Here is a 138,980-nt window from a genome sequence, read left to right as displayed (position 1 = left end):
GTTTGTGCCCATTTACATTCCAAACAAAATAAAACAAAACAATGCATGAGTGTCTGTTTTTTCTATGTCTTCACCCTATAACGTATTACCTTTGCCAATCTTACCGGTAAGAATTGTGGCGTCTTAATTTAAATATCTTCTTTTTTATGAGTTAGGTTAAACCCAAAATTCCAAAAGCAATTTGCACGTTTTTCTGTTAATTGTCTATTCACAGAATATTGGTTTTGTCCTTATTTTTCTATTCAAGGCCCTTGAAGAATAAGATGCATGTGACTTTGGGGGAAGAGGGTGGAAACTAGGCAGGTCAGAGCAGTCATTGGTCTCCTGAGGTCACATAAGATAATTACAATAAGGACCAGGGACTCGGAATCTTCAATTTGCCAGGAATCTTAGAAATAACACACAACTGAATTTTTGAGATCTAGTTTTAGTTTTTACCATTTTCATCTCCACCCACTCCACTCCTGCCTCCATCGGAATCCTGAGAGTGTTTCACTTCTAAAAACATTTCTAAACATTAAAAAAACTGCAATCAGCATATACTCTTCAGACGCAGACCACGCCACTTGTGTATGCTTTCACGTAGACTCTATGAGAAAATGCTTTCTTTTCATTTTCACCTACAGAAGTCCACAATCCTGAAATCCCCAATCCTGACCTCTAAAATGCTCTGAAAAATGGAAAGTGTTTTATAATAGGTTTGACACCAAAACTTACTTAGTGGCAAAACCTGACAGTAACTGATGGGTAGCTATTTAGAGTGTTTATCTATCACACTTACTGTAAGCATTCAAATGTTTTTCAGAATTGTTCATCATCTTTATTCTTTTTTAAAATTGGAGTATAGTTGTCTGCAGTGTTGTGCTAATTTATGCTGTACAGCAGAGTGAATCAGCTATATGTATACATATATCCCCTCTTTTTTGAATTTCCTTCTCATTCAGGTCACCACAGAGCATTGAGTAAAAGTCCCTGTGCTACACAGCAGGTTCTCATTAGTTATCTGTTTTATACATAGTATCAGTAGTGTATCAGTAGTGTATATGCCAATCTTAATCTCCCAATTCACCCCACTCTCCCTTTCTCACCCTGTCCCCTGCCGGGTCCATACAGCTGTTCTCTACATCTGTGTTGCCTCTTCTGCCCTGCAAAAAGGTTCATCAGTATGATTTTTCTAGATTCCACATGTATGAGAGAATATATGATATTTGTTTTTCTCTTTCTTACCTCACTTATCTATGTTCTTACAGGGTGCTGCCCTGGATGCTGCTGTAATATAATGATATTATATTATATAGACAGTATATTGCATTTCTGAAATCTGTAAAATGTTGAACAGTGAAAAGCACTTGAACTTCAGGGTGTCAGATAAGAGACTGTGGACCTGCATTTGGACTTAAAAACTTGTTATTACTCGGGAATGTTTTAACTCTGCCTTGATCTCCTTGAATTAAGGAGGCCTGTGTGAGTCAGCTCAAGTAAACTTGTTCAGACAAATCCAGCAGAGTCAGTTGTGCAATAATATCATGAGAATGTGAAATGTTTAGTCACTCAGTTGTGTCTGACTCTTTGTGACCCCTAGCCTGCCCAGCTCCTCTGTCGATGGGATTCTCCAGGCAAGAATATTGGAGTGGGTTGCCATGCCTTCCTCCAGGGGATCTTCCCGACCCAGGGATTGAACCCAGGTCTCCTGCACTGCAGACAGATTCTTTACTGTCTGAGCCACCAGGGAAGCCCATCATGGTAATATTCTGGCATCAATACTTACAATGCTTATCCCAAGTTTTGGGTCTACCTCTGACATTTAAACATATCTTAAAGAATACAATTATTTGAAAATATTGTTAATGGACTTCCCTGGCTGTCCAGTGGTTAAGACTGTGCTTCCATTACAGGGGTACAGGTTCCATTCCTGGTCCAGGAACTAAGACCTCACACGCTGTGAGGTGTGGCCAAAAAATAAATATACATATATGTAAATAAATAATTAAAAAGATAAAGGTACTGTTAGTGACTCAATTTGAGAACCAAAATGTCATACCACTCTTCTCTTAAGGAATATTTGGAGATTGGAAAGTGAGCTGTTAAGAGTCTTACATCTGAAACTGTTTATGTGGGAAAATAAGGATTTTCTTTGTAGTGTATAATCAAAACAAAATACAGAGATAAGTTATCTATATCTTTAATTATAAATGTGGGCAGCAACTTAATTGTTCTCATTGCCTTACTAAGTAAATATTTTACATATGATCTCACTAAATGTTTGTTTAAATTAATTTTTTTGGCTGTGCTGGATCTTTGTTGCTGCATGGGCTTCTCATTGTGGTGGCTTCTCTTGTTGTGGAGCAATGCTCTAGGGTATGCTGGTTCAGTAGTTGTGGCTGGAAGGCTGCAGAGCTTGGGTGCATGGGCTTAGTTGCTCTGAGGCATGTGGGATCTTCCCAGACCAAGGATCAAACCCATGTCTTCTGCACTGGCAGAAGCTGAAGTTGAACGGTTCAATAAAGACCTACAAGACTTAGAACTAACACTAAAAACAGATGTCCATAGGGGACTGGAATGCAAAAGTAGGAAGTCAAGAGATACCTGGAGTAAGAGGTAAGTTTGGCCTTGGAGTACAAAATGAAGCAGGGCAAAGGCCAATAAAGTTTTTTCAAGACAAGCAAACACCCACTTCCAACAACACAAGAGATGACTCTACACATGGACATCACCAGATGGTCAATACCAAAATCAGATTGATTATATTCTTTGCAGTCAAAGATGGGGAAGCTCTATACAGTAAGCAATAACAAGCCCAGGAGCTGACTGTGGCTCAGATCATGAATTCTTTATTGCAAAATTCAGACTTAAATTGAAGAAAGTAGGGAAAACCAGTAGACCATTCAGGTATGACCTAAATCAAATCCCTTACGATTATACAGTGCAAGTGACAAATAGATTCGAGATTATATCTGATAGAGAACCTGAAGAACTATGGATGGAGGTTCATGACATTGTATAGAAGGTGGTGATCAAACCCATTCTCAAGAAAAAGAAATGCAAAAAGGCAAAATGGTTGTCTGAGGAGGCCTTACAAATAGCTGAGAAAAGAAGAGAAGTGAAAGGCAAAGGAGAAAAGGAAAGATATATCCATCTGAATGTAGAATTCCAAAGAACAGCAAGGAGAGATAAGAAAACCTTCCTAAGTGATCAATGCAAAGAAATAGAGGAAAATAATAGAATGGAAAAGACTAGAGATCTCTTCAAGAAAATTAGAGATACCAAGGGAGCATTTCATGCAAAGATGGGCTCAATAAAGGACAGAAATGGTATGGACCTAACAGAAGCAGAAGATATTAAGAAGAGGTGGCAAGAATACACAGAAGAACTGTACAAAAAAGATCTTCATGACCCAGATAACCATGATGGTGTGACCACTCACCTGGAGCCAGACATCCAGGAGTTTGAAGTCAAGTGGACCTTAGGAAGCATCACTATGAACAAAGCTAGTGGAGGTGATGGAATTCCAGCTGAGCTTTTTCAAGTCCTAAAAGATGATGCTGTGAAAGTGCTGCACTCAGTATGCCAGCAAATTTGGAAAACTCAGCAGTGGCTAGAGGACTGGAAAAAGTTAGTTTTCATTCCAATTCCAAAGAAAGGCAATTTCAAAGAATGTTCAAACTACCGAACACTTGCACTCATCTCACACACTAGCAAAGTAATGCTCAAAATTCTCCAAGCGAGCCTTCCACAGTACATGGGCCAAGAACTTCCAGGTGTTCAAGATGGATTTAGAATAGGCAGAGGAACCAGAGATCAAATCGCCAACATCTGTTGGATTCATAGACAAAGCAAAAGAATTCCAGAAAACCATCTACTTCTGTTTCATCTACTACTCTAAAGCTTTTGACTGTGTGGATAACAACAAACTGTGAAAAATTCTTAAGGGGATGGAAATACCAGACCACCTTACTTGCCTCCTGAGAAATCTGTATGCAGGTTTGAACAGGACATGGAACAACAGACTGTTTCAAAATTGGGAAAGAAGTAACATCAAGGCTGTATATTGTCTTTCTGTTTGTTTAAATTATATGCAGAGTACATTATGCAAAATGCTTGGCTGGATGAAGCACAAGCTGGAATCAAGATTGCCAGGAGAAATATCAATAACCTCAGATAAGCAGATGACACCACTCTTATGGAAGAAAGTGAAGGGTAACTAAAGAGCCTCTTGATGAAAGTGAAAGAGGACAGTGAAATAGCTGGCTTAAAACTCAACATTTAAAAAACTAAAATCATGGCATCTGGTCCCATCACTTCATGGCAAATAGATGGAGAAACAATGGAAACAGTGACAGACTTTATTTTCTTGGGCTCCAAAATCACTGCAGATGGTGACTGCAGTCATGAAATTAAAAGATGCTTGCTCCTTGGAAGAAAAGCTATGACCAACCTAGACAGTATATTAAAAAGCAGAGATGTTACTTTGCCAGCAAAGGTCCGTCTGGTCAAAGCTATGGTTTTTCCAGTAGTCATGTATGGATGTGAGGGTTGGACCATAAAGCTGAGCGCCAAAGAATTGATGCTTTTGAACTGTGGTGTTGGAGAAGACTCTTGAGAGTCCCTTGGACTGCAAGGGGATCAAAGCAGTCAATCCTAATGGAAATCAACCCTGAATATTCATTGGAAGGACTGATTTTGAAGCTTAAGCTCCAATACTTTGGCCCTCTGATGTGAATAGCTGACTCATTAGAAAATACCCTGAGGTTTATAAAGATTGAAGGCAAGAGGAGAAGGGATGACAGAGGATGAGATGGTTGGATGGCATCACCGACTCAATGGACTGAGTTTGAGCAAGCTCCGGGAGTTGGTGATGGACAGGAGATCCTGGCGTGTTGCAGTCATGGGACCGTGAAGAGTTGGACAGAACAGAGTGACTGAACTGGACTGAACCAGGGATTAAACCCGAGCCTTCAGCAGTGAAAGAAGGGTGGAGTCCCACATGCTTGATTTTCAGGGAATTTCCTGTAGCTATGTTTTCTCACTGTGGACAGGGAACCCTTATTGATGCTCAGCACTTTATCCGTATTAACTCATTGAAGCACCTCGGTGATGCTTTCAGAAAGCATTATTATCCTCTAAGAAAGCATCATTATCCTCCTCCTAGTGATGAGGAGGGCTTACCTATGGCTCAGTAAAGAATCCGCCTGCAATGCAGGAGACAGGGGTTGAATCCCTGGGTTGGGAAGATCCCCTGGAGAAGGAAAGACAACCTATTCCAGTATTCTTGCTTGGAAAATCTCATGTTCAGAGGAGCCTGGCAGGCGACAGTTTATGGGGTCACATAGTCATATACGATTGAGCGACTAACATTAGGGTCAAAGGAACTGGGTCTAAATAATTTGCACAAGGTCATATAACTTCTGAGTGCCAGAATCAAGATGCAAAGGGAAAGCATGTAATTTCTTTCATTAAAAAAAAAGTTTTAAAGCTATCTTAAATGAGTTTGAGAGTAATTTAGTAAGCAGAGGGTCACAACACTGCAGCCTGAGAGGGATGTGAGGAGTATATGAGGAAATCACACTGATATACCTGTAGTGGTGGTGCTGGTGCGGGTGCTAGTGAGGGTGGTGGTGCGGGTGCTAGTGAGGGTGGTGGTGAAGTGGAGGTGACTGTCATGGCGATGATGGTGGTGGTAATGGTGATGGCTGTGGTGGTGATGGCTCTGGTTTTCATGGTGATGGTCGGTGGTGGTGAGAGAGCGGTTTATGATATTCAAGTCTTTGTTGCTGTCAGCTCAAGTATCTGCATCTTCAACCTTACTGGATGCCCCTTGGCACACCTGGCGCCAGTGCCCTGTATAAATATTTTTATATTCCCTCCCCAGGGATTCTGTTGGAAGAAATTGAAGAAGATTCCCAAAAGAAGATTCCCTCTGATGGTCATGGTGGTGCGGGTGGTGATAGAGGTGGACGTGGGGGTAGGAGTGGCGGTGGGGGTGGGGGTGGTGGTGGCAGTGGCGGTTGAACTGGGGGTAGGGGTGGATGTGGCAGTAGGGGTGGTGGTGGCGGTGGCCGTGGAGGTGGCCATGTGGGTGGCAGTAGAAGTGGAGGTGGGGGTGGCCGTGGGGGTGGTGGTGGAGGTGGCTGTGGAGGTGGCCATGTGGGTGGCAGTAGAGGTGGCGGTGGGGGTGCCGGTGGAGTTGTTGGTGGGGGTGGAGGTGGGGTTTCTAGTGGAGCTGGTGAGTGGGGTTTGGGTGGTGATGGGGGTTGGGGTGGGGGTGGACGTGGAAGTCGGGGTGTGGTTGGAGTTGGAGGTGGGGGTGGGAGTGGAGGTGGGGGTGGGAGTGGCAGTGGGGGTGAGAGTGGGAGTGGAGGTGGCAATGTAAGGGGTGGTGGTGGTGGTGGGAGTGGTGGGAGTGGTGGTGGTGGTGGTGGGGGTCATAGTGGTGGTGGTGGAGGTGGTGATGGGGGTCTTCATGGGGGTGGCGGTGGAGGTGGAGATGGAGGTGGCCGTGGGGGTAGGAGTGGCGATGGGGGTGCCAGTGGAGGTGGGGGTGGTGGTGGCGGTGGAGATGGAGGTGGCCGTGGGGGTAGGAGTGGTGGTGGGGGTGGCAGTTGAGCTGGAGGTTGGAGTGGATGTGGTGGTATGGGTGGCTGTGGCGGTGGTGGTGGCCATGGAGGTGGCCGTAGAGGTGGCGGTGGGGGTGGCAGTGGGGGTGGCCGTGGAGGTGGCCGTGTCGGTGGCAGTAGAGGTGGCCGTGGGGGTGGCAGTGGGGGTGGGGGTGGGGGTGGGGGTGGTGGTGCCAGTGGGGGTTCCAGTGGAGTTGTTGGTGGGAGTGGAGGTGAGGGTTCTAGTGGAGGTCGTAGGTGGGCTTTGGGTGGTGATGGGGGTGGGAGTGGGGTTGGACGTGGAGGTGGGGGTGAGGTTGGAGTTGGAGGTGGGGGTGGGAGTGGAGATGGGGGTGAAGGTGGGAGTGGAGGTGGCAGTGGGGGTGGGGATGGGGGTGGGGGTCGTGGTAGTGGTGGTGGAGGTGGCCGTGTGGGTGGCCATAGAATTGGCAGTGGAGGTGGCCATAGAGGTGGCGGTGGGGGTGGCAGTGGGGTTGGCAGTGGGGGAGGGGGTGGCTGTGGTGGTGGTGGAGGCCGTGGAGGTGGCCATGGGGGTGATGGTGGCCATGGAGGTGGTGGTGGGGGTGGCAGTGGGGGTGGAGATGGAGGTGCCCATGGAGGTAGGAGTGGCAGTGGGGGTGCCAGTTGGGGTAGGGGTGTGGGTGGCGGAGGCGGTTGAGCTGGGGCTAAGGGTGGATGTGGTGGTAAGAGTGGCTGTAGCGGTGGCGGTGGCCATGGAGGTGGCTGTGGGGTTGGCTGTAGAGGTGGGGGTGGGGGTGGCAGTGGGGGTGGCAGTGGGGGTGAGGGTGGCTGTGGTGGTGGTGGTGGCCGTGAAGGTGGCAGTGGGAGTGGCTGTAGAGGTGGTGGTCTGGGTGGTCATAGAGTTGGCAATGGGGGTGGCAGTGGTGGTGGCGGTGTGAGTGGTGGTGGCTGTGGTGGTGGCGGTGGCCCTGGAGGTGGCTGTGGGGGTAGGAGTGGCGGTGGGGGTGCCAGTGAGGGTGGAGGTGGGGGTGGAAGTGGCGCTGGAGATGGAGGTGGCCATGGGGGTAGGAGTGGTGGTGGGCATGTCAGTGGAGGTGGGAGTGTGGGTGGCGGTGGTGGTTGAGCTGGGGGTAGGGGTGGATGTGGTGGTAGGTGTGGCGGTGGTGGTGGCCGTGGAGGTGGCTGTAGAGGTGGCGGTGGGGGTGGCCCTAGAGGTGGCTGTGGGGGGTGCAGTGGGGGTGGCGGTGGACGTGGAGGTGGCCTTGGGGGTGGCCGTAGAGGTGGTGTTGGGGGTGGCGATGGTGGTGGGGGTGGTGGTGGCGGTGGGGGTGCCAGTGAGGGTGGGGGTGGTGGTGGCACTGGAGATGGAGGTGGCCGTGGGGGTAGGAGTGGCGGTGGCAGTGCCAGTGGGGGTGGGGGTGGCAGTTGAGCTGGAGGTAGGGGTGGATGTGGTGGTAGGTGTGGTGGTGGCTGTGGGGGTGGCAGTGGGGGTGGCGGTGGGGGTGGGGGTGGCTGTAGTGGTGGCGGTGGCCGTGGAGGTGGCTGTGGGGGTGGCCGTAGGGGTGGCGGTGGGCGTGGTGGTGGGGTTGGCCATAGAGGTGGCTGTGGGGGTGGCCGTGGGGGTGGCTGTGGGGGTAGGAGTGGCAGTGGCTATGCCAATGGGGGTCAGGGTGGCGGTTGAGCTGGGGGTAGGGGTGGATGTGGTGGTAGGGGTTGCGGTGGCGGTGGCCATGGAAGTGGCTGTTGGGGTGGCCGTAGAGGTGGCGGTGGGGGTGGCAGTGGCCGTGGAGGTGGCCGTAGAGGTGGCGGTGGGGGTGGACGTAGAGGTGGCTGTGGGGGTGGCTGTAGAGTTAGTGGTCAGGGTGGCCGTGGAGGTGGTAGTGGGGGTGGCGGTGGGGGTGGGGGTGGCTGTGGTGGTGGTGGTGGCCGTGAAGGTGGCAGTGGGGGTGGCCGTAGAGGTGACGGTGGGGGTGGCAGTGGTGGTGGCGGTGTGAGTGGGGGTGGGGGTGGGGGTGGCGGTGGACGTGGAGTTGGCCGCAGGGGTGGCCGTAGAGGTGGCGTTGGGGGTGGCGATGGTGGTGGGGGTGGTGGTGGCGGTGGGGGTGCCAGTGAGGGTGGGAGTGGCGGTGGCGCTGGAGATGGAGGTGGCCATGGGGGTAGAAGTGGCAGTGGCGGTGCCAGTGGGGTTGGGGTTGGCGGTTGAGCTGGGGGTAGGGGTGGATGTGGTGGTAGGTGTGGTGGTGGCTGTAGGGGTGGCTGTAGAGGTGGCGGTGGGGGTGGGGGTGGCTGTAGTGGTGGCGGTGGCCACGGAGGTGGCTGTGGGGGTGGCCGTAGGGGTGGCTGTGGGGGTGGCCGTAGGGGTGGCGGTAGGCGTGGTGGTGGGGTTGGCCATAGAGGTGGCTGTGGGGGTGGCCGTGGGGGTGGGGGTGGCGGTGGCGGTGGTTGTGGCGGTGGAACTGGGGGTAGAGATGGAGGTGGCCATGGGGGTAGGAGTGTTGGTGGGGGTGCCAGCGGGGGTGGGGATGGGGGTGGTGGTGGAGATGGAGGTGGCCGTGGGGGTAGAAGTGGCGGTGGCTGTGCCAATGGGGGTCAGGGTGGCGGTTGAGCTGGGGATAGGGGTGGATGTGGTGGTAGAGGTTGTGGTGGTGGTGGTCATGAAGGTGGCCGTGGGGGTGGCCGTAGAGGTGGCTGTGGGGGTGGCAGTGGGGGTGGCGGTGGCCGTGGTGGTGGCTGTAGAGTTAGTGGTCAGGGTAGCCGTGGAGGTGGTAGTGGGGGTGGCCGTAGAGGTGGCTGTGGGGGTGGCCGTAGAGGTGGCTGTGGGGGTGGCAGTGGCCGTGGAGGTGGCTGTGGGGGTGGCGGTGGCCATGGAGGTGGCCGTGGGGGTGGCCGTAGAGGTGACGATGGGGGTGGGCATAGAGGTGGCTGTGGGGGTGGCAGTAGGGGTGGTGGTTGCCGTAGAGGTGACGGTGGGGGTGGCAATGGTGGTGGTGGTGGGGGTGGTGGTGGCAGTGGGGGTGCCAGTGAGGGTGGGGGTGGTGGTGGCGGTGGAGATGGAGGTGGCCGTGGGGGTAGGAGTGGCGGTGGCAGTGCCAGTGGGGGTGGGGGTGGCAGTTGAGCTGGAGGTAGGGGTGGATGTGGTTGTAGGGGTGGCGGTGGCCGTGGAGGTGGCCGTGGGGGTGGCTGTAGAGCTGGCCGTAGAGGTGGCAGTGGGGGTGGGGGTGGCGGTGGGGGTGGCTGTGGTGGTGGTGGTGGCCGTGAAGGTGGCCGTGGGGGTGGCCGTAGAGGTGACTGTGAGGGTGGCTGTGGCCATGGAGGTGGCCATGGGTGTGGCCATAGAGGTGGCAGTGGGGGTGGCAATGGTGGTGGCGGTGGGGGTGGTGGTGGTGGTGTGGGTGCCAGTGAAGGTGGAGGTGGCAGTGGCAGTGGAGATGGAGGTGGCCGTGGGGGTAGGAGTGGCGGTGGCAGTGCCAGTTGGAGTGGGGGTGGCGGTTGAGCTGGGGGTAGGGGTGGATGTGGCGGTAGGGGTGGTGGTGGCCGTGGAGGTGGCTGTGGGGGTGGCTGTAGAGGTGGCGGTGGGGGTGGCGGTGGGGGTGGGGGTGGCGGTGGGGGTGGCGGTGGGGGTGGGGGTGGCGGTGGGGGTGGGGGTGGCGGTGGGGGTGACGGTGGGGGTGGGGGTGGCGGTGGGGGTGGGGGTGGCCGTAGAGGTGGCGGTGGGGGTGGTCGTGGGGGTAGGAGTGGCGGTGGGGGTGCCAGTGAGGGTGGGGGTGGCGGTGGTGGTGGAGATGGAGGTGGTTGTGGGGGTAGGAGTAGCGGTGGGAGTGCCAGTGGAGGTGGGGGTGTGGGTGGCGGTGGTGGTTGAGCTGGGGGTAGGGTTGGATGTGGGGGTAGGTGTGGCAGTGGCGGTGCCTGCGGAGGTGGCCGTAGAGGTGGCAGTGGGGGTGGCCGTAGAGGTGGCTGTGGGGGTGGCAGTGGGGGTGGGGGTGGCGGTGGGGGTGCCAGTGGGGGTGGGGGTGTGGGTGGCAGTGGAGATGGAGGTGGCCTTGGGGGTGGCCGTAGAGGTGGTGTTGGGGGTGGCGATGGTGGTGGGGGTGGTGGTGGCGGTGGGGGTGCCAGTGGGGGTGGGGGTGGCTGTGGTGGTAGTGGTGGCCATGGAGGTGGCCGTGGGGGTGGCTGTATGGGTGGCAGTGGCAGTGGGGTTGGCCGTAGGGGTGGACATAGAGGTGGTGGTGGGGGTGGCAGTGGGGGTGGCGGAGGCCGTGGAGGTGGCCGTGGGGGTGGCCGTAGCAGTGGCGGTGGGGGTGGCAGTGGGGGTGGAGATGGAGGTGGCCGTGGGGGTAGGAGTGGCAGTGGGGGTGCCAGTGGGGGTGGGGGTGGCGGTGGCAGTGGAGATGGAGGTGGCCATGGGGGTAGGAGTGGCGATGGGGGTGCCAGTGGGGGTGGGGTTGGCGGTGGCAGTGGAGATGGAGGTGGCCGTGGGGGTAGGAGTGGCGGTGGGGGTGCCAGTGGGGGTGGGGGTGGCGGTGGCAGTGGAGATGGAGGTGGCCGTGGGGGTAGGAGTGGCGGTGGGGGTGCCAGTGGGGGTGGGGGTGGCGGTGGCAGTGGAGATGGAGGTGGCCTTGGGGGTGGCCGTAGAGGTGGTGTTGGGGGTGGCGATGGTGGTGGCGGTGGGGGTGCCAGTGGGGGTGGGGGTGGCTGTGGTGGTAGTGGTGGCCATGGAGGTGGCCGTGGGGGTGGCTGTAGGGGTGGCAGTGGCAGTGGGGTTGGCCGTAGGGGTGGACATAGAGGTGGTGGTGGGGGTGGCAGTGGGGGTGGCGGAGGCCGTGGAGGTGGCCGTGGGGGTGGCCGTAGCAGTGGCGGTGGGGGTGGCAGTGGGGGTGGAGATGGAGGTGGCCGTGGGGGTAGGAGTGGCAGTGGGGGTGCCAGTGGGGGTGGGGGTGGCGGTGGCAGTGGAGATGGAGGTGGCCGTGGGGGTAGGAGTGGCGGTGGGGGTGCCAGTGGGGGTGGGGGTGGCGGTGGCAGTGGAGATGGAGGTGGCCATGGGGGTAGGAGTGGCGATGGGGGTGCCAGTGGGGGTGGGGTTGGCGGTGGCAGTGGAGATGGAGGTGGCCGTGGGGGTAGGAGTGGCGGTGGGGGTGCCAGTGGGGGTGGGGGTGGCGGTGACAGTGGAGATGGAGGTGGCCATGGGGGTAGGAGTGGCGGTGGGGGTGCCAGTGGGGGTGGGGGTGGCGGTGGCAGTGGAGATGGAGGTGGCCTTGGGGGTGGCCGTAGAGGTGGTGTTGGGGGTGGCGATGGTGGTGGGGGGGGTGGTGGCGGTGGGGGTGCCAGTGGGGGTGGGGGTGGCTGTGGTGGTAGTGGTGGCCATGGAGGTGGCCGTGGGGGTGGCTGTAGGGGTGGCAGTGGCAGTGGGGTTGGCCGTAGGGGTGGACATAGAGGTGGTGGTGGGGGTGGCAGTGGGGGTGGCGGTGGCCGTGGAGGTGGCCGTGGGGGTGGCCGTAGCAGTGGCGGTGGGGGTGGCAGTGGGGGTGGAGATGGAGGTGGCCGTGGGGGTAGGAGTGGCAGTGGGGGTGCCAGTGGGGGTGGGGGTGGCGGTGGCAGTGGAGATGGAGGTGGCCGTGGGGGTAGGAGTGGCGATGGGGGTGCCAGTGGGGGTGGGGTTGGCGGTGGCAGTGGAGATGGAGGTGGCCGTGGGGGTAGGAGTGGCGGTGGGGGTGCCAGTGGAGGTGGGGTTGGCGGTGGCAGTGGAGATGGAGGTGGCCGTGGGGGTAGGAGTGGCGGTGGGGGTGCCAGTGGGGGTGGGGGTGGCGGTGGCAGTGGAGATGGAGGTGGCCGTGGGGGTAGGAGTGGCGGTGGGGGTGCCAGTGGGGGTGGGGGTGGCGGTGGCAGTGGAGATGGAGGTGGCCGTGGGGGTAGGAGTGGCGGTGGGGGTGCCAGTGGGGGTGGGGGTGGCGGTGGCAGTGGAGATGGAGGTGGCCTTGGGGGTGGCCGTAGAGGTGGTGTTGGGGGTGGCGATGGTGGTGGCGGTGGGGGTGCCAGTGGGGGTGGGGGTGGCTGTGGTGGTAGTGGTGGCCATGGAGGTGGCCGTGGGGGTGGCTGTAGGGGTGGCAGTGGCAGTGGGGTTGGCCGTAGGGGTGGACATAGAGGTGGTGGTGGGGGTGGCAGTGGGGGTGGCGGAGGCCGTGGAGGTGGCCGTGGGGGTGGCCGTAGCAGTGGCGGTGGGGGTGGCAGTGGGGGTGGAGATGGAGGTGGCCGTGGGGGTAGGAGTGGCAGTGGGGGTGCCAGTGGGGGTGGGGGTGGCGGTGGCAGTGGAGATGGAGGTGGCCGTGGGGGTAGGAGTGGCGGTGGGGGTGCCAGTGGGGGTGGGGGTGGCGGTGGCAGTGGAGATGGAGGTGGCCGTGGGGGTAGGAGTGGCGATGGGGGTGCCAGTGGGGGTGGGGTTGGCGGTGGCAGTGGAGATGGAGGTGGCCGTGGGGGTAGGAGTGGCGGTGGGGGTGCCAGTGGGGGTGGGGGTGGCGGTGACAGTGGAGATGGAGGTGGCCATGGGGGTAGGAGTGGCGGTGGGGGTGCCAGTGGGGGTGGGGGTGGCGGTGGCAGTGGAGATGGAGGTGGCCTTGGGGGTGGCCGTAGAGGTGGTGTTGGGGGTGGCGATGGTGGTGGGGGGGGTGGTGGCGGTGGGGGTGCCAGTGGGGGTGGGGGTGGCTGTGGTGGTAGTGGTGGCCATGGAGGTGGCCGTGGGGGTGGCTGTAGGGGTGGCAGTGGCAGTGGGGTTGGCCGTAGGGGTGGACATAGAGGTGGTGGTGGGGGTGGCAGTGGGGGTGGCGGTGGCCGTGGAGGTGGCCGTGGGGGTGGCCGTAGCAGTGGCGGTGGGGGTGGCAGTGGGGGTGGAGATGGAGGTGGCCGTGGGGGTAGGAGTGGCAGTGGGGGTGCCAGTGGGGGTGGGGGTGGCGGTGGCAGTGGAGATGGAGGTGGCCGTGGGGGTAGGAGTGGCGATGGGGGTGCCAGTGGGGGTGGGGTTGGCGGTGGCAGTGGAGATGGAGGTGGCCGTGGGGGTAGGAGTGGCGGTGGGGGTGCCAGTGGAGGTGGGGTTGGCGGTGGCAGTGGAGATGGAGGTGGCCGTGGGGGTAGGAGTGGCGGTGGGGGTGCCAGTGGGGGTGGGGGTGGCGGTGGCAGTGGAGATGGAGGTGGCCGTGGGGGTAGGAGTGGCGGTGGGGGTGCCAGTGGGGGTGGGGGTGGCGGTGGCAGTGGAGATGGAGGTGGCCGTGGGGGTAGGAGTGGCGGTGGGGGTGCCAGTGGGGGTGGGGGTGGCGGTGGCAGTGGAGATGGAGGTGGCCGTGGGGATAGGAGTGGCGGTGGGGGTGCCAGTGGGCGTGGTGGTCACGGTGGCAGTGGAGATGGAGGTGGCCGTGGGGGTAGGAGTGGCGGTGGGGGTGCCAGTGGGCGTGGCGGTCGCGGTGGCAGTGGAGATGGAGGTGGGCATGGGGGTAGGAGTGTTGGTGGGGGTGCCAGTTGGAGTGGGTGTGGTGGTGGCAGTGGCGGTGGAGATGGAGGTGGCTGTGGGAGTAGGAGTGGCGGTGGGTGTGCCAGTGGAGGTGGGGGTGTGTGTGGCAGTGGTGGTTGAGCTGAGAGTAGGGGTGGATGTGGTGGTAGGTGTGGCAGTGGCGGTGGCCGTGGAGGTGGCTGTAGAGGTGGTGGTGGGGGTGGCAGTGGGGGTGAGGGTGGCTGTGGTGGTGGTGGTGGCCGTGTAGGTGGCGGTGGGGGTGGTCTGGGTCGTGGTGGTGGTGGGGGTGGTGGTCCGGGTCGTGGTGGTGGTGGTGGGGGTGGTGGTCCGGGTCGTGGTGGTGGTGGTGGGGGTGGTGGTCCGGGTCGTGGTGGTGGTGGTGGGGGTGGTGGTCCGGGTCGTGGTGGTGGTGGTGGGGGTGGTGGTCCGGATCGTGGTGGTGGTCCGGATTGTGGTGGTGGTGGTCTTGGTGGTGGTCTTGGTGGTGGTGGTGCTGCGTTTTTGGGATTGGGAGTTACTGGGGGAGTTGTTTGGTATTTTTGGTAGGCCTATTGGTGGTGAAATTGGTATTTTTGGGCCTTTTCCTCCTGATCTGCTGGTATTAGTACTGGAGGTGGTGATGAGAGCGTTTATGAGGTGGGTGGTGTTGGTGGAGGTGGGATCAGAGGTGGCGGTGGTTGTTGTGGCCGCGGTGGGGGTGGGGGTGGGGTTGGAGTTGGAGGTGGGGGTGGGAGTGGCGGTGGGGGTGAGGGTGGGAGTGGAGGTGGCAGTGGGGTTGGGGGTCGCTGTGGGGGTGGCAGTGACCATGGGGGTGGTGAAGGGAGTGGAGGTGGTGGTGTAAGGGGTGGTGGTGGTGGGAGTGGTGGGAGTGGTTTTGGTGGTGGTGGTGGGGGTCATGGTGGTGGTGGTGGAGGTGGTGATGGAGGTGTTCATGGGGGTGGCAGTGGGGGTGGTGTTGGAGGTGGGGGTGGCAGTGGGGGTGGTGTTGGAGGTGGGGGTGGGGGTGGTGGTGGCGTTGGGGGTGGGGGTGGGAGTGTTGGTGGGGGTGGAGGTGGCGTTGGGGGTGGGGGTGGGAGTGGGGGTGGGGGTGGGAGTGGGGGTGGGGGTGGGGGTGGGGGTGGGGGTGGGGGTGGAGGTGGCGTTGGAGGTGGGGGTGGGAGTGGTGGTGGTGGTGGAGGTGGGAGTGGAGGTGGGGGTTGGGGTGGCAATAGCAATGGGAGTGGGGGTAGTGGTGGGGGTGGGGGTGGTGTTTGTTAGGGTGGCGGTGGCGGTTGAGCTGAGGGTAGGGGTGGATGTGGCAGTAGGGGTGGCTGTGGCGGTGGCCGTGGAGGTGGCCGTGGTAGTGGCGGTGGGGGTGGCGGCGAGGGTGGTGGTGGGGGTGGAGATGGAGGTGGCTGTGGAGGAGGCGGTCGGGGTGGCGGTGAGGGTGGGGGTGGGGGTGGAGATGGAGGTGGCCGTGGGGGTGGGGGTGGGGGTGGAGATGGAGGTGGCCGTGGGGGTGGCGGTGGGGGTGGGAGTGGGGGTGGAGATGGAGGTGGCCGTGGGGGTAGGAGTGAGGGTGGGGGTGCCAGTGGGGGTGGGGTTGGGGGTGGTGGTGGAGGAGGTGGTGGTGATGGGAGTGGGGTTTAGGGTGTCAGTGGGTTTGGGGGTAGGGGTGGGATTGGTGCAGGGCTCGCAGGTGAAGTTGCTCAGCTTGGTCTTCTGGCCTCCAATGTTGCCTGGCCCCTGCTCCTCGCTCTGGACTGGCTCTTTGCACTCTGGAGAGGAGAAGATGGGGAGAGGGAAGTCAGTGGGAGGAGTGGGAGCCCACAGAACACGCTGTGAGTCTTCAGGAAATATGGCCAGTGGGGGCTCTCGAGATGCACCAGAGTTGGGTGGGATGAAACTCAGTTCTGGGCAGAGCCCCTCATCTGCAGAGATGAGGGCCGACTGGTTCCCAGAGGGCTGGAATGGCTTTTGGGGGCGATGCTTAGGCCTGACCCTCTTCTCTTCTCCTGGGGGGAGACACATGCTTGAGTTGCAACTTACTCCTGCACCTGGGCATGGCGCGATGCCATGTGCCGTCATCCTGGCAGACAGCTGTGAAGGACAGGAGCATCTGGTTCCCCTGTTGGAGCAGAGGTGGAGCAGCCATTATTACAAGGAGGCCCTGAGGCTCCCTCCTGTCCTTGTCCACAGCGGAGCAGTAAGGATGCAAAGTCAGCTTTCAGTCCTCGAGCCTCAACACCTGTGGACGTGTCTCCTGGGCCCTTCTTCCTAGCCGGTCCTCTCAGACCAGACTGACAGATGGGTGCACTGAGCCACACAGCAGGAAGTCAGAGCTGGGGACTTGCCTGGTGCTGCAGTGGTTAAGAATCCACCCTCCAGTGTGGGGGACTCTGGTTGGAGCCCTGGTTGGGGAACTAAGATCCCACATGCTGGGGACCAGCTAAGCTCAAATGCTGCAACTACTGAGCCCGCATGCTGACACAGCCAAATAAGTAAATGAATAAAAAGTTTTTTACAAAAGCCAGAGCTTGGGCTAGTTGTTAGATCCAATAATCCCCTCTGTAGACTCTTGAGGGGATTTCAGGAGTTTCCACTGAGGTTCAGTTGAACCCCATAAGTTTATTTTTTAAGATATTTATTTATTTTGGCTGCATCAGATCTTAGCCACTGCACTCAGAATCTTTGATCTTTGTTGTAGGATCTTTAGTTGAGTTATGTGGGATCAGGTTTCCTGACCAGGGATCGAACCCAGGCCCCTGCACTGGGAGTGCAGAATCTCAGACACTGGAACACCAGGGAAGTCCCTGAACTTCATAATTTTAAATTAAAAAACTAACAAGTCACAAGCCCAGTTGTATGTTCTCTGCATTGAAACAAAAGTCTCTGCCCTGAAGTAGGGCTATGTTTCTTCCCTCTGGGGCGCCCTGTCAGGTAAGCCCCGTATCACCCCATTGCCCCCAGACTGCAGTCTTCTCAAGGCTAAGGACCTTTCCTAAAATGCTAGCGCAGCCCAGCCACTTTCAAGGGAGCTCAAGATGCTGACATGCTAAGTGCTGTCCTAGGCCAGCAGATGTCAGGGACAGGCCAGGAGACAGCACCCTCTGAAATGAAAAGTAATTGGGCAACATGAATGAATTTTATTAACACCAACAATCATCTCAGATTGTTAGCCCTGGATCAGACTGCAAGAGAATGTGTATAAGATATAACTAGGATATCTGAGCAAAATGTAAATAGTCGTATCGTTACACAGTCGTATCCGACTCTTTGTGACCCCATGGACTGTAGCCCACCAGGCTCCTCTGTCTATGGGATTTCCCAGGCAAGAATACTGGAGTGGGTTGCCATTTCCTTCTCCAGGGGATCTTCCACACCCAGGGATTGAACCCATGTCTCCTGCATTGCTGGCAGAGTCTTTACTGCTGAGTCACTGGGGAAGCCCACGTAAAAAGTAATGTGAGATAAACTGTGTGACTAGGTTTAAATTTGATGGTGTGAATGATAAATGACAAGGTAAGAGTGCTGATGGCATAAGAAGGGGTGGGTTGTAACCTGAACGGTGGAGGGAGGGGGTTGCCCAGGACACCCAGTTCTTCATGGACTAACGAGCAGTGGTCTCTTCTCTGATTCAGGGTGGGTCTTCCAAGGGGACCTACTGGACAAGGATGAGACGTCCAGTCCCAGGTCTCTGGTCAGGGCTAACTCCAACTGTATTTTTTTAAAAACAGCATTTTATCTATTTATCTTTAATTATTGTTATTATTAATTGCCTTCACTGGTTCCTCACTGCTTTCTCTAGTTGTGGCGCATGGGCTTAGTTGCCCTGAGACATGTGGGATCTCAGTTCCCCTACCAGGGATCAAACCCATGCCCCCTGCACTGGAAGGTGGATTCTTAACCACTGGAGCACCAGGCAGTCCCAAGAGTAGAATTTTAGTTTCCCAGCTTTTGTGAGATTGACCAATGAAGCAAACCACATTCTTTCCTGGGTCTGCAAAGCTCCAGACAGGGTGGTGGGCCTGGGGTAAGACCACTGGTGGACATAAACGGAGCCCCTTCTGGTTGTTCGATCGGGAATGCTGCCTGATTCATGAATCATCGAGTAAAGCCTGGTAGGTCTTAAAAACTGAGAGCCCTGGAGCAAGAGGCAGGGGATTTGTTGCCGGTCTCTGCTGTACACAATCCCAGTGATGTTGAGTGAGTGAAGCCTTGCACTTCAACTCTACCCCCGCCTGTTTGGTTCCTCACTCCACAGTGAGTTATTGGGCGAGGTCTGTAGTTCTTAGACTTGGCTGGGCATTAGAATCACTGAGTAACTATAGGTAGTCCTGATACCCATGCTCCCCTCCAGATCCATGAACTAGTCTCTAGCAGAGGACATCCGTATTTAAAATCCTTAGTGTTTCCAGTATGCAGTCAAGTTGGAGCAGGCCAGGTAACCCTTCCAGCTCAAACATGTATGATTCCACATGGGGCTGAGCCTCCATCTGCCGTGGGCCTGAGCATGTGATTTACTCTGGAAACCAGGCCAGCTCCCTCCCCTCGGCCCTGGCTCTTACCTCCATTAGCTGGTAGCCTTCTTTGCAGGTGGCGGTGAAATGGTTCCCGTACTGGTATTGAGTCTTCAGGTCCTGAATGATGGTGCATGAGTCCAGGGTCTTGGGCTGGGGGCACGTGATGACTGTTGAGGAGACCAAAGGGCATGTTTGTTTCTGAGCCACTGGCCTCCTTTCTACTTGCCTCATCCTTCCCCCTTTCTGGCCCATGAGGGGCCCCGGGCAGCCTTACCTTTACTGGTGTAGTACAGCTTCCAGCCCCGGCTGTCCCCTGACTCGTCCGTGAAGAAGAACAGGTCCACCGAGTTGCTTTGGACATCAATGTTCTCGGGCCTTTGCTTTCCACAGAACTTACCAATGTTCCTCCCGCTGACATAGATCTGCAGTGGTGGTGGGGGTGGACGGAGGGAGGGTCATGTCTCCAATTCAGACACAGGGCTAAGGCAATGGTGCCAGTGGTGTGGATCCTGCTTGGTGTATGTTTTCAGCTGGAGGGGAGAAAGCCTCCCCAGGACCCACCTGCCTGGTGTGTAGGACAACTCATGTGTGATGTTGGCTGTTTCTGTACCTGTTGGCCAGACGGTCCAGCAGGGATGGGGGATGGGAGGAGCCGTGTGGGGATGAGGATGAGAGGATTTCTCTATGGGGTGGGTTGGCTGTACCTGCAGATGGTCGTAGGGACAGTGTATTTCCTGGTGGTCATCGATTTCAAAAGGCTCCAGGAATTGGAGGTGGAGGCTGCGGCCCCGCTCCACTTGGATACTGTAGTTGCAGCGCAGGTTGTGGGGGTAGGGCCGGGGGTACTCCAAGCTGGTGATGCATCCTGAAGGCTCCGTGAACAGCTCCCTGCTGCAGTTGGCTGGGAGAGCAGAGTGGGAGCGGGTCACCCAGCGAGCCCCACCTTGCTCGGTCCCTGCCTCCTCTGGGATCACCCAGGCAGGACCTCACCCTGGCAGGAACGCCCATCCTGCTGGAGTTCATAGCCTGGACGGCAGGAGCAGAAATAGCCACCGACGTAGTTGTGGCACAGGTGCTGGCACCGGGGTGGGGGGTCCTCCTCGTCTGAGTTGAGCTGCAAGGCACATTCGTCCAGGTCTGGAAGAGATTCCAGAAGGAGGGATTCAATTCCACAGAAGCCAGGATGGGGGTCCGGGGAGGGACCTGTGGAGGCGCTGGTCTCAGCAAGGTCACTCATCAGAGGCCTAAGGACAAGGTTATCTCAGGCCACCTGGGACTCTGGACCCCTCTGACCCTTAATGGGACCTGCCCAGTGGGGACAGGACCCCAGGGGTTAACCCTCTCCTAGAAAAAGCTCTCTTGGGAAAAAACAAGAAGGCCTGGCTTCCCAGTTCTTTGGATTCAAGAACCCCCTTTTCCGGCCCCCATTCAGTATGAGCCCAGGAGCCCAGCACAGGCACCACTCACCCACGGCTTGGTAGTATGCCAGGAAGCCCTTGTAGAACATGACAGTGCCATTCTCCTCATTGGAGAAGTCGGAGTGGAAGGTCAGCAGCATCTTGTTCCCTTGGGACATGAATTCCTTCCTTCCCGGGGGGTTGCCCAGGGGAGAACCCAGCTGCCCACAGAACCTCCCCATGGTCTTCTCTTCAGCAGAAATCTGTGGAGGAGGGACAGGCGGACAAGCTGTTGAGGGGACACATCCCACGTAGAAGGTCAGTGAAAGTCATTCTTCTCTTGTCCCAGAGAAGCGATTTCGCCCTCCTCCTGGATGGCCTCCAGCTGCTCTCTACCTGCTGGTCTCTGGTTCTTCCAACTTTCCTAGGGGACTTTCCTCTGTCCTACATCTCCATCGACTGACCTTGCACATTATCCTGTGCCTGGTCCATTGATCCTCCCTTTTTATGACCCCCAGCTATGACAAAACTAGACAGTGTATTAAAAAGCAGAGACATCACTCTGCCGACAGAGGTCCATATAGTCAGAGGTATGGTTTTTCTAGTAGTCATGTATGGATGTGAGAGTTGGGCCCTAAAGAGCACTGAAGAATTGATGCTTTTGAACTGTGGTGCTGGAGAAGACTCTTGAGAGTCCCTTGGACTGCAGGGAGGTCAAACTAGTCAATCCTAAAGGAAATCAACCCTGAATATTCATTGGAAGGACAGATATTGAAGCTTAGACTCCAGTATTTTGGCCACCTGATGCAAAGAGCCAACTCATTGGAAAATGCCTTGATGATGGGAAAGATTGAAGACAGGAGGAGAAGGGAATGATAAAGGATGAGATGACTGGATGACATCACTGACTCAATGGACATGAGATTGAACAAACTCTGGGAGATGGTGGAAGACAGGGAAGCCTGTGAGCTGCAGTCCACATGGTCTCAAGGAGTCAGACACAACTTAGTGACTGAAAAAAAACAGAGTGTGTCAGACTTTTCTTTACCCCCGTCCCCATCTCCTCCCATGTCTGCCTCCCACTGGAGTCCTGGTTGCCTCTACCTGGTTTCTATCATTCCTTCATCCCTAGAGCCCCGATGGTCAGCTTTACCCTCTGCCCTGTCCTTCCACCTTGTCATAGTCAAACCATTCCTATCCAGCCATGACTCCCAAAACTCAGCTGAACGTAAGCCACGGGGACCTGCCAGAGTAGCAAGCACCACTGAGCTCCCCTTAGGTTTTCCTTCACAGGTTCCTTAACTCCTGCAAGCAGAAGACATCCCTCCTCCCACCTCATTCCCCACTATCCCTGCCACCAGGACCCTCCCCACCAGCACTGCTGACATCTCAACTCCTCTGGGCTAGGAAGATGTGTCATTTTTATATTATTCTCTTATAACCTCCAGGGTGTCTCCTGGAAATATTAACAGTATTTATTTCACCCAAGATGGACTGGTTATGGTGGAGAGTTCTGACCAAAGGTGGTCCACTGGAGAAGGGAATGGCAAACCACTTCAGTATTCTTGCCCTGAGAACCCCACGAACAGTATGAAAAGGCATAAAGATATGACATTGAAAGATGAACACCCAGGTCAGTAGGTGCCCAATATGCTGCTGGAGAAGAATGGAGAAATAGCTCTAGAAAGAGTGAAGAGATGGAGTCAAAGTGAAAATGACACCCGGTTATGGATGTGACTGGTGATGAAAATAATGTCTGATGCTGTAAAGAATAATATTGCATAGGAACCTGGAATGTTAGGTTCATGAATTAAGGTAAATTGGAAATGGTCAAATAGGAGATGGCAAGAGTGAAGATCGATATTTTATGTGTCAGTGAACTAAAATGGACTGGAATGGGTGAATTTAATTCAGACAACCATCATATGTACTGCTGTGGGCAAGAATCCCTTAGAAGAAATGGAGTAGCCTTCATAGTCAACAAGAGTCCAAAATGCAGTCCTTGCGTGCAATTTCAAAAGTGACAGAATGATATCTGTTTGTTTCCAAGGCAAACCATTTAATGTCACAGTAATCCAAGTCTATGTCCCAACCACTGATGCCAAGGAAGCTGAAGTTGAATGGTTCTATGATGATCTACTCCAGTACTCTTGCCTGGAAAATCCCATGGACAGAGGAGCCTGGTAGGCTGCAGTCCATGGGGTAGCTAAGAGTTGGACATGACTGAGTGACTTCACTTTCACTTTTCACTTTCCTGCATTGGAGAAGGAAATGGCAACCCACTCCAGTGTTCTCACCTGGAGAATCCCAGGGACGGGGGAGGCTGGTGAGCTGCCATCTATGGGGTCGCACAGAGTCGGACACGACTGAAGCGACTTAGCAGCAGCAGCCGCAGCAGCAGCATGATGATCTACAAGGCCTTCTAGAACTAACATGAAAAAAAGATGTCCTTTTCATCATAGAGTACTGGAATGCAAAAGTAGGAAGTCAAGAGATACCTGGAGTAAGATGCAAGTTTGGCTCTGGAGTACAAAATGAAGCAGGGCAAAGGTTAACAGAGTTTTGCCAAGAGAATGCACTGGTCATAGTAAACACCCTCTTCCAACAGCACAACAGATGACTCTTGGACATCACCAGATGGTCAATAGGGAAATCAGATTGACTATATTCTTTGCAGCTGAAGATGGAGAAGCTCTATACAGTAAGCAAACTAAGACCGGGAGCTGAGTGTGGCTAAGATCATGAATGCTTTATTGCAAAATTCAGACTTAAATTGAAGAAAGTAGGGAAAACCACTAGGCCTTTCAGGTATAACCAAAATCAAATCTCTTATGATTGATTATACAGTGGAAATGACAAATAGATTCAAGGGATGAGACCTGATAGAGTGCCTGAAGAACTATGGATGGAGGTTTTTGACATTGTACCGGAGGTGGTGAGCAAACCCATCCCCAAGAAAAAGAAATGTAAAAAGGCAAAATGGTTGTCTGAGGAGGCCTTACAAATAACCGAGAAGAGAAGTGAAAGGCAAAGAAGAAAAGGAAAGATATATCTATCTGAATTCAGAGTTCCAAAGAATAACAAGGAGAGATAAGAAAGCCTTCCTAAGTGATCAATGCAAAAAAATAGAGGAAAACAATAGAATAGGAAAGACTAGAGCTCTCGTCAAGAAAATTAGAGATACCAAGGGAATATTTCATTCAAAGATGGACACAATCAAGGACAGAAACAGTATGGACCTAACAGAAGTAGAAGATATTAAGAAGAGATGGCTAGAATATACAGAAGAACTATAAAAAAAAAAAAGATCTTAATGACCCAGACAACCACGATGCTGTGATCACTCACCTAGAGCCAGACATCCTGGTATGCAAAGTCAAGTGGGCCTTCGGAAGCATCACTACAAACAAAGCTAGTGGAGGCGATGGAATTCCAGCTGAGCTTTTTCAAGTCCTAAAAGATGATGCTGTAAAAGTACTGCACTCAATATGCCAGCAAATTTGGAAAATTCAGCAGTGGCCACAGGGTTGGAAAAGGTCAGTTTTCAAAGAAAGGCAATTCCAAAGAATGTTCAAACTACTGCACACTTGCACTCATTTCACACACTAGCAAAGTAATGCTCAAACTTCTCCAAGGAAGGCTTCAACAGTACATGAACCAAGAATTTCCAGATGTCCAAGATGGATTTAGAAAAGGCAGAGGAACCAGAGATCAAATTGCCAACATCCATTGGATCATAGAAAAAGCAAGAAAATTCCAGGAAAATATCTTCTTCTGCTTTATTGACCACACCAAAGCCTTTTACTATGTGGATCACTACAAACTGTGGAAAATTCTTAAGGAGATGGGCATACCAGACCACCTTATCTCCCTTCTGAGAAACCTGTATGCAGGTCAAGAAGCAACAGTTCAAACCGGACTCGAAACAATGGACTGGTTCCAAACTGGGAAAGGAGTATGTCAAGGCTGTATATTGTCACCCTGCTTATTTAACTTATATGGAGAGTACATTATGTGAAATGCCAGGCTGGATGAAGCACAAGCTGGGAATCAAGATTTCTGGGAGAAATATCAATAACCTCAGATATGCAGATGACATCACCCTTATGGCAGAAAGCGATGAGGAACTAAACAGCCTCTTGATGAAAGTGAAAGAGGACAGTGAAAAAGCTGGAAAACTAAAATACAGAAATCCAGAAAACTAAAATCATGGCATCTGGTCCCACCAGTTCATGGCAAATAGATGGAAAACAATGGAAACAGTGAGAGACTTTATTTTCTTGGGCTGCTAAATAACTGCATATGGTGAATGCAGCCATGAAATTAAAAGAAAAGAGTCGTCAGCTCCGAGTTACTTTGCCAGTGAAAATATTCTTCAAGATTGAAGGTGAAATGAAAGAATGTTCATAAAAGAAAACTTCAAGACTTTGTCATGAGCAGAGCTGCTGTAGGAGAGATGCTCCAGTTTGTAGGGTTATGGGCAGGAATCCAGGTGAATGAGCAGAGGTGGAGGATGAATCACGGGAGACTGTATATTTGTAGGTGAATGATCATGGCATCTGGTCCCATCACTTCATGGCAAATAGATGGGGAAATAATGGAAACAGTGTCAGACTTTATTTTCTTGGGCTAAAATAATCACTGCAGATGGTGACTGAAGCCATGAAAGACGCTTGCTCCTTGGAAGAAAAGCTATGACAAACCTAGACAGCATATTAAAAAGCAGAGACATTACTTTGCCAACAAAGGTCCATCTAGTCAAGGCTATGGTTTTTCCAGTAGTCATGCATGGATGTGAGAGTTGGACCATAAAGGAGGCTGAGTGCCAAATGATTAATGCCTTCAAACTGTGGTGCTGGGGAAGGCTCTTGAGAGTCCCTTGGACAACAAGGAGATCAAGCCAGTCAATCCTAAAGGAAATTAGTCTTGAATATTCATTGGAAGGACTGATGCTGAAGCTGAAGCTCCAATACTTTGGCCACCTGATGTGAAAAACTGACTCATTGGAAAAGACCCTGATGCTGGGAAAGACTGAAGGCAGGAGGAGAAGGGGACAACAGAGAATGAGATGGTTTGATGACATCGCTAACTTGATGGACATGAGCAAGCTCCGGGAGTTGGTGATGGACCTGGAATCCTGGCATGCTGCAGTTCATGGGGTTGCGAAGAGTCAAGTTGCAAAGAGTTGGACACGACTGAGCGACTGAACTGAACTGAACAGATGGGTTGTGTTCAGGCTCTACCTGAATCCTGAATAAAAAATCTGATCTTTTTTAGCTGTACTATATGGCATGCAGGATCTTAATTCATCAACGAGGGATCAAACCTGGGCCCCCTGCAATGGGAGCACAATATCTTAACCACTGGACCAGCAGGGAAGTCCTCCGGAAACTCACTGTTAATGGATGTAGAAAGAGGGACTGGAACTGTGCCCTTGGTCATGACAGAGGATAGGGGACTGAGCCCACTGTTCTAGTTGGAGACTATCCTTGAGCCACCTCCGCACACATGTCACTTTCCCACAACCATGTGTTGCTGTTGAGGAGGCAGCCATGGTGACATTCTCTTTGGAAACAGGGAAACTGAGGCACAGCAATTTCCCAAAGCTTCCCAGCAAGAAAGCAGATGGGGAAGGCTTTTCTGACTCCTGTGGACAGTGCATTTCCCGAGAGTGGAGTCAGAAACCTCTCTCTGTGATTCTCCACTCGGTGCTCCCCAAGGGTCTCTCAGACCAGTGGCGACCCATCCTCGGCACCCCTGGACTTCCAGAACCCCATCTGACCATCAGCTTTCACCGGCTTGCGGCTGTGTCCCCAGGGGGGGTGTCCTATCCAGGCTGGTCAGAACATGGGTCTCCAGGTTCCAGAGGCACTCAGCTCTCCTTCTGCCTACCAGCCCCCACCCCCCCAACTTGCCCCCCTACCTTGACATAGTCATAGAAACAGCCTTCTGAAGGCTCCAGGTCAAACTGCCGGAAGATGAGCTTCACCCTGTACCCTGTGGGTACTGTGATAACAGTGGTCCTCTCAAAGTCGTTGGGGTAAGGCTTGGGGAACAGAGGGGACGTCACCTCCCCGTAGAGCCTCTGAGGGGTGGGGATGGCACCTCCCACCCTGTAGAACAGGACTGGCAGCAGGAGGTATAAGAGCCACCTGCCAAAAGAAAAAAGGTGTTTGTAGGGCTGAATGGCTGCAGACCCTGGCTGTTTGCTTGGGGATGGGATTACCATACAGCTGGGCATTTTCATCTCGATCCATTCTAGACCTCAGGGAGATGTTCTAGGGTGGGTGGGGAGGGTGCAGGGGGGAGGCTGGTCTCTGCAGCTGCTGTATGAGTGCGCCTCTCCGGGGCAGTGTCCAGTCCAGAGGTCATCACACTCCCTCCACCTCTCTCCCCAGCTTCCTCCCTGCCCTGTCCATCACTCCTCTTCCCTTACAGGAATCGGGCTGGCTTGGATCAGTTAACTGAGGGTGAGAGTTTCCAGTCATGGTCTCTGAAAGGGCTCCCACACACTCAGCAAGGCCTCTGGGAGAGAGCACCTATGGAAGAAGGTCTCAGGCACAGAGGCTGACCCTCCAGGCCGAGGGACCCCCCACCCCCATCTCGCTTCTCCCTATGAGCTGGAGGAGGAAGGCAGTGTGGCCTCACCTCCTGGGTCTGAGTCTCCTTTCTCCCTGGGAGGAGGGATGGGGCATGTGTTTGCGAGTGTGCATGCGTGTGCACACTGGAGGGATCAGGTGTATGGGGAAGGGCAGGTGCTCCCACCTCCCTAAGTCTGGGCACAGGGGTCCTCCCGTGCCCAGGATTGTCCCCTCTGGTGTCTCCCTCCCTCCTTGGTCCCCATCAGGCTTACTCACATTTCTCAAGGGGCCTGTTGTTGGATCCCTGACTCTCGTGACAGCATCTTCATCCACTCTGTGACCAGGGAGAGCAGGGTCATGCAGAAGAGGGAAGGGGGAGGGAGGGACTGTGGAGGGGGAAGGGGTGACCATTCCGGGAGAAAGATTGTACAGAATGAACTATTTGCATTAAAAAAAAAAAAAAAAAAAACCCCAAATGGAAAATTCTGTTTGCAGTTTAGGTTTGGTTTTGTAATGCCCGAGGGTGCTGCCACCTGCTGACCTGAAGGGTAAGGGCTAGAGATGGTTCTGCATTTTTAGGGACAGAAAAGCCTCGGGTTGGAGGCCCAGATGTCCCTTTCTAAATCTGATAGGAATGCCCCCTTCCTCAGGGTCTTCTTGGGGACTGCGGTTGTGTGTTCAGGGTTCCTACCCAAAGGGCAGTGGAAATCTCAGTTAAGAGGCGTGTGTTTCGTGGCCCTCTCTTCTCCGTTAACCCCGTTCTCCCTGTCCTTAGTCAGCCAGCAGCTCTGGTCCAGGAACAACCAGGGTTCAATGCCCAGAATAATGGAACAGGAGCAAGGATTAGAGACAGGAAGTGCAGGGGGGTGCAGAGGAGAGAGAAGCTTGGTTGCCCTGGGGCCCTGCCCTGCTTTCCTCAGCAATGACATGTTGCGGGAACTTACCTGAAGGTCCAGTGGTTGAAACACCATGTATCCAATGCAGGGTGTGTGGGTTTGATCTCTGGCCAGGGAACTAAGATCCCACATGCCATGCAGTGCGGCTAATAAAGAAATTTACAAAAATGACACATAGAGCAGGGGCTTCTGCAACCACAAAGGACCACTAGGGTCTGTTTCAAGACCCTCCCAGGACTTCCCTGGTGGTCCAGGGGTTAGGACTCCCAGCTTCCAATGTAGGGGACATGGGTTTGATCCCTGGTTGGGGAACTAAGATCCCAGCTAAAAGAAACCAAAATCCCTTCCTCCCCCCTCAGTGGACTCAGGCCTGCCGATGAACTGGTCCCTTAGGGAAACAAGGGCAGCTGAGGACGGGTTGGACACATCCTCTTATCCTCAGCCTCTGGTCCAGTGTGAGCCCCTGAGGGTCACAGTGCCAGGGACTGGGCAAACAGGGTGGCTGTGGACCACCAGTGACTTGATCTTTTCCGAGCAGAAGCCAGAGCCCTGGGAGGAGAAAGGGCTCCTATCTCTCCCATCCTCCAGGCCGTGGTGTTCTGTATTAAACATCTGCTCTTTAGGGAAGCCTTTTCTTCAGGGCTCAGAGAGCCCATGACAATGTGTTCCCCCCGGAGGCTCAGATCCAGAATGGCCTCTGAGTTCTCAGGCCTCTGTCGTCTACTCTGCTTGTTTCCCTTATTAGATGAGTCCCTCCATCTCTCCACCTGCCTGCTCACTTATCAGTGAGCAGCTGATAAGTGAATCGGAAGCCACCTATTTAATGTGCCAGGCTAATTCCCAGGCCCTGGGGCAGCTCCCTGTTAGTCAGTTAGCAGGTCATCACTGAAACTAGTTTGAGAGCAGGCACACGGAAGAGGCCAGATGGATCCAGGTTGGAGGGTTTCTCCAGCAGGCTTGTATGTCGGAGCTGAGGAATGAGTCTGCTGGCAGGGCTGATCCATGACACGACCAATGACATAATATGTGCCCTTGTCAGGAGAGGAAGGACAGAAGATAGGGAAGAGGGGTGAGGGCCAGATCCGGAGGCAAAAAGAGGAGGCATCTAGGGACTTCCCTGGGGGTCCAGTGGTTAAGACTTCGCCTTTCAATGCAGGGGGCGAGGGTTTGATCCCTAGTTGTGGAGCTAGGATCTCACATTCCTCACTGTCAAAAATCCAAAACATAAAACAGAAGCAATATTGTAACAAATTCAATAGACCTTAAAAATGGTCTACATAAAAAAAAAATCTTAAAAAAGAAAGAATTGCACATTAGTATCTGGATGGCAGTGTGTATATGATTGTGTGTGTTGTGTGTTTGTTTACCACGGAGGTAGGATGGCAAGCGTACAGGTAGGACAGTTGGTCCAGGAAGGTAAGCCTTGGCAGGAGCTCTCCCATCTATCCTAGGGATTCTGAATTCTGTCCTGATAGCATGTAGCATGACTGGACCTCATTAGCTCAGCCCCAGCCTGACCCCCACTCTGCCCAATCACACACAAAAACTTTGACTTATACATAGTGTTGGGCTTCCCTGGTGGATCAAATGGTAAAGAATCTGACTGCAGTGCAGGAGACCCAGGTTCTATACCAGGGTTGGGAAGATGCCCTGGAGAAGGAAATGGCAACCCACTCCAGTATTCCTGCCTGGAGAATTCCATTGGCAGAGGAGCCTGGAGGGCTACAGTTCATAGGGTTGCAAAGAGCTGGACATGGCTGAGTTACTAACACTTTCACTTCCTTTATACATTGTGCTATACCCTTGATTTACACCCTGGGCAGAAAGAAGAAATGGCCATGTGATGATTTCTCAGAACTTGTTTTGAAACCAGTATTAAAGACATTGTTATATTGATCATGACTTTTAAGATTTGATTCTGGGGAGAAAAAAGTTTCTCTCTTAAAGGAATGGAAGTTTTCCTTCTGTGGATGTATTTATATCTCTATATCTATATACCTGCACCTATATCTGTTTTTACCTCTATCTATATCTAGATATGTCTAGATTGAGGTATATAGATACAGACATATAGATTCCACTCTTTGCTAAATTTTATTTAATGAGTATATCTTACTTTTATTTATCTTATTTATTTTTATTATTGAAAACAAGATATAAGTTTCTTCCTGCCAAGGCAAAAAATGTATATCTAGACGTGTGTCTAGACATAAAAATAAAGAAGATAAATAAAACTAATATATTCTCATTAAATAAAATTTAGCAAATAATGCAGAATAGAGGAAAACAGTCAAACTACCACTAAAAGTAACTCAGTTTAATATTTGAGTGTTTCAGTTCAGTCGCTCAGTTGTGTCCGACTCTTTGTGACCCCATGAATAGCAGCACGCCAGGCCTCCCTGTCCATCACCAACTCCCGGAGTCTACCCAAACCCATGTCCATCGAGTTGGTGATGCCATCCAGCCATCTCATCTTCTGTCGTTCCCTTCTCCTCCTGCCCCCAATCCTTCCCAGCATCAGGGTCTTTTCCAATGAGTTAACTCTTCGCATGAGGTGGCCAAAGTATTGGAGTTTCAGCTTCAACATCAGTCCTTCCAATGAACACCCAGGACTGATCTCCTTTAGGATGGACTGGTTGGATCTCCTTGCAGTCCAAGGGACTCTCAAGAGTCTTCTCCAACACCACAGTTCAAAAGCATCAATTCTTCGGTGCTCAGCTTTCTTCACCGTCCAACTCTCACATCCATACATGACTACTGGAAAAACCATAGCCTTGACTAGACGGACCTTTGTTGGTAAAGTAATGTCTCTGCTTTTAAATATGCTTTCTAGGTTGGTCATAACTTTCCTTCCAAGGAGTAAGTGCCTTTTAATTTCATGGCTGCAATCACCATCAGCAGTGATTTTGGAGCCCAAAAAAATAAAGTCTGACACTGTTTCCACTGTTTCTCAATCTATTTCCCATGAAGTGTTGGGACCAGTTGCCATGATCTTAGTTTTCTGAATGTTGAGCTTTAAGCCAACTTTTTCACTCTCCTCTTTCACTTTCATCAAGAGGCTCTTTAGTTCTTCACTTTCTGCCATAAGGGTGGTGTCTCTGCATATCTGAGGTTATTGATATTTCTCCTGGCAATCTTGATTCCAGCTTGTGTTTCTTCCAGCCCAGGGTTTCTCATGATGTACTCTGCATAGAAGTTAAATACTGTGCATAGTTTTAAGCTATCTGTGGCTCTGGAGTAAAACCTGAGACACGAGTTAAGACTGGGTTAGAAAGGCAATGTTTGACTCAAAAAACTGGGTGTCAAAAATGGTGGACCTGAGGGAATTCCCTGGTGGTCTAGTGGTTAGGACTCTGCACCTTCACTGTCATGGACCTGGTTTCAATCCCTGGTTGGAGTCCTGAGATCCCACACTTTGTGACTCAGCCAAAAAACCAAAACAACCCAAAACCCCAAAATGGTGGACCTGAACCTTCATTGGTTGTTGGTTGGAGTGTAAAAGGGTGCAGTCTCCATGGGAAAGTGTGGAAGTGCCTCAAAGAGTTACACAGAGTTAGGATATGTGTGTGTGTGTGTGCGTGCGTGTGTGTGTTCAGTTGCTCAGTCATGTTGGACTCTTTGCCACCTCATGGACTTGAGGCCCCCAGGCTCCTCTGTCCATGGAATTCTCCAGGCAAGAACACTGGAGTGGGTTACCATTTCCTCCTCCAGGGGATCTTCCAACCCAGGGATCAAACCCAGGTTTCCCACATTGCAGGTGGATTTTTTACCACCGAGCTACCGGGGATGTGAACCAGCAATTCCAGTAAAAAACTGAAGACTGTTCAAACAGAAATTGTACAGGAATGCTCACCACAACAATATCCATAAAAAGCAATACTGGAAATAACCCAAATATCAACCCATCGCTGAATGCATAAACAAAACATAGTTTATCCACACGGTGGAATTCTATTCAGACATGAAAAGGAACAGAGTACTGACATTCGTTAAAATGTGGTTGAACCTAGAAAAGATTACACTGAATGAAAGAAGCCAGACACAAAAAGCTATTTATGATTCCCTTGAGATGCCATGTCCAGAACAGGCAAGTCCATAGAGATAGAAAGTGGTTAGTGGTTGCCAGAGGACTGGGAGAAGGTAGAGTTGGAGTCTCTTTTGGGGATGATGGACATGTTCTCGAATAAGTGCTAATGGTTGCACAAATCATGAACATGCTAAAAATTACTGAATTGTGCACTTTGCACTTTAGTGATTTTTATGTTATATGAATTTTATATCACATACACACAAAATGCTTGAAAACAATGCTAGACTTTCAGGAAGTATAGCATCAAGGTAGGGAGATATTTGGGGGAAGAGAGCCTGTCTGTGTACCCTTAAAGTAGACCATGTCAAGAAAGGATTTTCTCTTATTTCAACTGTTTCTCTTCCGTTTTCCATCTGGTTAACTTCCTTCTGGCTTTTCCTTTCCCAGTTATCTCTTGACCATCAAGAAGAAGGGGTGAGCCCCTTGCTTCTCCTCTTCTGGGCATTCTTGGTTCCCCTTTCCTTCCTCGCTTTCTGCCCTTCCTTCCCCCTTTCTATTCTAAGGCCGCCCAGCACCCACGTGCCCAAACGCAGCTGAGGCCCTTCTGGGAAGCGGCCATCTTCATGGCATCACAGGTGCCCACTCACCAGGCACACAGCGGGGAGCCTCCTCCCTTTCCTGGGTCTGCTTCCAGGGCACCTGGGTGGTGCAGGAGAGTGTCTCTGAGGAGTGAAACGAGGGAGGCTCAGAGCTGGGAGGTGGGGGCTGAAAGAGGCCTCAGGTCTTTTGGGGGTGGGAGGGGAATAAGACAGGTAGGAGCTGAATCCTCAGCAGGTGGAGACTCACCTGAGGGCTCAGCCTGGTAATAGGGCTCCTGGCAACGGGTCTGGATCTCAGTGGGGTTGTCTCCAGGTGTGTGGATGGTCTCAGGGCCCCCACTGCCCTGGCTGATGGACTGACTATGATTCACACCTATAGGAAAACAGTGGTCTTTAGGATGGAGAGCAGAATTGCAAACTGGGAACCCATGGACTGAAACTGGTCCATGGCCATATTTATTTTGACCTTCACAATCTTTTGAAAATTTTTTAAAATTTATTTATATATTTGGCAGTGCCATGAAGCTTGCGGGATCTACTTATCTGACTAGGGACTGAACCTGGGCCCTTGATAGTGAAAACACCGAATCTTAACCACTGGCGCATCAGGAAATTCCCAGGACAGTCTTTTTTTTTTTCTTTAAACACTTGAATTATTTGAATTGTTTTTCACTGATCATATTTTTAACGGTAAAAAAGTTTGAAAATAACTGTAAAATTAAGGTATGGGGAAACAGGCATTTTCATATAGGGTTAGTGGGAATGTAAATTAGCAACACTTGTGTAGGGAAATACAGCAATATCAAATTTAAAATTGCAAATGCTTTTCACTTTTTCATTTCTAAAAATTTATCCTCATATGTGCATACTCAGTTGCTTCATTTGTTTCCGACTCTTTGCAACCCCATGGACTATAACCCACCAGGCTTCTCTGTCCAGGGAATTTTCCAGGCAAGAATACTGGGTTGCCATTGCCTCCACCAGGGGATCTTCTCCATCCAGGGATCGAACCTGAATCTCTTGCCTCTCCTGCGTTGTAGGAAGATTCTCTATTGCTGAGCCACTGGGGAGGCCCATTTATCCTCAGATATGTGCTCAAAGATGTATATACAAAGATATCTAGAACAATACTGTTTGTCAGATCTAGATGTCTGTCAGTGGAGGACCAATGAAAGATATTATGATGCATCAGTCAAAAGAATTTTGTATGGTCATTAAAGAGAATTAGGCAATGCAAACCTCATGTGTATGAGATGATCTTTAAGGTATATCATTGAGGGAATTTCCTGGTGGGTCAGTGGTTGGTACTCAGCACTTTCACTGCCAGGGCCTGAGTTTGATCTCTGGTCAGGGAACTAAGATCCCGCAAACTACATGCTGTAGCCAATATATACATATAGTTATATATTTTGATCATTTCAGAAAACTAAGATCATGGCATCTGGTCCCATCACTTCATGGGAAATAGATGGGGAAACAGTGTCAGACTTTATTTTTTTGGGCTCCAAAATCACTGCTGATGGTGATTGCAGCCATGAAATTAAAAGACGCTTACTCCTTGGAAGGAAGGTTATGGCCAACCTAGATAGCATGTTTAAAAGCAGAGACATTACTTTGCCAACAGAAGTCCGTTTAGTCAAGGCTACGGTTTTTCCAGTGGTCATGTATGGATGTGAGAGTTGGATGGTGAAGAAGGCTGAGCGCTGTAGAATTGATGCTTTTGAACTGTGGTGTTGGAGAAGACTCTTGAGAGTCCCTTGGACTGCAAGGAGATCCAATCAATCCATCCTAAAAGAGATCAATCCTGGGTGTTCATTGGAAGGACTGATGTTGAAGCTGAAACTCCAATACTTTGGCCACCTCATGCGAAGAGTTAACTCATTGGAAAAGACCCTAATGCTGGGTAGGATTGGGGGCGGGAGGAGAAGGGGACGACAGAGGATGAGATGGTTGGATGGCATCACCGACTCGATGGACATGGGTTTGGGTAGACTCCGGGAGTTGGTGATGGACAGGGAGGCCTGGCGTGCTGCGATTCATGGGGTCGCAAAGAGTCGGACACGACTGAGCGACTGAACTGAACTGAACTGAACTGATATATTTTTAATTGAATGAAAAATGTCAAATTTAAAACATTGTGACTATTATGCAAACCACAGTATTTAGTTTCGAGTGGCCTAGAATATCTTTTGAAGAATACCCAGGAAATACAGAACAGGGAAGAGAGAGAGACCTTCAGAGAGGTTAAATAACTTTTCAGAAGTCAGGAAGCTAGAAGCAGCTAGTAAATGGTCTGAACCCACTGGTGCACTCATGTAGCCATTCATTTCTCAGGTACTCACTGAGCTTGTTCTTTTATTTAAAAAATTATTTTATTGATGTATAGTTGATTTACAATGTTGTGTTAATTTCTGCTGTACAACATGGTAATTCAGTTATATATATATGTTCTTTTTCATATTCTTTTCCATTACAGTCTGACAGGATATTGAATATAGTTCCCTGTGCTACACAGTAGGACCTTGTTGTTTATCCACTGATCATTGTTCTTAATTATAAGAAACAGAATTCAACTGTGGTAGATTTTAGCAGAAGAGGAATTTATTAAAGAGGTCCTGAAATGCTTGCAGAAATGTGGGAGAGCTGGGGAGCCAGGTGTGGACAAGTCACAGCAGGAACAGTGAACACAATGTGGCTGCCGCTGCATCTGCCATGTCCTAGACCCTTCAACTTGCGAGGCTCACCCACTGGGGCAGGCTGCTGGGTGCTGCTTGCAAGCTCCAGCTCCTCCTTCATCTTAGGGTGGCTACCGCTATCCTCAGAGGTTCTGTAGGGCCTGATTCTTGTCATTACTGCTTCTGGATTCAAAGTCTAGACAGTGCCTCTGATGAACGAAGTGTGACTACACAGGTTGCTCCAGAGCTGACAGACTGCTGAGGGACACACTTCCTGCGTTTGCATCTACTCTCCTGGGAGGTGGGCTCTGTTCCCAAGACTCACAACAAGGAGCTCCTCAAATGTGGTAAAGATGTTCTGATGCTGGGCAGCTAGAGGAACACCTAAATGTCCTCTTTACATTGACTGCATGAATGATGCAGCTAGATATGGTGGAGCATGCAAAGGTGAGTCACACCTAGAACCTGCATGCAGATACATCATAGACTCAGAATTCCCTTCCTTTCAACGTGTACAGTTATTTGTCACCACAGTTTGCAAAGCCCTCTCACTCTCTTTGTTTCCTTAGATTGATCTGACAGATAGCCATGTAAGGTATACAGAACTGATATTCTGGGAGAGTTGGGGTGGTCGGCGAGGACTCTGTGGAGGAGGTCCACCACCCCTTGGTCCCTCAACTGAAGCTCTAAATTCCAAAAGGCTCTGGAATAAAAGTGTGTGTGTGTGTGTTTTTTCTTCCAAGTTTGGCACCAAAACCTAACCTGAACTGACTTAAAGTAATTTATAAATACAATATGTAATGATAACTAAATGGTAACTTAATTCTACGTACTGTGAAGATCAATTTGTTCAGCTTCAGATATATTTATTTTTGTATTTTTAAAATTTATTTTTTTACTGAAGGATAATTGCTTAACAGAATTTTGTTGTTTTCGGTCAAACCTCAACCTGAATCAGCCATAGGTATACATATATCCCTCCCTTTTGAATCTCCCTCCCATCTCCCTCCCCATCCTACCCCTGCAGGTTGATACAGAGCGCCTGTTTGAGTTTCTTAGCCATATGGCAAATTCCCATTGGCTATCTATTTTACATATGGCAATGCAACGTAAGTTTTCATGTTACTCTTTCCATACATCTCACCCTCTCCTCCCCTCTCACTATGTTGACAAGTCTATTCTCTATGTCTGTTTCTCCATTGCTGCCCTGTAAGTAAATTCTTCCATACCATTTTTCTAGATTCCATATATATGCTTTAGAATATGATATTTACCTTTCTCTTTCTGACTTACTTTACTCTGTATAATAGGTTCTAGGTTCATCCACCTCATTAGAACTGACTTAAAGGCGTTCCTTTTTATGGCTGAGTAATATTTCATTGTGTATTGTACCACAACTTCTTTATCCATTCATCTGTTGATGGACATCTAGGCTGCTTCCTTGTTCTAGCTATTGTAAATAGTGCTGCAATGAACAATGGGATATATGTGTCTTTTTCAGTTTTGGTTTCCTCGGGGTATATGCCTAGGAGTGGGATTTCTGGGTCATATGGTGGTTTTATTCCTAGTGTTTTAAGGAATCTCCATACTGTCTTCCGTAGTGGCTGCAGATATTAATGTTTGATGATGAGCATTATTCCAGCCCCTTGGGAGGAGGGGCAGGAGGAGATGTTACCTAATGGGTCTGTATACCTGGGAGTCTTTTTTGTTTGTTTTTTGGCCATGTTTCTATGCTTGGGGAATGTTAGTTCCCGGACCAGGGACTGAACCCACGTTTTCAGCAATGAGAACTCGAGTGCTTACCATGGACTGCCAAGGAATTCCCTGCACTGACTTTTCAAAAGCCACAAAATCTTGAGTTTTGAAGCATATCTGGACCCAAGGGTCATGGGTAAAGGACACCGGATTGTATCTGAAACTCGCCTTGGTGGTTGGATATTTTTTGTATGTGTAGTGACATGGAGGGGATTTCAGGAAGAGGAAAAAACATCATTTCACACAGTCTAGGTCTTAGTGTAAGTCAGTATCCAACCACTATATTTGCTTTAAAGGCAGAGATGGACTGCATTTCTTTCTTTCTTTTTGTAAATATTTATACATTCTGTGTACTTTTCTCTTTTGTAAAAACTATTTATTATATTTGTTTATTATTTATTTACTTGGCTGCTCGGGGTCTTGACTGTGGCATGTAGGATCCTCCATCTTCCTTGAGGCATGAAGGATATTTCAGTTGTGGCTTGTGAACTCCCAGTTGTGGCATGCGGGATCTAGTTCCCCAACCAGGTATGGAACCTGGGCCTCTTGAATTGGGAGCGAGAAGTCTTAGCCACTGGACCACCAGGGAAATCCCGGACCTACATTTTCTCAAAAAATAATTAATTAATTAATTAATTAAGGCCACACTGGGCTACATGTGGAACTTCTCTGACCAGAAATTGAACCCATGCCTCCTGCAGTGGGAGCTCCTGATCTTAACCACTGGACCACTAGGGAAGCCTCCTGATCTGCATTTCTGCATAACTCTTCTCCCTTATTTCATGATTCATAAATGCAATTGAGAGACTTCCTAGGTGGCACTAATGGTAAAGAACACAGTGCCTGCTAATGCAGGAGACATAAGAGATGCACGTTCAATCTCTGGGTCAGGAAGCTCTTCTGGAGGAGGGCATGGCAACCCACTCCAGTATTCTTGCCTGGAGAATCCTCAAGGACAGAGGAGCCTGGCGGGCTACAGTCCATGGGGTCACAAAGGGTTAGACACGACTGAAGCAATGTAGCATGCACACGCAAACGCAGTTGGAGAGCTGGACTTTTTGGGTTTCCCTTTTCCCTACAATATTAATCCCCTCCTTTTCCCACAAATAACATCGATTCCCCAAAAACTTTGTAACACATGCTTTTGCTAAAAAAGTGTTAGACAATCGGTGAAATTCCCCAATCTCTCTTTTCCCCACCAGCAGCCCAGGACAGAGGAATCTCGGGCTGGAGAAAAGGATGCAGTTCTTGTTTCAAAAGCAGAGTGAGCTCCAAGATCAAGGCTGAGCTCCACTTTGCTAAACCATGGTCTCCCAGCCCCCTCTTTGTTTGGATCAGGGAATTTTAGACATGCACCCTGGGGTGAGGATCGCAGGGTAGGAAACAGAGAACGTTTGGGGTGGCTGGCAGAGGTTGTTGCAGAGAGAGTGCCCAGGCCCCAAGCCGCACTTCCTGGGAGCTGGCAGGGTTGCCCGGCCTGCCCACTGGCAAGAGGGGTGGGACTGACCCACCTGCTCCTATCAGCTTCTGAAGGTAAAATCCTTACACGTGAAGAGCAGAGTTTTGTTGGAGGAAAAAGGGAGGCAGAAAACTTTACATAGGGAAGGTTCGGGCAGAGATGGAGGGCTGGGAAGAGCAGAACCCAGAGGAGGGAGAATATAGACCACCTATTTCTCTTAGGTTGACCCCATTCACCACCATGTCACCCCACCACCCACAGTTTTCTGGGTTAGAAGCACATTTGGCAAGACTTTCTAGAAACTCCAAGGAGATGTCTTATCTTAGTCAAGGTGTAAAAAAACAAAAACAACTGGAAAATAAGAGTAGGAAATTGAAGGAATAGCTTTCTTTTCCTTTTATGTTCATTCAGCTGCCCCTTTTCTTCTCTCCCCACCCCCAACCCTGTCTCAGACCACTTTTCCAACGGTCACCACCTTCCCCTAGGGAAACGAGCCCATTCCTCCATCAGTGGTCTTTGGGAGCATCAAGAGAGATACATGCAGTAATACACAGGCAAGAGAGTTGGTTCAAAGTGATAAGGGGTCTCCTTGTGAAAAGAGGAGGGAGACCTGTCCTGGTGGATGGTCATGATGGGGACAAACTCCTGAAACCCCAAGTGGAAATGGGGATACTGTTCTGTGAGAGGAGAAGAGAGGCTGACAGAGCGGGGGCAGGAGTGGGGTTGGGGGTGAGGGAGGAGAACAGAGGAAGGAGGAAACTGGGAGAAAATCTCATGATTTTGGAGGAAAGTTGAGAGAAGGTCCTGAGAAGCCATGGGAGAAGGATAAGGTTTAGTTTCAGTCTAGAACCAGAGCCAGTGTGAGAGGATGGGTGTCAGACATCGATGCTTAATGATACAGCTCTGTTTAACCTCTGTGTTATTCTTACCAAGTTGACACTGACCCCTTACCACTGAAACAGGTGCCTGTGTTTGTTAGACAAATACTGCCAGGCCTGCCACCCCTATAGCTCCAAAGTCAGAGGTGCAGAGAGCCAGGACCAAGAGATGAGCTGCTCACCAGGGATGAACAAATTACCAGAGATGTGGTGAGTGATCACAGGTCTAGAGAGATGTACATGGAATGCATTCCCTTCATCCTCTCAAGAAAACGGCTCAGATCCTAAGCCTGGGTTTGGCTTTGCCCGAGGCCTTTCTGCTTCATTCCAGCCCAAGATTCTACTCCACGTGCTGGCGCCCTTCGCCTCTCCCCTCCCTTCTCCTTGCCCTAGTCTACTTGTACTTGGATCACCCGTATCTCCATATGGCTTTTTTTTGGAGGTGCATTGTCCTGTTTTCCCTTGTGGCCGGGGTTTATGCTGAGCCTGCTATGTATGGAGAGGTTCTATCCCTCAGCTACCCTCATGCCTACCCCAATGATGTTGAGCAGTCTTGGGACATAGAAGTCCCTGAAGGGTACGGGATCCACCTTTACTTCACCCACCTGGACATAGAGTTGTCTGAGAACCGCTCCTATGACTCCGTGCAGGTACACTGTGATGGGCACGAAAGGACGGGGCTGGGGTGGTGGACTGAGAGGGTGAGCACACAGTAGTCCTAAGGTGGGGAGTGGGCTATCTCTCTGCCCTCCATACCCAAATATTACCCTTTCCTTGCTTCTTTTGACTCTTCTCTTAGATAACTTCAGGAGGCCTAGACGAAGGGAAACTGGATGAAGGACCAGCAAGAAGCTCAGCTCCCCAGTGGTGGAAGGGTTCCACATCCCATACAATAAACTCCAAGTGATCTTCGGGTCAGACTTCTCCAAAAGAAGTGTGTCCCTGGATTTGCTGTGTACTATGTTGCCGAGGGTAAAGTTCACCCCTCTCTGTGCCTCATTGATCCAGCCCTGAGATTGGAAGCAGGACAAACATTGAGCAACGCAGGGAGTGAGGATTCTGTTTGTAACTCTTATGAAGTATTGAGTTGGCTTGGATCCCTCCAAGAGTTGCCTTTGTGAAATTCAAACTCGTAATCACTTGGTGGTGATGATGGTAATGATAAAAATAGATAAAGAAACAATAATTTATTCAGAACCACTATGAACTGGGCACTGTTAAGGAGTTTACCTATATTAATTTAATCTTTAAATTATATATTTTGGGCTTCCCAGGTGGCGTTAGTGGTAAAGAACCCACTTGCCAATGCAGGACACATAGAGTCACGAGTTCAGTCCCTGGGTCAGGAAGATTCCCTAGAGAAGGGAATGGTAACCCACTCCAGTATTCTTGCCTGGAGGATCCTGTGGACAGAGGAGCCTGGTGGGCTACAGTCCATGGTGTCGCAAAGAGTTGGACACCACTGATGTGACTTAGCAATCACACACATTACATTTATTTATATATTCCTGGCTGCTCACAGGCTCGTTCTCCTTGCCCTCACTGGGGCTACACTCCTCTAGTTGCAGTGCATGGGCGTCTTGTTGCTGTGGCTTCTCTTGTTACAGAGCATGGGTCTAGGTCATGTGGGCTTCAGCAGTTGCGGCTTTTGGGTTCAGTAGTTGTAGTGCAGGAGCTCCGTTGCTCTGAGGCATGTGGAACCTTCCTGGACCAGGGATTGAATCCATGTACCCTGCATAGGCAGGTGGATTTTTATCCACTGGGCCACCAGGGAAGTTCTACCTCATTTCTTAAAGTAGGTGTTACTATCTCTACATAAAGATAGGAAAAGTAAAGACCAAGGAAGTTAAATAGCTTGCAAAGACTCACACAAAGAATGTGTGGTATTGAAACCTATTTAACATATGGCAAGCAAACTTTCACATTCTATGTGCTTCTACACCTATCTCCATGGTATAGTGATGTCAGAACATCTCATAAAGCCCAAGTCTTGTTTAGATTTGCCAGAAATGCCAACATCATGTAAGGTAATACATGCACTCATTATTCCTCCCTGCAGAAGACATACCATGTTAAGCTTGCAGAGGGTTGTCTCTGGAGTGGAAATGCTATGTGAGAAAGGGTCTCCAGCATTGAGAGCTCCCCCTATAGATGCGCAATGGTAGAGCACAACTGTAGAATCATCAGTTTAGTCGCTCAATTGTGTCTGACTCTTTGTCACGCCATGGACTGCTGCACGCCAGGCCTCCCTGTCCATCACCAACTCCTGGAGATTGCTCAGACTCATGGCCGTTGAATCAGTGATGCCATCCAACCATCTCATCCTCTGTTGCCCCTTCTCCTCCTGCCTTCAATCTTTCCCAGCATCAGGGTCTTTTCTAATGAGTCACCTCTTCGCATCAGGTGGTAAAAGTATTGGAGCTTCAGCTTCAGCACCAGTTATTCCAATGAATATTCAGGGTTGATTTCCCTTTGGATTGACTGGTTTTATTTCCTTGCAGTCCAAGAGTCTCTCAAGAGTCTTCTGCAGCACCATAGCTCAAAAGCATCAATTCTTCAGTGCTCAGCTTTCTTTATGGTCCAACATTGACATCCATACATGACTACTGGAAAAACCATAGGTTTGACTTTATTGACCTTTGTCAGCAAAGTAATGTCTCTTTTTATTAATGTTTAAAATAATATTTTAATATAATAAAAATAATATTGATAGTTTATTATTAATTGATTATTTTATTATTAAAAAGCTAAAAGACAGCTTTTTAATATATTGTCTAGGTTTGTCATAGCTTTTTTCCAAGGAGCAAGTGTATTTAATTTCATGGCTGCAGTCACAATCTGCAGTGATTTTGGGGCCCAAGAAAATGAAGTCTGTCATTTTTTCTATTGTTCCCTCATCTATTTGCCTTGAAGTGATGGGACCATATGCCATTTTGAATGTTTTTTGAATGTTGGGTTTTAAGCCAGCCTTTTCACTCTCCTCTTCCACTTTCATCAAGAAGCTCTTTAGTTCCTCTTCTCTTTCTGACATAAGGATGTTGTCATTGCATATCCGAGGTTATTGATATTTATCCCAGCAGTCATATTTCAGGAGAATAACATAGAATAATAACATACTGAAATATTATTCACTGAATGTCTTTAAGCAACATAGCCTTCCTACTTACTCTTGCCATTTTGGGCTTAACTTCATTCTTCCTTCTAGGTCTTTGTCCTTGATGCAATCTTTCTTTACTCTTTGTAGATGTAAATGAGTGCATGGACTTTGCAGATGCCCCTTGCAACCACTTCTGCAACAACTTGATTGATGGTTATTTCTGCTCCTGCCCTCCAGAATACATCCTCCATGAAGATAAGAAGAACTGTGGAGGTGAGCTTGGCATCAAGAGAGTTGCATGTTCCCTGGGGTTTGGGTTGGCTTGAGGCTTCAGTGTGGGGTTTGTCTCCCATTTTTGATTTTGATTAGCCCCAGCCTTGACTTGGCATCAATTTTTAGTTACTCATAAACTGAAGGGGAGCCACAGGAGTGGAGGAAGATAAGCCTACAGGGTCAAGTTAATTAATTGGAGAAAAGAGATAGGTGTCAACTTGGGGCTTTTCATAACCATGAAAGACTCCACATAAGCAATGGGATGGAAACCCAATATGTATTAGGTATTTCTGCTGATATGCACTGGTGTGTAACTGTGGCATGTGGGCTTAAGTTCTCATGAAAAGTATCATAGAAAACATGAGGGACTCCTTGGCTTGACCCTATATTTGACTGTTCTTTTCTCTTTTTCCTCCTTAGTCAATTGCAGTGGGGATGTATTCACTGCACTGATAGGGGAGATTGCAAGTCCCAATTACCCTAGTCCATACCCAGAGAGCTCAAGGTGTGACAATCAGATCCAGTTGGAGGAGGGGTTCCGAGTGGTGGTGACCATGCGGAGAGAAGACTTTGACGTGGAACCAGCTGACTCCGAGGGCCACTGTTCTGACAGTTTACTTGTGTGTGATGGATGATCAGTTTTCTTCCAAATCACTCAGAGAGAGTTCTCCTTGAAGACACATTATCTAGCCTTCTGTTCCTTCTTTTCTTCTTTCACTCCTTCTTATTTTATTTTACTTTTATCCCTTCCATGTTACCTTTTTCTTTTAGTTCTTTCTCTCCTCTGATTTCCCCATTTTGATTCTCTTCAGTTTGTGGCAGGAAACCAGCAATTTGGTCCTTACTGTGGGAATGGCTTTCCTGGGCCACTAACTATTGAAACCCAGAGCAGTGCTCTCAATATCATCTTCCAACTGGATGGATCAGAACAAAGAAAGGGATGGAAATTTTGTGACCGTGGAGATCGTGAGTAACCTAGAAGCTGCCCTTTGGTTGGTGGGACCAGAGTCCTTCCCAAGGTAAATTCAAAACAGTAGATTGTTGTACAGATGGGTATCCTGAGAACACAGCAGCTCCTCAGCAGAATGTCAACCTGTCAGTGGTTGTGAGAAACTCTCAACTTGTAGGAGTCCTTCAACTGGATTTTCAAGTGCAGACAGCCTTGGGGTGGTTAGTTAGGAATGCAATCATTTTACTTATTGCACTTTATTTCACTGCAAGATTTGCAGGATCATAGTTCCTTGACTAGGGATCAAACCTGTGTTCTCAGCAGTGAGAGCACTGAGTCCTAAGCACTGGACCACCAGGGAATTCCTGCCATATTATTTTAGACACCTCAGTATTGAAATGCGGTCTTCAGGGTTGAGGAGGACTCAGCAACTGTAGAAAATGTTTTGTTGTTGTTTAACTGTTACTTTGTGTCTGATTCTTTTGCGACCCCATGGACTGTAGCCTGCAAGTTTCCTCTGTCCACGGGATTTCCCAGGCAAGAATACTGGAGTGGCATGCCATTTCCTTCTCCAGGGGATCTTCCCGACCCACGAATCAAAGCCGCATCTCCTGCATTGGCAGGGGGATTCTTTATCACTGAGCCACCAGTGAAGCCCAACAAATGTGAGAATGATGTATACAGAATAGAGATTCTGCAATGATTTGGTAGATTTCCTTTCCTATCCGTTTCAAGCAATCTGTTGTCCTAAAGAAGTCACTGTTAATTCCTTCTAGGAGCCTGAGAGAGCAAAATATGTGTTTGGAGATGTGGTGAAGATAACCTGTGTGAATGGGTTTGAGGTACAGGTAAAGCACTGTCAGGGGCTCCTCTCTAGTCCCTAGGTCAGGATGAGCACACTGGAATCATCAGTTACCGAATGTCCTCTTTCAAGCAAGGTCTAGCACCTTCTCCATAAAGAGGATCTCTAGTTGTCCTTTTCAATCATGAAGTTTCTTAGAGAGCTTCACATTCTCCTTTTGGCTTCAATCTTCCTGGGGAAGGGGATAGTAGGCTGGGACAAAGTTGTCTTTTAGCCCCAACTTCTGGATGCTCTGGGTCATTCTGCTAAGATGTCCCCAGGCTTCTCGTGGTCAAGACTCCTCATTGATCCAAGGCCATAGATAGGTTTCATTTTTGGCTTTTGACCCCTTGTATCTCTCTTTATAAACTAATGTTGATGGTTACTTTTTTCCAGGGAAGTGTTTACTTCACATCTTTCTATTCTACTTGCCAAAGAAATGGAAAGTGCAATAATTCCGAGCTGTGGTGTGAATGTATGTATCTCTTTAAAACGGGACTCTTTTTGCCAAAAAGTGAGCAGTGGCCCAATTCTTGGAAATGTCCACCCATTCACCAAAATAGTTGGAATAATTCTACTCACTAGCCTATGAAATTGCTCAGTCTTATGAAAACTCACAACCCTGGTGCCTCTCACCTTCTGAGATGGCCCACGGTCTGTCTATGGACTGTATATCTTCCTGAATAAACCTTCTTTCCCTTAAAGAAAAAGAGGGGAATAAATCTCCCCCCCCCAAAGGAAATGGAAAGATTAGTGCATTGAGTACAAATGCATGGTTTCTTCTTAGACTTGAGAGACAGTGGATTGGGTTTTTGAAGGGAAGTCAGTCATAGAATCCTAGTCTCAATATGACCCCAGGTCGGCCAGACTAGCAGGTTTCTTACAAAGAAAGGGGTTCTGCGATAGGTGGAGTTAATAGCATCCTGTAGGTCCATTCCTGCTGAGGCCTCAACAACCACTGGGAACCAGATTCATTCTTGCAGCATTCAACGGACCATCTGAAGTGGCAGGACTCAGTAGGCTGGGGAGATGAGCATGGCCACAGAGAGGCTGATGTAGGGGACTTCATCCCAGTTTTGCTTATCGGTGGGGGATGTGGGGAAAGGGTGAGGAACACAGCTGGGAGGATGGACTTGCCCAGTGTTTCTCCCTGGAAGGAAGTGTCTATCCTGATCATCTCTCTCCTGCCTTCCTCCTGTAGCCATGGACTGTGGTGCTCCTGAACCCATTCAGCATGGTAGAGTCAAAGATCTAGAAAGTACTCTATTTTGTTCCATCACTCACTACTCTTGTGAGGGGCCATATTACAGCATGGAATATAAAGGGAGTGGTAAGTTTTCTTTGACTAAGAAAAGGGAAAGAAAGAGTGAGAGTGTTGGAGGGAGAATATTACAACCTTTCTGAGTTGGAGAGAGTTTGGAGAGAATGAGGGAGATGGGCTGGGCTTTGTACATCCTCTTGGTTTAGTCTGAAGATACAGTTTTCACACGGGGTTGGGTGGGGACCTAGGTTGTACAGGATCACCTGTAGAGTATCATAGAGATCACCTAGCTCAGCTTCAGGAACTCCCCCTACAATATCCATTTTCACGTGGTCATGCAGCTTTTGACCAACTATGTCATGTAGAACCCACTGGAGTAATGCATCCAGCTTCAAGTCCCTATTCTATGATGATGTTTTTCATCCATATCATGCGACATGTGGGAGCTTAGTTCCCCATTAGAGTTCAAACCGGTGCCCCCTGCATTGGGAGGGCAGAGTCTTAACCACTGGATCACCAGGGAAGTCCCACAACTGACTTTCTTTTTGGGGAAGCCTTGGTGGTTCTGGATGGCTCACGATATGTCCCAGTTCATTGCTTTTAATTTAATTTCCTACTTGAAACACTTTCCCAGCCTCCACTTTAATCCTCTTCCTTCTGCTTTGGAGACTGTTCCTTCTGCTCCCTGGGCAGGAATGGGGCCAAAGGGACTGTTTGGAGGATAGTCTCAAGATCATTTTATAGTAGGTTTGATCCCATAGCCTCCTCAAAACCCAGAGGCTCTGAGGCTCTGAATGGAAGGGGGGAAGGTAAGTGAGAAGATGTGATGGTGAGTGTGTCCCTTGTCACTTGTGCTATTTCAGAGGTGTATCACTGCACTGGCAACGGGAGCTGGGTGAACGAGGTACTGTCACAGAGCTGCCTAAATGCATTGCAGGTAATCAGGGCTCAGGCTTAGGTAGAGAGCACGTTCACAGGGGCAGGTGTGTGAGGCTCACCTTCTAAAAGGAGTTGTAATCCTCTTGGGAAGGGACTTGATGGTCTGGGGCTGCCAGAGCCTAGCTCAGTGAGGTGGAGACAAAACTGGGCCATGGATCTGCCAGGGCCTTGGGGAATTCATCAACTGCACTGTCAGGGTGACTGACCCTAAAGAGAAGAGTCAGCCAGTGACAGTGGGTGTCAGAGTCTGGGATGGTTAGATTTGGTTATGTTGGTGCAGGAAGAGGATCTAAGATTGCTAAAAACAGGGTCTGAAAATTGAGAGTGAGAAATCAACACTTAGAAACAAGATTAGTTGAATACCCTCGTTATTGTATTTAAAATTTATCTGGTAACAAGATATATAGGAATAAAAGAAATAAAGGGGTTACATAGAGTTTAGAAGGCTTCCTGGGTGGCTCAGATGGTAAAGAATCTGCCTGTAATGCAGGAGATTCGGGTTCAATCTCTGGGTTGGGAAGATTCCCTGAAGTAGGAAATGGCAACCCACTTCAGTATTCTAGCCTGAAGAAATCCGTGGACAGAGGAGCCTGGTAGGCTACAGTCCATGGGGTCACAAAGAGTTAGACACAACTGAGCGACTAACACTCAGACCATCAGCCTAGAGATCAGAGTTGAATAGAGACGGATCCCAGACAAAGCCAGAATAATAATAATGATCCTGTAGTAACAGCATTGTTATTGAGAGCTAGAGACTCAACTAGCTAATTGCATTTATTATCTCATTTGATCAAGTCTTTGCAGTAAGCATCTGTTTTTGGTCCTGTTTTATAGTTGAAAGAATTCAGTGTAAGTTCACAGTTTAAGAAGGGACAGGTGTAGGCTTTGAACTGAGATCTGTCTGTTATGCTCAACTCAGAGTCCATTCAGGCTGATGGTGAGGGATTTAGGTAAGCCAACTTGATCTGAAATACAATTCAGTTTCAGTTACATTAGGTGTTGGCAAAGCAACCAAACCCGGATCCAGTCAATGGAGGATGAGATGAAAGATGGGAAAAAAAAAAATCCTCTCTTTCCCCTATGTCCACAGTTCCTAGGAGGGACTCAGCTGCAGTTAGGACTTGAGTAAATAAGTTGACAAGTTTGGATCTGGGCATCAGAGGAAGATAGAAGGCTTGCCTCCCTAATACAGGGGTGAGAATAGAACCTTACAAATGTGGCTCCTAACTGGGTCCCTGTCCCAATGTGTAGAACCTAGGGTGTTACGTAGCCTCCTGCGGGTCTGTGAGTTAAGCTATCCATAGTGTGAGGCTCATTTAGGTTCAGGACTTTACACCCGGCCTCAGTTTAACCAGTCTCTACCACAAGCCCGCTCTTATCATTGGCAAAGTGGGATGTTTGGTCCTTAGGTGAGTTCAGGATGAGCCAGGCACTGATATGGATGAGCAAATACACTAAGTCCCTACATATGAATGAGCTCTGTTTTGAGGGCATGTTCGTAAGTCCAACAACGTGAGCCTAGGTACCCAACTAACACTGTGTACTGTATTATAACACTTTTACATTATTAGAATGTTTCATAATACTTTTCACACAAAGGGTTTATAATATATTTCAGACAAATGGTTTATAATACTTTCACCCAAATAATACATAGAAAACAACACAAAACATAAAGAAAGCATTTTCTTTAAAAAAAAAAAAAACTTTACTTATTTGGCTTTGCTTTGTTTTAGTTGCAGCATGTAGGATCTAGTTCTCTAGCCAGAGATGAGACCCAGGCTCCTTGCCTTGAGTATGCAGAGTCTTAGCCATTGGGCCACCTGAGAAGTCCCAAGAAAACATTTTGAGTCTTACAGTATGGGACCTTGAAAAGTACACTAGTACAGTTCAGTAGCTGGTGCTTCTTAGCACTACCAGTTACATCACTGCTGCTTTTACACTTGCTTCCAGGCATCCTGAGCTTGAAGTAGAGATACTGTACTACTGTACTCTACACCACTGTACAGTAAGTTTGCAAAAGCATAACCACTGGTAGAGGATGTGTGCACAGGACAATGTACGCCAGACACCTAAACTAACTTACATGATAGGATGTGCAAATGCATGTTCTCATTTTTGAAAGTTCCAGCCTTGAAGGCTGCTGTGTAGGGGACTTACTGTACGAGGGTGGCTGTGTTGTGCTGAGAACAGTGAAGCCCAGCAGGTGTTTGAGTGGCTGGAGGATTGCTGGGTGCCAGTAACCTGCCCTGCTGCTTCCCCACCTTGTTCTGGCTCCTTTCTAGTCTGTGGCATCCCCAGCGAGCCTTTTATATCAACACAGAGGATATTTGGAGGCTCCATTGCAAAGACTGAAAATTTCCCCTGGCAAGTCTTCTTCTCGAACCCATGGGCTGGTGGGGCTCTCACTGACAAACGCTGGGTGCTGACAGCTGCCCATGTCATGGAGGGAAACGATGTCCTGGTGATGTACGTTGGGTCCACCTCAGTGGTCACCTCATAACTGGCAAATGCCCAGAAGCTCACTGCCGACCATGTGTTTATTCACCCAGGTTGGGAGATCCTGGATTCCTCAAAAATATGGAAGAATTTTGACAATGACATTGCACTGGTGCGGCTGAAAGACCCAGTGAAAATGGGACCCAAGGTCTCCCCTATCTGCCTCCCAGGCACCTCCTCAGAATATGACCCCCCGGAGAACGTCCTGGGGCTGATCTCAGGCTGGGGTCGAACAAATGCCAGAAGTCATGTTATTAAGCTCAGAGGGGCAAAGCTACCCGTTGCTCCCTTATCCAAATGCCGGGAGGTGAAGGGGGTCAATCCTGGAATAGATATCAGTTCTTTTGTTTTCACTGAGAACATGATCTTTGCTGGTAATGACAAGGGTGTTGATAGCTTTGAGGGGGACAGTGGTGGGGCCTTTGCTGCACAGGAACCTAAGGAAAACAACCCCAAATTCTATATTGCTGGTTTGGTGTCCTGGGGTCCCCAGTGTGGGACCTACGAGATCTACATGCTAGTCAAGAACTACGTTGACTGGATAAGGAAGACAATGCAAGAATATAGTGCCCTCAGTGTAGACTAACCATACAAGTCCCACCAGCCTCTCTGAGGGCTGTGACCCCTCTGGACTTTCTGTTCCTCACAATAATCCCATTATTTCACCATGACTGAGAGAGGACATGGGAGGAAGACTGAGCTATTGATAGAACTTGGTTGTTGGGATACTTGGTTGGAGGTAGGGTTCTGCTCCTGTGGTTGTGTTGGTCTTTCAGTATAGCTGGACTAACTACGTGGGGTCTTCTCCCCTGAGTCCATCGTGTGTGAGCAGACCCCTGTCTTGCTCTATTCCATGGGGGTCCTCTTTCACGATGATCCCCGCCTGCTCTAGTTCTGACTCTAAAATTCGCTGTGGGGCATACGCTTGATGTTTTTGTTTTTGTTTCCTGTTTACCTGTTTGAAGTTGACTATCATTCTCAGAGTCTGCTATTTACTTGTAATAAATCATGTTCATAATCCAGTGCTGGCTGACTTGTCTCATTCCACATCAAGACCTCAGCACCATGGGAAGGGAGTGTAATGGGCTGTTGTGTCCAGAAACTCAGGGCCCTTGGAAGTCACATTTAAATGTCACAAAAACAGGGAACTCAGCTTCTCTCCTCTCTTCAAATGGAGAGGAACTGAACATTGTGGATTAGCATAACATCAATGCAAGGTGCTGTGTTCTGCCTTCAAAACTCGTCAAACATACCTGAACCTCACTCAGAAGTGCACATACAACATTTAGAATTGGCTGTTTAAGAGCTTTGAGTTTAAAATTTCAGGGTAAAATGGTTTCAGTATGTCTCCTGAAAGTGAATTTTCATTTCATGTGCATTTGTTTAATACAAAAAATTATGACCTAATGAAAAACAAAAGAAATTCAGCATGCTCTCATCTGGTTCCCTGGTGGTCTTGGTTAATTTGTCCCGATTCATCACATCCTTCTCTGTCTCTACCCACCCGCAACGCCCACGGTGTCCATGGGCTGTTCTTTTCTCTAGGTCTGTGACTCCATTCCTGCCCTGTACCATTTTTCTAGATTCCACATGTGTGTGTTAATATATGATATTTGTTTTCCTCTTCCTGACTTACTTCACTTATCTGTGTTCTTGCAGAGTGCTGCCCTGGATGCCGCTGTAATATACTGATACTACATTACACAGACAGTATACTGCATTTCTGAAATCTGTAAAATGATGAACACTGAAAGGCACTTGGACTTGAGGGTGTCAGATAAGGGATTGTGGACCTGCATTTGGACTTACCAACCCATCATTTCTCAGGGATGTTTTAACTCTGCCTCGATATTCTTGATTTCAGGCCTGTGTGAGTCAACTTGAGTAAAGTTGTTCAGACAAGTCCAGCAGAGTTTGTTGTGCAATAATATCATGATAATATTCTGGCATAAATACTTATAACGCTCATCCCAAGCTTTGGGTCCTTCTCTGGCCTTTAAATGTATCTTAAAGAATATAAATTATTTGAAAATATTGTTAATGCACTTCCCCAGCTGTCCAGTGGTTAAGACTCCTGCTCTTCCACTAGAGGGGGTGCGGGTTCCATTCCTGGTTGGGGAACTAAGACCCCCCCACATGCTGCCAGGTGTGGCCAAAAAATAAATACATACATATGTAAATAAATGATTAAAAAGATAAAAGTCCTATTAGTGACTCAGTTTGGGAAAAATATTTCATAGCATTCTTAAGGAATATTTAGAAGTTGGAAAGTGAGCTGTTAAGAAAGCTCTTATATCTGCAACTAGGTATGTGGGAAAATAAGGATTTTGTTTGTAGTGTATAATCAAAATACGGAGATAAATGATCTACAACTGTAATGATAAATGTGGGAAGCAACTTAATTGTTCTCATTGCCTTCCTAAGTAAATATTTTACAGATAATCTCACTAAATATTTTTTTTAAATGAATTTATTTTTGGCTATGCTGGGTCTTTGTTGCTGCCTGGGCTTCTCATTGCGGTGGCTTCTCTTGTTGCCCAGCACAGGCTCTAGGGGAAGCAGCTTCAGTAGTTGTGGCTGGAAGGCTGTAGAGCGCAGGTGCGCGGGCTTAGTTGCTGTGCCACACGTGGGATCTTCCTGGATCAGAGATCGAACCCTGCATTGGCAGGCGGATTCTTTATGGCTGAGCCATCAGGGAAGTCCTGAACTCACTAAATAGATTTATATTTATTAAATACTGCTCTTAATTCATTTTACACCATGGGCTTTCTCATAAAACTTTACCTGGAAGGTGTTCTATATTCAGTTACCCGATTGTATAAACATGGAAGCGGACAGTGATAACTAGAGATTGTGGTATCTTCTGCAATCCTTGGGGGAAATAAGGGTGACCTTTGGGTTGTTTCAGGTGAAGAATGCGGGTGGGATTATAGAGAAGAGAATTTATTTCACATGGTATCTTTCTGCATTAGTGATTTTAATATGGATTCTTAGCAGTTATCAACAACTGGTCACTGCTCTCTGGATTCTGACCTAGGCAAACCTGGGCTCAGTCTTCCACTTCCATCTCTTTCTTGATCCAGTCCACGTAGTTGAGGAGTTTGGTGTAGAACCCGTACCCTTCACCACACCCGATGCCCCAGGACCCGATGCCCCAGGACACGATGCCCGTGGCCACCCAGCGGTCATTTTTCTTATCCCTCACTGCAAAGACCCCTCCATTATCCCCTTGGCAGGAATCCTGCCTTTTGACCGGGTCCCCAGCACAGAACATGTTTTCAGAAAACACATCATTCCTGTTTTTTTGCCGGAGCCAGTGCTCGCAAGTCTCTCGCCTAGCTACTGGCAGACGGACAAACCTGAGGTCGTGAGAAATTCTCTCCTCCGTGATCCCAAAGCCACTGACACAGCCAATGAGACCCAGGTCATAGAGGGTCTCATTGTCTGGGAGGCAGATGGGCAGGAGGTTGGGGCCCAGGGTGACGCTATTTTCCAGCTCCAGGAGGGCAATGTCCCCCTCAAAATTGTGGGACTCTTCTTGGCGGTAGTCTGGGTGGATTATCACCCTACGGACCGAGTGGTTTGACAGCTTGGTGATGTCTTCCACGTTGATGTGGCCCAGGAACACATCTATGTTGGGGCTGCCCTGTGCCTCGTAGTCCTTGGGGTAGATGGTGTGTGCGGCCATGAGGATCCAGCGGTCCCCCAGCAGCACGCCACCCCCGGGCCCGTGGATGTTGGTGTAGACCTGCCAGGGGAAGTTGCCCAGCTCGGCCTTCTGGCCTCCAATGATGCGTTGCCTCTGCTCCACGGGGTGGACTGGCTTCCCGCACACTGAGGAAGAGAAGATGGGTTCACGGAGAGAAACATCAGTGCCCATCCGCCCACCTCCCTCTATGGCCTTTCTCTCCCCTTTGCCCCTCTTTTGGCTCAGGGCCCTTTCCTCTCTCTTCATCCTCCCCAACCCACCATCTTGGCATAGTGTCAGCCACCTCTCCTCATTCTTGTTTATTCTTCCCCAGGGCTTTTCTTGCCCTTTTTATTTAATCTTGGTCTCCCATCTGCTCAGTGAAAAGTCCAGGACTATCAGGACATGGTCAGCTCTCTAGGTCCCTCTGCCCTTCTCCTGGGGCATCTCCTCTCCTTTTCTCAGATGCCCCCTGTCATTCTCCAGCTTCAGGCTAGACTGTCTCTCTCTTGTCTGTGCCACCCCTCCTCTGAGGCCCTGCATGGGTGCCAAGGCCACAGAGGACAGTGGAGGGCTTCCACTCACCTGGCAAGCACCGAGGCATCTTCTCTCCTGCCAGCTCGTTCTTCCAGATGCCCTGAGCCGTGCAGGTGTACAGCCCTGAGAGGAGAGGGGCCTGAGCTCAGGCTGGGGGGTCACGGGCAGGGGCCAAGAGTACCAAAGTGAGAACACACCGGAGGAGGAACAAAGGGAAAGGTTCGAATATCTGCAGATGGGATATTGAAAGTCTAAGGGGCACCATGCATATGTTTTTGTTTTGATGCTAAATGGAAAAATCAGAATCCTTAACTCATATTCAGTGTGATTCCTATGTTTGAAAGTTGACACAAAAACTGGAAGGAACTTATCAGGAAGATCTCATCAGTGATTGCATCTTGGTGCTGAGTTGTGGATGATAATGGGAGCTATTTTTTGTTTGTTTGTTTGGAGGGGGGAATTTGTTTGGCTGAGCAGTGCAGATCTTAGTTCCCCAACCAGGGATTGAACTTGAGTCCTCAGCAGTGAAAATGTGGAGTCCTACCTGCTGGACCATCAGGGAATTCCCTGTAGCTATGTCTTCTGATTGTGGACAATGAACTCTGCTTGATGCTCAACACTGTATCTGTATTATGTCATTGGAGCACCACGGTGAGGATTTTCAGCCTGCCAGGTGGAGCTAGTGGAAAAGAACCCTGCCAATGCCAAAGACGTAATAGACAAAGGTTCGATCCCTGGGTTGGGACAATCCCTGGAGGGAGAAATGGCAACCCATTCCAGTATTCTTGTCTGGAGAATTCCACGGACAGAGAAGCCTGGAGGGCTATAATCCATGAGGGTTGAAAAGAGTGTGACACAACTGAGCAACTAACACTAGAGACGAGGAAACTGGGTTTAAATTTTTTTGCACAAGGCCGTGTAACTTCTAAGTGCCAGAACCAAGATGCAAAGGGAGGATTGTCTGACTTCAAAGCCTAGTTCTTAAGTAATACCCTATACAGCATATAAATAAGATTGTTTTTCTTTTTTGCACATTTCAAACCTACAAGGCATGTGATTTCTTTTATTAAAACAAAGTTTTTAAGATAACCATAGATGAGTTTGAGAATAATTTAGTAATGCAGAAAGTCACAACACAGCAGCCTGAGAGAGGATGTGGGGAGAATGCTGAGGAAACCCCACTGATAAACCTGTAGTGCGGGTGTTGGTGAGGGTGGTGGTGGTGGTGATGGTCGTGATGGTGATTGTGATAGTGGTGTAATGATGGTGCTAGTGGCGGGTGGCAATGGTGATGGCAGTGGTAGTGATGGTCGTGGTTTTGATGGTGATGGTGGTGGTGAGAGAGCTGTTTATGAGATTCAAGTGTTTCTTTCTATCAGCTCAAGTGTCTCCATCCTCAACCTTATTAGAAGCCTCTTGGCACCCCTGAAACCAGTGCCCGGGATAAATATCTTAACATTCCCTCTTTGGAGATTCTGTTGATAAAAATTGCAGAAGATGTTCCAACAAGAGGGAGAATAGGGCCATTTACACGTGTCCCTACCTCGCTCAGACTCGCTCCTGCCGTCTTTGGTGTGCATCTTGTAGAAGGGCTCGTGGCAGTAGTACTGGATACGGGCCTCGTAGGTGTTCACCCCCTCTCTGGTGGTGTAATTGAAGGCCCCGTTGGGCAGGCTTCGGGGCTGCCCGCAGTCCTTGACTTGGAGAGAACACAGGGCCACATGAGAGCTGAGAAGGACTGTACTGGAACTTCAGTGGGAGGGGTGGGAACCCATAGGCCAGGCTTCCCGCTTCTTTGGATTCAAGAATCCCAAATTCTGTCTTCCATTCAGTACGAGGCCAGGAGCCCAATACAGGCACCACTCACCCACGGCTTGGTAGTGGGCCTGGAAGCCCTTGTAGAATATGTCGGTGCCGTTCTCCTCGTTGGAGAAGTCTGTGTGGAAGGTCAGCAGTATGCTGTTTCCTTGGGACACGAATTCCATCCTTTCAGGGGGGTTGCCCAGGGGAGAGCCCAGCTGCCCACAGAACGTCCCCAGGGTCTTCTTATCAGCAGAGATCTGTGGAAGAGGGACAAGGGGACAAGCTGTGGAAGGGACACATCCCACGTGGAACATCATGAAGGTCAGTGAGGGTCATCCTTCTCCTGAACCACAGAAGTGATCCCACCCCCTTCTGGACAGCCTCCAGCTGCTCTCTACCTGATGGGCTCTGGCTGTTGCAAGCTCCCCAGGGGCCTTTTCTCTGTCCTGCATGCCTATCGGCTGACCTTGCACATTATCCCGTGCCTGGGACATCGGCCCTCCCTTTTATGTCCCCCATCTGTGGCAAACCTAGGCAGCATATTAGAAAGCTGAGACATCACTTTGACGACAAAGTAGTCAGAGATATGGTGTTTTCAGTATTCATGTATGGATATGAGAGCTGGACCATAACGAAGGCTGAGTGCTGAAAAATTGATGCTTTCAAATTGTGTGCTGGAGAAGACTCTTGAGAATCCCTTGGACAACAGATAGATCAAACCAGTCAATCTTAAAGGAAATCAGCCCTGAATATTCATTGGAAGGACTGAGGTTGAAGCTGAAGCTCCAATACTTTGGCCACCTGATGTGAAGAGCTGACTCATTGGAAAAGACCCTGATGCTGGGAAAGATAGAAGGCAGCAGAAGGGGACAAGAGATGAATGATGGTTGGATAGCATCACCGACTCAATGGACATGAGTTTGAGCAAACTCTGGGAGATAGTGAGGGGCAGGGAAGCCTGGTGTGCTGCAATCCATGGGCTCACAAAGAGTCAGATAGGACTTAGTCACTGAACAACAATAATGTGTGTCAGACCTTTCTTCACCCCCACCTCCTCCCGTGTCCACCTGCCACTGGAATCCTGGTTACCTCTCCCCGGTCTCTACCATTCCTTCACCCCTAGAGCCTGGATGATCTGTTTACCTTCTGTCCTGTCCTTCCACCTTGTCATAGTCAACCCATTCCTGTCCAGCTATGACTTCTGATATTCAGCTGAATGTGAGCTTCTGAGACCTGCCAGCTTAGCAAGCATCACTGAGCTCCCCTTACCTCTTCCTTCACAGAGTCCTTAATGCCTGCAAAGCAGAAGATGTCCCTCCTCCTATCTCATCCCCACTTTTTCTGCCACCAGGACCCTCCCTACCAGCACTGCTGACATCTCAAGTCCTCTGGGCTAGGAAGATATGGCATTTTCATGGTATTCTTTTATACCCTCCAGGGGATCTCCTGGAAATAGTATTTATGGGCTATGTACAGGCTCTATTTGAATCCTGAATCAAGAATCTCATTTTTTAATTTTTATTTTTAGGCTGTGCTGTGCAACATGTGGAATCCTAGTTCCCCAATTAAGTTTCCCAGGAATCAAACCTGGGCCCCCTGCCTTGGGAGCACAGAGTCTTAGCCACTGGACCACTGGGGAAGTCCTCAGGAATTTCATTTTTATTGGATGTAGAAAGAGGGACTGGGACGATGCCCTTGGTCGTGATCAGGGGACTGAGCCCACTGTCATGGCTGGAGACCACCCTTGAGTTACCACCACACACATGCCACTTCCGCACGTCCCTGTGTTCCTGGTGAGGAGGCAGCCACGGTGATACTCTCCATGGCAACAGGGAAACCGAGGCATGGAAGTTTCCGAAATCCTCTGGGCAAGTAAGCAGACAGGGAAGGTATTTCTGACTCCTGTGGACAGTGCATTTCCCAAGGGCAGGGCCTGTCCCCTCCCTCTCTGTTTCTCCCCTCTGTGTGCCCTGAGGACAGAAACCAGTGGCCACCCAACCTTGACACTCCTGGACTTCAGGAACCCCACCTGGCCATCAGCTTTCACCGGCTTGGGGCTATTTCCCCAGGCGGGGCATCCTATCCAGGCTGGTCAGAACATGGGTCTCCAGGTTCCAGAGACACTCAGCTCTCCTTCTGCCTACCCACCCCCCCCAACTTGCCCCCCTACCTTGACATAGTCATAGAAACAGCCTTCCGAAGGCTCCAGGTCAAACTGCCAGAAAGTGAGTTTCACCCTGTACCCTGTGGGTACCGTGACCACAGTGGTCCTCTCAAAGTCGTTGGGGTAAGGCTTGGGGAACAGAGGGGACGTCACCTCCCCGTAGAGCCTCTGAGGGGTGGGGATGGCGCCTCCCACCCTGTAGAACAGGACTGGCAGCAGGAGGTATAAGAGCCACCTGCCAAAAGAAAAAAGGTGTCTGTAGGGCTGGATGGCTGCAGACCCTTGCTGTTTGCTTGGGGATGGGATTACCATACTGCTGGGCATTTTCCTCTTGATCCATTCTAGACCTCAGGGAGATGTTCTAGGGTGGGTGGGGAGGGTGCAGGGGGGAGGCTGGTCTCTGCAGCTGCTGTACGAGTGCGCCTCTCAGGGGCAATGTCCAGTCCAGAGGTCATCACACTCCCCCCACCTCTCTCCCCAGCTTCCTCCCTGCCCTGTCCATCACTCCCCTTCCCTTCCAGGAATTGGGCTTGCTTGGACCAGTTAACTGAGGGTGAGAATTTCCAGTCATCGTCTCTGAAAGGGCTCCCACACACTCAGCAAGGCCTCTGGGAGAGAGCACCTATGGAAGAAGGTCTCAGGCACAGAGGCTGACCCTCCAGGCCGAGGGACCCCCCACCCCCATCTCGCTTCTCCCTATGAGCTGGAGGAGGAAGGCAGTGTGGCCTCACCTCCTGGGTCTGAGTCTCCTTTCTCCCTGGGAGGAGGGATGGGGCATGTGTTTGCGAGTGTGCATGCGTGTGCACACTGGAGGGATCAGGTGTATGGGGAGGGGCAGGTGCTCCCACCTCCCTAAGTCTGGGCACAGGGGTCCTCCCGTGCCCAGGATCATCCCCTCTGGTGTCTCCCTCCCTCCTTGGTCCCCATCAGGCTTACTCACATTTCTCAAGGGGCCTGTTGTTGGATCCCTGACTCTCGTGACAGCATCTTCATCCACTCTGTGACCAGGGAAAGGAGGGTCATGCAGAAGAGAGAAGGGGGAGGGAGGGACTGTGGAGGGGGAAGGGGTGACCATTCCGGGAGAAAGATTGTACAGAATGAACTATTTGCATTTAAAAAAAAAAAAAAAACCCAAATGGAAAATTCTGTTTGCAGTTTAGGTTTGGTTTTGTAATGCCTGAGGGTGCTGCCACCTGCTGACCTGAAGGGTAAGGGCTAGAGATGGTTCTGCATTTTTAGGGACAGAAAAGCCTCGGGTTGGAGGCCCAGATGTCCCTTTCTAAATCTGATAGGAATGCCCCCTTCCTTAGGGTCTTCTTGGGGACTGCGGTTGTGTGTTCAGGGTTCCTACCCAAAGGGCAGTGGAAATCTCAGTTAAGAGGCGTGTGTTTCATGGCCCTCTCTTCTCCGTTAACCCCATTCTCCCTGTTCGTAGTCAGCCAGCAGCTCTGGTCCAGGAATAACCAGGGTTCAATGCCCAGAATAATGGAACAGGAGCAAGGATTAGAGACAGGAAGTGCAGGAGGGTGCAGAGGAGAGAGAAGCTTGGTTGCCCTGGGGCCCCGCCCTGCTTCCCTCAGCAATGACACCGTTGCGGGAACTTACCTGAAGGTCCAGTGGTTGAAATACCATGTATCCAATGCAGGGTGTGTGGGTTTGATCTCTGGCTAGGGAACTAAGATCCCACATGCCATGCAGTGCAGCTAATAAAGAAATTTACAAAAATGACACATAGAGCAGGGGCTGCTGGGACCACAAACAGCACTAGGGTCTGTTTCAAGACCCTCCCAGGACTTCCTTGGTGGTCCAGGGGTTAGGACTCCCAGCTTCCAATGTAGGGGACATGGGTTTGATCCCTGGTCGGGGAACTAAGATCCCAGGAAAAACAAAAACAAAAACAAAATCCCTTCCTCCCCCCTCAATGGACTCAGGCCTGCCGATGAATTGGTCCCTTAGGGAAACAAGAGCAGCTGAGGATGGGTTGGAGACATCCTCTTATCCTCAGCATCTAGTCCAGAGTGTGAGCCCCTGAGGGTCACAGTGCCAGGGACTGGGCAAACGGGGTGGCTGTGGACCACCAGTGACTTGATCTTTTCCGAGCAGAAGCCAGGCCCTGGGAGGAGAAAGGGTTCCTGTCTCTCCCATCCTCCAGGCCGTGGTGTTCTGTATGGAACGTATGCTCTTTAGGGAAGCCTTCTCTCTAGGGCTCAGAGACCCCATGCCAATGTGTTCCCCTGGGAGGCTCAGATCCAGAATGGCCTCTGAGTTCTCAGGCCTTTGTCTTCTACTCTGCTTGTTTCCCTTATTAGATGAGTCCCTCCATCTCTCGACCTGCCTGCTCACTTATCCATTTGGAAGCCATCTATTTAATGTGTCAGGTGCTTTCCCAGGCCCTGGGGCAGCTCCCTGTGAGGCAGCGAGCAGGTCATCACTGAAAGTAGTCTGAGAGCAGACACACGGAAGAGCCCAGGTGGATCCAGGTTGGAGGGTTTTTCCAGCAGGCTTGTATGTCAGAGCCAAGGAGTGAATCTGCTGGCAGGGCTGATCCATGACATGACCCACGACATGATCTGTGCCCTGTCAGGTGAGAAAGGACAAAAGATAGGGGAGCGGGTGAGGGCCAGATTAGGAGGCAAGAAAGAAGGGGCATCTTGGGACTTCCCTGGGGGTCCAGTGGTTAAGACTTCACCTTCCCATGCAGGGGTTGAGGGTTTGATCCCTGGTTGGGGAGCTAGGATCTCACATGCCTTGTGGTCAAAAAATATCAAAATATAAAACAGAAGCAATATTGTAACAAATTCAATAGACTTTAAAAATGGTCTAAATAAAAAAAGATCTTAAAAAAGAAAGAAAGCACATCTGGGCTAGCAAATTTCACATTAGTATCTGGACGGCAGTGTGTGTATGTTTGTGTGTGTGTGTGTTGTGTGTTTACCATGATGGTAGGATGGAAGACGTACAGGTAGACAAGGTGGTCCAAGAATGTAAGTCTTGGCAGGAGCTCTCCCATCTATCCTAGGGATTCTGAGTTCTGTCCTGGGACCATTCAACATGACTGGATCTCATTAGCTCCGCCCCAGCCTGACCCCCACTCTGCCCAGCCACACACGACAACCTTGACTTATACATAGTGTTGGGCTTCCCTGGTGGATCAAATGGTAAAGAATCTGCCCACAGTGCAGGAGACTAGGGTTCTCTTCCAGGGTCAGGAAGATCCCCAGGAGAAGGAAATGGCAACACACTCCAATACCTTTGCCTGGAGAATTCCACGGACAGAGGAGCCTGGCAGGCTGCAGTTCATAGTGTAGCAAAGAGTTGGACAGGACTGAACGACTAACATTCACTTCCTTCATACACTGTGTTAAATCCTGGACTTACACCCTGGGCAGAAAGAATGAAGATTGCTCAGGCACTTTTTTTGAAACCAGTACTGAAGACATTGTTGTATTGATCATGCCTTTTAAGATTTGATTCTGGGGAGAAAAAAGTTTCTCTCTTAAGTTAATGAAGTTATCCCTCTGTGGATATATTTATATTTATATATCTATATACCTGCACCTATATCTGTATATACCTCTATCTATATCTAGATATAGATATATAGATACAGATGTATAGACTCCACTATTTGCTAAATTTTATTTAATGAGTACATGTTGCTTTTATTTATCTTACTTGTTTTTATTATTGAAAATGTGGTATGAGTTTCTCCCTACTAAGGCAAAAAATATATCCCTACATATTCTAGACATTGCCTTGGTAGGGGAGAAACTCATATCATGTTTTCAATAATAAAAATAAATATGGTAATTAAAACCAATATATCCTCTTTAAATAAATTAAATAAATTTAGCAAATAGTGGAGGATAAGGGAAAACAAAACTGCCACAATCACTAAAAGTAATTCAGTTTAATATTTTGAATATTTTATACTATATATAGGTTTAAAAATGGAACTAACCACATCTATGTATAACTTTGAATTCTGCTATTTTTCAAAGATAAATTCAACCTTTAACCATATAGCTAACTTGATTTTGAAGGCTAGGAAATTTGCTCTCTTCTGTTTTACAGTAGTCATTTTCTATTTCCATGTGAAAAAACTGCATTTTATTTGCTTCTTTCACTGTGCATCAGCTCAGTTCAGTCACTCGGTCGTGTCCAACTCTTCTACCCTATGAGTCCATAGCACGTCAGGCCTCCCTGTCCATCACCAACTCCCGGAGTTTATCCAAACTCATGTCCATTGAGTCAGTGGTGCCATCCAACCATCTCATCCTGTGTCATCCCCTTCTCTTCCCACTTTCAATCTTTCCCAGCATCAGGGTATTTTCCAATGAGTCAGTTCTTCCCATCAGGTGGTCAAAGTATTGGAGTTTCAGCATCAATCCTTCCAATGAATATTCAGGATTGATTCCCTTTAGGATGGACTAGCTGGATCTCCTTGCAGTCCAAGGGACTCTCAAGAGTCTTCTCCAACACCACAGTTCAAAAGCATCAATTCTTTGGCGGTCAGCTTTCTTTATAGTTCAACTCTTACATCCATACAGGACTACTGGAAAAACCACAGCTTTGACTAGACAGACCTTTGTTGGCAAAGTAATGTCTCTGCTTTTTAATATGCTGTCTAGGTAGGTCATAACTTGTCTTCCAAGGAGCAAGCATCTTTTAATTGCATGGCTGCAGTCACCATCTGCAGTGATTTTGAAGCCCCAAATAATAGTCTGTCACTGTTTCTATTGTTTTCCCATCTATTTGCCATGAAGTGATAGGACCAGATGCCGTGTTCTTAGTTTTCTGATTGTTGAGTTTTAAGCTAGCTTTTTCACTCTCCTCTTTCACCTTCATTAAGAGGCTCTTTAGTTCCTCTTCACTTTCTGCCATAAGGGTGGTGTCATCTGCATCTCTGAGGTTATTGATATTTCTCCTGGCAATCTTGATTCCAGCTTGCTTCATCCAGTCCAGCATTTCTCATGATGTACTCTGCATATAAGTTAAATAAGCAAGGTGACAATATACAGCCTTGACGTACTCCTTTTCCTATCTGGAACCAGTCTGTTGTTCCACGTCCAGTTCTAAGTGTTGCTTCTAGCCCTGCATACAGATTTCTCAAGAGGCAGGTCAGGTGGTCTGGTATTCCTATCTCTTTAAGATGAAAAAAAGCATCAGCTCAAGTCCTTATTAAAATTAAAGAGTTGGTCTTTTCAGGTGGAGCAATGCTTGATGGTGGGGACAGGGCCCGGGGAGTCCAGCAGCTCTGGGAACGCCTATAGGAATGTCTACCCAGGGCTGGGCTCACCGAGGAGTCGGCAGTAGTGGGCCCAGCAGGAAGGTGTGAGCACCTGTTGTGATCTTCACCAAGGGAGTGCCTGAAAGGATGTGGGGACTGGGGAGTGGGCGATACAGCAGGTCTTTAGGAAACCTAGAGGTGTTGAGGTGTGCTGAAAAGCACATGTCTTCACCATCTTATATCAGCTGTGGGGTTTGCAAAAGTCCCTTATCTCCCCGAGCTTCAGTTTCCTTCTTGGTAAAACAGTGGATAACAACTCAACCGTTGCAAAGTTGGTGTGAGGAATCAATGAAGTAACATGGGAAGTGCCTGTTTTTTTTTTTTCTGATTTAAAACAACAAAAAAAACTACGACTCCAAATGCAGCCATGGGTTATGCTTGGTGAAGCCAAGAGTTTGAGTATTTGAAGGTGGACTACAGGGGCTTCGGAATGTTCCAGATATGAAATGAATTGAGACTACTCCTTCACAGCACTTGAACAGGGTGATGAGAAGGTGACTGTCTCCTAAGAGAGTACAGAAGAAGCTATGTCCGCAGGAGATGAAGTTCAGAGCAGAGATTAATGGGGCTTCCCGAGTGTGACACAAGCCCCCTAGGAAGATGGAGGGGGAGGAGGAGGGGCTGTGGGAGGTGAGGAGGAGGGGCTGTGGGAGGCGAGGATTTCTCTGGCTCTGTGACCTAATTAGATCTCCCTGCCTCCACCCGGCCACGCCCAGGGCTCAGTCCTGAACCCAGCTTTCTCCAGTCTGGGCTCCACAGTGGGCGCCCAGCCCAGTCCCTTGGAGTCAGTCCTTCCCGCCCATCACTCCCCGGATCCAGTCCACGTAGTCGAGCACTTTGGTGTAGAAGCCGTACCCCTTGCCACACCCAACACCCCAGGACACGATGCCTGTGGCCACCCAGCGCCGGGCACGATCATCCCACACCACGAAGGCGCCGCCGCTGTCCCCCTGGCAGACACCCTGTGGCCGCGTCTGGTCCCCGGCGCAGAACATGCCATTGGTGAACGCCTCAGGTCTCCGCCTCTCCTGGAGCCAGGCCTCGCAGGCCGCCCTCGGGGCCACAGGCAGCCGCGAGTACTTGAGCTTGGTGCTCAGCCAGCCCATCTCCACGCCGAAGCCGCTGACGTAGCCCCACCGGCCGGGCCGGTACAGGGCCTCGCGGTCCGGCAGGCAGACTGGGAGGAGGTGGGGGCCCAGGGGGACGCTGCGCTCCAGCTCCAGGAGCGCGATGTCCCCGTGGAAGTCGTGGGGCTCGTCCTGACGGTAGTCTGGGTGCATGACCACGCGGCGCACGGGGTGGCCGCCCAGGTCCAGCATCTGGTCTGTGTCCGTGTGGCCCAGGAACACCTGGGCGCTCCGGTTCCTCCTGAGCAAGATGCTGTCCTTGGGGTGGACGGTGTGGGCAGCGGTGAGAACCCAGCGGTCACCCAGAAGGGCCCCGCCGCCCCTGCCATAGATGCTGGTGAGGGCCTGCCAGGGGAAGCTGCCCAGCTCAGCTCTGGAGGCGCCAAGGGACTCCCGGGTCTGGGAGATGGGGACCACCGGCCGTCCACAGACTGAGAAAGAGGAGAGGTAAAGTCAGCGCTGTATCAAGAGACGCTTATTGAAAACCTGCTTCTGTGACCTCCTTTTCCTCCTCGGCCATTTTTAAAGCTGCTTTTTAATTTTCATCTTTATTTATTTACTTATTTGGCTGCACCATGCAGGCATGTAGGATCTTGGCTCCCTGACCAGGGATCGAACCCGTGCTCTCTGTAGTGGAAGTGCAGATTCTTAACCAGTTGCACCCTTTTTTTCCTAAGCCACTTTTTTAGACTTCTTGCCACCTTCTTTGAACAATATCATGCAGCAAGCAGCATTTGTCTGCAGTGTCTCCTGTCTGTTTGTGTGTCATTTCTGTATTTTTTACATCTCCCCCTCCCAGAGCACGAGGTCAGGCTGCCCCTAGAGCTTTCTGTGGCTCTGAAGTAAAACCTGACAAAGATACAAAGATTGGGTTAGAAAGGCAATGTCTGACTGAGTTTCAAAAATGGTGGATCTGAGGGAATTCCATGGTGGTCCACTGGTTAGGACTCTGTGCTTTCACTGCCATGGTAATTCCGTTCAGTCCCTGGTCACTGAACTAAGATCCCACAAGCTGAATGACTCAGTCAAAAAATCAAAAACAAAACAAAACAAAACAGACAACCAGCCAACAATGCTAGATCTGAACCGTCCTCTATTGCTGGTAGGACTGTAAACTGGTTCAACTGCTGTGGAAAACTGTGTGGCGATTCCTCAAAAAGTTAAACACAGAGTTAGTATGTGAGCCAGCAATTCCACTCCTAGGTCTATACAGAAGAGAAATGAAGGTGTTCTCGCTGTAGCAATACCCATAAAAGGCAAAAAAGTGTAAATGACCCAACTGTCAACCAGTCACTGAATGGATAAACAAAGTGGTTTATCTGCACGGTGGAATTCTATTCAGCCATGAGAAGGAACGGAGTACTGACACTCGCTACAACATGGGTGAACCTGGAAAACATTACACTAACTGAAAGAAGCCAGGCACTAAAGCTATTATATGATTCCCTTGAGATGCCATGTCCAGAACAGGCAAGTCCATAGAGATAGAAAGTGGTTAGTGGTTGCCAGAGGACTGGGAGAAGGTAGAGTTGGAGTCTCTTTTGGGGATGATGGACATGTTCTAGAATAAGTGCTAATGGTTGCACAACATTGTCAACTTGCTAAAAATTACTGAATTGTGCACTTCAGTGATTTTTATGTTATATGAACTTTACATTACACACACAAAAAACGCTTGAAAACAATGCTAGACTTTCAGGCAGTATAGCATCAAGGTAGGGAGATATTTGGGGGAAGAGAGCCTGTCTGTGTACCCTTAAAGCAGACCATGTCAAGAGAGGGTTTTCTCTTATTTCAACTGTTTCTCTTCCGTTTTCCATCTGGTTAACTTCCTTCTGGCTTTTCCTTTCCCGGTTATCCCTTGACCATCAAGAAGAAGGGGTGAGCCCCTTGCTTCTCCTCTTCTGGGCATTCTTGGTTCCCCTTTCCTTCCTCGCTTTCTGCCTTTCCTTCCCCCTTTCTATTCTAAGGCTGCCCAGCACCCACATGCCCAAACGCAGCTGAGGCCCTTCTGGGAAGCGGCCGTCTTCATGGCATCACAGGTGCCCACTCACCAGGCACACAGCGGGGAGCCTCCTCCCTTTCCTGGGTCTGCTTCCAGGGCACCTGGGTGGTGCAGGAGAGTGTCTCTGAGGAGTGAAACGAGGGAGGCTCAGAGCTGGGAGGTGGGGGCTGAAAGAGGCCTCAGGTCTTTTGGGGGTGGGAGGGGAATAAGACAGGTAGGAGCTGAATCCTCAGCAGGTGGGGACTCACCTGAGGGCTCGGCCTGGTAATAGGGCTCCTGGCAACAGGTCTGGATCTCAGTGGGGTTGTCTCCAGGTGTGTGGATGGCCTCAGGGCCCCCAGTGGCCTGGTTGATGGGCTGAGTATAATTCACAGCTATAGGAAAACAGTGGTCATTAGTACGGAGAACAGAATTGCAAACTGGCAACCCAGGGATTGAATCTGGTCTGTGGCCATATTTAGTTTGACCTGCACAGTCTTTTGGAAATTTTTATTTTTTTAATTATTTGGCATTGCGTTACAGCTTGGAGGATCTTAGTTCCCTGACCAGGGATTAAACCTGGGTCCTTGACAGTGACAGCATCAAGTTCTAACCACTGGACCACAGGGAATTCTCAGCACAGTCTTTTCTTTTTTAAACATTTGAATTGTTTTTCACCAATCAGATTGTTAATGCTAAAAATATTTGAAAATAACTGTGAAATTAGGGAAGGGGAAACAGACATTTTTCATATGTAGTTAAATTAGTAAAACTTTTGTAGGGAAATTTAGCAATATCAAAATTAAAATTACACATTTTTCAATTTTTTATTTCTAAGAATTTATACTCATGTATTGTGCTCAATGCTGTATATACGAAGATATTCAGAGCAGTACTGTTTGTTGGATGTAAATATCTATCAGTGAAAGACTGATTAAATATACTGTGATGCATCAATAAAGGAGTATTGTATGGTCTTTAAAAAGAAATAGGCAATGCTAATTTCCTAAACCCTGGTGGTGCAGTGGTTTGGACTCAGTGCCAGGGCCTGAGTTTGATCTCTGGTCAGGGAGCTAAGATCCCGCAAGCTACATGTTGTGGCCTATATATATATATATATGTTTAGTTAAATGAAAAAGGGCAAATTTAAAACATTGTGACTAGTACGCAACACACACACACACACCACAGTATTTGTATTCGAGCGGCCTAGAGTGCCTTTGGAAGAATACCCAGGAAACAGAACAGGGTCATTTTTGGGCAAGGGAGACAGGGACTAAGGGCCAGAGATCAGAGGAAGATTATTTTTACTGAAAATTTTACCCATGGGCATGTCTTATCTTTCAAAAAGCCTGGGGTTACCATTTGCAAATCTAGAATTTCTGTTAAAATATGAGATGATCTGCCAGCACTGGTCCTGTCAATCTGCAGGGAAACAATGGAGCTGAGCTGGTGCCCCAGGTACTAGGCTGCTCACTAGAGGGCAGGCTGGGCAGCAAGGGGCTAAGCCGCAGTGTAACCGAGCCCCCAGTCTCAGCTTCCACTGGTCACTTCAAGATACCAGGGAGGGCTTCCCTAGTGTTCCAATGGTTAAGAATCTGCCTTACAATGCAGGCAACATGAGTTTGATCCGTGGTTGAGGAAGATCCCACATACCACGGAGCAACTAAGCCCGTGCACCACAACTATTGAGCCCATGATCCACAGTAAGAGAAGCCACCACAGCAAGAAGCCCCAGCACTGCAACTAGAGAGTAGCCCCTGCTCACAGCAACTAGAGAAAGCTTGCATGCATCAGTGAAGACCCAGCATAGCCAAAAAATAAATAAATCTAAAAAAAATATAAAGATACCAGGGGCCAGGGCTGTGGGCAGGGACTTCCCTCCCTGCACCCTGGGGGCACCCTCACCCACGGCTTGGTAGAGGGCCAGGAAGCCCTTGTGGAGGCCTGGGGTCTTGTCTTCAGAGGCCGGTGCACTGAAGGTCAGCCGCAAACTGTTCCCTGAGGACACAAACTCCCTCTGACCAGGGGGCCTGCCCAGCAGGGAGCCCTGCTGCCCACAGAACTGGCCGAGATCCATCCCACTGGCTGTGATCTGCAAGGGAAGGGGGTAGGCAGGTGTGGGGTGAACCTGACCACAGGTGGTCATAGGGTCATGTCAGGGTGTGGACCCCAGCCCTGCGTTGAAGGTTCTGCACACTGTTGGGGTTTGGAGGCTGTACCACCTCCTGGAAACTTCCTTAAGTCAGTTCCTGTTCCATTCCTGGTTCCCAAGTTTTTTCAATCCATGACCAGATACCTAACTGATTTCTTTAGCCTGCCATAGTTACATCATACAGCCCACCTTATTTCAAGAATTGAAATGGAAACTTATAATAACTGGATTGTACAATGTTACGGATGGAAGTTCATAACATTGTGCAGGAGGCTGTGATCAAAATCATTCCCAAGAAAATGAAATGCAAAAAGGCAAAATGGTTGTCTGAGGAGGCCTTACAAATAGCTGAGAAAAGAAGAGCAGCGAAAGGCAAAGGAGAAAAGGAAAGACAGACCCATCTGAGTGCAGAGTTTCAAAGAATAGCAAGGAGAGATAAGACAGCCTTCCTAAGTGATCAATGCAAAGAAAAGAGGAAAACAATAGAATGGGAAAGACAAGAGATCTCTTCAAGAAAATTAGAGATACCAAGGGAGTATTTCATGCAAAGATGGGCACAATCAAGGACAGAAACGGTATGGACTTAACAGAAGCAGAAGATATTAAGAAGAGGTGGCAAGAATACACAGAAGAACTGTACAAAACACATCTTCATGACCCAGATAACCACGATGGTGTGATCACTCACCTAGAGCCAGACATCCTGGAATGCGAAGTCAAGTGGGCCTTAGAAAGCATCGCTATGAACAAAGCTAGAGGAGGTAATGGAATTCCAGTTGAACTCTTTCAAATCCTGAAAGATGATGCTGTGAAAATGCTGCACTCAATATGCTAGCAAATTTGGAAAACTCAGCAGTGGCCACAGGACTGGAAAATGTCAGTTTTCATTCCAGTCCCAACGAAAGGCAATGCCAAAGAATGCCCAAACTACTGAACACTTGCACCCACTTCACACATTAGCAAAGTAATGCTCAAAATTCTCCAAGCTAACAGTATGTGAAATGAGAATTTCCAGACGTTCAAGGTGGAGTTAGAAAAGGCAGAGGAACCAGAGATCAAATTGCCAACATCTGTTGGATCATAGAAAAAGTAAGAGAATTCCAGAAAACCATCTACTTCTGCTTTATTGACTATGCCAAGGCCTTTGACTCTGTAGATTGCAACAAACGGTGGAACATTCTTAAAACAATGGGAATACCAGACCACCTTACCTGCTTCCCAAGAAACCTGTAGGCAGGTCAAGAAGCAACAGTTAGAACCGGACATGGAACAATGGACTGGTTCCAAACTAGGAAAGAAGTAAGTCAAGGCAGTATATTGTCACCCTGCTTATTTAACCGGAGAAGGCAATGGCATCCCACTCCAGTACTCTTGCCTGGAAAATCCCATGGATGGAGGAGCCTGGTAGGCTGCAGTCCACGGGGTCGCTAGGAGTCGGAGACGACTGAGCGACTTCACTTTCACTTTTCACTTTCATGCATTGGAGAAGGAAATGGCAACCCACTCCAGTGTTCTTGCCTGGAGAATCCCAGGGACAGCGGAGCCTGGTGGGCTGCTGTCTATGGGGTCGCACAGAGTTGGACACGACTGAAGCGACTTAGCAGCAGCAGCAGCAGCTTATTTAACTTCTACAAGTACATTGTGTGAAATGCCGGGCTGGATGAAGCACAAGCTGGAATCAAGATTGCCAGGAGAAATATCAATAACCTCAGATATGCAGATGACACCACCATTATGGCAGGAAGTGAAGAGGAACTAAAGAGCCTCTTAATGAAAGTGAAAGAGGAGAGTGAAAAATCTGGCTTAAAACTCAACATTCAGAAAACTAAGATCATGGCATCTGGTCCCATCACTTCATGGCAAATAGATGGGGAAACAATGGAAACAGTGACAGTCTTTATTTCCTTGGGCTCCAAAGTCACTGCAGATGGTGACTGCAGCCATGAAATTAAAAGATGCTTGCTCCTTGGAATAAAAGCTATGACCAACCTAGACAGCATATTAAAAAGCTGAGACATTACCTTGACAACAAAGATCTGTCTAGTCAAAGCTATGATTTTTTTCAGTAGTCATGTATGGATGTGAGAGTTGGACTGTGTAGAAAGGCTGAGCATTGAAGAATGATGCTTTTGAACTGTGATGTTGGAGAAGACTCTTGAGAGTCCCTTGAACTGAAAGGAGATCAAACCAGTCAATCCTAAATGAAATCAATCCTGAATATTCATTGGAAGGACTGATGATGAAGCTCCAATACTTTGGCCACCTGATGCGAAGAACTGACTCATTGGATAAGACGCTGATGCTGGGAAAGATTGAAGGCAGGAGAAGGGGACGAAAGAGGATGAGATGGTTGGATGGCATCACTGACTCAATGCACATGAGTGTGAGCAAGCTGCGGGAGTTGGTGATGGACAGGGAAGCCTGGCGTGCTGCAGTCCATGGGGTTGCAAAGAGTCCGATGCGACCGAGTGATTTAACTGAACTGAATATCCATCTCCTGAGCCTGACAGTGCAGGCACTCAACGTGGTTGATGATGCATTTTTAATGACTGATGTGTGAGTTCTTGCTTTCGACTCTAGGGATTTGCAGTGTTTTTGTGTCCCTTGGTGAGACTTCCTGACCAGTGACCTCCTCTCTCGTTGGTGGGGCCCAGATGGCAGGGTGCACAGGTAAGCATGGGGCCCCCGCTGGGAGACCCAGCCTCCCACGTAAGCCTCGAGTTTCAGGGCCTGGCCCCCTCCCACTGCCCTGAGCCTCTGGCCAGTGGCCTCCCCATGCAGAGTCCCTTCAGAACCCCACCCAACTCACTGTGACGGAGTCCTGCTCACAGTCCGGGGACGGCTCCAGGTCGAAGTCCTGGAACAGGAGCCTCACAGCATAGCCCTCTGGAGCCTCGATGTCTGTGGAGCTCTCCTGGCCTTTGACGTATGGCTCTGGGTACCCAGGGGATGTCAGCTTCTGAGGCAGCCACTGGGCCAGGAGCACCGTGGAACCCTGCGTGGGGCAAGCCTGGAGGACTCCCCAGAGGAGGAACCACCACCTGGGAGTGGGCCAGGACAGATGCGGCCGCATGGCTGTGGCTTCGGGCCTGTGGAAACATGAGGGGGCAGGCGGTGCTAAGAGCTGAGAGGCCTGGGCACCACCGTCCACACCCTTATGGCCCCTCCTGCCCCAATTCCTTCAGCCTCCTGGTCAGCCTGTGGTTGGACTGTGGGTTTTCCACCACTGCCCACCTCCCTGGAGAGGCCCATCCAAGCAGGGGCTGCTTTCTGTCTGCTTCAGCCAACCCCAGTCCCATTCTGGCGTCTGATGAGCCTGGAGGTTACAAGTGAAACACATTTAAACATGATAGTGTGTCCTGGCTGGAGCTTGAGCCAGCACAGCTCAGGGAAGGCTGCTGGAGGCTGTGTGTGTGTGTGTGTGTGTGTGTGCACGCAAGTGCACATCTGCCCCAGGGTGTGTATGTGTGTGTGTGTGTGTGTGTGTGTGTGTGTGTGTGTGCCCGCGCGCAAGTGCACATCTGCCCCAGGGTGCCTTTCCCATGTCCCCAAACTTCTCTCAGCCTCCTCAGCCTCTCCAGCCTCCCCAATCTCCTCAGCCTCCTCAGCCTCTCCAGCCCCTCCAGGCACACTCACATGTTGCCTAGGCAGCAGGTGGAGTGAGGCTTCCCCAGAGACAGTTCCCCCAACTCTGAGACCAGGAACCTGGAACCCGACATCCGAGCCCTGAGAGGACTTGGCCCGGGCCGGGGAACAGGAAGTGGGGCTGGAGAAGGCCCTATGGGGGAGGAGAGAGAAGTTACTGGAAATGAGTTGAGTAATTCTCCGCAGTTCCCTTTTCTCGAATTCTCTGGGTTAAGCGCCACCTGCTGTCTGATTCAATAATAGCTCACCCTACCCCAAAGCAAAGGAAAAACAACTCCACAACCGCGCTGGCCCCGAGAGGCCATCAGGGGTGGGGCCGCTCACTCTTGTCTCTTTCGCACTGTTTAATTTTTACCGTATGCGTGTCTCACAATCGGTAGGATGGCTCCTTCTGAGTTAGCCCTTCGCCTTTGATCAGCAAGATTTCTCCCTCCCTGACCTCCTGCTTATTCTGTAACCAGCTAGCCTCTTGCAGACATTGAACTTTGTGACCACCCTACCTCCCGCCTCACCAAACGTGGCCGGGGGCCGCACTGAGGCAGTCCTTGAATCCCGCCCACAGGCCCCGGATCCTGCTTGTCCAGCAGGCTCAGGCTGACGCAGGGCAGGGTCAGTTTCAGGCCAAAGTTTCTGGAGGCGGAGGGGGGTGGAGGTGAGGGTGGGGCGTGTCTGTGGACAAAGGGCTGCCCTGTTTGAACGCCCAGCGCGAGCCATAAAGCTGATTCTTGTCTCTCCTGGTAGGTCACAGCGCAGGGATTCCTACCGTTAATTCAATACTTGCAGGCTCCGAAGCTCTTAAAAACTTTGGGGGAAAAAAAAAGTCAAACGGAGTAATGGAATTTTACCTTTATGCTAGAAAGAAGGAGAAGAGTCCCAAAGGTATCTGTCTGGTCTAACAAATAAATCACAGTCTCACAAGTACTTAACGCTTTCTGGAAACGGAAGAGGTTAATTAGTTAATTTACTATTATTTTATGGACCATTTTTAAAGTCTTTATTGAATTTGTTATGATATTGCTTCAGTTTATGACTCAACTGGTAAAGAATCTGCCTGCAATGTGGGAGACCTGGGTTCGATCCCTGAGTTGTGAAGATCCCCTGGAGAAGGCTACCCACCCTGGGATTCTGGCCTGGAGACTTCCATGGACTGTATAGTACATGGGGTCACAAAGAATCTGACACGACTGAGCGACTTCCACTTTTCTGTTGTACGTTTTGGTTTTTTGGCTGCAAAGTATGTGGGACCTTAGCTTCTGGACCACGGGTTGAACGTGCACTCCCTTCATTGGAAGGTGAAGTCTTAACCTCTGAACCGCCAGGGAAGTTCCTGAAGAAGTTAAATATCATTTTCAGAGGAATAAGTTATCAATGGCTGACCAGAGTTGCCGCCTTTTGTTTGTTTGGGGGCTGTGCTACAGAGCAGACAGGATCTTAGTCCCCCAACCAAGGATTGAACCTGTACCCCAGGCAGTGGAAGCTTGGCATCCTAACCATTGGATTTCCAGAGAATTCCTGAGTTGCCACCTTTTAAAGTTTCTAGATGCCATTGCACTGCTCCTATAGCAATCATCTCTGAAGTCTGAATACCTTAAAAAGATTCCTCCATACAAGTTACACTCCCAAAGATGACGGAAGTATAACAGAGAACAGGATTATCTATCTTCACTGAATGTTCTCGATTCACCGTTTATCAGGATCAACTCTGTGAAGAAGAATCATGTCTGATTTTCTGCAACTCCAGGATAAGAAGGATTATACTTGCATCTTCCTGAGATTTGTTTCATGAGCATTTGTAGGCTTGCTTTCTAAAACCAAGTACCAGCATTTCATTATAGAGTATTTAGAGGAGAAAAAAAGGCAGCTTAACATGTTCAAAGGAAAAGAGAAAGTTAAATGGATATCAGACACATTGTGTTTTCCGTCTTCAGGTGGGATAACGGTCCTTTCCCTCCAAGGGGAGTATGAGGGCTTGGCCTGAGCGAGCCCGTGGGACTGTGTTTGGGGAAGGCTCAAGGAACAGGTGCAGTGGAAAGTTCCTGGAAATACAGTGATTGTCAGTATGACCTTACAAAAGTCTCTAGAGTAGATACTACTTGCTGTCTGACTCAGGGGTAAATATTGGAGATGGTTTATTTTTATTCTATTTTTTGGCCCTGCAACATGCAAGATCTTAGTTCCCCAGCCAGGGATCGAATCCCAGCCTCCCTGGGTTGGAAGCTCAGTCTTAACCGCTGGAACACCAGGGAAGTCCTGAAACCTGCCCTTTTATTGATATATAACTCTTAGGGTTACAAGGAGCACTTGGGAAGCCACAGACACATCCACAGGCATGAACAACAGTACTGATCCATGATCCATCTGGTGGGAAGAAACCAGCTGAGGCTCCCATGGGGGCTGCGGATCCTCCTCTAGTCTTCCTTTGGAGCATCATTCCCTGTTCCCTTGTACAGTCTGTGTGGGCTGGGTTGTACTCTGCTCCTAAGCTTGTGCTCCCTTCCTAAGAGCAGGATTTAGTGGAGTACCTTGGTTAGCCCATTGTTCCTGGAGACATTCTGGAGGAGAGGAGGAGGAGGCCCTTGAAAGAAAACCCCGAGGCAGGCAGGATGCCAATTTGCATGGGACTAAAAGCCTTCTTGGGATATAGGGCTTTCAGTTTTAAAACTGGGGAAATTCTGGATCACCCAGGACAGCTGGTCACTCTAAATGGACAGGGGGCAAAGTGCTGGGTGGAGACTGGGTGGGAAAGAGGGTAGGGGACCAAGAGGGTGAAGGGGAGCGACCCTTCCTGCAGCTGGAGTCTGGAGCGGCCCAGGGCCTGGACATAGTCCCCATTTTGGTGAATTGGACCCTTTGCACAGGAGAACTTGACCAGGGCCCACCTGGATGGTGCAGCTGTAGTGTATGTTGGGGTCAGGGGAGAAAGCCACCAGGGACTGGGGACTGAGAAGGAGCCTCAGCTGGTGACCGCAGGCCCATGTGGGACTAGGGGGGCTAGTGAGGCAGGCCCATGTGGGGCTGCTGGGGGTCAGCAGTTCCCTAGTCCTGCTTCCAGGATCACCTCCCCTCTCTGGGGCCTCCTCTCCAGCTGGCAGGGAGATAGAAGCAGCTGTTGCTCTGCAGCTTGTAACCTGGGCAGAAGAAGCAGAAGTAGCTGCCCCAGTGATTATGGCAGAGATTTAGGCATGGGGGGGGGTCCTCAGGGCTGGGAGTGGGGAGGTAGGGGAGCCTTGGGAAAGGGAGCAGGTCTTAGGGAGAGCAAGCATGCTTTTCTTAATTTCTGCACCACGGGGTGCTTATGCTCACCTCCATCTGCATGTGGGCACAGGCCATGTGAGGATAAGAGGTGGAGGCCTTAGCATTGAGCCTGACCCACCTTCCTGAGCTCCAAGCTCAAGCGCATCTTTCTCTCGCTGTGTGGTGCTTGGCTCATAATCAGGCTGTAAGCTACTTGAGTGTCTCAGGTATTTCTACATCATTCCCCTCAACAATGGCTGCTTGGGGGCAGGCTCCCGGCAACCCAGCTAGGACTAAAAAAAGATGAGTTAAATTTGGGCTATTGCTCATCTCAAGACAGTCTACAGGTTGTGTGAACCAAGTTAACTGCCTACTTGAAAAAAAAAATCAATAGTTTTTGGAGGAACATCACAGAACCCACAGACTTTATAATGTCCAGGATGTGATCCACAATTACTCCAAATAAGAAGAAACAGGAAAACACAAACCACACTCTAGAGAAAGACAACAGACCAGCCCCTGAGATGACCCAGATGGTGGAGTCAGTGCCCAAGGACTTCAGCACACAGAGATGCAACCTACAGTCCGTCGGGTAGCAAGCTATGCTCCTTTCAAAGAAAAAAGACAGGAACACAAGCAGAGAAACAAGAAACTTAAAATATAGAACCAAAAAGAGGCAGGATATGAAATTAAAAAAAAAAATCACTGGCTTAATAGAAAGAGGGAGATGGTAGAAGAGTCAGTGACCTTGAAGATAGATAAATAGAATTAACTGATCTGAAGGACAGAGAGGAAAAAAACTTTCAAAATGAGCAGAAACTCAGGGGGATGCTATAAAAAAAAAACCCTCTAAGATGTGTATTCTTGGAGTCCCAGAAGGAGAGGAGAAAGAGTGAGGCAGCAAAAATATTCAAAAGAATAATGGCTGGAACTTTCCAGCTTTTGTGAAAGCATATATCTTCAGGTTCAAGAAACTTCATAAACTCCAAGCGGAATTGAAAATAAACAAAAAGGCACATCAGAGTCAAACTGCTAAAAACCAAAGATAAGAAGGGAATCTTGAAAGAGGCTGGACAGAGATAAAGGACATGCTGCAAACAAGAGAACAATATTCTCAATGTCACTGCTTTCTCATCAAAAACCATATAGAAGCAAGCAGTGTCGCAGCATCTTCAGAACACCAAAAGAAAAAAAAGTCCTCAGCTTCAAGTTATTTTGCCAGTGAAAGTGTTCTTCAAGATTGAAGATGAAATGAAAGCATTTTCAGATAAAAGAAAACTTCAAGACTTTGTCATGAGCAGAGCTGCTGTAAGAGAGATGCTTCAGTTTGTAGGGTTATGGGCAAGAATCAAGGTGAATGAGCGGAGCTGGAGGACAGATCAGGAGAGACGGTACCCTGATGGCTCAGAGGGTAAAGAATCTGCCTGCAATTTGGGAGAGCTGGGTTCGATCCCTGGGTTGGGAGGATCCCCTGGAGGAGGGCATGGCAACTCACTCCAGTATTCTTGCCCGGAGAATTCCATGGACAGAGGAGCCTGGTGGCTACAGTCCATGGGGTCGCAACGAGTTGGACACAACTGTAGCAAGTTGGCATGCGCGAATAGTTGATTTATAGTGTTGTGCCAATCTCTGAAGAAATTAAGAAAGGCTATCGACAAGGAATGGTAATACTGCAAAAAAGAAACTAGAAACTATAAGGAGGAGTCAAGAAAAATTAGAAAATTCATTTGCCGAGACAAAAGCTGAGCTAAAGGCCCTGAGTAGCAGAATGAATAATGCAGAAGAAAAACTAAATGATCTCAATACTTTTCAAGGGTATGAAGTGAAGTGAAGTCGCTCAGTCATGTCCGACTCTTTGCGGGTATAGAGTTCAAGGGTATAGAGTTTGAGAAAAGTTGCCTAGAGCAACCACTAAAAGTAAATTTAAAAATAAGATTAAAAAAAAAAGAAGGCAAAGAGATAGAGCTAAGAGGCCAGTCTATGGATTGAAATGAAATTCTGAACTCTAACTCCATTTAATTTGGGAGGACTTGCTTCTAGTAGGGTGACCTATTAGAAATCGTCCTGGTTTGTCTGGGACACGGGGCTTTCAATCCTAAAACAGATTCAGTCCCAGGCAGACTGGTAACTTCTTGTCTTTCAATCATCTATTCTGTGCCCCTTCCTTTAGTCAAATGTGAGCCCCTAAAGAGTAGAAGCACATTTGCTCTGTGGAGGCCCCCACCCTCAGCAGGAGAACTGAATAAAGAAAATAAAGGAAACAAACTATGAAATTCTAAGTACACTATGTCCACAAAAATAGAAAACACAGGAACAGTCTCAAATAAATACCCTCTAATACACAGGAACAGTATATTAGAGAATAGGGCTGCGGATGGTTTAAAAAAATGTTACTCTGTTTAGTGAAATTCTTGTAATGTTACTAAATGACTTGGATAATTACAAAAGGACTTGGTAGTTATGGAAGGACTGATGCTGAAGCTGAAGCTCCAATACTTTGCCTACCTGATGCAAAGAGCTGACTCACTGGAAAAGACCCTGATTCTGGGAAAGATTGAGGGCAGGAGAAGAAGGGAGTGACAGGATGAGATGGTTGGATGGGATCACTGACTCAATGCACATGAGTGTGAGCAAGCTGCAGGAGTTGGTGATGGACAGGGAAGCCTGGTGTGTTGCAGTCCATGGGATCGCAAAGATTCCGACACAACTGAACGACTAGACAACAAAAATGATCTTTGTGACCAGGCAGCCCTTTCTAAGCCAGATGAGATTAGAAGAATGAGGCCACGGATCCTGAAGACAATGACAGACCTTGGATCTGGGGGCATCTTGAATCCATGGGGTTAATGGAGAAAAACTTTTGATCCTTGGCTACCAGCTCAGGCCACACAGATCCTTTCAATCCTGGGAGCTTATGCAGATGTGCTTAGTTGCTTCAGTCGTGTCCTACTCTTTGCGACCCCATGGACTATAGTCTGCCAGGCTCTTCTGGATTTCTCCAGGCAAGAATACTGGAGTGGATTGCCATGCCCTCCTCCAGGGGTTCTTCCAGACCCAGGGATAGAACCTGGGTCTCCCACATTGAAGGCAGATTCTTTATTGCTGAGACCACCAGGGAAGCTCCTGGGAGTTTATATCTCAAGGCAAATCCGTATCCTGCTGTCTTTACTCTGCCCTTATCTCCAGTTCTCACTCACACCTTCTGAGCCAACTTCTGGGTCTACTGAGTTGTATTTCTCATTAACTGAGGAAGGCAGGGGGCTGAGGCAGGGAGGGAGGCAGTCTTTAAAGCTGTGGTGGGGGATGGAGACAGAGCAGGGGGAGAACATGGCCACCAGGGCACTAAGTACAGAGACTCATTTTCAGTTTGGATTTTTATTTTTACTTTTATTTTTTTAAGTAAATAAATTTATTTATTTTTGGCTGTGCTGGTTCTTTGTAATAGTGCACAGGCTTCTCACTGCAGTGGCTTCTCTTGTTACAGAGCATGGGCTCTAGAGCACAGGCTCAGTAGTTGTGGCTGCTGCTGCTGCTGCTAAGTTGCTTCAGTCGTGTCCGACTCTGTGTGACCCCATAAACAGCAGCTCACCCGGCTTCCCCGTCCCTAGGATTCTCCAGGCAAGAATGCTGGAGTGGGTTGCCATTTCCTTCTCCAATGCATGAAAGTGAAAAGTGAAAGTAAAGTCGCTTAGTTGTGTCCAACTCTTCGCGACCCCATGGACTGCAGCCTACCAGGCTCCGCTGTCCATGGGATTTTCCAGGCACACGGGCCTAATTGCTCTGAGGCATGTGGGATCTTCCTGGATCAGGGATCGAACCTGCGTCTCCTGCATTGGCAGGTGGATTCTTAACCACTGGACCACCAGGGAAGTCCTTTGGTTTTACTTTTGCAATTCCCGTTGGTGCTGCCACCTGCTGTCCTGTGTGGGGAAGGGCCCACGGGGGCAGGGATGGCAGGGTGGCGGGTGGAGGTGGGGTGCTGGATTTTATAGATCAGGGAAGTTTTTCTGCAGCCTTCATTAGACCTCAGAATTTAAAGAGGAGTTTGCTCTCTCTTGGACTCCAAACAGCCTCAGAAGACCCTGGGCTGAGAGGGTGGGGCAGTTTCCTGTCTTAGACAGCTTGCCCTGGGTCAGGACAGGTTCCATGCCCAGAGTCAGGTGAGGAGAGGTACAGGTGGCGAGCAGACGGGGCTGAGAAGGCCTGAGTCAGGGATCCTGGGCTTCTGTCCTTAACAGTCAGTATAGAAGTGGGCAGACCAGGGATTTAGGGATAAGAGTGATTCTGCTGGACATGGCAAACTGACTTATGGACAAGGGTTTGGGGGGAGGAAGGAGAGGGTGAGACAAATGGAGAGAGCAGCGTGGAAGCACATACTCTACCATGTGTAACATAGATAGCCAATGGGAATTTGCTGTATGACTCAGGGAACTTAAAGCAGGGCTCTGTAATAATCTAGAGGGATGGGATAGGGTGGGAGGTGGAAGGTGGGAGGTAGGTCCAAAAGGGAGGGGACATATGTACAGTTCAGTTCAGTTGCTCAGCTGTGTCCGATTCTTTGCAACCCCATGGACTGCAGCACACCAGGCCTCCCTGTCCATCACCAACTGCCAGAGTTTACTCAAACTCGTGTCCATTGAGTCGCTGATGCCATCCAACCATCTCATCCTCTGTCGTTCCCTTCTCCTCCTGCCCTCAATCTTTCCCAGCATCAGGGTCTTTTCAAATGAGTCAGCATTTGCATCAGGTGGCCAAAGTATTGGAATTTCAGCTTCAACATTAGTCCTTCCAATGAACACTTAGGACTGATCTCCTTTAGGATGGACTGGTTGGATTTCCTTGCAGTCCAAGGGACTCTCAAGAATCTTCTCCAACACCACAGTTCAAAAGCATCCATTCTTCAGCCCTCAGCTTTCTTTATGGTCCAACTCTCACATCCATGCATGACTACTGGAAAAACCATAGCCTTGACTAGATGGACCTTTGTTGGCAAAGTAATGTCTCTGCTTTTTAATATGCTGTGTAGGCTGGTCATAACTTTCCTGCCAAGGAGCAAGTGTCTTTTAATTTCATGTCTGCAATCGCCATCTGCAGTGATTTTGGAGGCCCCCAAAATAAAGTCTGCCACTGTTTCCACTGTTTCCCCATCTATTTGCCATGAAGTGATGGGACCAAATGCCATGATCTTAGTTTTCTGAATGTTGAGCTTTAAGCCAACTTTTTCACTCTCCTCTTTCACTTTCATCAAGAGGCTCTTTAGTTCTTCTTCACTTTCTGCCATAAGGGTGGTGTCATCTGCATATATGAGGTTATTGATATTTCTCCTGGCAATCTTGATTCCAGCTTGTGCTTCTTCCAGCCCAGTGTTTCTCATGATATACTCTGCATATAAGTTAAATAAGCAAGGTGACAATATCAGCCTTGATGTACTCCTTTTCCTATTTGGAACCAGTCTGTTGTTCCCTGTCCAGTTCTAACTGTTGCTTCTTGATCTGTATACAGACTTCTCAAGAGGCAGGTCAGGTGGTCTGGTATTCCCATCTCTTTCAGAATTTTCCACAGTTTATTGTGATCCACACAGTCAAAGGCTTTGGCATAGTCAATAAAGCAGAAAGACATATGTACACCTATGGCTAATTCATGTTGATTAACAGAAATGAAACCATTGGCAGAAATGAAACCAACATTGTAAAGAAATTATCCTTCAATTTAAAAACAAATAAATTTTTAAAAAAGAGTGACTCTGTTGGAGTTGGGTCTGTCCTCCTCGCTCCCCTACCCCTGAGTCATCTCTGGTTTCAAGCTAACTTCCATAGCCTAAGGGTATTTGGGCGGGATTGAGTCAATCTGAGGGCTTCCCAGGTGGCGCTAGTGGTAAAGAACCAACCTGCCAATGTAGAAGACTTAAAGAGATGCAGGTTTGATCTCTGGGTGGGGAAGATCCCCTGGAGGAGGTCATGGCAACCTACTCCATCTAGGATTCTTGCCTGGTGAATCCCACGGACAGAGGAGCCTGGTGGGCTATAGTCTATAGGGTTGCAAAGACTTGGACACGACTGAAATGACTTTGTGTGCACGCGTGCACACACACACACACACTCATGAAACAATCTGAAAGGCAGGTCTGCCACGAGCCTTGCCCCTCTTGTCCACCTTCCCTACTCTGTCAGCTGTCTGTCTACAGTATCCACTGATCACACTCCTCCCCAGTTTAAAACTTTTCAATGACTTTTCTCTCTGATCCTCAAGATGAAGACCAAGCTCTTTCTTTATCAGGGCACCTTCTTCATTACAGGCCCACAGAGGTACCCATCTATATCTGTGGATGAGCTCCTGCTGGGGGGCAGAGTGGGAGAGCATGCACCAGGTAGATGTTGGAGTTTTCAAGGCAAGTGCCCAGGAAGGAAGGGAGCCCATGGTAGACAGGGGCGTTCAGGAGCTGGGGTAGGCAGCAGGGGCAGATGGTCAGGGAGAAGGTGCCTGAGCATCCTTCCTGTTCTGACCTAGCGGGGGAGGGAGGGAGGCTCACCTCCAGTATAACCCCACCCTCTTCCGGCCTTCGTCATGTGACCCCACCCCTCGAAGCTGGGTTGTTGTTGTGTCTAACTCTTTGCAACTTCATTGACTGCAGCACACCAGGTTCCTCCGTCCTCCGCTGTCTCTCGGAGTTTGCTCAAATTCGTGTCCATTGCGTCAGTGATGCTATCTAACCATCTCATCCTCTGCCGCCTGCTTCTCCTCCTGCCTTCAACCTTTCCCAGTATCAGCGTCTTTTCCAGTCAGTTGGCTCTTTGCATCAGGTGGCCAAAGAACTGGAGCTTCAGCTACAGCATCAGTCCTTCCAATGAATATTCAGGACTGAGTTCCTTTAGGATTGACTGCTTTGATCTCCTTGCAATCCAAGGGACTCTCAAGAGTCTTCTCCAAGATTCCAGTTCAAAAGCATCAATTCTGTGCTCAGCTTTCTTTATGGTCCAACTCTCACATCCATACAGGACTATTGGAAAAACCATAGCTTTGACTAGATGGACCTTTGTCAGCAAAGTGAAGTCTCAGCTTTTTAATATGCTGTCTAGGTTTGTCATAGCTTTTCTTCCAAGGAGAAAGCGTCTTTAATTTCATGGCTGCAGTGACGGTTCATGGTGATTTTGGAGCCCAAGAAAAATCTGTCACAGCTCCTGCTTTTTCCCTTCCACTGATGGGTACCTTGCCCTTTGTTAGAGAGAGCAGCCTTGTGGATGGATGGTGTCCTTGAGATGGCTCGGCAGGTCCTCACCTGGTGGCCTGGCTAATATCCACTCTGGTCTTCATTTGGTGGCAGGGCTCTGGCACCGTGGTGAATCTGCCCGGTGTGTTCAGAAGTCACAGTGTGGCTGGCCAGGGGGCCGCCGGTAGCCTCTGATCTTTGGGAAGAACACAGGGAAGCAGAGCCATTAAGACACCTTCCCTAGTGGTTTCCTCTTCCCCGTCATCAGATTTGGCTAAACCCGCTGGCATCCACTTTAAGTCTTCTCCCGCCCATGTTTCTCCATCTCACCCTCCCTCTTTTCAGCAAAGAAGCATCTGGCTCTAGGATCACTGTGCTGGCCCTTGACGGCTGGGGAGGATCCCAGAGATTCCCTACTCTGCGAGGTATCCCAAGAGTCCAGGTGCCGGTATGGCTCTTCCCAGACTTGCCTGTGTGGATACCACCCCCACCTGCGCCTGCACTGCTGCTGGTCTTCGGGTCCCTGCTGCTCTGTCCTCTGCAGAATTTGTCAATCGGCTTCCCACCAGCACAGGCGTGACTATAGCTGAGACCCGCTCCCTGCCTCTGGATGGGCACACTTTCTAATGACGTGAGACTTACTAAGGTGGACCCTGCTGCACTATTGAAAGCACAGAGTAAGGTCACACACCTGTCAAAGGGACGGGGTATCACCTGAAGATGCTGGATGTTCTTTGTGACAGTTACCTCTGGAAGAGGTGGGTTCTCAGATAGTGGTCCAGCAGGTGGGCCTCTAAGAGGAAGAACAGAGGCCACCTGCCTGTCTCTGACCTCCACCCTTTTTAGACTTCTAGAGGACTGGACACCGAGATGTGGGCCATGGTTCTGGGTGCTCAGGTGTCTGAGCTTAGGGATAGGATGGAAGGGCCTATGACACTGGATATGGAGCCATAGCTTTTTTGTGGATGGACAGGTTTTTATTGCCCTAAATCATCTTCCCCCAATTCTTTAAAAATTTAAAAAAATTTTTTTAAATTATGAAAGTATGATAGCACATTTATAGGGGACTTGGAAAATACAGAACAAAGTCACATGCATTGTTGTTGTTCAGTTGCTAAGTTGTGTCTGACTCTTTGTGACCCCATGGACTGCAGCACACCAGGCTCCTGTGTCATGGGATTCTTCAGGCAAGAATACTGGAGTGGGTAGCCATTCCCTCCTCCAGGGGATTGTCCCGACCTAGGGATCGAACATGAGTCTCCTACATTGCAGGCAAATTCTTTACCACTGAGCCGCCAGGGAAGCCTGAGAAAGAGCAAAGCGGGGGTCCAAATGGCTTGAATTTAAAAAAAATTGTTATGGAAGAGCTCTTGACCTTAGATATACCCTCTTAACAAAATTTTAAGTGTACAAGGGTTAGCTCTAGGAAGAACGTCTTACAAAAAATCCAAAATGTCTTTTATAATCTGGCCTTGGAAGTAACAGAGTATCCCCTTTGCCGTGTTATACTGGTCCCACAGACCAACTTTGATACAATGTGGGAAGAGACAACTCCAAGAAGGGAATTCTGAGAAGCAGGGATCCTTGGGGGCCAGATTGGGGGCTGACTATCATTTATTTTATGCAGTTAATTAATTAATTTTGGCTGTGCTGAGTCTTAATCGCTGCACGGGGGCTTTCTCTAGTTACGGTGCCAGAGGTCTACTCTTCTTTGCAGTGCTTGGGCTTCTGCTTGCGGTGGCTTCTCCTGTTGCACAGCACAGGCTCTACAACGTGTGGGTTTTAGCAGTTGGGAGCATGGGCTTAGTTGCCCTGTGGCAAGTGGAATACTCCCCACCTAGGGATTGAACCTGTGTCCTCTGCATTGGCAGGCAGATTCTTAACCACTGGACCACCAGGGAAGTCCAGAAGTAGACAGCTTATTTTAGTACAATAAATGCAGAGGATCACCTAGCAGGATGTCGTTTTTCCTAGATATTGTTGCGTTTCAGATGCAGTAATCTGAAGTCAGAGTGCCTTTCAGGGCTCTGACCCTCTCCTCCTCACCCTTAACAACTGAAACACTCCTTCATCCACCCCATCAAGGACTGCAGAGATCAAAGTATGACCTAGAGGGGACCAAGCATGAGAGGAGGTGGGGCTTTGGGAAGACAGTCAAGGGTTAAAAAGGACCAAGAAGCTGTTGAAAAGGAGAGGGATGGGTAAGGAGAGAGGAGCCCCAGACAAGACGCCCTTTCCAACCTTGGGAGGGTAAACATAGCAAGAATCTAGGACTGTGGTCCCCTGCCAGCAGATTGTCCAAAGAGACGAGTTCAGAGGCTGGAGGTTTCAGTTCCAAAGCTCTTACTCCCCTGGGGGCTTTGTGCTGACTCTCAAGCCTGAAATAAAGTCCTTTAGTGAAGGACTCTTTAAACATAGTGTGTATGTGCCTAGGTTGCTAATGGGCAGGCGGTTCTGCTGTAGCCAGCACCATCCCTTCCTTTGACAATAAGGAGTTTGTGGGCAAAGCTGCACTTGGACCTCAGATGATCCACTTCTGTCATACTCTCTGTTCTAGCTCCTTTTGTTTTCTCCAAGACTTTAACAAACCCTTATTCGAAACAGTGCCCCTTGTTGCATCTGTGCTGCTCACAAAGAAAGGAAGGGAAGGGGGTGGCAGCAGAGGCAGGGGAGCCCTCCCCAGGGGAGTGGGGGAGTGCTCTGTGACCTAGCTGCACTTCCCTTGTTGGGGTTCTCTCTCCATCTGGGACCTCACACGTTAAGAATGACAACAGGTTCCTCACAGGTGGGTCAAAGACAGCAGTGGGCAAGGTTTGTCTGCAAACCGCTGGGAGGAGAGAGGAAGCCAAGGGGAGAGGCGGGTGTGAAAGGCAGGATGGTAGATGTTACAGAGCATGGAGGCTGAGCAGACAGGTCCTGTGAAGAGACCAAGGCTCAGCAGTGAAATAGTTTGCCCAAGGTCACACAGTGAGGCAGTGACAGCGCCTTGGAAAGCCGTGCTTTGAGCTTTGTCTTGCCCAAAAGACGGAAAAGAGAAGGGCTGGCTCCCAGCAATCCTCTAGAATGTGGATGACAGGCCACACAGATGGGAGGTCCCTGGTGATCCAGCTGTTGAGAATCTGCCTTCCAATGCAGGAGATGTGGTTTCGATCCCTGGTCATGGAACTAAGATCCTACATGCCTCGGCGCAACATGCCGAAGATACAGAAAGCCCCCTGCCACAATGAAGAGCCTCGCAGCCACCGCCACCCCCTCACATACACAATGGAATACACATATTCATGGCTCATCTGCAGGGCAGGAAGGACTGGGGAGGCCCAGCACAAATGGAGGGGTGGCTGGAGCCTCCTTCGTGCAGAGGATAACATTTGAGGGGAGGGAATGGGGCTAGGACTCTGCTCTGTCTTTTGGGACTCCAGGGTTTGCAGTGGCCTCTGAGGGTCCCCTGACGCAGTAGGGGTCCCGCTGAGTTACAGGATCAGCTCCTAGCTGGGATGCCTTTGTGTTCTGCAGGTGAGGACTTTCCTGCTGCTCTTTCAACCTTCAAGTCTGGGCACATGGGGTAGCCGCATGGAGATGGTGGCTAAGGTGAAGGGGCAGCTTGGGGGACGCACAGCTTAGACTTTGTCATTCTCGCCCCCTGTGGAGCCCCAACCAGAAGATGGGGTCTGATTTCTTGGGCAACATGGGGTTGTCTGCTTCAGGGCACATGCCCACTCCTGACCTCTCATCCAGGTTGGTCAGTTTCTTCTGAGCAGAGGAATCTGGACTGACCTAGGGTAGCTCAGCTGGTAAAGAATCCATCTGCAATGCAGGAGACCCTGGTTCGATTCCTGGGTCAGGAAGTTCCCCTGGAGAAGGGATAGGCTACCCACTTCCTGGGTTCGATCCCTGGGTTAGGAAGATCCCTTGGAGGATGGCAAGGCAAGCCACTCCAGTATTCTTGCTGGGAGAATTCCCATGGACAGAGGAGCCTGGCAGGCTATAGTCCATGAGGTTGCAAAGAGTCAGACACAACTGAATGACTAAGCACAGCACAGAAAATCATTTGGGGTTCAGGCCTGAAAAGTTGCTTGTGACCACTCGGTGCTATCTGGGCCTGGTGGATGGGGAGGGGTCAGGGGCCTGGCATGGGGCTGGGTTAGAAGGGTGCAGTCACTCTATGTCACGTGGAGATAAACATTCTTGATTCCTGATCATCTCCCTGGGGGCTAAGACTCTGGTTAACAAAATTAAAGCTGGTCCTGGGACCCACAACTTTGTGATCCTGGAAAGGTTGGGGTGGGACCACTCGTCCATAGCTGTTTTGCCCGCACCCCAACCCTTGCCTTTTCATCACTCGTGAAACAACGCCCCTGGTGACCAACTCCTCCATCTGAGAGTGAATGGTTCAGCCTGATTTGAATGAGGGGTGGGGCCTTGGCACAGTGAGCCCATGTGGGCTGAGAACTGGACTGTGTGTGTCTGTCTGTCTGTCTGGCGGGAGCAGGGATGAAGTGTCTATCCAACAGGGTGTGGGAGGAGGAAGGACTGTGGTGGGTAACTGGCTCCCACTGCAGCAAGCAGTGCCACCTGCTGCCCACAGAGGAAACAGCAGCCCGAGTCTGGGTGGGTCCACTCCTACTTGGAGGGACCCCGAAGCAGCTCAGTCCACCCTCTGGTGGTGCGTGTTCCTTTGGGGTCTGCAGTCCTCTTGTTGGATTCTGGCTCCTGGAGAGGAGGGGTCCAGGGGAGGATGAGGACCCGCAGTGGGGAGGGCGTGGGTGCTCACATAACAGAAGTCCTGGGAGACAATGCTGCTTCTGCTGGAGTTCAGTGGTCATTGTGGAGGCTGAGGTGCTCCCTGGTCAGGCCCTCTGGAGAGACCCCAGCCAGGGACCGACATGCAGAGCACAGCGGGCAGTCCTGTGCATAGAGGCCTGGACTGTGCTGTGAGCTCCGAGTAGTTGGGACCTGGTGAATACACACCCAGAGCATTTTCCTGCAGCTCCGCTGCTGCTCCCAGAAGGGACAGGTAGGGTCCCCAGTTCTTGGAGGGCTCTCCCCTCCCCACTCTGCTGGAGGCCCTGCAGAGAAGATGCGTAGGGAAGAAGCAGCTCAGGTCCACGCTGAGTTCTTGTCCTTGTCTTTTCAAAATTTGTTCCAGGCTGGTGGGGGTGTTGAGTGCTGCAATCTTAGTTCTTGGCTGGAGCCCCAGAGACCATCTTGAATGTGCAAAGGCCCAGCCATTGCAGGAAGAGGAGGCAGGGGTGTGCATCCAGTGAGCATGGGCCAGGGACTTTCCAGCAATCCCCTCCCCTCCCCCAGCCAGGCACTGTCCCCACCCCACCCGAGCCCTCTCTCTGTGCTCTTGCCCCACGGGACTTTTATTCTGAAAGAGCCAAGTCCTCTGCAGGTAGGGAGGTGACCAGAGGCTGGAGCTGGCCTGGCCTCTGGACAGGCCCTACCTTCTGGGCTGTTTTCCAGGGCAGTGATTCTGGGCCCCTATGGGAGGATCCATGCTGTTTTCAGTTGTCCTTCTTACCTTCTGTCCCCAGCCTTGCTAGACTGTAGGCAGAGGGTCTTTGAGGCCTGTTGCCTTCACACCTACTATTGCCTTCACACCTACTATGGCCTTCACACCCTCATGTCCCTCATCTTTCAGATCCTTGGCCTTGAACCCTCTGAGGAATGGAGTAGTAGTGCGTGCCTGCTCAGTTGTGTCCGACTCTTTGCCACCCCATGGACTGCAGCCCACCAGGCTCCTCTGTCCATGGGATTCTCCAGGCAAGAATACTAGGGTGGGTTGCCATTCTTTTCTCCAGGGTATCTTCCTGACCCAGGGATCGAACCCAGGTCTCCTGCAGCTCCTGCTTTGGCAGGTGGATTCTTTACTACCACGCCACTTGGGAAGCCCAGCCATATCATTAAACAAAGATGTCACGGCCAACATAGAGTCCGGCCCTCCAAATGTGAATTTCTGAGCCCAGAGGGCACCCAGGAAGAACAATGCCTGTAATCCAGCCGCTGTCAGGCTGCAGCCACTCCCCACGGTCCATCAGTTGAGGGACTGAGGATGTGAAAATCAAATCTCAGGATTCTGCCCCCAGATAGCTGAGGTGCATATGAAAGGAATGCTTTCAGTAAGCCCAGGCTCTTGCATCTTCCCATACATAGAAAAGTGCTAAATTCCTTAACTTGAGATATCTGGTTTTCCTTAATTAACAATAATCCTTTGATGTTCAGACTAACTGCCCCTTGTTGCAAAACTTCTACATAACCTGACTGACAGCCCGCATAGCCCAGCAGTTCTCTCAGGGTCACTTGAGATGCTGTCTTCCAGGTTTGAAGTCTTAAAAATTCTCACCAAATAAAACATAACTCGGAACTTTCAGGTTGTGACTATTTTTAAGTGGACACCTTCATCCCTCTTCAGTCCTTTCCCTTTTCAGTCCTTTTTGACCCTCTTGTTGCCTGTCCTTCCCAAAGCAGACACGGAGACCAGGTCACTATTTAGAAACTTCCTGCCTCCCCTGGCACCAGATAAAGGTCTCACCCTGACCCATCCCTCTTCCCCAACATGTAGGATGCAAGCATATGATGGGCAAGGCTCATTAGGTGTCAGTCAACATGTCTGTTGAATTCTGTGTCGCTGGGGCCATGCCTTGGGCCTGGTTCTGTTGAGCCCAGGGGATTTCTCAGGAAGAAGGACAAGCAACTGGACAAGAGCCCCAGTAGCTCCTGCTTAGATTCTTGAGAGTCCAGTCACTCTTTCTCAAAAGCTCCACCAGGATGGAGTTTCCACTAATGCTCCAATGCACAAAGCTGAGTGCTTTCTTAGATGGAAATTAAGAGGCCGAATGAATGAAAGAGAGTGGAGGTCCGTTATTCTCAAAGGCCCTTTCCCTTTGCGTGTTTCTCTCATCCAAGAGGCCAGACCTTGAGCTGGATATGAGGTCACTATTGGGCAGTGGAATGTGAGAAGGAAAGGACTTTGGCCCGGGGGCTGCAAGTTATAGATTAACATGGGGCGGGGGAGGGGAGACGCAGAGGCAGGGTAAGTGGCCTGGGACAGGGACTGCTGACCTGGGACCATCTGGGCTTGAAGGGGACACAGACAAGAGGAATCTGGGGACCCATGTGGTCCAGGAGGGGAGGGGGGCCCTCAGCTCCTCTCCGGCTATTTGACCTTCCTGAAGACACACTGGCACACTGCATCCTGTGCGGTCACTTCCTGGGGACAAAGTAGGAATATAAAGACAGAGAAGGTTCTTAACAGCCACTCCCCTTTCTCAAGTTTCTTGACCTCTACTGAACCTTCAGGAAATGTATCCTTGTTCCAAACCCTCAACTTTCCACCCCAGAAGAAGGAAGGGAGCTGGTCAGGGAGCTGAAGTGGCTAAGTCTCCATGTCTCCGGTCATGATTTATGCACACACATCTGACCTGCAGCCAGGGCCCACCATGGCCGCTTGACTTCTTCCTCTCTCCACTCTTCCCAGGGCTTCCATGTTCCTTCCTTACTTGCCTTCTTTGGCAGGGGGCTGGCTGGAGTAGTAGACTTACTTGATTTGGGCAAGGGAATGGGTCCTAGCTAAAGAACCCCCTCCCAGACACACCCTCCTGCATCTCCTCTCCCAGTCCCCACCCCACTCACCTGATATAACATCTCTCCCTCCAGCCAGAGTCGCCAGCCCCGGTTAGGGACCTCTCCTTTCTGCACGCAAACCAGCTGCTCCTCTTCCCAGGTGACTATGGTCTATGGAGAAAGCAGGAATAAAGGAAGACTGGCGAGGGGGTTGCAGGGTACCCCAAATGCATCACCTTACTCTGCTGGGCTGCCCCCACCCCCTGCATCACAGCAGATGCTATCTTGCTCCAGCCCCTTCCTTCTGAGTGACTCAGCAAAACTCCGCTCCCCTCCCACTCCTAAAGGCCACTGGAAGGGGCCCCATACTGTGTGACAGTGACCATTTGGGTAGAGCGGGGATGAAGCAGGATAATCCCGGGGTTGGGGGAGATGAAATTGGGGGTTGGGTGATGAAGAATGGAGAATTTGTCCTCTGATACTTCTGGCTGACACGGAGGAGACTTTGGGTAAGAAGGGAGATTGGTTGGGAGACAATCAGGGAATCTCTTTTCTCCTCTTTCTCAGTCTCCAGGGTATCTGCAATGTCCTTGAGAATGAAGGGTCAACTCCCCACATCAGAGCTGAGTGGACCAGAGCTAGGCATTCCAAGCAGCATTATTTGGACCCCCAATAGGCTATGTGTGTGCTTAGTTGCTCAGTCGTGTCTGACTCTTTGTGACCCCATGGGCTGTAGCCCGCCAGGCTCCTTGTCCATAGGACTTTTCAAGCATGACTACTAGAGTGGGTTGCCATTTCCTACTCCAGGGGATCTTCCCAACCCAGGGATCGAACCCCCATCTCTTGTGTCTCCTGCTTTGGCAGGTGGATTCTTTTATCACTAGTGCCACCTGGGAAACCCCAATAGGATAGGCCCCACCCAAACCAGGAGTTCAGAATCTTAGGCTTTTTTTTTTGGCCATACCACATGGCTTGTAGGATCTTAGTTCCCCAAAAAGGGATGGAACCCAGGCACTCAGCAGTGAAAGCTCGGAGTCCTAACCACTGAACCACCAGGGCATTTCCAAGGAGCTCAGAATCTTGATCCGTTAGAGAAGAGGTCAGAAGGTATTATATCTGTGATACCAACAAGACTTATAAAGGCAGGAAGGGGTCTGTGTAGGAAGATAATGACTTTGGGTTTGACCTTGGGACATGCAGATGGAAACATTTTGCAGGCAGTTGGTGATGGGAGTGGAGAGAGAAGAGCTGAGTCTTTAAGGAAGGGAGTTAATTAGATTGGAGATAATGGAAACTTTCTAGCAAGAAAAGAAACAGAGGTAAGGAAGACAAGTAGATAGTTGTGAGGCAGCACTAACCTAGTGTTTTTGAGGGGAGGCCCTTGGATGCTACATGGAGCGTGTGAACCTTACCTGGAACACAGCAGGTTGTCTGAAAGGGTTTAAGTCAAGGAATGACATGGTCACTTTTACATTGTAAAAATACTGTGGTTATGGTAGGCAGAGTGGATTAGAGGAGAGTCAAGAATGGGAACCAATCTGGGGCACCAGATGAGAAATGAGGGCCTGAAATAAGGTGGTGTTAGAAAAGCTAGGAAGAAACAGATGAGAACCATGTAAACAACTGATGCTCAATAGAAATGTAGTGAGTCCTAAATGCTAGCCACATATATAATTTTAAATATTTCTAGCAGCCACATTAGAAAAGCAAAAAAGAAACACGTGAAGTTAATTTTAGTATTATATTTTATTAAACCTAAAATATTATAATTTTATTGTATGTAATATTATATTATATTATATATATTTTCAATCTAAAATATTATAATATTTCAGCATGTAATCAATATAAAATTTCTGAGGTGTCTTATACTCTTGTTTGGTATTGTCTTAAAAATCCAGTGTGTATTTCATACCGATAGCACAGGTCAAATTGGACCAGTTACATTTCAAATATCTATATATGGCTAATAGCTGCCATATTGGACAGTGCAGAACAGTTATAAAGGCTTCTTGACTAATTACATGTGGTGCACATGTGCGTGCATGTGTGTGTGTGTGTGTGTGTGTGTGTGTATACACATGTGTTGGGAGCACAGAGGTAAGGGAACTTAAGGCAATAACTGTGACTCCCAGGCTTTGTTCCTGCTGGTTGTTGCCATTGATGGAGACAGTAAATATAAAGGCAGGAAGGGGTCTGTGTAGGAAGATAATGACTTTGGATTTGACCTTGGGACATGCAGATGGAAACATTTTGCAGGCAGTTGAAACTTGGCCCTGGAGCTCAGGTGGCACTTCTGACTGGAGAGTTTGTGTCTAGAGTAGTTTGTAGATTTCATTGAACACATGGGTGTATATGCTTTAGCCCATGGATAGTAGACAGACAAGAGGGAGAAAGTCAAGAACAAGATACTAGGGGATTGCAGCACTATTTGCAATAGCTGGGAAACAGAAGCAACCTAGATGGCCATCAACAGATGAATGGATAAGGAAGTTGTGGTACATATACACAATGGAAAATTACTCCGCTATACAAAGGAACACATTTGAGTCAGTTCTAATGAGGTGGATGAACATAGAACTTGTTATACAGAGTCAAGTAAGTCAGAAAGAGAAAGACAAATATCACATATTAATGCATATATAGACAACCAAGAAAGACAGTACTGCCAATCCTACTTGCAAGGCAGCAAAGGAGATACAGACATTTTGGACACAGTTGGGGAAGGAGATGGTAGGATGATTTGAGAGAACAACATTGAAACATATATATTGCCATATGTAAAATAGATAGCCAGTGGGAGTTTGATGTGTGATGAAGGGAATGCAAAGCAAGTGCTCTGTGACAATCTAAAGGGGTGGGATGGTGAGGGAGGTGGGAGAGGGGCTCAAGAGGGAGGAGACCTATGTGTACCTAATGTCGATTCATGTTGATGTATAGCAAAAACCATCACAATATTGTAAAGCTGCTGCTGCTGCTGCTAAGTCGCTTCAGTCGTGTCCGACTCTGTGCGACCCCATAGACGGCAGCCCACCAGGCTCCGCCATCCCTGGGATTCCCCAGGCAAGAATACTGGAGTGGGTTGCCATTTCCTTCTCCAGTGCATGAAAGGGAAAAGTGAAAGTGAAGTTGCTCAGTCGTGTCCGACTCTTAGCGACCCCATGGACTGTAGCCTACCAGGCTCCTCCGTCCATGGGATTTTCCAGGCAAGAGTACTGGAGTGGGTTGCCATTGCCTTCTCCGATATTGTAAAGCAATTATCCTCTAATTAAAAAAAAAAAAAAGATACTAGGGGAAAATCCCAGTTTAAGGGATTAATAGGGGAACTAGGGTCTGCAAAGGAGGTCAAAAGGAATACAAAAGAAGCAGAAAGGACGTTACAGAGCGGAGGACGCAGGAGTGGAGTTACAGAGGTTGAGAGAAGAGACTGTGGTGTCCACAGGGTCACAGGCTAGAGGGTGAGCACAGGATTGCTTGCTGGCCTGAGGGTGACCTGTTCCTGTTGCCCTTTTGGCTGTTGTTCAGAGAAGGCAGGGGAGATGCTGGAGAGTCGGGGGTGGGTGGGTGATATCAGCAGTCTGTTATCCCAGGGCAGGCTGCTGTGGTCATCATTTCCTCTTGCTGTGACAGGTCATTTTATTTCACCCCCAGTTGTTAAGAGCCCCCGTGCCCATCCACAGCCCCTTCCCACAGGCTTGAGAAAAGACACCTGGCACTTGCGTCCATCCACGATCCTCAGGTCCTCTTCAAACTCCACTCCCACTTCGAATTCCAGAATGTAGTTCCGGAAGGTGCTGAGGGTCTTCACCGTTATGTGGTTGCCCCGCTGGTCAATCTCCTTGTTTGGCTTGAGCAGCAGGGCGATCTTCCGCAGAGCCATGTTGACATCTGCGGGAACCATCTCTGAGCAAGGGTCTGAGCGAGGGTCCTTTTAGCGGGCCGGGGGCTTCCCCACCTGCATCACTAGCCCGGGGCTGGGAGTATCCCCTTGCCCGGGTCTGGGACTGTGGATTTACTCCCTCCTAGCAATGTCCCTGGCTAGAAAAAGGGCCCAAGTCAGGGGCCAGCACTCCCTACCCCCAGCCTGTCCATGATGTCCAGACCCCAGCATCTCTCCACTCCTCAGTGGGATCAGAGGCAGGAAGGGGGGAGGGGGGAAGGGGAGTGAAAGGGTTGAGAGGGCAAGGCCATTACTCAGAGCTTGCAGGTAGTTCTCCAAGTTCTTCTGCGAGACGAAGCAGTAGTAGCCGGTGAGGTTGGGAGGCATGGTCCAGGCTGGCCAAGGTGGAAGTCAAGATTTCGGGAGAATATAAGAGACTGGGAGAGGAGGGAGGGGATGTCGTCTGACAGGTGGGGCTGGGAATCTCCCAGCCAGGCTCTGCACACACTGAGGCAGCCTGTGTAAGGTCCCAGCTACCAGGGTTTTTATAGTGCTGGGGCCCTGCTGCAGTAAGAGCTCCTACCAGACTTCCTCCCTCCTTCCCCCACAATGAGCGATGAGCGTGAGGCTGGTGTTCGCAGCCCCAGAGACGGGCAGGGGACTTGGCAAGGCTGTGCCTGACCTCGGATTTTCCTGAGGAAGGAACCTGGGCCAGGACTGGGGGCTGTCAGTCAGGCAACACTTGAGCCTTTCCGAAGGTCAGTTCTGGCTTCCAGCCTGTGTGTGGAAGGCTTGGGAACTGTCCGGAGGCCCCCCCCCGGGGTGGGGGGGGCAGACTCCGCAGGGAGGGAGCCGATCTTACTGGATGGCGGGGAGGGACATTTCGGACTCACCCAAGGATGAGTTCTAACAATATCTCACCTGAGATCCTGGGGCTGGGTCAGGGATCCCAAAAGGTATGAAGGGGAGGAAGAGGTGGGGAAAGAAGTGCAGACAGCCAGCTGGCCGGGAGCCCCAGTGAAGAAAATCCTCCAGCGCTGGCCCCAACAGCTTCGTCACACAGCTGGAGTTCAGGACCCTGTCCTGCAGGACCCTGAGGAGGGAAGCAGAGAAACTGCAGAAGGGCCTCTCTCAGTTGCTGAGTTCAAAGTCTGGAGCAGAAGGTGAGGGAGGAGTTTGGCTGGCTGTTTGGAGAATTCTACACTCTATGGCTTGGGACCCAGGGATTTCCCCTCTGCCGCTGGAGTCGTGGATGGCACCATCACCTACCCTCATCCCCAGCCCTTGCACAGGCCATGCTTCATTCCCTTGGAGGCTGAGGTGGTGTGCTCTAGCCCTACCCTTCCCCCGCCCCACCACACCACACCGCACTCTTCGCCTCTCAGACCTACCAACTTCTTTGGCTTCTGAACCAACTAGGCTGGTTTGGGTCAACATGGTTTAAGATCAGAAATTTGGGGAGAGGGAGATTTGGGGAGAGGGAGGCAGGCAGGGTAGACAGCAGGAAAAAATTCCACCTGGTGGTGAACTGTCCCGACAGGTGTGTGGGGGTGGGTGAGGGAGGGGCACAGACATCTCGCTTTTCCTCGGGTCCCAGAGCTCGGTCCACCGATTTGCTGACCACCCCTAGGCTTCCTCAGAGACTCGGCGCTGGGACCTGAAAGGCTAGCATCTCTGGGGCTCAGGTTGCGGGTTTTACTTGGCGGTTCCCAGGAGGCACCCAGCAGGGTCTTGCTGATGGAATGGGCTGTGAAAAGAGGTTAATGCAGAGTTGGTGGTGGTGGGGTGACGTGGATACTTGTCCCTCCTCGCCTCCCTCAGGTCTCCGTTTGACGTCTCCTCTTCCCACCCCCGGGCTTCTAGCTGCGCGATCCTCTCCCTGTCCCTCTTTTTCCCCACCTCCTCTACGGCTTTCCAGCTTCCTCCCCAGCCCCCGCAGTTCCCTTGCTCCCCCAAATTGCAGTCAGGGGAAAAGGCCCTAACACGTTCTCCCGCCCCTGCTCCCCAGTCCCATTGGCTCCCTCCCGCCCTGCAGCACCTGGCCCCCCCCCAGCCACCCGATTGGCCAGAGGCCCCATCAATCCTCGCCTGGCCGTGCTGACGTCATCCTGCAGTAGCAGGGATGGGGTGGGAATGAGAGAGAGAGAGAGGGTGAGGACGCCCGGCTCCAGAACGAAGGAGAAGCAGCCACTGCCGGTCCCCCCGCTGCTCAGCCGCCCAGGTTGGGGTCTGCCCGAGTCTGCCCTATGGACTAGGGTGGGCAGCAGGCTCCTTTCCGTCTCCGCCCTGCTGTCTGCCCTCTCCCCTCCCCTCTTTCGAGAGCCCCTGTATCCCTTGCCCAAGGTGGAACAAGCAGGGCTCCAGGCTCTGGGGGAGAGCAATCGGGGCCCTGCCCTGCCTACACCACGCCATGACCCCCCTGCTGTTTCCCCTCTTGCTGGCCTCCCTGCTCCCCTCCAGCTCCTGCAACAAAGGTGAGTGTGGTGGTGGGGAGCACAGAGGGAGGGGGTCTCAGGCCCTGAGACGTGGGGGTCGAGGCGGGCAGGCGCCCTTTAAGGCTCCCTGGCACACGACAGGTGGTTCTTCGCACCATCCCCCTTCCCACCCATTTTCTCAGACCTGTCCCCTTCTCTTCTCCCTGGCATCCCCAGAACCTCTGGTCGCTCCTCTCTGGTCTGTCTCTACCCATGTGCTTCTCTTGCGCCCAGGTTGGTCCCCATTCCCATCCTGGGGTCTGTATCTTCCCCTCCCCCGCCCCTCGTTGCTCCCTACTGAAGCGATCTCGGGTCTCAGAAGGACTTGTCCCCGAGGGGGTGATGGACCTCTCTGGGCGGGTCCCCGTTTCACGGGGTGTGCCGGCGCTGCGGGTGTGTGGCCACATCCATCTGGTCCCTTTCCATCCCATCCCTGGGAGGAACTGTTCCCGCAGTTCAGCAATTCGGAGCACGTATGTGTTGGCGTGTTCCTCTGCATCCATCCCCTTCCGCCTGCATACAAGGCTGGGCTGAGGGTTACCAGAGCTGCCCTCTCTGGCAGACGGCTGATAAATTTAGCTGGGTGAGGCCCCGTTAGAGGGGCCAGGAGAGAAGGAGGGGGTGAGGGCCAAGGGTTTAGGTAGGTGGAGACAGCAGGAAAGGGCAGAGGTGGGTGTGTGTGTGTGTGGGGGGGGTGCTAATGAGCGGGGAGAGGGGAAGGGAGAAGGAGAAGGGAGGTGAAGTGTAGGAGGGGATGAGAAGGGGATGGACCAGGGTCAAGGTGGAGGCAAAAGGAGAAGGGGAGAGAAATCAGGAAGAACAGGTGAGGAGAGGGAGAGGGAAAGAGCTCAGGAGGGAGGAGGCAGGGAGTCCAGGAGTCAGTGAGAGGAGATGGACACAAGGAGAGAGTCAGGGGCCAAGAGGAACGAAGCGGGGAGACCCAGGGAGAGGGGGCAGGGTGAGGGGTGGTAGTGAGCTGTGTGCAGCCTCGCCATCTTCAGCTCAATCTCTGACCTCAGTGGGCTTCTTAGCCTCCCAGCACATCCTATGCTGCCTTCTAGGCACCATCTGTGGCTTTCTCCTCTGCCCCTAGGGAAGGGGGTTGTGGTGGTCCTCAGCAAGGAAGGGGCAGGCATACCAGATACCAGAAGGCTTTGGGGCCGTCACTGGAGGAAAGAATGGAAATCAGGGTTTCTTGCTCACCATGACAAGCTGGGGATAAGTGTCCTTTGGGTGACTCAGTTTGTCTTTGATGATAAGTCTTCTGGTCTCAATGATGGGCCCCTTGTGGATGTGCTTGGGGAGCTTGGGGCTTTGTCTTGATGGGATTCGATAGAGCAGGCAGTGGAAGTTGGGGTAGAGGGTGGTGGATCACACTGAGCCTTCCCCAGAGCCCCTCAGTGGCGAATGGGCACTTGGTCCTGGGAGGAGATGGGATTGAGTTGAGTCTGGTAGCGGTTGAGGAGACATGGAGGCTGAGTGGATTGGCCGGTGGTTGAAGGGAACAGGGGTGGGATAGGCAAGAATTAAGACTCAGCCATGACTCTATAAGAAGGGGGTTCAGGGCGTGTGGGGTTTGGTGGCCTTCTGGAGGACATAAGAGTCAGCTGGTTATGATTATGAGTGTGCTCTTTTGGGTGTGAGGGCAAGATGCAGGGAGGGGATTTGTTGAGTTTCTAGGCCAGTTCGATAATCCCTGAGGATGCCAGCTCTGCTGGGCCCGGTCGTTTGGCATTGATTCCTCTGCTCCATCCCTGCCCCTCTCTGTCCCCCTCCCTCTGTCCTATATATCTCCCTTCTCCCTTCTCTCCTCTTTCCTCTCCTCTGGGAGAATGGCTTTAGGATGGGGCTTAGCCGGGAGAAGAAGGGAACAGGACTCAAATGGGCTGGTGGTCATGGTGGAGAGGATCAACAATCAGGACCTCAGGAAATGTCTAGTCTTCTTTTCCTAATCTCCACTCTGCCCTTAATCTATCCCTTCCCTTTCCCAGGGCCCTCTAATGGCCCATTGCTGCTCCTCGGAAGCCCAATGTCCACACTCCAGCACTTGAAATGCCTAAGAAAAGTCTCCATCCTCTGACCAGGTTTCCCAAGGGAGATGGCAGGACCTCTTCCTCCCCTCAGGGCAGGCTGTTGCCATGGAAACTGTCTATCCAGTGACCTCCTGCAGGCCCTCTGACTCTTTTCATGGCTGATTTCTTGCCCTCAGCCCTTCCTCCTGTGGGTGCTTCTGCAGGGGCTGAAGAGGGTGGTGAGCCTGGTGTGTGCTGTCTAGGGCAACAGGGTTGTGTGGCCGTGGAGGGCCAGCTCACAGGTGCTTCCTCTCCTCTCCTTGGGGGTGGGCTCAGCCAACAAGCACAAGCCATGGATCGAGGCAGAATACCAGGGCATTGTCATGGAGAATGACAACACGGTCCTGCTGAACCCACCGCTCTTTGCCTTGGACAAGGATGCTCCCTTGCGCTATGCAGGTAAGTGGGGCTGGGGCAGGGCAGGGTGGGTGGGACAGAGAGAAGTGGGCCAGAGGGCAGGGGCAAGGGAGGAGGGGGGAGGTCCTGGGAGGGAGAGCAGTGAGGACTTGGGCAAAATGGAAGAAGGAGGCTCCAGGAGGGAACCGGGCGATGGTGAAGGGCAGTGGCACAGTAAAGGGAGTCAGAGGAGGATGTGGGCAGGCAGGGGTTAACGCATCCAGATTTTGCCAGCTCTCAGAGCTGGTGGCTCAGAGGTTGTGGAGTGAATGTTCGATAATTAATGCTTTTCTATGTGCAAGAGAAGGGACTGGGTCTGGGAGGAAAGGTGAAGTGGGGGCCTGAGGGGAGGTTGGCAGCGATGGAAGGAGACCCTGGAAGTGGAGCGGGAACCTCATTCTTGCCCCCCCCGCCAGGTGAGATCTGTGGCTTCCGGCTCCATGGGTCCGGGGTGCCCTTTGAGGCCGTGATCCTGGACAAGGCGACAGGAGAAGGGCTGATCCGGGCCAAGGAGCCGGTGGACTGCGAGGCCCAGAAGGAGCACACCTTCACCATCCAGGCCTACGACTGCGGCGAGGGCCCAGATGGGGCCAACACCAAGAAGTCCCACAAGTGAGGACACCTGCCCCCGCCCTTGCCCTCTGCTGCAGGTCCCCCCCCCCACTACCAGGCCCCTCACCTCCCTCTGTCCTCACCGTCTTGGTGATCTACCCCCTTCCCCCTCTGTTCATGGGGTTTAGGAGCCTTCAGCCAAGGGGAACAGGAGCATGTGGTGAAGCTCAGTGGGACCAGTCTGGGCTCTGTCTCTGTTGACTGTGGACAACTTCTTAGTCTTTCTGGATTTGCTTTCCCTTGTCTGTAAAATGGAGCAATCATGATGCCTGCTTCTTCAGGTCACTGTGAAGATGAAAGGAGATGGTTTGTGTCAAAAGCAGGCACCACAGTGCCTGGCAGGTGGGAAAGGGTTCAATACATAGAGACAGGATGCTAAGAGAGTGAGGAGGAGGATGGCACTTCAGTACCCCCCCGGATTCCTTCCCACTGCCCAGCACTGTGTATACCACACTCACACACAGAATGTGCACTATGCGCATGCACAGCAGTGGGTGTGAGTGGGCAGAAAGGAGGCTGGGACCCAGGATTCCTACCTCCATCTGCTCCCAGCTCACTTCTCACTTGAGAACGGTGGGAAGGTGGGCGGTCAGGACTCCTGGGCCACTATGAGGCGCTGGATATAAACTGCTCTGCGTGATGAGTCAGTTTCCCATTTGGAGATAGGACCTTTGCCTCTGGGCTTTGGGTGCCTGGACCTGGGCTGGGGGCAGGGCTCAGCATGAAAGGTTTAGCCCCACTCCCACCTCCTCTGCTTGCCCCATGGGGGCCGGAGTGGGGAGTGGCCATAGCTCACTGCACATATCAGATGACTTGGGACTCTGTACAAAACCACTTCCCTGAGTATGTGTGTGTGCTCAGTTGCTTCAGTTGTGTCCGAGTCTGCGACCTCATGGACTGTAGCCCCCCAGCCTCCTCTGTCCATGGGGTTCTCCAGGCAAGAATACTGGAGTGGGTTGCCATGCCCTTCTCCAGGGGATCTTCCAGACCTAGGGACAGAATCTGTGTCTCCCGCTTCTTCTGCATTGCAGGCAGATTCTTTACTGCTGAGCCACTGGGGAAGCCACTTCCCTGAATATGGTTGGTTTTATTTTGGCTTTTACTCTGCCTCTGCCTTGATTGGACCTGAGTGTCGTGAAAAAACAACCTGCCGGACCCAGAATCCTGTCCCATGCGCTTGCCATCCTATCCTTTAATATTCCGTACAGAAGTCATCAAAACCAGCCACTGATGGCCCCCAGGGTCATTTTCACCCTGTACATCAGTCACCCTTTCTCCTGAGGTTCCTCTCCTTTTGTGATACCCGGTACCCCTGGGTGGGGGACAGATGAACACGACCAGGCTCTGGGTCACACTGGTTCTATCTCCTTGGCTTCCTGTGTGGACTCCCACCTGTGGCTGACTCTTCCTTCTTCTCTTCCTGCTCTGGCGCCCGCAGGGCCACCGTGCACGTGCGGGTCAACGACGTGAACGAGTTTGCCCCCGTGTTTGTGGAGCGGCTGTACCGCGCGGCAGTGACCGAGGGGAAGCTGTACGACCGCATCCTTCGGGTGGAGGCCATTGATGGCGACTGCTCCCCCCAGTACAGCCAGATCTGCTATTATGAGATCCTCACACCCAACACTCCTTTTCTCATTGACAACGATGGTGAGTCCAGCCCCTGCCACTCCAGCTGCTCAGCCCTGGGCGCCCACATCCCTCGTGATGCCCCGGGGCTGTGCCTTCCATTTGTCCTGCCCCTCACCTCTTCATTCCTCACCCTGCTTCCCAGACATGGAACTTCTTTCCTCAGATTCCTTCTTGCCTGCTTCCTGCTTCCTAATTCACCTGCTGCCCTAAAGTTAGCTCCCAAATCCTCCCCTGGACTTCCTCTGGTGCCCCTGACCCTCTCTGTCCCCCACCCCAGGGAACATTGAGAACACAGAGAAGCTACAGTACAGTGGCGAGAAGCTCTACAAGTTCACGGTGACAGCTTATGACTGTGGGAAGAAGCGGGCGGCGGACGATGCTGAGGTGGAGATCCAGGTGAAGCCCACCTGTAAACCCAGCTGGCAAGGTGAGGAGCTACGCTCTGGGGCCTGTGATCCATCCTTCACCTTGGTCTCCCTCCTCTTCCCTTCTGACAACCACAGGGGCCAGGCTAGAAGCTGGGGAGGGACATTTGGGGGGCCACCTGATGCGAAGATTTGACTTACTGGAAAAGACCCTGATGCTGGGAAAGATTGAGGGCAGGAGGAGAAGGGGACGACAGAGGATGAGATGGTTAGATGGCATCATCAATTCAATGAACTTGGGCAAACTCTGGGGGATGGTGAGGGACAGGGAAGCCTGGCAAGCTACAGTCCATGGGGGTGGACACAACTAAGCAACTGAACGACAACATTTAGAGGGGAGGGTTGTAGCTGTCTCCCCTGGCTGCCACTTTCACAGGAACACGAGACCATCAGTGAACATGAGCAGAATGGGTAGGAGGGGCTGCCTTAACCGCCTCGGCTCCACTGCCTGCTCCCTCTCACCCCTGCAGGCTGGAACAAAAGGATTGAATATGCACCAGGCACAGGGAGCTTGGCTCTGTTCCCTGGTATCCGCCTGGAGACCTGTGATGAGCCTCTCTGGAACATTCAGGCCACCATAGAGCTGCAGACCAGCCATGTGGCCAAGGGCTGTGACCGTGACAACTACTCAGAGCGTGCACTGCGGAAACTCTGCGGTGGGTGTGATCCCCTCGTGGACTCCCCCCGCCCCCATCCTCCCTGCCTGTGCCCATCGCTCATCCCCCCAGCCTTTTCCTGCCCCTCCTCTACCTCTCTCTTAATAATCTGTCTTGGGACTTCCCTAGCGGTGCAGTGGTTAGGGCTACATGCTTTTCATTGCAGAGGGCACAGGTTCAATCCCTGGTTGGGGAACTAAGATCTTGCAACCCATGCCGTGCCACCAAAAACAAAAACAATCTGTTTTACATCTTCCTTTGCCCATCCATAAGTGAAATGAAAGTCACTCAGTTGTGTCCAACTCTTTGCGACCCCATGGACTTTACAGTCCATGGAATTCTCCAGGCCAGAATACTGAAGTGGGTAACCTTTTCCTTCTCCAGGGACCTTCCCAACCCAGGGATTGAACCCAGGTCTCCTGCATGGCAGGCAGAGTCTTTACCAGCTGAGCCACAGGGGAAGCCCAAGAATACTGGATTGGGTAGTCTATTCCTTCTCCAGTGGATCTTCCTGACCCAGAAATTGAACCGGGGTCTCTTGCATTGCAGGCGGATTCTTTACCAACTGAGCTATTAGGGAAGCCCATCCATAGATGTATTGAAGAAGGCAATGGCAACCCACTCCAGTATCGGAGAAGGCCATAGCAACCCACTCCAGTACTCTTGCCTGGAAAATCCCATGGATGGAGAAGCCTGGTAGGCTGCAGTCCATGGAATCGCTAAAAGTCAGACATGACTGAGCGACTTCCCTTTCACTTTTCACTTTCATGCATTGGAGAAGAAAATGGCAACCCACTCCAGTGTTCTTGCCTGGAGAATCCCAGGGACAGGGGAGCCTGGTGGGCTGCCATCTATGGGGTCGCACAGAGTCGTGGGACATGACTTAGCAGCAGCAGCAGCAGCATCCATAGATGTATATATATCAGAGCTTCCTAGGGGGCGCTAGTGGTAAAGAACCCACTTGCCAATGCAGGAGACATAAAAGAGACTCAGGTTCCATCCCTGGGTGGGGAAGATCCCCTGGAGGAGGGCATGGCAACCCACTTCAGTATTCTTGCCTGGAGAATCCCATGGACAGAGGAGCCTGGTGGGCTGCAGTCCATGGGGTCTCAAAGAGTTGGACATGACTGAAGCGACTTAGCATACACACAGAGACGTTTCTATCTACAGAGGTTGTGGCATGTGGTTATCTCTCGTGGCCCAAAGAGCACATAAACATGTGGTTGGCAAAGATGCATGATTGTGGCCCAAGAAAATCACCAGATACAATACGGAACAATAGCAGGGAGTGATGAAGAGCTGGAGGAGCTGAGGTCACTGGAGAGCTATTCCTAGCCCTTCCTTTCTCATCTCTGAAAGGCCACAGGAGGTGGTGAAAGTAGCTGTAGGGGATCTTTTCCTGCCCGCATCCCGTCCCCCATCTGCCGCCTCTCGGCTCCAACACCTGTGCTTCTGGGGCTCCTACAGGCGCAGCCCCCGGGGAGGTGGATCTACTGCCCATGCCCGGCCCCAATGCCAACTGGACGGCGGGGCTCTCGGTGCACTACAGCCAGGACAGCAGCCTCATCTACTGGTTCAACGGCACCCAGGCAGTGCAGGTGCCCCTGGGGGGCGCCGCGGGCCTGGGCTCTGGGCCCCCGGACAGCCTCAGTGACCACTTTACCCTGTCCTTCTGGATGAAGCACGGTGTCACTCCCAACAAGGGCAAGAAGGAAGAGGAAACCATCGTGTGTAACACCGTCCAGAATGGTGAGCCTTCCTTGGGGCACCCATCTGAGCGTGGCGGGGGGGCTGGCTTCATGTTCCCCCTCTGTCACTGTCCAGTCGGTGACTGTGAGTGGGTCACTTCTCTCTCCCTTCGTATGTAAGATAGCAGTGCTGGGTTTCACAGTCCCAGCAGGATGAGCTGAGATCCTACTGCTCTCAGTGTGATGGGACTGCTCACCGCCCTTCTCATTTGTAGCTGCCCAATCGCCTTGCATCCCCTGTGTAGTAGACTTCTCCCCGAAATCTGCTCCCTGTAAAGCCCCCTATAAAAATGGAAGAGCCTGAGTAATGCTGTGCCCCATTCTTTCCCTCCCACCACCACCCTGTCCTCCTCCTATAAGGGCTCGTGTGCTCCAGCCTCCAGGACCCCCTACCCTCTATGTCAGGGGGACGTCCCTCTCAGGGGGGCTCAGCCTTGACCTACTGTTTCATTTCTGCCTGTTCTCGGAGCTCATTTCTCTTGATCTGAAAAGGATCACTACCCATGAAGTTTGTATTAACCAAAGGAACAGTAAAGATCTGGGTAGGGGCAGGCTGGTCACTGTCTCCCCTCAGCCAATCAGAGTGCCTGAGAAAAGCCCAACTCTGGACTGTGTGTGTGTGTGTGTGTCTGTGTCTGTGTGTGTGTGAGTCTCAGAGAGAGCTGGAGAGACAGTGACAGATCCTGGAGAATTAGAGAGAGAGAGAGAGAGAGAACCTGAAGGGATAAAGGAATAAAGAGAATCCAGGGAGCCCTCCCTTCTGGAGCTTTGAAGCTGTTCTTGCCTCCAGCGATGTGTTTGACTCCTGTCCCCATCCTCTGCCCCCAGAGGACGGCTTCTCTCACTACTCGCTGACTGTCCACGGCTGCAGAATTGCCTTCCTCTACTGGCCTCTACTTGAGAGTGCCCGGCCAGTCAAATTCCTCTGGAAGCTGGAGCAGGTGAGGCTGGAGCCAGGCTCCTGGGAAAGCTGGGTGGGTGTAACTTGCTTTCAGGGGAGGAGGTCCTAGGGCAGGGCTGGGCATTTTCTGGGTTGCCCTGTGCCCCTGTTTTCAATCTCCACTTTTAGTTCCCGACTATTCTTACATCCCCCTGCCCTTCGCCCAGGCTCCATTCTCTGGTTCTCTCTTCCCAAGGCTTGTCTCCTGCAGAAAGCACTCCTGGGTTAAAAGGAAGTAGGGAACAAATTACTACTAACACCAAACCAAACAATCATCCGTCTCCTCTTGTTTTATTTAATCTGTTTCTTATCTGGAAACTTAGCAGTGTGGATTCCAAACTCTCAAGCAGTTGCTACCGCTGCTGCTGCTAAGTCACTTCAGTCGTGTCCGACTCTGTGCGACCCCATAGACGGCAGCCCACCAGGCTCCACCATCCCTGGGATTCTCCAGGCAAGAATACTGGAGTGGGTTGCCATTTCCTTATCCAGTGCGTGAAAGGGAAAAGTGAAAGTGAAGTTGCTCAGTCGTGTCCGACTCTTAGCGACCCCATGGACTGTAGCCTACCAGGCTCCTCCGTCCATGGGATTTTCCAGGCAAGAGTACTGGAGTGGGGTGCCACTGCCTTCTCCGCTCAAGCAGTTAGCATGTTGTAATCAAGGAAATAAGTAACCTAGGGTACATAGATTGGGTTTTGGGCTTTCCTGGTGGCTCAGATGGTAAAGACTCTGCCTGCCATGCAGGAGACCTGGGTTTGATCCCTGGTTTGGGAAGATCCCCTGGACAAGGGAACAGCTACCCACTCCGATATTCTTGCCTGGAAAATTCCATGGGCAGAGGAGCCTGGCAGGCTTACAGTCCATGGGGCCACAAAAAGTCAGACATGACTGAGTGATTGAACACATATATGTATATAAATTCTCACTATTATTCATGATTATGAGGGATAAATAAAATGAGCAAAAAAAGAAAACAGAAAAATCTCTTGAGCTAACAGTTGAAGCCTCTTCTTTATTCATCTCCAAGCTGACCACAGGGACCATGGGGACTAATTGAGTTTCCATCTCCTTCTGTTTTTCTTGTAAGCCCTGGTAGAGTGGCTGAGTAAGCAAATGGCTGAAAAGAGGCAGGAAGTGGAAGAGAGAGAAAGGGGAATGAAAACCCATAAACTGGATAATTGAGGGCTACTTACAAAAGCTTCTGTTTTCTGTGGCACTCTTTTAAAGAGAAAGTCTGCCATCTGCTTCTTCTTGATCTTTCCCCTGCTTTGCTAATATTGGTAACATTCCTCTTCCTATTTTTCTTTTATTTATCCTTATTTATTCAACAAAGATTTAGTAAATACAAGTACCATGCCATTCTGCTAGGTTATGGGGATACAATGCGATCTAAGATGGAATGAAATCTCTGCCCTCATTGAGTTTACATTTTAGTTGGGGGGATAGATTTTAAAAAGTAAGCAGACATGTGGTAAGAGCTTCCCTGGTGGCTTAGATGGTAAAGAATCCACCTGCAATGCAGGAGACCCGGGTTCGATCCCTAGGTTGGGAAGACCCTTTGAAGAAGGGAATGGCTACCCACTCCAGTATTCTGGCCTGGAAAACTCTATGGACAGGGAAGCCTGGTGGGCTACAGTCCATGGGATTGTAAAGAGTCAGACATGACTGAGCAACTAACACTTTTACTTTTCAGACATAATAAAAATGATAAATTGTGCTAATGCTCTGAAAGAAGAAGCAAGGAACTGAGGTAGAGAATAGGAGGCAAGGAGAGGGGAAGTCATCTCAGATTGGATGTTCAGGGAAGGCCTGATGGAAGCGAAATATAAGCTCATCCTGAAGAATCCAGGCAGAGGGAAGAGCAGATGCAAAGGTCCTGAGGCAGAAAAGTGTCCAGCATGTTCCAAGCATGGAAAGAGGGCCAGGCACAGTGAAAAGGGCAGACACTGGATTTGAGGCTGGAGAGCTGGGCAGTGAGCAGGTATACAGTGGACTTTGTTAACTAAAGTCATTTGGATTTTGTGCTATGAGAGATGGGAAGTCTTTTGAAAGGTTTACAGCTGGGATGTGGCCTGATCAGATTCACATGTTAAGAAGATCCTTTTGTATATGTATATGTATAACTACTTTACTTTGCTGTACACCTGAAACTGGGGCTTCCCTGGTGGCTCAGTGGTAAGGAACCTGCCTTCTAGTGCAGAAGACTTGGGTCCAATCCCTGGGTGGGGAAGAACCCCTGGAGAAGGAAATGGCAACCCTCCCCAGTATTCTTGCCTGGAAAATCCCTGGACAGAGGAGCCTGAAGGGCTGCAATCCATGGGTCTGCAAAAGAGTTGGACACAACTTAGCTAACAACTAAATAACAACATCACCACCTGAAACTAATGCAACATTGTAAACCAACTATACTCCAATAATAAAAAAAAAAAGAGTCCTAAATTTTGAACGCGTTGCTCCACCAAAATTGGGATGTATTTCTCAATTAAAGATAAATTTGTTGCAAAAATATTAATAATTTTTCTAATTTTGCTTCTGAAAAGATTGGTTACAAGTAATGTATTTAATTTGCAATTAGCTGTGATTTTTCAATAACTGTCATTTATATTTGGGAACATTTGTGAAGTGAGGAAAATCCAATCTTTTCAAGAATAATGACTTGTTAGTGAATACTGTTTGACAACATTAAATTTGGTAGTGATTTAAACATTGAAAAAAGGAAGGCAATCCCTTTGGGAACCATGGGAGGAGGATATCAGAGAGAACTGAGCGTAAGTGCTCAGACAAGCGTGTTGCAACAGTACACATGAAAAAGGTTGGGAGGACTTCCCTGGTGGTCTAGTGGTTAAGACTTTGCCTTCCAATGAAGAGGGTACAAGTTCCATCCCTGGTGGAGAAGCTAAGATCCCACATGCCTTGGGGCCAAAAAACCAAAACATAAAACAGAAACAATGCTGTAACAAATTCAATAGAGTTTAAAAATGATCTACATAAAAAAAATCTAAAAAGGAAAAAAAAAGAGAGAGACTGAGGATGGGAATGATGTGTGGAAATGGAGACTGAAGAAAACTGCACAGAAACCCATAGCTTTTAGTTCTGTCTGGATTCGGGATGGGCAGCACCTGCCAAAGGACACTGTGGTGCTCCTCTTAGGAATGTTGATGGAGTTAAAGGTTTATGGAAAGAGTGGAATCTTAGGTAGTTTAGGTATGAGGTTGAGCCTGATCCATTCTGGGCAAGGATTCCTTGAGCTGGGTAGGCATCGATTCACTAGCAAGCCTTGTTGATAGACCAGGGAATATGAAGGACTGTCTCCTGCCCCCCAGGGGGTGGGCAGTGCCTGGGGCTCCTTCCTGGGGATGCAGTAACCCAGGGCTTCCTGCCCTTCCCCGTTCCCAGGTCTGCGATGATGAGTGGCACCACTATGCTTTGAATCTTGAGTTCCCCACGGTCACACTCTATGCAGATGGCATCTCCTTCGACCCCGCCCTCATCCACGACAATGGTCTCATCCACCCGCCCCGAAGGGAGCCCGCACTCATGATTGGGGCCTGCTGGGCTGGTAAGTCCCCCCACCTCAACCCCAAGCTTCTCCATGGAGGCGCTTGTGGTAGAAGTGCCCATTGGTTGGTGGAGGAGCAAGGGCAGCTTGACTTTATGACCTCGTCTCCCTGAATTTGGGCAGGGAGGCTGGAAAAGCTCTCCGCTGGAGGAGACTACCGCCCCTCTGGTCTCCTGCCTGCTGGACTGGTCACCCCCTCTGACTCGGGCATCACCAGCATCTCACTTTCTGTACCTGCAGCTGCTTCATACTTTGATCCGTCCCCGTCATAATTTCACAGCCTGTTCCTCTGCTGGAGGACAGTAACCCTGCAGAGAGTCAGCAACCTTCCAACTTTTAAGCTGTTTCTTTCATTTTTTCCTTCTGGGATGGTGTGTGTGTGTGTATGTGGTGTGTGTGTGTAGTACGCATGTTTGTGTGTGTAGTATGTGTGGTGTGCATGTAGTGTGCGTGGTGGTGTGTCTGTATGTAATATGTAGTATGTTTGTGTATGTAGTGTGTCTGAGTGGTGTGTATGTAGTATGTGTATGTAGTATGTGTGCATGTGGTGTGTTTGTGTGTGTATGTGTACATGTGGTGTGTGTATATATGTAGTGCATGTGGTTTGTGTGTATAGTGTGTGTGTGGTGTGAATGTAGTGTGTGTGTGTGGTGTGTCTGTGCATAGTATGTCATATGTTTGTGTATGTAGTGTGTGTGTATCTGGTATGTATGTATGTGGTGTGGTGTATTTGTATATGTGGTGTATGTACGTATGTAATGCATGTGGTTTGTATGGTATGTGTGTGTGTGTGTGTGGTACCAGAGCCCTTGTGTTTCCTCAGCAGCATATTTGGGTTTTGTCTACAACAGAGGCCTTAGATAACCTCAGACAAGACAAAAGAAGGGTTGGGACTCAGTTAGAGGTTCAAGTCCTACATGGCGAGCGGCAGCCCCAGGAAGACCTCCCCAGCCTCTCTGTCAGTCTGGCCCTGCATCCCTGAGCTCACTGGCACTCTTTCTCCCCCAGAGGAGAAGAACAAAGAGAAGGAAAAGGGAGGTGACAACAGTACGGACGCCACAGCAGGTACTTACGTGTGAGACCTGGAGGCCGGAGAGCTTGCATCTCAGCCTGGCGCTCTGGGCTCCGCATCTGCGCGGTTCTACCCGGCCTCGCGCTTCACCGCCTTGCGCGCCACCGGGGTCACAGCCTCCAAGCAGCGCGGCAAGGCGGGGAGAGGGCAGCCGGATGGAGCCAGCTGGGAGCCGGTGTCCTCTTCTGTCCACGGAGTGACATCCAGGGTTTCCGTGCTGGCTTTCCGTGTGGCAGAGCGCAGGGGGAAGGAGGTGGCCATGCGGCCATGATATCTGGGCATCCCTGAAGCTCCCACGCATCCCTGCTGTGCCCCCACACCCCCGCAGGCACCGCGGAGACCCCCTGGCGAACTCTCCTCTTCCTCCTTGGGTCTCCTCTTTCCTCTCTTGGGTTCTGCTTTCCTTCTTCTCTTTATCCTGGAAGCCTTTCTCCTTCTGTGGCTTCTATTTTTTGCCTTCCATCCCCCTCCGCCCCAGTTTTTATTCTGTCTTCTCCCTCTCCCATCTCCCCTTAGCCTCACTTGCCTCTCATCCATCCTTCTTTTAGCCCTACCTGGCTCCTTTCCGTCTTCTTTCTCCAGCCTGCTGCTCTTTCTCTGTCTTGTTCTCAGCCTCCTCTACCTGGGGCCTCCTCCACCCTCCCCTCTGTCACCTCTCACCTCCTGTCCGCCCCTGTGTTCCTGCCCTAGGAGACCCCTTGCCGATCCACCACTACTTCCACGGCTACCTGGCTGGTTTCAGCGTGCGCTCAGGCCGCCTGGAGAGCCGTGAGGTCATCGAGTGCCTCTATGCATGTCGGGAGGGGCTGGACTATAGGGATTTCGAGAGCCTGGGCAAAGGCATGAAGGTATCGCCCCTTCCTCTGGCCCCCTCCCTCCGGGCATGCTCCCTGCCCCTGCCCCGCCCCACCCCACCCCCTCGGCTCCCTTCCTCTCCGTCCTGCTCTCAGCCCTGTCTGTGTCTGGGGCCCAGGTCCACGTGAACCCCTCGCAGTCCCTGCTCACCCTGGAGGGGGATGATGTGGAGACCTTCAACCATGCCCTGCAGCATGTGGCTTACATGAACACTCTGCGCTTTGCCACGCCTGGCGTCAGGCCCCTGCGCCTCACCACTGCTGTCAAGTGAGTGTCCGGTGGGTGGGCAAGTCACAGAACAGAGTCAGACAGTGTCAGAATTCCCTGGCCTTAGATGCCATGGATGGCTAGGCACATACCCCACCCCATCTCCGGTTTTAGGGATGGAAAACAGTTGACACAGCAATGCTGCAATACGAGCCTGGACTAGACTCAGATTTTCCAACAATGAGTTCATTACTCTTCCCACTTGTTGGCTCAGATGGTGAAGAATCCACCTGCAATGCAGGAGACCTGGGTTCGATCCTTGAGTTGGGAAAATCACCTGGAGTAGGAAATGGCAATCCACTCCAGTATTCTTGCCTGGAAAAATCCCATGGACAGAGGAGCCTGGCGGGCTACAGTCCATGGGGTCGCAAAGAGTCAGAAATGACTGAGCAGCTAACACATGCTCTTTCCACCAAACCACACTTCCAACATTCAGGAGTTTTAATCTCTGTATCTCTGTGCTGTCATGTGAAACAGGACAGAGGAGGGTCCTGGATTGGGTGCCAGGAGTGGTGGTTTGATTGCTCAGTCATGTCTAACTCCTTTGCAACCCCATGGACTCAACTGCCATGCTCCTTTGTCCATGGGATTGTCCAGACAAGAATACTGGAGTGGGTTGCCATTTCCTTCTCCAAGGGATCTTCCAGACCCAGGGACTGAACCTATGTCTCCTGCATTGGCAGGCGATTCTTCACCCCTGACCCACCAAGGAAGCCATTAAGTATATTAATTATTTAAGAGTACAGATTGATTGCTGCTGCTGCTAAGTCGCTTCAGTCGTGTCCGACTCTGTGCGACCCCATAGATGGCAGCCCACCAGGCTCCGCCGTCCCTGGGATTCTCCAGGCAAGAATACTGGAGTGGGTTGGCATTTCCTTCTCCAATGCATGAAAGTGAAAAGTGAGAGTGAAGTCGCTCAGTCGTGTCTGACTCTTAGCAACCCCATGGACTGCAGCCTACCAGGCTCCTCCGTCCATGGGATTTTCCAGGCAAGAGTACTGGAGTGGGATGCCATTGCCTTCTCTGACAGATTGATTGAGGGGTCATGAAAACACAAGAGTTACAGATACAGAGTTTTTACTTACTAGCTTTTTAGTACTGAGAAAGTGCCATCAAGCAGAGATAACAATAGAATCTAACTCATGGAATTGTTGTGAGAATAAATGATAGAGTCCAGATCAAATGCCCAGCAGAGTGCCTGTTTTGCACACTTAATGAAAGTGAAATGAAGTTGCTCAGTCATTTCCGACTGTTTGCAACCGCATGGACTGTAGCTTACCAGGCTCCTCCGTCCGTGGGATTTTCCAGGCAAGAATACTGGAGTGGGTTGCCATTTCCTTCTCCAGGAGATCTTCCCAACCTAGGGATTGAACCCTGGTCTCCCGCATTGTAGGCAGACGCCTTACCATCTGAGCTACCAAGGAGGTCTGCACACTTATTACCTGAAGGCATTTTCACCCTTGATGTTTGTGGGGCAGTTTTAAGAGCTACTGCCCTCTAGTGGTTGCATCACACAATGCAGGGGTCCTTGTTTCTGTGTTCCCTTCTCCCCTGCTCTGCCTCAGTTTGTCCGAGAGCTGTCTGAAGAGAAGCATCTCTGACTTGCCCCTATCCTGGCAGGAACGGGTTTGGAGAGAAGGCTCTGAGCCCTGGAGAGTGATGGGCATGGTTGTCAAGCCTCCCAGTTGAAGCTGTGGAAAATGTGGCCGGGTTTGGGGAATTGGGCTGCTGGACCATGGTGCGGTCCTGATGTGGAGCTGAAGGCTATGGGCAGATGAGTTCACGTGGACACAGATCAGTGCTCAGGATGGGCCCTGCCAGGTTCCAGTGAGAACTCTAGCTGTTAAAGGGCTCTCACTCAGCTCTGAAGGTGCCAACGGCTTCATCCCTCAGGGACCACGAATTGATCTCATCTCTTTCATAGGCTTAGGGGCCATGTCAGAGTGAGGGCTCTGTCTTCTGGCTTAGGATGGAGCTTTGCAAGGGGCAGCCCCACAGGGTGGGAGTTGACGCCCTCTTTGTTGACTAGCTCATCTGGATTCCTCTGACCTATTACCTGCCCAGGGAAGAGGCTTATCTGAGGGTTGGGAACCTGAGCTCCTCCTTTAGTAGAGGGGAGGGGCCTTCTTCCTTTGTGAGATTAGGAAGGAAGGAGGTCTCATTTCTCTGTTTCAGGGTTTCCATGTGGTTAGTGCTACACTAACACTTCATTGAGGGCCTTCCCTGGTTGCTCAGCTGGTAAAGAATCCTCTTGCAATGCAAGAGACCCCGGCTCTATCCTGGGTGGGGAAGAGTCCCTGGAGAAGGGATAGGTTACCCAGTCCAGTGTTCTTGGGCTTCCTGAGTGGCTCAGACGGTAAAGAATCTGCCTGCAATGCGGGACACCTGGGTTTGATCCCTGGATCAGGAAGATTCCCTGGAAGAGGACATGGCAACCCACTCCAGTATTCTTGCCTGGAGGATCCCATGGACAGAGGAGCCTGGTGGAATTCAGTCCATGGGGCCACAGAGTCAGACATGACTGAGCACTTTCACATGCAACTGTTCAGTCAATGCAGATTTTCCCTAATTTTTTTTTTTAATCTTTCTGGAATTCTTGGAAAGCCCATCTCCTCATGGCATTGACCACTGAACAGATGGCCACCATATCTTTTTCTCTAGCTCTGTTTGCTCTCCCTAATTCTTGAATGTCTACGTGCTTGCTGTAATCTCTGTCTAGGAAGTTCTGCCCACACCTCAAATAAATGAGCTAAAGCTTCATAATGAACTTCAGTGCCCGAACCAGCCCTGCCCCCAAATTCTCTGCCTCTGTGACGGTGTCTCTGTCCTTGCAGTCACCCCGGTTTGCAGCCTCTGAATTGCCTTGGAGCCCTGCCTATGTTTATGCGCCATGCCCCATCAGTCATCTGGTCACCTAGATCCCTCTGCACCTGTGGTTGGTGTCTGCTTTCTCTTTCCCCATGTCTGTGTTATGGCTCCAGCAGGCTCTTTGCCCACTCCTCTGGCCTCTGGCGATAGCCTCCTAACCGGTGGACTGTCTTTAGTATTCTAACTTCAGTTCCGCCTCCATCCAAAGGCTAGGTTAGTGAATGTCCATCCTCACAGTTCCCTGCTGAAGAAGACGTCTGTGGTTCCCTCTTGCCACTCACAAAAATTGCACTCGGAGCCCTGAACCATCTGCCCCAGGCTTTCCTGTGTTATGTTCCTCTACTCCCCTCTGTGTGCCCCTAACCATTCACTCTAGGGTCAACTTTCTACCTCCTTCAAAGGCTGGTTCGCTTGCTACTTTTTTCGATTATTCTTACTCTCCCTGGCCAAATACCCCACTCCCACTCTGGCCAGTAATAACCTCTCCCACTTTGAACGCTCTTGGTTTTGTGTGTGCTCCATTCATGTAATGGTGACCATGCTGGCTCCTGTTTTAAGGTTTGTGTAGAAATTCTAATTTCTCGACCAGATCATCAGTGCCAGGGCCAGCCCCCTGGTCCCGTTTGGGTCTCCTTTGGATCACCCATGCCAGTGGGAAGGTCTGCTGGAGGCTAATCCCCTGGTCCCCTTTGGGCCCCTTTTGGATCACCCATCACAGTGGGAGTATCTGCTGGAGGCTGTGCTTCTGGAGTCAGCTGGACTTATTTCCCAGGAGGCTTTGATCGAGGTCTCTCTGGGACTGTGTAGACTGTCTCAGGCCCTGCTCCTTAGGGCACAGGAACTCAGCAGGTTGTGGGTTTGGTCCCTTCGGGAGCTCTGCATTCATGGTCTCCGCTGAGGTTATGCCTTCTCCCTTTTGGCTCCAGTAGTCAAGCTGGACTCACTCAGTAACATAAATGACAATCCCTTTAGAAAAATCATTTCTCTTAGCTCAGGCAGGTGGACCACAAGCCCTGCTCTGGAGTTACCACCTCCCCTGTGAAAACTGAATGTTCAAGGGGACATTTTTTTTTTTTTTCTGCACCATGCAGCTTGTGGGATCTTAGTTCCCCAACCAGGGATTGAACCCAGGTCCGCGGCAGTGAACGTGCCAAGTCCTAACCACTGGATCGCCTGGGAATTCCAAGGAGACACTTCTTTATAAATAAATTTGATTTGTGCAAACCCAGGTTCCACATGGTGGCTGTGGGTTAGTGGGAAAATGTGGACTTGGAATGAGAAGAATGGGTTCAAGCCTGGACGGGGATGCATATTTCTTATGTGGCCAACTTGCTTGACCCAGGAGCTTTGGCTGCTGCTCCTTCCAACAGCAGTGGAAGAAGGTTAAGTGAAAGCATGTGGGAAAAATGCTTCACAAAGCAGCAAGTGCTCTGGGGATAACCCTCAGATTGGCTGGAGGAGACCCTGGGAGTGTGTTCTGGAGTGGCTGTGATGTTGGTTGGTCAGGACTTAGTCCTCTTGGGAGGGTTTGTCTGGCACCAAGGTCAGAGAGGCTTCATGGGACGGTGGATGCAGTCTGAGATGGTCAGATTAGCTTGCCTACAGAACAGTGTTTCTCTGGTACTGGACGAAATGAGTGGAAGATACACCTGGGAGGAGGATGTCCTTTTTTTTTTTCATTGTAGTTGATTTACAGTGTTGTGTTAGTTTCTGCTGTACAGCAACGTAATCAGTTATACGTATATATACATACCTTTTTAATATTCCTTTCCATTATGCTTTATCATAGGATATTGAATCTAGTTCTCTGTGCTATACAGTAGGCCCTTGTTGTTTATCCATTGTATATATAAATGCTTACATCTGCTAATCCCAGCCTCCCACTCCATCCCTGCCCCAGCCCCCTCTCCCTTGGCAACCATCAGTCTGTTCTCTATGTCCGTGATTCTGCTTCTGTTTGATAGATAGGTTCGTTTGTGTCATATTTTAGATTCCACATATAAGTGATGTGCAGGCTTGCATGCTAAGTCGCTTCAGTCATATCCAACTCTATGAGACCCTGTGGACTATAGCCCTCCAGGCTCCTCTGTCTATGGGATTCTCCAGGCAAAAATACTGGAGTGGGTTCCCATTCCCTTCTCCAGGGGATCTTCCCGACCCAGGAATCAAACCCAGGTCTCTTACATCTCCTGCATTGGCAGGCAGGTTCTTTACTCCTAGTGCCACCCAGGAAGCCCATACATATAAGTGATATCATATGGTATTTGTCTTTCTCTTTCTGACTTACTTCACTTAGTATGATAATCTCTAGTTGCATCTGTGTTGCTGCAAATGGCATTATTTTGTTTTTTTGATGACTGAGTAGTATTCCGTTGTATATATGTACCACATCTAATTTATGCATTTGTCTGTCAGTAGACATTTAGATTGTTTCCACATCTTGGCCATTGTGAATAGTGCTGCTATGAACACAGGGGTATATGTATCTTTTGAATTATAGTTTTGTGGACATCCTTTGACACACTTCCCACTCCCACCCCACCGCTGTTGTTGAATATTTTTTGACACATATCTACCAGTCCAGTAGTTAAGACTGTGAGCTTCCACTGCAGGGGTCATGGATATTGAGGAACCAGGATCCCTGCATGACTTGGTGTGGCCAAAAAATATAAAAAAGAGGGTGATAGATTCCACATATAAGTGATATATATGGTATTTGTCTTTATCTTATTTATTTCACTTAGCATAACACCTTCAAGGTCCTTCCACATCATCACAAAAGGCAGACTGAATAGTATTCCATTGTATATATGTCACATCTTCTTGATCCATTCATCTGTGGACAGACACTCTGGTGGTCTCTGTGTCTTGGAGACTGTGAATAATGCTGTGGTGAACATAAGGGTGGAGCTAGTGCTTTGAGATAGTGATTTCAACTTTAGATGTATACCCATATATACCCATACTCGTTTTCTTTAGATATATAACTGACTCCTTGTGACCCCATGGACTATACAGTCCATGGAATTCTCCAGGTCAGAATACTGGAGTGGGTAGCCTTTCTCTTCTCCAGGGTATCTTCCCAACCCAGGCATTGAACCCAGGTCTCCCGAATTGCAGGCAGATTCTTTACCAGCTGAGTCACAAGGGAAGCCCAAGAATACTGGAGTGGGTAACCTAACCTTTCTCCAGTGGATCTTCCCAACCTAGGAATCGAGCTGGGGTCTCTCGCATTGTGGGAGGATTCTTTACCAACTGAGCTGTGAGGGAAGCCCTCATATACCCCGGAAGGGAACTGCACTGAGTGTGGGCTCAATCACTCTGTCATGTCTGACTCTTTGCAACCCCATGGTCTATAGCCCACCAGGCTCCTCTGTCCATGGGACTTTCCAGGCAAGACTACTGGAGTGGGTTGCCATTTCCTTCTCCATGAGATAGTGATTTCATTTTCTTTAGATATGTACCCAGGAAAGGAATTGTACTGAATATACTTTTTTTTAAATCAAACAAACAGGGTGGGATGGGGAGGGAGATGGGAGGGAGTTTCAAGAGTGAGGGGATATATGTATACCTACGACTGATTCATGTTGAGGTTTGACAGAAAACAGCAAAATTCTGTAAAGCAATTATCCTTCAACTAAAAAATAAGTAAATTAAAAAAAATAGAATATAAAAAAATCAAACAAACAAAATATCTCTTAGATGAAGAGCTGTGTATGTATTTACATTTCTGTAAGTTCAGTTTCTAAAATACAGTTCCATGGTCTTGGAATCAGGCATTGGTGATGTCATAGGTCAGGGCTGCCTGACCTTTTGCCCCTGCCCCTTCTCTGCAGTGGCCTCCTCCTGGGAAAGGGCATCTCCCCTTCCAGCTTTGCTGTGTGTGTGGGGGGGGTGGTCTGCAGAGACACTGTCCCCCTTTTCTCCCCTTTCCCTCCCTGACATGGGGTGCTTTCTGCAGAGGTGGGGGTCCAGACTGGTGGCCAGACTACAGATTATTAGGGAGCAGGTGCTGGGCTCACAGGCTGCCTCCCTCCCCTCTCCTGATGCAGGTGCTTCAGTGAAGAGTCCTGTGTCTCCATCCCCGAGGTGGAGGGCTACGTGGTGGTGCTCCAGCCGGATGCCCCCCAGATCCTGCTGAGCGGCACTGCTCACTTTGCCCGCCCAGCTGTAGACTTCGAGGGACCGGAGGGGGTTCCTTTGTTCCCTGATCTCCAGATCACTTGCTCCATTTCGCACCAGGTGGAGGCCAAAAAGGACGAGAGTTGGCAAGGCACAGGTAAGCATGCCTCCCAGAGAGGGGTCTCATCCAGGGAGGGGTCGGTGTCTGGAACCAATGTGAAGGAGAAAATCTGGAGCTGGACACGAGATCAATGTCACCCCACATTCGCTTTTCGAGAACCACTGGCTATTGGGAAGGAGGACCGGTGGGAGGCCCCCAGGCATAAGGAGGTTGTCAGGTAGTGACCTTCTTGACAGCGATGCTGGCAGCTCTCAGGGGATGACCCAGGAAGGGGAGGAGGAGTGGCCAGGAGGCGGGCCCTTCAGCTCTGACCCGGACCCCGACTCCCTCCCATCCAGTGACAGACACTCGCATGTCAGACGAGATCGTGCACAACCTGGATGGCTGTGAGATCTCCCTGGTAGGGGATGACCTGGATCCCGAGCGGGAAAGTCTGCTCCTGGACATGGCATCCTTGCAGCAGCGAGGCCTGGAGCTCACCAACACGTCCGCCTACCTCACCATTGCCGGTCAGTGGGGCCCGAGAGCTGGTCCTCTTTTCTTGGGACAGACCTGTCCATGACCGAGTCTCTGGGGAGTCCAGAGGGTCCTCCTTCCAGGCCCAGGAATGTGAGCAAGTGTCCCCTTGCATCTTCCCCACCTGGAGGTCCTCTGGCTTCCAGATTGTCCCTAGAGGCAGGGGCCGGGGTTTAGAATCCTGATGGTCCTTTCTGTCCAGCCCGGCTCACCTCTGCTCTGGGCTCCACTCTTCTCTGGCTCAGTCTCTGACTAGCTTTCTTATCTCTGGCCATTTGCTACTCACCATCTTCTCTGTCTTCCATCTCACTGATCTCTTGGATTCAGCATAGCTTTTCTTTTCTTCTAATGTTTATTTGTGTGGCTGTGCTGGGTCTTAGTTGGCAGCACGCGGGATCTTTTTTAGTTGTGGCATGCGGGGTCTTTAGCTGTGGCATGCAGACTCTTTAGTTGTGGCTTGCGAACTCTTAGTTGTGGCATGTGGGACCTAGTTCCCTGACCAGGGATGGAACCTGGTCCCCTTCATTGGGAGCATGGAGCCTTAGCCACTGGACCCCCAGGGAAGTTCCTAAGTGCTCATCTCTTAATGTTTGGTGGTAATGACTTGGCAGCTTTCCAGGGAAGCCTGCTCCTCTCCAAAGGACTCTCCTGTTGGGGAGAACAGAAGATGGGGTGGCCGGTCCTCTCCTGTTTCTATTCCCTTCCAGAGCCTCATGGAGGGTTTCTGTGTTTGCTCCTCACCATCTACCCGCTGCTGCTTCTTCCCTCTGTCCTGCATACGACCCTGTTTCCTTTTCTCCATCCCTCCTCCCAGCTTGCAGAGGAGGGCAAAGGCACAAATGGAGCCTCAGTTTCTCTGTCCCAGTCAGGCAGAGCCGGCGGGGTGCAGGGGAGCCTCACTATCTCTGAGGACTCGGGTCACTCTCCTGTTGAGTTGAGGGGCATCAATGGGTGGGAGTCTGGGAGAGAGACCCTGGGCCTCCTCGCTGGCTCCTGCTCTGAGCCACTTCCCTGGTCCCCAGGGGTGGAGAGCATCACCGTGTATGAAGAGATCCTGAGGCAGGCGCGTTATCGCCTGCGACACGGAGCCGCCCTCTACGCCAGGAAGTTCAGGCTCTCCTGCTCAGAAATGAATGGGCGTTACTCCAGCAATGAATTCATCGTGGAGGTAACCCGAGCCCCCTCCCTCCCACAGCCGCCCCACCTGGCGAGGAGCCGGGATGCGGATACTGAGCCCCCTGGTGGTTGGGATGGAAATTGCAGCCCTGGCAGGGGACTCCTGGACCCGGGCTGTACCCCTGGTGGTTGGGATGGAAATTGCAGCCCTGGCAGGGGACTCCTGGACCCGGGCTGTGGGTGGAGACGGAGGGGAAGCTCCGGGTGGGGGTGGGCAGGGGTGAAGAGATGGGCCTCCGAGGGCTGGAGGAGGACTGAGGAGAAGCGAGCGTGTCCACTGAGACCGCCCTCGCCTCAGGTCAGCGTCCTGCACAGCGTGAACCGGGTGGCCCACCCCAGCCACATGCTCAGCTCCCAGCAGTTCCTGCACCGCGGTCACCAGCCACCGCCTGAGATGGCTGGACACAGCCTGGCCAGCTCCCACCGCAACTCCAGTACGTAAGGCTGAGTGGGGCCAGCAGGCGGGTGGGCACAAGCATCCTCCCCCTGCCTCTGGGGGTGGTGGGTGAGGAGGAAGGGGTGGAGCCATGGATTCTGTGGAACCTGGCTTGGTTGACGGTCCCGATCCAATCCCTTCACCCCTGGCTCATTCACTTTCCCTAGTGGAGAGTGCGAGCCTTGGGTCATCACAGGGTCACTCATATCCTGGCTGATGGTCAGTGCGGGTTTAGCCTTTGTTGTTGCTGCTGCCAACAATATCAAGTCAGCCCCGGACCTCGGGATCCTCAGTATACTAATGCTGTCGACAATACCGTTAAGAATACAAACAATTATAAGGTAGATACAGTTTCTATTCTAAAGAAGGTTGGTGCTATTGCCTGTCAAATTATGTGCTGTCTATAAAGTCATAAGGCTATTTCTGAAACAAAATACGCAAACATGTAAAGTATTACATCCAGGTGGATTGATGCCCTTCAGAGCCATCTTGTTCCCTGGCCAGGGTTGCTTACTAGTGATGCAATTTTTAATTCATAATTTGAGTTGCTCAATTATAGAAAAATTAGAAACTATAAGTGTAAAGAAGAAAAGTCATCCATAATTTCACCACAGCTGACCCATTGTTAATAGGGTCTCAACCCAGTTTTTGCCTATGTGACTGTTTTCTTTTTTTCTTTTAACAAACATGAGATCAAACTATTTTGTAACCTAATATTTACACCTAATATTATAAATTGAGTCTTCTCCACATTGTTAAAAACTGCAATGATTCTGATGTTGCTGGAAATGATTTTTGGAATCCCTTTTTTAGAATTGCTTTCAAAGTCAATTCTTGAGAGGTATTTATTTTTGTTACTTTCAGGACATACTTTGCTTTTGGCCTAGTTCAGTATTACCCAACATCAGCATCCACTTTTGTCAGAGTTGGCCCTGGATAGCATTTTGCATTTGTACATGTAAAACTCACTCTGGAAAGACAGAGATGTGTCACTTGTTAGAAAAAGTCAGGGACTTCCCTGGCGGTCCAGTGGTTAAGACTTTGTGCTTCCACTGCAAGGGGCACAGGTTCGATCCCTGGTCGGGGAACTAAGATCCCACATACCACATGGCATAGCCCCCCCAAAAAAAAGATTAAAAAAAAGTCGAAAGGCATGTTGCAGCTCTGAAGGCAATTCCCTAAGGAGTTCCAAACATGCTTTCTTGGAACAAGGTCATGGTCACTCACTGGTGACTTACCCTGACTCGGTAAGCCCTACCCTGAAAGGACAGCTGTCTTGTCAACCATGTAATCATTAAGACTAGTGAGCACTTTGGTGTGCCAGGCACTCTGCCTGTGAATTTTACACCTATTAACCCAGTGAGTCATTACAGACAACAGATGAAATAGGCAGTAGAATGATCCCCTCTAAAGGCAAGGAAACAGAGACCCAGAGAGGTTAAGTACCTTATCCAAGATCACACAGCAAAAATATGGTGGAGCCAGGATTCAAGTCTAGCCAGCAGAATTCCAGAACCTGTGCTCTAGCCATCACCCTTCATATCCTCTCCATGTTAGATGCTTTAAAACTAGTCTCATCACATTATAATTGCACCTAATTTGGGGGAGCCCTTGAGGGCTTCCCAGGATGTCTCTGACTGAGACTGGCTCCTGGGTACCCTTCAGAATTCAGTCTGGTTTCCTCTCCGTGGGCAGTGGCCTCCACTGCACTGTCTCTTGTGTTTGCTTTTCCCTGGGACTGGCTCCCCTCATCCTTGCTCTCTCTGAAAACAACTGCAAACACCTTTTAAGTGTTTTCCTGTGATTCCTACAGCAAAGCGGATGGAAGTAGGGGTGAGGAGGGAATATAAGGCATAAGCAAGTTGCAAGATTCTAGGAAGCTTCACACAGTCTTTAGAGACATGTGAGTGAACGCGACCTGTTTTTGTTAAGTAGACTTTTGGGGCCATGATGCCCTAGCTCTTCTTCCAGTTCTTTCCTTGGCAGTCATTCCACTCAGCCTTGTTGGGGTTGGATACTGGGTCTACCACTCAGATTAGGCTCAAAGTGGGTCCTGGTTGGCATTGCTGTTGGCCTCAGTAAGACTCTTACCCTTGTTTTCTCTGCTTGCTCTGAGATCCCAGTTGAGAACGGCAGCCTGCTCTTCCTTTCCCCTGATTTTGGCCTGATTAGGGTACAGAGTTCATAGTTCACCCAAGGGCCTTGGTGATTGACATCTCCTGAACTTATCAGCAGATTCATTTTGTCAGACCCATTCCATGTACCTTTCCTGACTCTTCAAAGTGTCCCCTTTCTCTCCCTTCCCTCCCAGTCCCAAGAGTGGAGTTACAGAATTGTGGTTTAGCAATTTCAAATTACTCTGACCATGCAAAAGAGGAAGAGATAGAATTCTCTCCAGTGGGATGGGGGGTTCATTTTTCTGAAGCACCTAAGTGCACCAGAAAAGAGCTCAGTGTGAACTGGCATGGTCAGCCAAGGAAGGTCTGCTGGCGCATTCAGACCTTGACCTTGAGCCTGGAGGGTAGAAGGGAGTCTGGATGCACATGAGAGAGAAGAAGAGTGTGAGAACTGGGGGTGGCTGGGTGGCTTGGGGGGCTGTGTTTGGAGAGAACGAGGCTGTCTCAGAAGGGTAAGATGAGCATTGAAGACAAGATTTATCCAGTCCTGCCAAATTTTGATGCACATCAGAATCGCCAGGGAGCAGTAAAAACCCTTAGTGCATCAGCCACACCCCATACCAATTCAATCAGAAGGTCTAGGATGGGGAGCCAGGCTTCAGTCGGCTTTTAAAGATCCTCAGGTGATTCCAACATGCAGTCAAGTTAGGAATTATTTCCTTGCTTTGTTACCTACAAGTATTTGAGACTTTGTGAGAGACCCACAGTGCAGTAGGATGAGAATAGAAAATGAAGTTGGACGTGAGGCAGAAAGGACAACAATGGAAGAAGATGAAGCCAGGGAATAAGTCAGTTCATAAAATACATGCTGTGAGATACTATATAGTTGCTTGAGTGGCCAGAATTTGGACCTGAGCTTCCTTGGAGCTGAAACAGGAGGAAAATTGAGCAGTTAGGAAAGTCATATGATGGGACCCACCAGTGCTTCTGGTTGGAGGTTTCTCCCCAGGCTCTTCAGAAAGGGGGCTCCACGCAGGGCTGTGGACAGGGCATCCATGGTGCCTTACACTCACGCGAAGCCAGGAGTTTCACGTGGGCTACTGGCTAGAACTCAAACACTCCATCCTGTTGGCCTTGGCGGTCACTTGGGGCCAGAGTCAACTACTTGGAGCTAATTCAGTAAGAAAGGTTGATGATATTTCCTAAACTCTTGGTTTCTGTCTGTAGCTAACTTAAAAATCCTCTCATCTCCCCGGCCTCCTGGCTCAGTTTAAACTAATTAACTGTACTTGTTTGCCTGCACATGCGGTGTCCGCACTTTGTTTCCTGTGGTCATTTCTGATTGCCGGCAGGCAGTCAGCTTGTCACTTCCTTCACCGGGCCGGCGGCTTGGAGGGACAAATGCATTTGATTAAGGCACCAAGCAGAAGCTCTGGCTTGTCGTCACTGTGGAGCCAGTTCACTCGCTGTGGCCTCCACCCCGAGGAGGGGTTTCTACTTCTACAGCCTGGGCTTGGCTACGGGGGCATTCTGCTGGTGGGGCTCACTGTTCTGGGATCCTGCCCCACCGACCTGGAGACCCGGGAGGGGCTTTTTCCTGCAGAGGAGCCGACAGGCCAGCTCAACCTCCCCCATCCTCCTCCTCCATCCCCAGGCAGTTGAGAAACACTCATCTAGCCAGGCCCATCTCTCCCTAGAGCCGGCGCCCAGGGAGCCTGCCTGCCTTGCTCAGCAGAGTCAGTTGTCATTGGTCCCAAATGGGCTATGGGTCGGGTCAGACTGGGGACGGACTTGGTAGAGCGCCATCAGGGCGGCCTCGGGGAGGCGTGAGGCCAGTGCGGCTGCTCCTGTACCTGCTTGTGTTTCTGCACCTGGCTGGCTCTGGAGCGTGTGGCAGTGTGTGCGTGTACTGGCTGCTGGAGGACAGGTGTGCACCAGGGTGTACCCCATGCTGTGTGCTTTCCTGTGCTCTGCTCCCTCTCTGGCCATGTGAGTCTTGGAGGCTGTGGGTAAATTCATGTGTGTGTGTGTGAGTGAGATGCATATACTAACAGCCCCTCAGCATCAGGACTGCCCAGGGTGTGGGTCCCACACAACCTCACTGGTCAGTGAGGCTCTGCGCCTACGTGGCCGGCAGGAGTGGGCACCCATGTGGAGTATGGTCACCCAGTTGCCCGTGAAGGCACTGGGCCTGGGGGCGCGCCTGTGGGGTCTTTACCTCCACCTGCTGTCTGTGGGGCTGTGGGCTCCTCTGTTTTGCCTCCTCCTGCTTCTCCGCATGCTGTCCATGTGTGCGCAGGAGGTGGGCAAGGCTGTGCTCACGGCTGCTGCCTCCGTGGCTGTCTGGGTCCAGGTCTGTGGCGGGTACATTGTCCTGCAGGGGCTCGCTTGGACTGCCCAGCTGGTGGGGAGCTGGGTGGCGCTGCACGTGTGGCTCTGCTGTGCCTTGCTGGAGACCCTCGGGCGCATCCTTTCCATCCTGCCGTGTGAGCAGGCCGTCGGGTGGCTGGTGTGGGCAGGCGCGCTGGCCAGCAGAGGCCTGGTGTGGGTGCGGGGAGTGGCGACCCTGGTCCAGGTGTGTGCCCACACGCTCTTCCTGGGCGTGTGCCTGTGCCTGCACGTGTGCCTTGCCACCATCAGCTCCAAGGTCCGAGTGAGGGTGCATGCCCCGCTCTGGGTCTCGCTACCCTTCAGGGTCCACGCCCCCCTGAGCCTGGGCTTCAGAGTGAGGCTGCAGGCCCAGAGGCATGACAGAGCCGAGGGGATGGGGGTTGCACCCCGAGGGGAGCAGAGCCCCTCGGTGTCCAGGACACCCCCAGTGTCCAGGATGCCTCTGGTGTCCAGGAGGCTCGAGCCCACAAGGAGACAGGAGGCGTCACGGAGCAGGGATGAGCTCCGTCCAGGTGGGTACTTGAAGGAGCTGCTTTCTACCTCTTGGTCCTGTCCCCAGCCTTGGGTTCCAGGCCACACTTGGAGCCCACTTCTCCTTTTCAAATGAAGAACATTCTCTACTCTTGCATCATCAAGCCCGTGTGGCCCCCTCTCTCCTTTCCCCTCTGGGCTCCTGGGACCTCCTTCCTGGACTGCATGGTCCCCGGGGAAGGCGCAGGCAGAGGACCTGGGCGGGGTCCAGGCCTTGCTCTCTGTCCGCCGAGCACAGAACTGCTCAGGGCAACGTTGGGCTGGGGGCCCTTCTCCTCTCCCTGCCCTTCCTCCCTTGCAGACCTCCTCCCTCCCTCGGGCTCTCAGTCCCTCCAGCTGCCCCCCCGCTCTCCCCGTCTCTGCCCTTCCCTGGGTGAAAGTGAAAAAGAGAAAGTGATAGTCGCTCAGTGGAGTCCGACTCTTTGCTACCCCTTGGACTATAGCCCGCCAGGCTCCTCTGTCCATGGGATTTCCCAGGCAAGAATACTGGAGTGGGTTACCATTTCCTCCTCCAGGGGATCTTTCTGACCCAAGGACTGAACCCAGGTCTCCTGCACTGAGGGCAGATTCTGTACCAGTGGGGCTCTATTTCTCCTCCAGCTTCTATAGTGGAGACCCCTCTTCTGGGCCATCATGGACCCTGTCTTTTGCTCGGGGATGCCCTCTTCCCAGGCCCCTGACCCCCTCCTGCCACCCCTGCCCCCTCACCAGCAGAGTTGGCTCAGGTGCACCTGGCTCTCTCCGCAGTGGTCCCCAGCGCGGCGACCCTCATCATCGTGGTGTGCGTGGGCTTCCTGGTGCTCATGGTTGTCCTGGGTCTCGTGCGCATCCACTCACTGCACCGCCGCGTCTCTGGGGCCAGTGGGCCCCCCGGGGCCTCCAGCGACCCCAAGGACCCCGACCTCTTCTGGGATGACTCAGCTCTCACCATTATCGTGAACCCCATGGAGGTGAGTGGGGGGGCCTGGCAGAGTCAGGGTGCACCTGGGGCGCACTCCCAGCAGGAAGACTCCCAGTGAGCACCCCCCTCCACCCTTCCCCAGTCCTACCAGAGCCGGCAGGTCTGCGTGGCGGGCACTGCGGGTGGCCAGCAGGACGACGAGGACAGCAGCGACTCGGAGGCGGCCGACTCGCCCAGCAGCGACGAGAGACGCATCATCGAGAACCCCCCTCACCGCTACTGAGGCCTCCGCCCCTCCCCAGACAGAGAATTCCGTCCCGTTGAGACACACACACTGAAGAGACAGAAGGACCTTCTTAGAGGAGAGAGACCTGGTGGGGTGGAGGAGAGAGCTCTTAGAAGAGTCCTCTCCTAATCTCAGAATACGGGGGCCCACCGGAGCCCGCCCCCTCCCCGTCAGCCCCAGCCCACCCCCTCTCCGTGCCTCTGGGCTCCTACTCCAGGGGGTGGGGGAGATTCTGGCTGCCTTCTTTGTCCCCAGGCAGCCACCCCCTTTGCCAACCCACGTCTATCTCTTCCCCCACCGGCCATGTGCTATATGGGGGGCGGACTGAAGGAAACCTTGTCCCCTGCCCTTAACCTTCTCTCCTGTCCATGGAGCCCCTCTGCTGGGCATTCTCTGCTTCTCTTAACGAGCCCCCCTCTTTCCATTTCACTCTGGGGATCCCCTCTTCTCCTGGCCCCCTTCCCTCCTCTTCCTCTCCTTTTCCCTCCTCTCCTTGCCTGAGGTCTTGCAGCCCCTGCCCCTTTCTACGAGACCTGGCTGTGGCTGGGCTGTAGGGGTGGGAGTGGGGTGGGGCCCCCGGGTGGATTATATATAATGTATATTTTTTCATGTCGTCGTGAGCGCAGCCCCTGTGTTCCATGTGCAGCTCACAACCTTGTGTGCGTGTGGCATCGTCACGTCCTGGGGTGGGAGTGGGGGTTGGAGGGTGGGTGTGTGAGGGAGGGGACACACCCTAGGGTTTTCAAATAAAACAACTGGAAAAAAGCCTGGTCAGCCGCCTCTGGCCTGCTTGATCCTGGTGGGTGCTCTGCGGGTGGCTGTTCTGGGGTCTCTGACCCCTTCGGTTTCTGAGCTGAAGTGAGGGGCAGGGCTGGTTCTCTGGGTGCTGTCGCCAGGATCAGATGGCTCCCACTGCACCCCGAGAAGAATACAAACAATTGAGGGGTGCCACATACACCAGGGCTTTGTGGAAGACCTTGTCATCACCCTCATCTCTTGGAATTTTTCACCTGGGGTGCCTGTGTGCCTAGCCCAAGGGGAGTCAAGGGGGAGAGTGGAGGCAACCCTATTTGTTTTTTAAAAAGGGGTTTCCCTTTTAAAAATTAATTAATTGATTAATTATTGGCCATACCTTGCGGCATGTGGGCTCTTAGTTCCCCCACCAGGGATTGAACCCGTGCCACCTGCAGTGGAAGCACAGAGTCTTAACCACTGGACCAGCAGAGAAGTCCCAGTCCTTGCTGTTTGTAATAAGAGAGAATGGGCTCTGAGAGGTGTCCCCCAAGTAGAAGGGGCAGGAACCAGATGGGGTTATTTCAGAAGAGTACACTGTAGACAGAGCATCCTTCCTATGGTGTCCTGGCCCCAGGGAAGACCAGGGAACCAGGTCTTAATTACTGTCTGTGAGATGAGGAGCTTAGAGTATCAATCATGTTACCCCACGTGGGACAGTCGGTAAGGAATTCACCTGCCAATGCCCTCAGGTTCGATCACTGGATTGGGAAGATCCCTTGAAGGAGGAAATGGCAACCCACTCCAGTATTCTTGCCTGGGAAATCCCATGGACAGAGGAACCTGACAGGCTATAGTCCATGGGGTCACAAAGAGTTGGCCATGACTGAGCGCACACACACACACACACACACACACACACACACACACACACGTTATCCTCGTGGACACAGCGGGGGTGGGGTGGAGCTTACTGGCCCACCGCTCTGCCACCCTTGCCTGGTCTTACCTCTACCAGGCACCCATCCTGGTTCTTGGCTTCAGTTACCTGCCATGTGTTGATGTCCACCCAGACCTCCTGCCCAACTACCTATTGGCAGCTCCACTAGGGCATCCTGTACTTCAGATGCAACCTTGGCCCAGATTCTGCTCTGTCTGTTTCGCCTTTCTCCCAGTTACCTGAGCCAGAGACCTGGGAGTGGGTTGGGATTTCTCCCTCTCCCTTAACCTCATGTCCACATGGTGACTAAACCATCTCATTTTTACTTTTTACCCCTTAAAATCTCTCAAATGTCTTTTTCTCCCTGGCACCCAATTGCTGGTGCTGCTCTGGCTTATACCGTCTTCAATATATGCCTGGTCTGTTGCAAGAGCCTCTTACGTGTCACCTACCTGTGGCCTACCTGTCACCTACCTGCCTCTACCTGTTCTCCTTGCCTCCAGTGTTTTGCTCCACTCCACCCACCTCTGGGTCGGAGTGGCTTTTCTAAAGTGCAGGTTCTCCTCCTGGAACCTTCCCTACTTCCATGTCACTGTCAGGGTCAAGTTTGGACACCTTAAGAGGCCCCTCAACCCACCTCCCCCGCCTCCCTGGCCCTCCCTGCCACCACCCCTGCACACCTAGGTACCAGTCACACAAACCACTAGTCTTTCCCCAAACCTGCCCTGCAGCTTCTCGTCTCTGTCTTTGCACGTACTGTTCCCTCTGTCTAGTGTGTCCTTCCCCCTTTGTGTGCCCAGCCATCTTGTCCTTATCACTTAAGACCCAGTGATGCCTCTTCCAGGAAGTCTTCTGTGCTCTTGCACCTCTTGCTCATGCCTCCATCATAGCCCTCTTCACTATATGGTGGTTCATGTCTGTCTCCACCACCAGACTCTCTGTGTCCTCAGAACTCACACAGGGTCTGGCACACAGTAGGGGCTCTGAAGGATGAATGAGATGTGTGTGGCTCTCAGACTGATTCTATGAGAAAAGATGAATTGGTAGGAGGGGAGAGGGGAGCTGCTCTGGTGGCCCTCTGGCCCAGGGGCATCAGTGCACAGAGGACAGACATGACCCAGGAGGTGCCTGCAGAACCCTCTCCTGGAGGGGCCCTTGTGGATGTCAAGGTCATGTTTCCATGTCTGTGGCAATAACATGTGGGAGGCAGCCTGCCTGTTCTCCCTGGAGCTGCTCAGAGCCATGGCTCAATGGGCAGAGCCTTCAGATGTCGAAGCCTCAGTGCTAACAAGGTGTGAGAGTGAGATTTTAGTCTCTAGTCTTAAACTTCAGGGAGCTCACTCCCGCTCCTCTTACCTTCCCCCCTAGTCCTCACGCACCCCTGGCCTCAGGGTCCACAGTTTCCCACACAGAGCAGTGGAGTCAAGTGTTTGCCCTTATGCTCAGTCACTCAGTCATTTCTGACTCTTTGCGACCCCATGAACTGTAGCCTGCAAGGATCCTCTGTGCATGGAATTATCTAGGCAAGAATACTGTAGTGGGTTGCCATTTCCTATTCCAGGGGGTCTTCCCAACCCAGGGATCGAACCCGCGTCTCCAGGTTTTCTGCACTGGCTGGTGGATTCTTTACCATTAATGCCACCAAATGGGAAGCCCATTTGTCCCTGGAGCCCCCACAGTGTGGCCAAGACTCAGGAGCCGGGGTCTTCATTCAAGTTCAAACCCCAGCTCTTGGGAGCAGGTGGGGCAGAGGACAAGCTTGCAGGGACCTCTGTCCCTCCCTTGAGTACACACATCGGCAGCACAGAGTCCATCTCTTAGTGTCTGCCCAGTCCCGGCCTCCCTGGATCATCCATCTCTGGGACCAAGTGGGGTTTCTTCTGAAATGCACCTTTCTGCATTCATTTCCCGGGGACTCTTCAGGGTCATGGGCCACTGACTATGTCTTATAGGTGCAGCCTTTCCTGTCCCTCCTGTTCATCCCTAGTGCTGACACCCCAGATGCCAGCACATGGCTGCCAGAACCTCCTGACATGACAGCTGGGCAGGTGGTCATGTCACCATGGGGTGGGTGGGTGCCTGGAGAAGACTTTGAAGCCCATGTGCCCCCACATTGCCCCAAGCGACCACTCTTGCTTGTGGGCTCATTCTCCTCTCTCAGTCTCTTTTTCTCTCTCACACACACACTGGAAATGGGAATCAGGAGTGAGGCAAGATGCCGACTCCCATTGTGCAGAGAAGGGGCGGCAGGCAGGAGTCCAAATGGGTTTCTATTTTGTTGCTCAAGATCTCCTGGAAAGTTCCCCAACCTCCCTCACAGAACCTCCCAAAGCCTCAGGACGCCAGGACTTGGGCAGGGCTTCGCATTTCTCTCCTCATATGATTTGATACAGCAAACATCTCCTTTAGCCTCATTTGGATGTTCTCTTTTGCACTGAAAGCCTGTTTTCCTCTTAAGTCCATTCTCTGCAGTGAAAATTAATGAGCTTCCTGGAAAGTGCATGATGGAGAGCCAGACCCTTGAGAGAAGCTGTAGAGGCAGAGACGGTAACCAAGTGCTCAAGAATCAAGCGTCTGCATCCTATTACTAGACCAGAGACCTGAACGCTCACCTTTGTGTCTTCTTTCTGGGAAGGTGGACATGCACGCACACACACACACCAGGGCTCTGACCACGTCAGGATTCCACCACACCGCCACCTTTCCACGATCCTAAAACCTGCATTTCGGCAGCTGCCAGCCCCTGCCTTGGGGGCTTTGCTGGGACAGGTCAGGTATGACATGTCTGCTCCCAGTCTCCTAGCACCCGTGGAAGAGCTCATATTACCTTCAGATTTTAATCTCCATGTTGTCCCCCCAAAATATGTCTTCTGGTTCTCCTCGGGGTTTCTCTGGACCAGTCTACTGGTGAATCGCCTACACCCTGGCCTTTCCTGGTGGCTCAGATGGTAAAGAATCTGCCTGCAATGCAGGAGACCCCGGTTGGATCCCTGGGTTGGGAAGATCCCCAGGAGGAGGGAATGGCAACCCAGTCCAGTATTCTTGCCTGGAGAATTCCACGGACAGAGGAGCCTGGTGGGCTACAGTCCGTGCGGTTGCAAAGAATTGGACACAACTGAGCGACTAACACACACACACCTAGACCCTAGGATGTTCCCAGGCTGCCTGTAGCATGAGCTGAGCTTGCATCCTCAGTGCTCCTCGGCGCACTGTGGTCTCTGGGCGTCCTGGACTCTGCCTCCCGGGAAGCCCTCTTCTCACCCAGCGACCTGCAAAGGCCTCCCGCTCCGGGGCTCCCCCTCCTGGAGAGACGAGGAGCGGCAGGAAGGGAGCCGGTGCGGAGGGAAATGGGCGAGTCCTGGCCGGCAGGCAGGCGCGCCTGAGAGAGGAACTGGCATGGCTTATTTTCATCGCGCTGGTGTCGCTGCGTCTCCCGCGGCACCACGCTGCTGTCGCTCCCTAAAATACCCCGTTCTACAGGAAAAGGACAGATGAGAGTTTAAATTTAGCAACGGTAGGTGGGGGTGGGGGAATGCAGACTCTGGGATGTGGTGGGGCTGGCTTTGTCACTGAAGGAATTGGAAGCCGGCCTGCCTGAGGATTCTCACCCACAGAATAAGGGAACGTCCAGCCCGAATGTAACGTCCAGTCTCGAAGACTTGCCCTAAATGTCCGAGGTTCTCACCCCAAGGCCGCAGCACCGCCCTCCACCCCACCAGACGTGGTCTTTTCCCCTTAAACAGCTGAGTTGGGGTTACGCTGCCATTTCTCCACGGACTTCCGCGTGGCTGGTTCTTTGGGGAGAGGCTGTTAAAGGGTAAAAGCAGAAGTTGAGAAAACCCCTGATTTTCAGTTAGGCTAAGGAAGGGAGAGGAGTCTTCCTGGACCCAGGGCGCCACAGACAGGGAAAAGAAGTCCAAAAGGCACAGGGGCTGTGGAGAGACGGTGATGTCACTTGCAAACGACAGAAGCGCAAAGACCCAGGGTACCAGGCCCAGGTGACTCAGCTGCCTAGTCCCCCTGGAAGTTCGGCAGCCCCTCACAGACCACCCAGCCAATGACCTCCCACCTCGGGGCCCTGCTCTTCCTGTCTCATCTTGCTGTTTTGAGGAAATTCCAAAGCACAGGGGGCACCTCCTGCCAGGGATGGGATGGGGAGGAGGGAGGAGGGATTGAAGAGCGCCCCCCCCCCCGCCCCGCCCCGCCCCGCCCCCGCCTGGTATTCACATCTTAGCAACTTAGTGTTCAGCCTTGGTCTTCAGCTTCTCTAAGTGATGGCTCATTGGCTGTCAAAAGAACTGCTTACTCCGAGGGTTCAGTGAGGCTTCAATAAGATCACTTTTTCTGGCCCACGCCATGAACAGTCTAGCGGAGGCTTGCACCAACATGAAGCGCGAGTCCCACAGTGCTTCAGAGTACTTCAGTCACTGGTTTGCCAAGAAGTTCCTCTGGGGGGACCATTCGGGAACCCATGCACCGACCTCTTCAAGCACTACAATCTGTTCAGAAAGCAGTAAAGGAGAAGGAGATTCCTACTGAAGGACTGGAGTTCATGGGTCATGGCAAAGAAAAGCCTGAAAGCTCTTCTTGACCTTGACAGTCACCTTGAAAATGGATGTCTCAAATCAGGAAATTGAGGACTCTGGTTCTTGTCAGTTAGAACTGAAGATAGCATTGATTTGATCAATTTAGGAGGGAGGAGTTTCTTTTCCTCCTTGATATTTTTCTCTCACTTGTAAAAGATGATGAACCGTCACTCTTTGCTTTGAGATTTCTGGCTTTGACATCTCAGCAGGAACTCAGTGTTCTAAATAATGGGATTTGTGGGGATTATGGTTGTAATACTTGATCTGGGGTCAGTTTTAAATATATCTTATATGAAAACACTCGTAACCTTGTCAGGATGTCTAAGATTGCCTGACCTTGAGTCATTCTCTGAGGGACATTACAGACACTGTGCTGAGGTTACTTGTTCTTGGAAGCAACTTGTTAAGATCTCTTTTCCCTGAGGGAACTAGTGCTCTAGAAAGTGTTCCCAGCACAACAGTTGCAGTCAATGCTTGGGAGCGCAGTTTTATTTTTACATAGTAATTTAACTGTTAAAGTTGCTGGTGGACTGGGTTAGCCAAGAGGAAGATGGCTTTCAGTCTTCCTGTTAAGACAGTTCCCTATCTTAACAAGAGGTATCAGAGCTCATGTTAAGATGTAAAAGCTTCATGAATGCTGCATTTCAGAGTTCATGGTGTAGCTCAGGAATTAAAATCCTTGAAGTGGCTATGGAGAAAGCTCCTAAATTACAAAGATTTGCTGCTGCCAGCTTGCAACCTAAGTCAATGAATTAAGTCAACCTGTATATCGTAAAAATGCCAAAATGCTGCCTATGATTAAATGGGGGTGGGGTGGGGTGGAAAAGAGGTTGCTTTATTTGCCTTGTTTATTTACCCTGCCCTGTAATGCCTGTAATCATGAAAATGGAATAAATTGTAATATTTAGTTTTAAAAAAATCACTTTTTCTGACGCAACTCAGAATTGGCATAATATACGTGAGCTATCAGTATCATTAATTATTGGGAGATGGGCAGGTGATGAAAGGGTCTTTAAAACATGGCCTCCAGGGGATGGCAGGATCCCTGAAGTTCCTTGCCCCTCCGCCACCGCCCCCAGACTCCGGCAGCATGGCTTGTAGAAATAAAACAAACGGTGATTGTATTTATTTCTAATGTGTATTTATTTATTTTTTTGACTGCGCTACGCAGCATGTAAGATCTTAGTTCCCCTGACTATGGATGGAACTCGCACCCCCTGCTTTGGAAGCACAGAGTCTTAACCACTGGACTGCTGGGGAAGTCCCCGGGCTTGTGGTTTTGAACACATGCTTTGGAGCTAGACATGCCTGCATTTTCCTTCACTTTGCAGCTTACAGAAAATTATTGTAGCTAATCCCCATAGGAGAGTGGCTATTTTCATAGTTTTCAGGCTGATTTAGATAAGCACAGGGTTGTTATTTTTTTAATAGGTGGGTGTCTTAGCCACAGGAGTGGCTGAGGTCTCAATAAGCAAGATCTCACTGGCTTTCAGGTGCTGACTTCATGGTCAGAGGTGACCTGGTACTATAGATAAGGCAAAAATAGAGGTTAGTTCACCAATAGACGGTCTTTCCTCAAAATGGGCAGAATCTTAGCTATAAAGGCTTTCCCGGTAAGACACTGGTGGATGGAATAGCTTTTTGTTCTGTAGTGGTTTTCAGATTTTTTGGTTGAGCCTCAGATCTCAAAAGGAGCTGAGTTTCACGTTTCACTCCTGACTGTGTCTCCGTGAGCCTTGTGCAGGCCCAGGTAGGCCATACCTGTCCCTGTGAACTGTGTCAGGCAGGGACAAGGGAATGAAGTGTGGAGAGTTCAACATCTCAAGTCATTAGGCTTATCCGCAAGCTCTCAAGAGATACCCGCAACTATCTCCAGGTAGTTCTGGAATTGTAACCTTTATCATCTTTTCAGTTCAGTTCAGTTCAGTCGCTCAGTCATGTCTGACTCTTTGCGACTCCATGAATCACAGCACGCCAGGCCTCTCTGTCCATTACCAACTCCCGGAGTCTACCCAAACCCATGTCCATCGAGTCGGTGATGCCATCTAGCCATCTCATCCTCTGTCGTCCCCTTCTCCTCCTGCCCCCAATCCTTCCCAGCATCAGGGTTGTTTCCAATGAGTCAGCTCTTCGCATCAGGTGGACAAAGTATTGGAGTTTCAGCTTCAACATCAGTCCTTCCAATGAACACCCAGGACTGATCTCCCCTAGGATGGACTGGTTGGATCGTCTTGCAATCCAAGGGACTCTCAAGAGCCTTCTCCAACACCACAGTTCAAAAGCATCAATTCTTTGGCGCTCAGCTTTCTTCACCGTCCAATTCGCATATCCATACATGACTACTGGAAAAACCATAGCCTTGACTAGATGGACTTTTGTTGGCAAAGTAATGTCTCTGCTTTTAAATATGCTATCTAGGTTGGTCATAACTTTCTTTCCAAGGAGTAAGTGTCTTTTAATTTCATGGCTGCAAGCACGATCTGCAGTGATTTTTGAGCCCCCCAAAATAAAGTCTGACACTGTTTCCACTGTTTCTCCATCTATTTCCCACGAAGTGATGGAACCAGATGCCATGATCTTAGTTTTCTGAATGTTGAGCTTTAAGCCAACTTTTTCCACTCTCCTCTTTCACTTCCATCAAGAGGCTCTTTAGTTCCTCCTCACTTTCTGCCATAAGGGTGGTGTTGTCTGCATATCTGAGGTTATTGATATTTCTTCTGGCAATCTTGATTCCAGCTTGTGTTTCTTCCAGCCCAGCGTTTCTCATGATGTACTCTGCATAGAAGTTAAATAAGCAAGGTGACAATATACAGCCTTGACGTACTCCTTTTCCTATTTGGAACCAGTCTGTTGTTCCATGTCCAGTTCTAACTGTTGCTTCTTGACCTGCATACAGGTTTCTCAAAAGGCAGGTCAGGTGGTCTGGTATTCCCATTTCTTTCAGAATTTTCCACAGTTTATTGTGATCCACACAGTCAAAGGCTTTGGCATAGTCAATAAAGCAGAAATAGATGTTTTTCTGGAACTCTCTTGCTTTTTCGATGATCCAGCAGATGTTGGCAATTTGATCTCTGGTTCCTCTGCCTTTTCTAAAACCAGCTTGAACATCTGGAAGTTCACCGTTCATGTATTGCTGAAGCCTGGCTTGGAGAATTTTGAGCATTACTTTGCTAGCGTGTGAGGTGAATGAAATTGTGCGGTAGTTCGAGCATTCTTTGGAATTGCCTTTCTTTGGAATTGGGATGAAAACTGACCCTTTCCAGTCCTGCGGCCACTGCTGAGTTTTCCAAATTTGCTGGCATATCGAGTGCAGCACTCTCACAGCATCATCTTTCAGGATTTGAAATAGCTCAACTGGAATTCCATCACCTCCACTAGCTTTGTTAGTAGTGATGCTTTCTAAGGCCCACTTGACTTCACATTCCAGGATGTCTGGCTCTAGGTGAGTGATCACATCATCGTGATTATCTGGGTCATGAAGATCTTTTTTGTACAGTTCTTCTGTGTATTCTTGCCACCTTTTAATATCTTCTGCTTCTGTTAGGTCCATACCATTTCTGACCTTTATCAAGCCCATCTTTGCATGAAATGTTCCCTTGGTATCTCTAATTTTCTTGAAGAGGTCTCTAGTCTTTTCCAATCTGTTGTTTTCCTGTATTTGTTTGCATTGGTCGCGGAGGAAGGCTTTCTTATCTCTCCTTGCTATTCTTTGGAACTCTGCATTCAAATGGAAATATCTTTCCTTTTCTCCTTTGCTTTTTGCTTCTCTTCTTTTCACAGCTATTTGTAAGGCCTCCTCAGACAGCCATTTTGCTTTTTTGCATTTCTTTTCCATGGGGATGGTCTTGATCCCTGTCTCCTGTACAATGTCACGAACCTCCGTCCATAGTTCATCAGGCACTCTATCAGATCTCGTCCCTTAAATCTATTTCTCACTTCCACTGTATAATCATAAAGGATTTGATTTAGGTCATACCTGAATGGTCTAGTGGTTTTCCCTACTTTCTTCAATTTAAGTCTGAATTTGGCAATAAGGAGTTCATGATCTGAGCCACAGTCCACTCCCGGTCTTGTTTTTGCTGACTGTATAGAGCTTCTCCATCTTTGGCTGCAAAAGATATAATCAATCAGATTTCAGTGTTGACCATCTGGTGATGTCCATGTGTAGTCTTCTCTTGTGTTGTTGGAAGAGCGTGTTTGCTATGACCAGTGCGTTCTCTTGGCAGAACTCTATTAGACTTTGCCCTGCTTCATTCCTTACTCCATGGCCAAATTTGCCTGTTACTCCAGGTGTTTCTTAACTTCCTACTTTTACATTGCAGTCCCCTATAATGAAAAGGACATTTTTTTGGGGTGTTAGTACTAGAAGGTCTTATAGGTCTTCATAGAAACATTCAACTTCAGCTTCTTCAGCATTACTGGTCGGGGCATAGACTTGGATTACCATGGTACTGAATGGTTTGCCTTGGAAATGAACTGAGATCATTCTGTCGTTTTTGAGACTGCATCCAAGTACTACATTTCGGACTCTTTTGTTGCCCATGATGGCTACTCCATTTCTTCTAAGGGATTCCTGCCCACAGTAGTAGATATAACTGAGTTAAATTCACCCATTTCAGTCCATTTTAGTTTGCTGATTCCTAAAATGTCAATGTTCACCCTTGCTATCTCCTGTTTGACCACTTCCAATTTGCCTTGATTCATGGACCTAACATTCCAGGTTCCTATTCAATATTGCTGCTTACAGCATTGGACCTTGCTTCTATCACCAGTCACATCCACAACTGGGTGTTGTTTTTGCTTTGGCTCTGTCTCTTCCTTCTTTCTGTAGTTATTTTTCCACTGATCTCCAGTAGCATATTGGGCACCTACTGACCCGGGGAGTTCATCTTTCAGTGTCCTATCTTTTTGCCTTTTCATACTGTTCATGGGTTTCTCGAGGCAAGAATACTGAAGTGGTTTGCCATTCCCTTCTCCAGTGGACCACATTCTGTCAGACCTCTCCACCATGACCCATCCATCTTGGGTGGCCCTACACGGCAGAGGATGAAATGATTGGATGGCATCACTGACTCAATGGACATGAGTTTAAGTAAACTCTGGAGTTGGTGATGGACAGGGAGGCCTAACGTGCTGCAGTCCATGGGGTTGCAGAGTCGGACACGACTGAGCGACTGAACTGAACTGACTGAACGGAACTGAAATTTTGTCTTGGTCTCAGATCTCTGACCTTTAAGTACCTGTACAGTAGTTAAAATTTAAGCCAGTAATTTTGACCTACCTGAGCCAGTAAATTTGCTTTCCAGATGTATGTATGTGAAGTTATGAATTTAAGTGTTTGATCTTAGATACCCCTTGTCAAAGGCAAGGAGCAGCGGCTGCACTTTGCTGGAGCAGCCGTGAAGACACACCCCACGTCCAAGGTAAGAGAAACCCAAATAAGACGGTAGGTGTTGCGAGAGGGCATCAGAGGGCAGACACACTGAAACTATAATCACAGAAAACTAGCCAATCTGATCACACAGACCACAGCCTTGTCTATCTCAGTGAAACTAAGCCATGCCGTGTGGGGCCACCCAAGACAGATGATATTAAGAAGAGGTGGCAAGAATACACAGAAGAACTGTACAAAAAAGATCTTCACGACCCAGATAATCATGATGGTGTGATCACTCACCTAGAGCCAGACATCCTGGAATGTGAAGTCAAATGGGCCTTAGAAAGCATTACTATGAACAAAGCTAGTGGAGGTGATGGAATTCCAGTTGAGCTATTTCAAATTCTGAAAGATGATGCTGTGAAAGTACTGCACTCGATATGCCAGCAAATTTGGAAAACTCAGCAGTGGCCACAGGACTGGAAAGGGTCAGTTTTCATCCCAATCCTAAAGAAAGGCAATGCCAAAGAATGCTCACACTACCACACAATTGCACTCATCTCACCCGCTAGTAAAGTAATGCTCAAAATTCTCCAAGCCAGGCTTCAGCAATACGTGAACGGTGAACTTCCAGATGTTCAAGCTGGTTTTAGAAAAGGCAGAGGAACCAGAGATCAAATTGCCAACATCTGCTGGATCATCGAAAAAGCAAGAGAGTTCCAGAAAAACATCTATTTCTGCTTTATTGACTATGCCAAAGCCTTTGACTGTGTGGATCACAATAAACTGTGGAAAATTCTGAAAGAGATGGAAATACCAGACCATCTGACCTGTCTCTTGAGAAACCTGTATGCAGGTCAAGAAGCAACAGTTAGAACTGGACATGGAACAACAGACTGGTTCCAAATAGGAAAAGGAGTACGTCAAGGCTGTATATTGTCACCTTGCTTATTTAACTTCTATGCAGAGTACATCATGAGAAGCGCTGGGCTGGAAGGAACACAAGCTGGAATCAAGATTGCCGGGAGAAATATCAATAACCTCAGATATGCAGATGACACCACCCTTAGGGCAGAAAGCGAAGAAGAACTATAGAGCCTCTTGATGAAAGTGAAAGAGGAGAGCGAAAAAGGTGGCTTAAAGCTCAACGTTCAGAAAACTAAGATCATGGCATCTGGTCCAATAACATTGGACCAAATAGATGGAGAAACAGTGGAAACAGTGTCAGACTTTATTTTTTGGGGCTCCAAAATTACTGCTGATGGTGATTGCAGCCATGAAATTAAAAGACGCTTACTCCTTGGAAGGAAGGTTATGACCAACCTAGATAGCATATTTAAAAACAGAGACATTACTTTGCCAACAAAGGTCCGTCTAGTCAAGGCTATGGTTTTTCCAGTAGTCATGTATGGATGTGAGAGTTGGATGGTGAAGAAAGCTGAGCACCAAAGAATTGATGCTTTTGAACTGTGGTGTTTGAGAAGACTCTTGAGAGTCCCTTGGAGTGTAAGAAGGTCCAACCAGTTCATCCTACGGGAGATTAGTCCTGGGTGTTCATTGGAAGGACTGATGTTGAAGCTGAAACTCCAATACTTTGGCCACCTCATGCGAAGAGTTGACTCATTGGAAAAGACTCTAACGCTGGGAAGGATTGGGGACAGGAGAAGGGGATGACAGAGGATGAGATGGCTGGATGGCATAACCGACTCGATGGACATGGGTTTGGGTAAACTCCGGGAGTTGGTAATGGACAGAGAGGCCTGGCATGCTGCAATTCATGGGGTCGCAAAGAGTCAGACACGACTGAGCGACTGAACTGAACTGAACTGAATGTATTAACCTTCAATGCGGGAAGTAAAGTTTTAGACTTGAGATTTTAAGTGGACTAAGATAATTTAAAAAATGTTTATGTGTGATCTATTAGACTTACAAGGTTGACTATGAGTTTAGAAATTTTGCCTATAGGGTTGTGTGAGCTGTCAGGCATTTAAAGGCCTTAAAAGGGACTTGCTTGGTGTTTAAGAATCTGCCTGCCAATGCAAGGGAGACGGTTTTGATACCTGGGCCAGGAGGATTTCTCATGCCTCGGGGCAACTTGGTCTATGTGGCATAACTACTGAAGCCCTCACACCCTCTAGAGCCTGTGCTCTGCAACAGGAGAAGCCACTGCAGTGAGAAGCCTGTACAATGCGACTGG

The 138,980-nt window shown here is 50.3% G+C and overlaps 5 protein-coding genes and 2 pseudogenes across 10 annotated transcripts; 3 read left to right on the top strand and 4 right to left on the bottom strand.

Moving 5' to 3' along the window:
* Positions 1–15,323: 15,323 nt before the first annotated feature.
* Positions 15,324–26,238, bottom strand: LOC145545729 (complement C1r subcomponent-like). Its single transcript, XM_081590526.1, has 10 exons — positions 26,201–26,238; positions 25,893–26,121; positions 20,040–20,232; positions 19,563–19,709; positions 19,277–19,473; positions 18,847–18,994; positions 18,618–18,739; positions 16,099–16,177; positions 15,747–15,827; positions 15,324–15,346 (listed from the first exon to the last, which is right to left on the bottom strand). Exons 1-10 carry the CDS (start codon positions 26,224–26,226, stop codon positions 15,324–15,326), a joined length of 1,245 nt encoding a protein of 414 aa, XP_081446652.1. The 5' UTR covers positions 26,227–26,238.
* A 12,759-nt stretch (positions 26,239–38,997) lies between these two features.
* Positions 38,998–49,287, top strand: LOC145546725 (complement C1s subcomponent-like; annotated as a pseudogene).
* A 2,374-nt stretch (positions 49,288–51,661) lies between these two features.
* Positions 51,662–59,287, bottom strand: LOC145544798 (complement C1r subcomponent-like). The gene is made up of 8 exons (XM_081588034.1): positions 59,229–59,287; positions 58,499–58,596; positions 57,834–57,891; positions 56,900–57,128; positions 54,794–54,986; positions 54,470–54,625; positions 52,975–53,049; positions 51,662–52,535 (listed from the first exon to the last, which is right to left on the bottom strand). Coding segments are annotated over exons 3-8 (1,440 nt in total). The 5' UTR covers positions 57,836–57,891; positions 58,499–58,596; positions 59,229–59,287; the 3' UTR covers positions 51,662–51,750.
* Positions 59,288–60,790: 1,503 nt separating this feature from the next.
* On the bottom strand, positions 60,791–71,706 carry C1RL (complement C1r subcomponent like). Of its 4 annotated transcripts, XM_081588030.1 has the most exons (7): positions 71,607–71,673; positions 71,086–71,227; positions 70,259–70,538; positions 67,203–67,389; positions 65,564–65,689; positions 65,365–65,439; positions 60,791–63,741 (listed from the first exon to the last, which is right to left on the bottom strand). In XM_081588030.1, exons 2-7 carry the CDS (start codon positions 71,166–71,168, stop codon positions 62,969–62,971), a joined length of 1,524 nt encoding a protein of 507 aa, XP_081444156.1. In that variant the 5' UTR covers positions 71,169–71,227; positions 71,607–71,673; the 3' UTR covers positions 60,791–62,968. The 4 variants fall into 4 exon arrangements, with proteins under 4 accessions (XP_081444156.1, XP_081444158.1, XP_081444157.1 ...); XM_081588032.1 differs by lacking the exon at positions 71,086–71,227 and having other exon boundaries at positions 71,607–71,706; XM_081588031.1 differs by lacking the exons at positions 71,086–71,227; positions 71,607–71,673 and adding an exon at positions 70,684–70,759.
* A 16,192-nt stretch (positions 71,707–87,898) lies between these two features.
* Positions 87,899–94,134, bottom strand: RBP5 (retinol binding protein 5). Its single transcript, XM_081588029.1, has 5 exons — positions 93,903–94,134; positions 93,296–93,376; positions 92,811–92,989; positions 89,171–89,272; positions 87,899–88,748 (listed from the first exon to the last, which is right to left on the bottom strand). Exons 2-5 carry the CDS (start codon positions 93,366–93,368, stop codon positions 88,695–88,697), a joined length of 408 nt encoding a protein of 135 aa, XP_081444155.1. The 5' UTR covers positions 93,369–93,376; positions 93,903–94,134; the 3' UTR covers positions 87,899–88,694.
* Positions 93,621–125,917, top strand: CLSTN3 (calsyntenin 3). Of its 3 annotated transcripts, XM_081588027.1 has the most exons (19): positions 95,094–95,308; positions 95,360–95,455; positions 97,804–97,926; positions 98,340–98,535; positions 99,974–100,182; positions 100,442–100,591; positions 101,060–101,245; positions 102,713–102,994; positions 103,822–103,934; positions 107,327–107,489; positions 108,498–108,554; positions 109,252–109,409; positions 109,535–109,683; positions 116,604–116,830; positions 117,133–117,303; positions 118,333–118,478; positions 118,785–118,920; positions 124,709–124,911; positions 125,005–125,917. In XM_081588027.1, exons 2-19 carry the CDS (start codon positions 95,392–95,394, stop codon positions 125,143–125,145), a joined length of 2,874 nt encoding a protein of 957 aa, XP_081444153.1. In that variant the 5' UTR covers positions 95,094–95,308; positions 95,360–95,391; the 3' UTR covers positions 125,146–125,917. The 3 variants fall into 3 exon arrangements, with proteins under 3 accessions (XP_081444154.1, XP_081444152.1, XP_081444153.1); XM_081588028.1 differs by lacking the exons at positions 95,094–95,308; positions 95,360–95,455 and adding an exon at positions 93,621–93,739; XM_081588026.1 differs by having other exon boundaries at positions 95,084–95,455.
* A 5,259-nt stretch (positions 125,918–131,176) lies between these two features.
* On the top strand, positions 131,177–131,411 carry LOC145544794 (TP53-regulated inhibitor of apoptosis 1 pseudogene; annotated as a pseudogene).
* The last annotated feature ends 7,569 nt before the right edge of the window (positions 131,412–138,980 follow it).

This window comes from Giraffa tippelskirchi, chromosome 4 (assembly GCF_054371585.1).
Source record: "Giraffa tippelskirchi isolate mGirTip1 chromosome 4, T2T-mGirTip1v1.2.pri, whole genome shotgun sequence".
NCBI classification, from domain to species: domain Eukaryota; kingdom Metazoa; phylum Chordata; class Mammalia; order Artiodactyla; family Giraffidae; genus Giraffa; species Giraffa tippelskirchi.
This window is presented reverse-complemented; position numbering and strand designations above follow the sequence as displayed.

What these genes read in the sequence shown, in the direction of transcription:
- LOC145544798 (XM_081588034.1), bottom strand. An exon ending in GGCCCACTACCAAGCCGTGG is followed by an intron (nt 54,626 to 54,793) that starts GTGAGTGGTGCC and finishes GTTCTCTCCAAG; the next exon opens with TCAAGGACTGCGGGCAGCCC. An exon ending in GATGCCTCGGTGCTTGCCAG is followed by an intron (nt 52,536 to 52,974) that starts GTGAGTGGAAGC and finishes TCTCTTCCTCAG; the next exon opens with TGTGCGGGAAGCCAGTCCAC.
- C1RL (XM_081588030.1), bottom strand. Translation starts at nt 71,168, where the DNA reads ATGTCGGGTTCCAGGTTCCTGGTCTCAGAGTTGGGGGAACTGTCTCTG. An exon ending in ACCTGCTGCCTAGGCAACAT is followed by an intron (nt 70,539 to 71,085) that starts GTGAGTGTGCCT and finishes ATGTTTCCACAG; the next exon opens with GCCCGAAGCCACAGCCATGC. An exon ending in TTACCAGGCCGAGCCCTCAG is followed by an intron (nt 65,440 to 65,563) that starts GTGAGTCCCCAC and finishes TTCACTCCTCAG; the next exon opens with AGACACTCTCCTGCACCACC.
- CLSTN3 (XM_081588026.1), top strand. Translation starts at nt 95,392, where the DNA reads ATGACCCCCCTGCTGTTTCCCCTCTTGCTGGCCTCCCTGCTCCCCTCC. An exon ending in TGCTCCCTTGCGCTATGCAG is followed by an intron (nt 97,927 to 98,339) that starts GTAAGTGGGGCT and finishes CCCCCCCGCCAG; the next exon opens with GTGAGATCTGTGGCTTCCGG. An exon ending in TGCACTGCGGAAACTCTGCG is followed by an intron (nt 101,246 to 102,712) that starts GTGGGTGTGATC and finishes GGGCTCCTACAG; the next exon opens with GCGCAGCCCCCGGGGAGGTG.
- LOC145545729 (XM_081590526.1), bottom strand. Translation starts at nt 26,226, where the DNA reads ATGGATCGAGATGAAAATGCCCAGCT. An exon ending in CGAGATGAAAATGCCCAGCT is followed by an intron (nt 26,122 to 26,200) that starts GTATGGTAATCC and finishes TTCTTTTGGCAG; the next exon opens with GTGGCTCTTATACCTCCTGC. An exon ending in AAGGCTACCAGCTAATGGAG is followed by an intron (nt 16,178 to 18,617) that starts GTAAGAGCCAGG and finishes CTGCTCCAACAG; the next exon opens with GGGAACCAGATGCTCCTGTC.
- RBP5 (XM_081588029.1), bottom strand. Translation starts at nt 93,368, where the DNA reads ATGCCTCCCAACCTCACCGGCTACTACTGCTTCGTCTCGCAGAAGAAC. An exon ending in TGGATGGACGCAAGTGCCAG is followed by an intron (nt 89,273 to 92,810) that starts GTGTCTTTTCTC and finishes CTTTCTCCATAG; the next exon opens with ACCATAGTCACCTGGGAAGA. An exon ending in AGGGAGAGATGTTATATCAG is followed by an intron (nt 88,749 to 89,170) that starts GTGAGTGGGGTG and finishes CTTTGTCCCCAG; the next exon opens with GAAGTGACCGCACAGGATGC.